The following is a 144179-nucleotide window of genomic DNA, read 5'->3' as shown; positions in this document are numbered from 1 at the left end:
GAGGCACAGCTCTGGCGAGGGACCCCAAAAAATGTCTGCAGCATTGAAGGTTCCCAAGAACATAGTGGCCTCCATCATTCATAAATGGAAGAAGTTTGGAACCACCAAGACTCTTCCTAGAGCTGGCCGCCCGGCAAAACTGAGCAGTCAGGGGAGAAGGGCCTTGGTCAGGGAGGTGACCAACAACCCGATGGTCACTCTGACAGAGCTCCAGAGTTCCTCTGTGGCGATGGGATACCCTTCCAGAAGGACAACCATCTCTGCAGCACTCCACCAATCAGGCCTTCATGGTAGAGTGACCAGGCGGAAGTCACTCCTCAGTAAAAGGCACAAGACAGCCCACTTAGAGTTTGCCAAAAGGCACCTAAAGTAGTCTCAGACCATGAGAAACAAGATTCTCTGGTCTGATGAAACCAAGATTGAACTCTGGCCTGAATGCCAAGCGTCGCGTCTGGAGGAAATCTGGCACCATTCATACGGTGAAGAATGGTGGTGGCAGCATCATGCTCTGGGGATGTTTTTCAGTGGCAGGGGCTGGGAGACCAGTCAGGATCGAGGGAAAGTTGAACGGAGCAAAGTACAGAGATCCTTGATGAAAACCTGCTCAAGACCACTCAGGACCTCAGACGGGGGTGAAGCTTCACCTTCCAGCAGGACAACGACCCTAAGCACACATCCATGACAACGCAGGAGTAGCATCAGGAAAAGTCCCTGAATGTCCTTGAGTGGCCCAGCCAGAGCCTGGACTTGAACCTGATCGAACATCTGCGGAAAGACCTGAAAATATCTGTGCAGCGACACTCCCCATCCAACCTGACTGAGCTTTAGAGGATCAGCAGAGAAGAATGGGAGAAACTCCCCAAATACAGGTGTGCCAAGCTTGTAGCGTCATACCCAAGAAGACTCAAGGCTGTAAACGCTGCCAAAGGTGCTTCAACAAAGTACTAAGTAAAGGGTCTGAATACTTATGTAAATGTGATATTTCAGTTTTTTATTTGTAATAAATGTGCCAAAAATGTTTAACCTGTTTTTGCTTTGTCATTGTGGGTATCCACTGAATCCACTGTAGGCTTAGGCGTTCACCATAATTAATTAATGTATTAATTAGAAAAGGTATGACGCCCAAAATGAAGTGCTGGCCTTCAGTTTGCAGAATAGGCTATGGTAAGACTGGGAATTAATGGAAATGTGGGTGAGGGAGAGTCCCTAATGTATTTTTGTCTTTACTACTCTTGGCTTCTCCCCCATATCTCTTGTTGTGGCCCACAGAGATGTTGTGCCTCATACCTTTTCTAATTAATACATTTTAATATATTATGGTGGACGCCTAAGCCTACACAGTGGATTCGGAAGGTATCCAGACCACACAACTTTTTCCACATTTAGTTACTCTAAAATTTATTTTATTTTTATTTTTATCGCTCATCAATCTACCCACAATGACAAAGTAAAGTGACAGGGTAAAACATTTTTGGCACATTTATTACAAATAAAAAACTGAAATATCACATATCGGTGAGACAGGTTAAATGAAATCCCAGCGTTGCATTCCATGAGAGTTATCCAGCCAATTCAGAGACTGTGTTACAAAGGAGCTGATGCCATCTACTGGTAATCATTAGTATTCCTGCTGAAGAATTGACGATCACTTCACAGTGTGAAATAGCAGCAGGTTTCTATGGCTGTCAATCAGTGGTAGCTGATCTTGTCTTATGAAATGTACAAATACTTCAATTTCTAAATCACAATGGAAAACCCATCCTTCTCCACCGGGAACTTTAACCTGTGCAGTGCTGACCATATTTCCACTGTTTCTGGATGGTTGATGGAACCAGATTTTGTTGATTGTTAGAATTATTTTTTATTCAGATATTTACAACAAAGTCCACAGAAGACATACATACATATGGACAGCCATATATATGGGTGATTTTTCTATTGAAAAAAATAAATAGAAAAACAGACCTGAACAGGGTTAGTCAAACCATTACATATTTCACTGGTAAATATGTAACATGTCATATTAATATTCTACTGCAGTGTTTTACTAACAGCGTTTTAACTTCAAAAGGGTCACCTTGACAGGAAGAATGCGGATGCACAAAAACCACACTTCATCGAGGGTGAACAATAATCACCACAAAGTTCTTGGGAGACATGACAATGAGAATCATTACATCTTATCGGCATATAAATCTGCAGACAATGAAAAGCTAGTGGTACTTCAGGAGAATGAGATTCACAAGCAAACAGAATGATCAAACCACTACACAGTGTGGCCGTAACATTTCTTTTTTTTCAAACAGTGAGAGTAACTATTTGCTCACTGTCATGTATCAGAACGTTTTCACAGTTGGACCATAAATACAAAGTAAAAATACACAGTTCCCTTACAAGACAAAGGATGATGCAAAACAAAATCAACATGGCACAGTAACCTTATCACACCAATAGAAACAAAAATAAACTACTTTTAGTGCAAGAGAGGAAAACTTTAAAACCAAATACTATTAGTATCAACCACAACAGGATGCTTTTCTTTTTGGAAATGGTGAAGATTCTCAGATTCAGTCACATACATTAAAGGGACCTCATTTCAGATCAGGAAAGGAAAGAGGGTAGACCAGCTACGACAACTTGACCGAGTAGAACATTAGGGAGTAGTGACGACATGGTACCTCTCAGAAGCCTGAGGGAGTGAGGATGTTCATGTCTCGAGGTTTGAGTTTGTGCGGCCGGGCTGACCGTCTACTGCCCTCTATGGTAGGGATCTCCATCTTGGGTGGGGCCTGTTTGTCGACAGCAGGGTCATCAGCCAACCGAGTGGCCTGGGCCTTCATCACCTCCATGGGGGTGGGCTTCTGGGCCCCGCGGTAAGACTGGAGAGCAAAACCCCCTGGAGAGAAAAACACAGGACTTATCTTAGGTAGGAGCAATAAGTGCAGGTCGCCTCCAAAAATTATTGACACCCTTGATAAAGGTAAGACTTATTAAAATAAATAATAAAATACTGAGCTGTTGTAAGCTCAGAAAATGTTGGGAAATTATATAATTTCATACTAATACAATTGCTAAGAGAAAGAGATTTTGTTTAAAAAGTAATACTTTATCTAAAAATCAACAGATCTCAAAATTATTGCCACCCCTAAAGAATCGTGTCGATTAAATCAAACAAAATGAAATCTGCATTAACGTTCAACTTTTTAAAATTATTCTCAGAGAAAATGTATTGTGACATTCTATGGCTTCCTGTTTCACTGGGGTATAAAAATAAGGTAAAACGCATGTCAAATCGATTTGTCATCCATTGCCATTGGAAAAGGCAAAGAACTCACAGACAAAAAGAGACAAATGGTTGTTGACCTTCGTAAAATCAGGCAATGGGAAAAAAAATTATAATGATAATAATGGTGATGGTGACACTGATTTATTTTGAATTCGAGGCACACTTAACCAGCATGGCTACCACAGCATTCTGCAGCAATACGCCATCCCATCTGGTTTGCACTTAGTGGGACTATCATTTGTTTTTCAACAGGACAATGACCCAAAACACCTCCAGTCTGTGTAAGGGATATTTGACCAAGAAGGAGAGTGATGGAGTGCTACATCTGATGACCTGGCCTCCACAATCACCCGACCTCAACCAAATTGAGATGGTTTGGGATGAGCTGGACCGCAGAGTGAAGGAAAAGCAGCCAACAAGTGCTCAGCATATGTGGGAACTCCTTCAAGACTGTTGGAAAAGCATTCCAGTTGAAGCTGGTTGAGAGAATGCCAAGCGTGTGCAAAGCTGTCATCAAGGCAAAGAGTGGCTACTTTGAAGAATATAAAAATATTTGTTTAACACTTTTTGGGTTACAACATGATTCCATATGTGTTATTTCATAGTTTTGATGTGTTCACTATTTATTCTACAATGTAGAAAATAGTACAAATAAAGCAAAACCCTTCAATGAGTAGCAAACTTTTGACTGGTACTGTACATATTTCCTCAATTACCTTGACTAACCTGTGCCCCCGCACATTGACTCAGTACCGGTACCGCCTGTATATAGCCTCCACATTGACTCTGTACTGGTACCCCCTGTATATAGCCTCCACATTGACTCTGTACCGGTACCCCCTGTATATAGCCTCTACATTGACTCTGTACACGGTACCCCCTGTATATAGCCTCCACATTGACTCTGTACACGGTACCCCCTGTATATAGCCTCCACATTGACTCTGTACTGGTACCCCCTGTATATAGCCTCCACATTGACTCTGTACCGGTACCGCCTGTATATAGCCTCCACATTGACTCAGTACCGGTACCCCCTGTATATAGCCTCCACATTGACTCTGTACTGGTACCCCCTGTATATAGCCTCCACATTGACTCTGTACCGGTACCCCCTGTATATAGTCTCCACATTGACTCTGTACCGGTACCCCCTGTATATAGCCTCCACATTGACTCTGTACCGGTACCCCCTGTATATAGCCTCCACATTGACTCTGTACCGGTACCGCCTGTATATAGCCTCCACATTGACTCTGTACCGGTACCCCCTGTATATAGCCTCCACATTGACTCTGTACCGGTACCCCCTGTATATAGCCTCCACATTGACTCTGTACCGGTACCCCCTGTATATAGCCTCCACATTGACTCTGTACCGGTACCCCCTGTATATAGCCTCCACATTGACTCTGTACCGGTACCCCCTGTATATAGCCTCCACATTGACTCTGTACCGGTACCCCCTGTATATAGCCTCCACATTGACTCTGTACCGGTACCCCCTGTATATAGCCTCCACATTGACTCTGTACCGGTACCCCCTGTATATAGCCTCCACATTGACTCTGTCCCGGTACCCCCTGTATATAGCCTCCACATTGACTCAGTACCGGTACCCCCTGTATATAGCCTCCACATTGACTCTGTACCGGTACCCCCTGTATATAGCCTCCACATTGACTCTGTACCGGTACCCCCTGTATATAGCCTCCACATTGACTCTGTACCGGTACCGCCTGTATATAGCCTCCACATTGACTCTGTACCGGTACCCCCTGTATATAGCCTCCACATTGACTCTGTACCGGTACCCCCTGTATATAGCCTCCACATTGACTCTGTACCGGTACCCCCTGTATATAGCCTCCACATTGACTCTGTACCGGTACCCCCTGTATATAGCCTCCACATTGACTCTGTACCGGTACCCCCTGTATATAGCCTCCACATTGACTCTGTACCGGTACCCCCTGTATATAGCCTCCACATTGACTCTGTACCGGTACCCCCTGTATATAGCCTCCACATTGACTCTGTACCGGTACCCCCTGTATATAGCCTCCACATTGACTCTGTACCGGTACACCCTGTATATAGCCTCCACATTGACTCTGTCCCGGTACCCCCTGTATATAGCCTCCACATTGACTCAGTACCGGTACCCCCTGTATATAGCCTCCACATTGACTCTGTACCGGTACCCCCTGTATATAGCCTCCACATTGACTCTGTACCGGTACCCCCTGTATATAGCCTCCACATTGACTCTGTACCGGTACCCCCTGTACATAGCCTCCACATTGACTCTGTACCGGTACCCCTGTATATAGCCTCCACATTGACTCTGTACCGGTACCCCCTGTATATAGCCTCCACATTGACTCTGTACCGGTACCCCCTGTATATAGCCTCCACATTGACTCTGTACCGGTACCCCCTGTATATAGCCTCCACATTGACTCAGTACCGCTACCCCTCCACATTGACTCTGTACCGTAATAGCCTGTATATAGCCTCCACATTGACTCTGTACCGTAACACCCTGTATATAGCCTCCACATTGACTCAGTACCGGTACCCCCTGTATATAGCCTCCACATTGACTCTGTACCGTAATACCCTGTATATAGCCTCCACATTGACTCAGTACCGTAAAACCCTGTATATAGCCTCCACATTGACTCTTTACCGTAATACCCTGTATATAGCCTCCACATTGACTCTGTACCGTAATACCCTGTATATAGCCTCCACATTGACTCAGTACCGTAATACCCTGTATATAGCCTCCACATTGACTCTTTACCGTAATACCCTGTATATAGCCTCCACATTGACTCTGTACCGGTACCCCCTGTATATAGCCTCCACATTGACTCAGTACCGCTACCCCTCCACATTGACTCTGTACCGTAATAGCCTGTATATAGCCTCCACATTGACTCTGTACCGTAACACCCTGTATATAGCCTCCACATTGACTCTTTACCGTAATACCCTGTATATAACCTCCACATTGACTCTGTACCGTAATACCCTGTATATAGCCTCCACATTGACTCTGTACCGTAATACCCTGTATATAGCCTCCACATTGACTCTGTACCGTAATACCCTGTATATAGCCTCCACATTGACTCTGTACCGTAATACCCTGTATATAGCCTCCACACTGACTCTGTACCGTAACACCCTGTATATAGCCTCCACATTGACTCTGTACCGTAATACCCTGTATATAGCCTCCACATTGACTCTGTACCGTAATACCCTGTATATAGCCTCCACATTGACTCTGTACCGTAATACCCTGTATATAGCCTCCACATTGACTCTTTACCGTAATACCCTGTATATAGCCTCCACATTGACTCTGTACCGTAATACCCTGTATATAGCCTCCACATTGACTCTGTACCGGCTCCTCCCTGTATATAGCCTCCACATTGACTCTGTACCGTAATACCCTGTATATAGCCTCCACATTGACTCTGTACTGTAACACCCTGTATATAGCCTCCACATTGACTCTGTACCGTAATACCCTGTATATAGCCTCCACATTGACTCTGTACCGTAATACCCTGTATATAGCCTCCACATTGACTCTGTACTGGTATCCCCTGTATATAGCCTCCACATTGACTCTGTACCGGTACCCCCTGTATATAGCCTCCACATTGACTCTGTACCGGTACCCCCTGTATATAGCCTCCACATTGACTCTGTACCGTAACACCCTGTATATAGCCTCCACATTGACTCTGTACCGTAACACCCTGTATATAGCCTCCACATTGACTCTGTACCGTAATACCCTGTATATAGCCTCCACATTGACTCTGTACCGGTACCCCCTGTATATAACCTCCACATTGACTCTGTACCGTAACACCCTGTATATAGCCTCCACATTGACTCTGTACCGGTACCCCCTGTATATAGCCTCCACATTGACTCTGTACCGTAATACCCTGTATATAGCCTCCACATTGACTCTGTACCGTAATACCCTGTATATAGCCTCCACATTGACTCTGTACCGTAATACCCTGTATATAGCCTCCACATTGACTCTGTACCGGTACCCCCTGTATATAACCTCCACATTGACTCTGTACCGGTACCCCCTGTATATAGCCTCCACATTGACTCTGTACCGTAATACCCTGTATATAGCCTCCACATTGACTCTGTACCGGTACCCCCTGTATATAACCTCCACATTGACTCTGTACCGGTACACCCTGTATATAGCCTCCACATTGACTCTGTACCGTAACACCCTGTATATAGCCTCCACATTGACTCTGTACCGTAATACCCTGTATATAGCCTCCACATTGACTCTGTACCGGTACCCCCTGTATATAACCTCCACATTGACTCTGTACCGGTACACCCTGTATATAGCCTCCACATTGACTCTGTACCGGTACCCCCTGTATATAGCCTCCACATTGACTCTGTACCGTAATACCCTGTATATAGCCTCCACATTGACTCTGTACCGTAACACCCTGTATATAGCCTCCACATTGACTCTGTACCGTAACACCCTGTATATAGCCTCCACATTGACTCTGTACCGTAATACCCTGTATATAGCCTCCACATTGACTCTGTACCGTAATACCCTGTATATAGCCTCCACATTGACTCTGTACCGGTACCCCCTGTATATAGCCTCCACATTGACTCTGTACCGTAATACCCTGTATATAGCCTCCACATTGACTCTGTACCGTAACACCCTGTATATAGCCTCCACATTGACTCTGTACCGTAATACCCTGTATATAGCCTCCACATTGACTCTGTACTGGTACCCCCTGTATATAGCCTCCACATTGACTCTGTACCGTAATACCCTGTATATAGCCTCCACATTGACTCTGTACCGGTACCCCCTGTATATAGCCTCCACATTGACTCTGTACCGTAACACCCTGTATATAGCCTCCACATTGACTCTGTACCGGTACCCCCTGTATATAGCCTCCACATTGACTCTGTACCGGTACCCCTGTATATAGCCTCCACATTGACTCTGTACCGGTACCCCCTGTATATAGCCTCCACATTGACTCTGTACCGTAACACCCTGTATATAGCCTCCACATTGACTCTGTACCGTAACACCCTGTATATAGCCTCCACACTGTTATTTTATTATTATTTATAAATTATAAATTTGTATTATTTATTTGTTACTTCAGTTTATTTTAGTAAATACTTTCTAAACACTTATTTTTCTTAAAATGGCATTGTTGGTTAAAATGATGGGCTTGTAAGAATTTCAATGTAAGGTATACCTGTTGTATTCAGCGCATGTAACAAATTAAATTTGATTTTATTGGAACCAGGAGCTACAGTCAGATGAGACGAAAATAGAGATCTATGGCCACACACACCAGCGGTGGTTTCGGCATTGAAAGAACAATGCATGTGCAGAAAAGGACCGCAGGTAAAATATGTAGGTGGATCATTTATGTTACAGGCCTGTTTTGCATCCACTGTTCCTGGGGCACTTGCTAAGGTCAACAGCATCACGAACCAGTAAACAGGACTAGCCAAAAACCTGGTTGCCTCTCCCAGTAGGCTGAAACTTGGCAGCAAGTATATCTTCCAGCAAGTCAATGATTCTAAGCACACATCAAAATCCACATAGAAATGGTTAATTGACCACAAAATCAACCATTTGCAATGGCCATCTTAGTTTCCGGACTTAAACCCCATTGAAAACCTGTGGTTTGAATTGAAGAGGGCAGTCCATAAGCGCAGACGAAAGTTCAAGGATGTGAGCTCTAATCTCAAAAAACATTTTAGAAAAAGGCCCAGTGTCATTGTCCTTGCCAGGGGAGGTTGCAAAACAGGGGTGCCAATAATTTTGAAACCTAGCATTTTGAGATAATATATATATTTTTGTAAACTATTTAATCAAAATCTATCTAAACAATTGCATTAGTATAAAATAATACAGTTGTCCATGTTTTTGGAGCATGCAATATAGCTCAGTATTTGTATTATTTATTTTATAGTCGTTTTTTCTCATCTTGATCAAGGATGCCAACAACTTTGGAAGTGACTGTATATGATCAAAACGTTTCGTTGACTCTATAAACACCTGATAAATTGATCATTTGATAAAAGCGTCAAGGCAACACAGATAAGGACATCTGGTAAAACAAAGAAAATAAAGTGTACTGATGTAGTACACAACCATGTAAAAACAATCGTATTCATGTGTAATTCACATCAAAGAACATTGAGCCAACCTATAAACTGAATTACAGCTAAACAGGGTTTCTAAAACTATGATTCGGGATCCAAAGTGGGCCCTGGGCATGTGAGATGGATCGCAAATTCGGAGAATACATCTATAATCACACACTATTTCTTCTTCATTTTGAGTTGTTGGAGGACGATTTGGGTCGCAGGAAAAGTTGAACACCATTACCAAACCAAAACATGTTAAGTATCACCCTCCCCAAATCCCATTTACCTGTGTTTGTGTGGTCCGCACCGGTGTCGGTATTGGATTTCTGGACCACCAGACGTGGTCCAAAAACACCCCAGCGTTCGACTGCTCCTCCCCCCTCATCAGCACCCATGTCCACACTCATATTAGAGCTGGTACTGAGGTCTGAGCTAGTGACAGTTGTGCTCTGGCTGGTGAACCAGCCCCTGCCAGGAACACAGAGAAATGCCAGACGGTCAACCACTTTACAGTGGCCACTGAACAGGCATTATACTCATGCTCATATACGTAGGTGGGCAAGGGCACGTGTATTTGGTGTTCAGGGTCAAAGTACAGCATGTTTCCATAAACAGCTGGTAATGAGGACATGGTTGCACTTACCTGCGTTTCTGTTTGGGTGAGCTCTGAGGAGTGCTATTTGGGGTGGACTGAGCAGATGATGTTTGCTTGTCCTCTTGTCCTCCCTTATGTCCTGCTCCCATGTCCATACTTTGAAAATTCATTTTCTACAGGCATTACAACAAAAGGGAAAAAAGTATATAGTATGATGAATATTATTAACAGTTAAATCTCAATAATCACTCCTCTTTGACATACTGTAGATTGCTAATTGAGATTTGGAGCATTCATTGATTACACTGTTGATGCTTTACCAAACCAATCATCAAAAAGAATACAATTTATAAAATATTATTCATAAAATATTAGTAATATTTTCCTGTTAATAATTATCGGACTCCAGATAATAAAGTAGGGCCACAGTAAGCGATAAAATAAAGACTCACATGGAATGACTCTGGCATGCGATGGTGGTGGCGGGTCTCCTCAGAAGTGAGGCCCTTGTGGGGCGTGTAGACAGTGTCTCTCAGCCCAGCCTGCTGCTCAAACCTGTACATGCTGTCCTGGGTTTGCTCTGGAAAAACACAGAGGACATAATATATATTAATAATGTAGGAAATAGTAAAAATAAAAAAAACCCTGGTACGGGTAGGTGTCTCCAAACTTTTGACTAGTACTCTATATACCACCCCCACCCCACCCTAATCAGTGTTCCATTAATGAGCAACAGGATTGGATGAGCTCACGTTGAGAATACAGTAATCCTCATTCATTATCACAGTGAAGAGTCTTACTGGTCATCAGAGAGTTCATAATGATGGAGGAGGCTTTGGCTTTCACCACTACTGGCATATGTGGCCTGAGACCAGCGTCAAACGTGGCAGCATGGGTCAGGGCATTTCCAGATTCATCCTCCTTCAAAACAAGAGATTAAAAAAACTAAACATGGATCACACAGGCAGCTAGATGAACATTTGTATGAATAGAAACACCTGGGATCATATCCATAAAGTGTGTTGGAGTATGAGGGCTGATCTAGAATCAGTTTAGTCTTTTAGATCATTATGAATAACATCACATGGACAGGGGGGGACGTGAATCTAGATCAACACTTCTACTCTGAGACGCTTTATGAATATGGACGAACACGGATCACTATCTTAACTACGTGAGGCTATAAATCAGTGGAGCATTGTGTGTGATATCTACCTCAGCCAGAAGACTGAACCTTCTGTCTGGTACCACGGGTCTCCTCCCCCATAGGTTGTTGATGTTGATGTCAGAGGGAGGGGGCGACATGGGTGCCTCCATGTTGTCATCATAGCTCATGGCACGGCGGGTCATGCCAACGGGCAGGGACATGCCTCCCAGGAGCCCCTCTGGGGTCCCAGACTCCAGGGCTGAGGAGGGAATGTTGAAGCATTAAAACACTGTCTAAAATAACTTCAAATGTGCTCAAAATACATAACATGATGATCAGTGTATCTTGCCACTCTATAGGAGTTGGAAGCATATGTTTGCATACAGTATGCCATCACCATTTTAAACAAGTACACTGCAATGCCCACTCTTACTGCCCCCCATCCTTACCTGGTATATCTCCTGACCTGGACATTGTTGCAGAAGGCTGTCTCTGTTATGGCTCACAATGGGTTATTGTTCAGATTAATCCAACCTGACAAAAGATTGGACTGGACCTTTAAGGGACAAGGAGACTATTTTGAATACCAGTACCTAATTTCACCAACACAGAACAACCTATTTTGCGATCATTTTAGGCTATTCATAATGAAATGTACAGTGTACATGCTCACCTCAGAGAAATAATGTCATAATCAAAATGATGTATGTAATATGAACATGCACTACTTAGAAGTGAGTGATCCAGATAACCATGGGGGAAAAGGACGAAACACCCAGTTGCATGCTTGAGTAGGTGGCCAAAGACGGTTAGCAACAGTAATTAAAACAAGGGCAACAGCTTGTTTATTGACAACATTGCGCTGCTCAGGTGAGTCAATGTTTCACTGCTTGGCAGCTGATATGGTGTTGTGCTCTGTTCTGGTGTTCTATTCTCCTGGGTGCTATTTGAGAAAGAAATCTGGAGTCATCTGTGTCAGGGAGGCCAAAGTCTTTACTGACAAATACAACCTGAAATGTAGGTTAGGTTAGATAACAGAGGCAAAGGCTTGCCCATGCTTACCGTGTGTGTAGTGCTGAATAGAGGTAATGACCCCTACAATAGGCTGGGTTTATTATCTGGCTCACTCTCAGACAGTAAGGCCTGCTGACAAAGCATTGTGGGAGATGCAAAGGAGCACAGCCCTGTGAAGCTGAAAAGGAACCAAAATACAGCAATCAGCAGAAGACATGACAGACAGGCGGTCTTTGGCTGGGGTACTCTCTGGCTATGCTCAGAAAAACAAGAGCTCTAGAGCAGATAATAGCTGACACTACCCATTATCATCGTCATCATCCAAAGGCATACAGCACAGTATACCGCAAACTGTGTGGGGGAACTCGTACTTAATATAATGGCTACCTATATAAACACTCATGTCCCTGCATATGGCACACGTTCATTGGGATCATCTGTAACCATTTCTAATGATCAATGCAAGTTAACAACAACTGTCATCGATTTCCGTAATTAAAATGGAACAAATAAAATGCAATGCATGTGAGTGTTGCTGCCTGGGATTATCTCACTCTATGCGCAATCCGTTATGCAATGCAATGGCTGTGAATGTTGCGCTGGATCAACCGGTGTAGACCGGTGATGATGGACACAGCGAGTAAAATAGAATAGCGCGCGGCTGTTCTTCCATCACCAAAAGCAGTTTTTTTGGACAAATAAATGATCATGCCTGACATACTATTTCAAATGCATTATGAAGCAGATTCGCAGCCATATCAAGCTACAGCGAGCGATTATGGTTCTGTAACGACAACAATGGTCATTGAATGAAAAACGCAATCTAACATGTACAATTTCGTTTCCATTTACCAGATTTAACGCCTCCCACGTCGCTTACAACAGACACGTTGACGATGAAGACGGTCGTAACCTTACAATGTCAACGGGAAAGGTTTCAGAACAACTGAGAAACATCTCGCCCATGATAATACCCAGCTCCCAATGTGATGAGGAAAGTCTGAGCGTTGTGAACCTCGGCCACGTGATCATTCTGCAAATAAAAGTCCCCCTGACAAAATGTTACATGACTGTTACTGAACGTTTTTCTGATTTAACATTGTAAAAAGTATATAGTTTAAAATAGCTTAGACATACATTTATTGAAAATACAAACAATACATTATTTAAATAATTTAACAAAGATCGATTTACTGTATATATATATATATATATATATGTATATATTGTTTTTCATTATAGTCCCCAGTAAAACAACAACAACAACAACAATAACAATACAATACCAACACTGTTGCTGGACGTATTAACGTTTTTTACTACTGTCAACTCTTAAAAGAACATGATTTAAAAATGTTTTGAGGATAACGTTTTCATATTGATTGGCCCAATCCAGGGCTACCTGTTAACTGGGACACAGTGTCGCAACCAGTGTTCGCGCGCCTCGTTCTCACTCTTTCTCTCCTAAACTTGCTGTGTCGACCTCTGAATGTCTGGCTATGATTTATTTGTATTCTTTTCAGATTTTTCAGGGCGTGCTGCAGGACCAGGGGTGTGCCTACATGGCCATAATCGTATGCGTAATCATATCCATAAATTGACTGTTGGTAGTCGGATCGAATGATAATCCTGATCAAAATGGGAAGTGTTTTAATATGCCTAAATAGATGTTGGGGAAAAAACACCTGTCTGCACATTCTCAATGCAAAAAAAACCTGCAGATTAAGAGCAGCGCGCCGAGTGGTGTGTGTGTGTGTGTGTGGCAGAGGGCAGCCACATTTCCTTTCACTCAGTCAGAATGCGCAGTCATCCAACTAGCATTTTCGAATCTGTGAGTAAATAAAGCAGAATATATTGATAAAAGTCACCTTGTCTGAGAGAGATTTACATGGTTATCCAAACGTCACGCCCGGGTAAGCCTGCACAAAACACGGCCCTTATTTGAAGTGTTTCTAAAAAATCCCCTATGGGAAAAGTGAATGGTGGACAGCTAGGCATTATGGGTATTTTGACACCTCCGCTGTGGGGTTTTATTCTGAAAATTACTCCACTTTCCGCAGCAATCCTCACTGGCTAGTGGTTTCTAAGGCAAACCATGCTAGATCAACTGAGCAAACTCGCACCTGCTAGCAGCCTAGTGTGAGCTTGTTTGAATGGCCATTACGGTAGCTAATTTGCCAGCTTGTTGATGAAGTTGTACAGCAGCACCAAAGTTATGGGACTGTTCACTGAAATCACATGTATCTGATTCTGACAGCTGGCACTGCGCCTCACTATTTTGTAACATTTGGCCAACACCATAGTGTCGCAGCTAGCGCAGGTATCTGGATAGCTGTGTGACGCAGAACTCAATCACAGCAGAAAAGAAAATAACTTTCTTATCATGAAAGCCAATTTGTTCTATTATCTACAATTTCACTACACTAGCTAGCTAGAGGGAGTATTAATCATTGAATGTGTGAACTGGCATTTTGCGTAATTCTGGATTGATGTGAAACTGGTTCAGCCAGCGATTGCAGATGTTAACCTTAGCTATGTTGTCTTGGTAAGATTTTAGAATGTTAGCCTCATTAAATGTATTTTTTTTGTCTGTGTCTGTGACTTGTTTGGTCTCCAGGAACTTACTTATTTTATATGGACAACTGGTCCCCTTAAGCTCCTGTGCTAATGCAAACCATGTATGATTTCACCCACTCTTCACAATGTAGGTCTATTGTGTTAACAATGTACTGTAGCAATGTAAGAATTTGCTCTCGACTGGAGCAGTGGTCTAAGGCACTGCATCTCAGTGCTAGAGGTGTCACTACAGACCCTGGTTCGATTTCAGGCTGTATCACAACCGGCCGTGATTGGGAGTCCCATAGGGAATGGGATCGATATGACAACAGCCAGTGAAAGTGCAGGGCGCCAAATTCAAAACAACAGAAATTCCATAATTAAAATTCCTCAAACATAGAAGTATTTCACACCATTTTAAAGATACACTTCTTGTTAATCCCACCACAGTGTCTGATTTCAAATAGGCTTTACGGCGAAAGCACCACAAACGATTATGTTAGGTCAGAGCCAAGTCACAGAAAAACAGCTATTTTTCCAGCCAAAGAGAGGAGTCACAAAAATCAGAAATAGAGAGAAAATTAATCACTAACCTTTGATGATCTTCATCAGATGACACCCATAGGACTTCATATTACACAATACATATATGTTTTGTTCAATAAAGTTCATATTTCTATCAAAAAATCTCAGTATACATTGGCACGTTATGTTCAGTAGTTCCAAAAACATCTGGTGATTTTGCAGAGAGCCACATCAATTTACAGAAATACTCATTATAAATGTTGATGAAAATACAAGTGTTATGCATGGAACTTTAGATACTCTTCTCCTTAATGCAACCGCTGTGTCAGATTTCAAAAAAGCTTTACGGAAAAAGCACACCATGCTATAATCTGAGTACGGCGCTCAGAGACCATCAAGCCAAAAAGATATCCGCCATATTTTGCAGTCAACATTAGTCAGAAATAGCATTATAAATATTCACTTACCTTTGATGATCTTCATCAGAATGCACTCCCAGGAATCCCAGTTCCACAATAAATGTTTTGTTTGATAATGTCCATCATTTATGTCCAAATAGCTACTTTTGTTAGCGTGTTTTGTAAACAAATCCAAAGTCCCGAAGCGCTTTCACTAGGAGCAGACAAAATGTCAAAAAGTTCCATTACAGTCCGTAGAAACATGTCAAACGATGTATAGAATCAATCTTTAGGATGTTTTTAACATAAATCTTCAATAATGTTCCAATCGGAGAATTCCTTTGTCGATGGAACGCAAGCTACCTCTTACATGAACGAGCGTCACGAGCTCAAAGCATTCTGCCATACCTCTGACTCATTCCCCTCTCATTCGCCCCCACTTTACAGTAGAAGCATCAAACTAGGTTCTAAAGACTGTTGACATCTAGTGGAAGCATTAGGAAGTGCAACATGACCAATATCCCACTGTATCTTCAATAGGGAATGAGTTGAAAAACTACCAACCTCAGATTTACTACTTTCTGGTGGATTTTTTTCTCAGGTTTTTGCCTGCCATATGAGTTATGTTATACTCACAGACATCATTCAAACAGTTGTAGAAACTTCAGAGTGTTTTCTATCCGAAAATACCAATAATATGCATATATTAGCAACTGCAACTGAGTAGCAGGCATTTTACTCTGGGCACCTTATTCAGCCAAGCTACTCAATACTGCCCCCAGCCATAAGAAGTTTTAACTGACTGGCTTAGTTAAATAAAGGGTCAATAAAAAAATGTAAAAGTAATACGTGTTTGGAACAGTCAATAATAGTGTAGTGACAGTCTATAGCAGTGTCATAACCGTTTAGTACAATGTACAGCACATCTACCAATACACAGATGCATTTCAAGAGCCTAAATTATTTTGTTTATTTTGTTCACCACGGACAGAGTAGTATACGTTTTTTGCACCGGTGTGGATGTGAAATCTGAAACCACTTGAAGCTGGGATGTCCCTCCTACCTTTCCAATCGCACCACAGTTTTTCAGTCCATTCTGTCTTCTACTATCTTCCAAGGGCACAGCTGTGTGGACAGAGGTGGAAGAAGTACTAAATTGTCATACTGTTACGTTCCCCAGTTTCTGTGTTGTTTTGGGTTTGTATGTGTTTGAATGTGTATTTCAGGAAATGGCTTCCTGAAGTCCGAAGCAGCTGATTGGTCAGCCCCATTGCAGATTGGAGCTCTGACCCCGCCCTCTCATCAGGGGATGCAGCTGTCTGCAATTACAAACTCCTTCTGCAGCTTGAAAAGCCAGTGTTCCTTTGAGGAAGGGAGAGCTTCTTTGATGTCCTGTGTTGGTTGTTTCTCAAAGACAGTTTTTGTAGCTGGTCCTGCTGAGGTATGTTTATGTCAAAAACGACGGTGTTTTTGATTATTGAAATGGTTCACTTTATGTTATTAATTATTCTGTTTTTGTTCCCATTGGGAAGAGGAAGGCACCTTGGGAGTGCTTAGGCAAGAGGCCTGTGGGCATACATATACCCATAGTCTATGCACACTAGGTACCCCACCCCCTGTATTGTGGTTAGCGTGCCAGGTGGTGTTCAGAGAGGGGACTCTAACTTTCTTTGCTTTGGTTCTGTCCAACCCCTTTTCCCCCAAATTACCGTGTGAAGAAAGAATAAATTCCCTGTAAACGGTAATATTCTCTGCCTCTGTCATCCTTACTCGCACCTACAATCACATACCTCATTCACTCCACGGGGAGTGGTGTGTAACATGGTGTTGTGTTCCCCCCCCCCCACCCCCAAGAGGTGTGCGTTACTCAAGTATGATGTTAAAGTAAAGATCCCTTAATGTAAAATGACTCCAGTGGAAGTCACCCTGTAAAAAGCCCCATATACAACCCACCACTGTGACATCTACGCTCTCGTTGGCTGGTACTCGCTACTCGCTCCAGGTCATATGTAAGTCTTTGCTAGGTAAAGCGCCGTCTTATCTGACCTCACTAGTCACCATAGCAAAACCCATCCTTAGCACGTGCTCCAGCAGGTATATTTCACTGGTCATCCCCAAAGCCAACACCTCGTTTGGTGTTGGCTTATCGCTGTACACAGCCAATCTGTAAATAGCCCATCCAAATACCTACCTCATCCCCATATTTGTTTTTTATCTGCTCTTTTGCACACTAGTATTTATACTTGCATATCCTCATCTGCACATCTTTCACTCCAGTGTTAATTGCTAAATTGTAATTACTTTGCCACCATGGCCTATTTATTGCCTTACCCCACTTCATTTGCACACACTGTGTACATATTTTCTATTGTTATTGACTGTACATTTGTTTAGCCCATGTGTGTAATTGTGTTTTTGGGCACAGCTTTGCTTTATCTTGGCCAGGTCGCAGTTGTAAATAAGAACTTGTTCTCAACTGACCTACCTGGTTAAATAAAGGTGAAATAAAAACTTACGTAAAAGTATCAGATTTTAAATGTACTTAAGTACAGTGGTGGAAAAAGTGCTCAATTGTCATACTTGAGTAAAAGAAAATGCTATACATCAAATTCCTTATTTAGCAAACCAGATGGCACAATGCCCTTTTTTATTCATTGTTTTTGACAACCAAGGGCACACTCCAACACTCAATTTACAAAGGAAGCATTTATGTTTAGTGAGTCCACCAGAGGCAGTAGGAATGACTTGGGACAGATAGCTAAGCATTAAAATTGTAACGAGCACTTTTGGGTGTCAGAGTAAAAAAGTATATTTTCTTTAGGAATATAGTAAAGTAAGTGAAAAATATAAATGAAGTACAGATACTACTTAAGTAGTACTTGAAAGTATTTTTACTATAGTACTGTACACCACTGTGTGTGGAGAAATGAAGAGAACAGAGGCTGGCTTGAACAGAGGAGTTATGGAACTGTTATCACTTGTTTGTACGCTATGACCTGATACACATAGCCACAAGAAGAAAACAAGGTAGCTTATGATGCCTTGGCGAGGGGTGGAACCAGCCATGACTAAGTATTCTTAGGTCTACTATATAAGACTCCAGCATTTCCTGTACTTTCGGGCTCACCTACAGGTGGTTCGTTGACCAGCTCCATTATTGTGATAATGAATTGATATTAAAGTATGATTGCTTGAAGAATTATCTAAGTCTCTCCTGATTCTTTAGCACTTCCATGTCATTCTTGGCAACAAGGATGGGATGCTGACCGTCTGCTGACTGCTCCTGACCTGGGTAAACTGTGCACAGGAGTAACCCCCATTGGGTACTCAGGGCAAACCACACTCCAAGAGTGAGCAGATGGAACCCGCCTAAGATCCAAGTAGGACGCATCAGTAGGTGTATACAGCATCCTGAACATAGACTATAGAGGTGAGAATGTTTTTTTTTCTTCTTGAAAGCAATTATTTCTGTAAAAAGCCTGTAGCAACTGGTGGGCCTTAGGCAACAAGACTAGTGTGGGAGATTCTGAGGAGCACTCTCGATTTGGGGAGCCTGTTGGTTCTAGGCAACAAGACTAGTGTGGGAGGCTGTAAGGAGCACCCTCAACTAGGTGAGCCTGTGGAACTGATCAGTAAGAAATGCATTGAAATGATATGGTATAAAATATTAAGGTGCACCTGTGATAGCTATAAACCTAACCTCATTTTAGAAATAAGAAAATACTTCTGTAGAATTTTGGTCACTGGTCACTCTATTTTGTGTGTGTGAGAGAGGAACTAGGATAGGATTGGTGTCAGAAGTTGGATGCTCTACTGCATAGTGCGTTGCGGGTGAACCGAGTTTAATGGCATCACAAAAAAGGATGTCGGATTCTGTCTGGGGGGAGCATCAGTGAAGGTCTGCGTAGGATACACCAGTGGCACTCTCCGTGGGAGAGTGAAGGAAATTCCTGTCCAGCAAAAGACAACGTGGACCCTCCCTGACCAGACTTCCACTGATGATTGCCTGGGGGAACACATCACATTCACGAATCTGAATAGGACAACCCACTGAATTTCCCTAAGTCAATTTAAAAATGAATTTGTAGTGAAAATAAAAGTGACAAGGATCCTAAATCCTTGGATAAGTGTCTATGCAGCCTGAGAGCTATGAGTAGTGAAAATAGAGAAGTGAGATTTGGATAGGTTTCCATATAGAATGTTATCTAGGGGTTCCAATATGGATTCTGTGAAGATATGAAAAAATGAATGAGAAATTGGTGTGTTTTATAATTGATTACTGAAGATTTGATGATGTAATAATGGAAATAATAATAATAATATATAAAGTTGCACACCCAAACGTAGATGTACGTAAGGGGTAAGTAAAGTATTCTGAGTTGGTCCCTTCATGGACCATTTGATAGAGATAAGGTTAATGCATTATATTACTGTCTACAGGGTCTGAGAAATGGTCTCAGAAAAAGACTGGTGTATGGTGACTTTTGGTAACAGTAGGAGGAATTGACTTACCCCTAACCAATAAAACTATAAATGCTTATGGGATTTCCTTCGTACTGGTAATACATTTTGAAACACAACCTATGCCCTGTTTAAATGGAACCATTGACATGTTGAACATGTAGAGATTTGTTTTTTAACTTAAGACTATAATTTATTGTACTCCCGATGGCGTTTTTGTTGATATTCCAAACATTGACGTTCTAAACCAATTCGTGAGTAGGCAAAATGGGAAAGTGTCTGATTTCCTGTCTTCGCCGTCTCAGGCGCCAGACTTATTATGGACAAAGTGCCATCTACAGGGGACTGATGGACAGTGCAGGTCAGTTATAGTGAAAGTTCTAAACTAAAAGAAACCTTAAAGTAAGCCTTATATAACCTTATATCTTCCCTTCTGATATAAGCTGATGTATTTAAAAAATTTGACGCATTATATGTTAATCTTAACATAATAGACATGTCATAAGTGTGAAGCAGGAAGTGAATATCCAGCAGAGGTTGGTAATACAATATAGAGTAACATTATTAGGGTAGACTACAATGAGAACATTGCCTAATAAGGGGAGAATATCATGTTTGTTTTGTTTTCTAAACAAAGAGAACCGGGGCCTGGCTTTAAAAAAAAAAAAAAAAAATGTTTAACTTTATTTTACTAGGCAAGTCAGTTAAGAACAAATTCTTATTTTCAATGACGGCCTAGGAACAGTGGGTTAACTGCCTGTTCAGGGGCAGAACGACAGATTTGTACCTTGTCAGCTCGGGGATTCGAACTTGCAACCTTTCGGTTACTAGGTAGCCGCCCCGGCTTGAACAGAGAGGAGTAACGGCACTAACGTTATCACTTGTTTATGCACTACGACCTGATACACACAGCCACAAGAAGAAAACAAGGTAGCTTATGATGCCTGAACCAGCCCGGGAAGGGGTGGAACCAGCCATGACTAAGCATTTTTAGGTCCACTATATAACACCTTAGTATTGCCGGGCTCTATTAATGCAATAAGTAATCGATATTCAAGTATGATTGCTTGAAGAATTATCCAAGTCTCTTCTGATTCTTTAGAACTTCCACAAGAACTGGCCATCAACTCCTGGCTGAACCCTACATTACAGCCACTGACAAAGCACATGCCTGATATCTTTACATCATAGCGCAGCAGGTGATAGAGATTTCATCACTATAGCACATTCCGCGATCAATTTATTGCCATTAATCTAAAATAATTAATAGATTTTAAACAAAAAATGAATTCTGTTTAATATGAAGTTTAATATGAGATGAAAGGCGAGTTCCTAACAAGTTGATAAGATAATGGAGCAATATATATTGTCACGAATCCCGCTTCCTGAGTCTGTGTTTGCCTGTGTTTCTGTCCTGGAGTGTGTTTCCGGTGTCCTGGAACACACCCTGTCTGGTTGCCGGGCGAATTAGCTTGTTGGGAGATCGATGTTCACCCGCACCTGTATACCATCAGTAATCTGCACACCTGTCCTGATCATCACCTCTCCCCTTCAAAAGCTCTGACCTGACATCCATTCCCTGCCGGATCGTTAGCCATGAACAGTATGTTGTGCCATAGTATCAGCCTCAAGTTGGATAGAATTTGTTTTGTTGTTTTTTATGTATTGCTTGCCTTAAACTTACCTCCGTTTGTTCTGTCTTCAGTTACTCACCCGGATCATTTACCCCATTCCCGCCTGGTCGTCGTCGGATTCCGCTTCCCCATTGGATCCACCTATTTACTCCCATCAACTCACCACCGCTGCCCGCTACGCCACCTGGATATATCTACCCATTCACTTGTAAATAAATACTCACCTTCTTCCTACTCTCCTTGTCCTGGTCTGCTTCTGGGTTCGATTTTGAACGAACGTGACATATATATATATATATATATTGCTCCATTATCTTATCAACATATATATATTGCTCCATTATCTTATCAACTCGTTAGGAACTCTCCTAAAAAAAATAGATACTGAATTATATATATATATATACACAAAAAAAAAAGATAATCCTTAAGAAACTAGCAATCATCCAAATACAAATGAGACAGTCAGGGAGAATCTGAAATTCCTATTGATTTTCTTGTTTGAGTCATTCAGATAGCATGAAAACAAAGCACAATACCAGCACTAGTAGGAGACATCAAAGGATACACTGAGACACTATTTAGTGTTTCAACTGTGAAATATATTTTTTGGTGGTCTAAATGGTCTAAAATCAGTTGCAGTTGTCTTATATATGGCTATACACAGACATGTATATTTACATGATATAGCATAATTAATTCATCATTACTGGTGGCTTGCACATGTGACTGACCAATACCTCACAAGGCTTTCTCTCCAAGTTGATACCTCGGTTGTTTCCATAGCAACATCCTGGGTGTACTGTCAAGTTGCTTATCAGTGAGAGTGCGGATTCCTCCATACATGATCAGTCAGTCACCTGCATGAACCCATCTAATTGGTTATTAGAAAAGTAGCATTGATTTGATACACAAACATAAAATTTCCCTCAGAGTCTCCGTGGCTAAATTGAATTTCTGTTGCACCTTATTCACCACACTGTTTGTGTGAAGGCCATTTCAGGCTGTCAATGTGCTGTCTCCTGTAGTTTGAGATCAGCTCCTTGATTTTGTTGACGTTGAGGGATAGGTTATTTTCCTCGCACCAATCTGCCAGGGCTCCTACCTCATCCCTATAGGCTGTCTTGTCATGTTGAAGACATGGATGTCTCATGGTATGGTACGTTATGCAAAATAGGTCAACCTTTTTTTTTTACCCCTTTTTGTGGTATCCAATTGTTTAGTAGCTACTATCTTGTCTCATCGCTTCAACTCCCGTACGGGCTCGGGAGAGACGAAGGTTGAAAGTCATGCGTCCTCCGATACACAACCCAACCAAGCTGCACTGCTTCTGAACACAGCACCATCCAACCCGGAAGCCAGCCGCACCAATCTGTCGGAGGAAACACCGTGCACCTGTCAACCTTGGTTAGCATGCACTTTCCCTACCGGCCAAATCCTCCCTAACCCGGACGACACTAGGCCAATTGTGCGTCGTCCCCACGGACCTCCTTGGGGCGACGCACAATAACTTTGACCACCTTAATCTTTTGAATTGTTTTGGCAAAAAAAATCAAAAGTCACTTTCTGAGCACTTCTACCATGGGCAAACATGTATGGGAAGTTTTGTTTAAATCAAAAGAGGTGCCGTCAAAAAGTGATTGAATTAAAATGGATTTACCCTACCTCAACAAAAGGCCAATTTACTCTTGTGTCCTGACTGCTATCACCGGAGGACACTGTGTTACTTGTTTGCATACATTTACCATTGGACTGACAAAAGTTATTATTCAAGTTCCCATGTCCATGACAAGGTCTTGAAACTCAGTTGTATATTCATTATTGTAATCTAATTCCTGTTAATTTTTTGTACAAATAACATCCCTGGTTAATTCTAGGAATTTAGAATCCGTCATAATGCTTCAAGATATAGGGCAGGGGGCCTCCCGAGTGGTGCAGCTGTCTTAGGCAGTGCTAGAGGGATCACTACAGATCCGGGTTTGATCCCGGGCTGTGTAGCAGCTGGGGAGACCCATGAGTTGGTTGTCGCTTGGTTTAGAGGAGTGTTAGGCTGGCTGGGATGTCCTTGTCCCATCGGGCTCTAGCGACTCCTTGTGGTGGCTGTGTGCCTGCATGCTGGCTTTGGTCGCGAGCTGTATGGCATTTCCACTGACACATTGGTGCAGCTGGCTTCCAGGTTAAGCGAGCAGTGTGTCAAGAACCTGTGCTGCTTGGCGGGGTCGTGTTTTGGAGGACGCATGCCTCTCGACCTTCACCTCTCCCGAGTCCGTACGGAAGCTGCAGCAATGGGACGAGACTGTAACTACCAATTGGGGAGAAAAAGGGGTAAAAAAAATAGATACTGAGCAGGACTTCAAATTTATTATCTCCCCATCACAGAAGGGTTTAGGATAACTTGTTTATCTTGCACTATACGGATATATTTCCTAGTGCAACAGGTCTAGGTTTTGGACACTCAGAGGCAGGGTAAAACACATCATTTTATTAGATTACGAGCCAACAATGGACAGAGGTACAAAAGCCATACCATACAAGATCAAACGATTGTATTGTCAACCTTTTACAAGTCAATTATACTCTTGTCTTCTATTTGCATATTTTGACACAGAGTTCATTGTACTGTCATGGAGGGCCATTCAACACAATCAAAAAATAATATACTACAATGTCACATGCTGTTTCACTCAGTGTGAATATGATGTACCGTTTCATCATGGCTTTACTTAGTGGAAGTTTTAAATAGACTCATCAGTTTTCCACCAATCTCCATTGTCATTGCATAACTCATACATGAGAGAGGAAATGAGAGAGGAAATCGCAAGAGACATTTTCAGAACCACTGAGAATAATCTGAGTTTGAATGCTCTCCTACAGGGAGCCTGAACTAGCTATAGGATCACTCCGTTCTGATTCTAAAGCTGGACCCTTCCCATTGTTATGACGAGTAGAATTATCAGAGTTATCATTCGTCAGTAATGGAGTGAGATATCACTCACTCCATAGTATAGATTATGATCTGTCATTTTTTCTTCGTCATATGTCTTTGTGCATAATCCTTATAGCAAATTCTGCATCTTTTCCACACATCTTTATTCACCCGAACACTTGTCTCGCGTGATCATCCTTCCAAAATCCTGTCTTGTTCAACTTTACGAGGCTACCCTAATACTGTTGTCTTCTAAGCACTGTCAACATTCCACTCACTGTGATATGTGTGAGGCATACGCTAGCCTACAATATGTCTTACACTACATACTGTACAAAAAGGTCAGGCATGAAAACGCAATTTGTACATGTTACGGTATGGACCTGCATTGTCCAAATGTACCAATTAAGCAGTACATAGTACATCAAGGATCCATAATGTACAATACTTAAGAGTGGGGATTAACAACGCTACACAAGTTTACATCTCTGCGATGGCCGGAAGCATGCATGCCCTGATTCTGGCTTCTCTCCAGGCCGAGCGACAGTCAGCGATCCAGTGTGACACCATTGTGTGATGGTCCATGTAGCGAGTGCACTTCCCCCTCTCACCTGCAGGTGCCCTGTCTGGGTTGTTCTGGAACCTCCATGAGAATGAGCTGGAGGCATCAGGTTTCTGCTGGTCTGATGAGGATGTCTCTGGTGGAGCAGGGTCAGGGTTTGGCTTCTTTTGGTCAGTGGGGTCCACCAGCCATAACTCACGGCAGCTGTTTTTGCGCTGGGTCAGGGGCGAGGAACAGAGGAAACTGTCGGCATGTACCGGGGGTTGTGGTCGACTCTGCGTCACACTCTGACTCCCTTCGCCCATGCGGCCCTGTGAGTCATGGGCGCGACAGGCGGCAGAGAGGAGTCCTTCCCTGTGACCGTAGAGGAACTCCAGGGGGTCAGAGACACTGGGGACAACCCTACTGGAGGTCTGACGTGAACTGACATCCACCACTCTCTCTGGGCCACTACACTCATTCTGACTCTCCTCCTGCTCTAACTGTGTGTGGCGGCTGACCTTAGAGATCAGAGGGAGACAGGGTGGCACAGGGTCCCTCAGTCTGTGCAGCCTCAGACAAGGCCTCAGGGAGGTCAGAGTGCCCACCGTGAGGATGTCACAGTCAGGTTCGCCCTGGGGGAAGGTTGGTCGGGCGAGCTGGCAGATGGACAGGAAGTAGTCATGGGTAGACAGTGAGTGGGCCTGACCATGGGGAGGGAGGTGGCGGCTGTTGGCCTGGTTCATGTCCTGGACCAGCTCCTCATAGCCCTCCCTGATGGTAGGCAGCCACCTCTTAGCTAGGAGTCTGGAGCGGGGTCGCATGCCTGGGAAACAGGATGGAGAGAGAGGCTGGTCAGGTCAGTCTCTGAGAATAACTTTTTGTTTTTGCAAAGCTTGGATTGTGGATAATGTAAACAATGCCATGAGAATGACATATTTTTTTATGAATTATCAATTTGCATCTAGTTAAATACAGGCAAAAGTAAAAATCAGGCAAAGTGTAATTGACCATGCTCTTTGTATGTTTTTTAAATGCATAATTGCATATGAAATGCATGTATGTATTTGATTCATATGTGCAATCATTTACAGGAAAGATGTGCTGAGCCCGTCTCCATGGTAACCTCGCTTTCCCTCATCACATCTCAGGGTGTGCTCATATTAGACACACACACTCACATACACTAGATAACCCACACATACACCGCACAATCTACCCACCTAATAACCCACACACACACTCACATAATCCACCCACCTAATGACCCACACATATACCACACATTCCACCCACCTAATAACCCACACATACACCACACAATCCACCCACCTAATGAACCACACATACACCACGCATTCCACCCACCTAATAACCCACACATACACCACACAATCCACCCACCTAATGACCCACACATACACCACACAATCCACCCACCTAATAACCCACACACACACTCACATAATCCACCCACCTAATGACCCACACATACACCACACAATCCACCCACCTAATGACCCACACATACACCACACAATCCACCCACCTAATAACCCACACACACACTCACATAATCCACCCACCTAATGACCCACACATACACCACACAATCCACCCACCTAATAACCCACACATACACCACACAATCCACCCACCTGATAACCCACACATACACCACACAATCCACCCACCTGATAACCCACACATACACCACACAATCCACCCACCTGATAACCCACACATACACCACACAATCCACCCACCTAATAACCCACACATACACCACACAATCCACCCACCTAATGACCCACACATACACCACACAATCCACCCACCTAATAACCCACACACACACTCACATAATCCACCCACCTAATGACCCACACATACACCACACAATCCACCCACCTAATGACCCACACATACACCACACAATCCACCCACCTAATAACCCACACACACACTCACATAATCCACCCACCTAATGACCCACACATACACCACACAATCCACCCACCTAATAACCCACACATACACCACACAATCCACCCACCTGATAACCCACACATACACCACACAATCCACCCACCTGATAACCCACACATACACCACACAATCCACCCACCTGATAACCCACACATACACCACACAATCCACCCACCTAATAACCCACACATACACCACACAATCCACCCACCTAATAACCCACACATACACCACACAATCCACCCACCTAATGAACCACACATACACCACGCATTCCACCCACCTAATAACCCACACATACACCACACAATCCACCCACCTAATGACCCACACATACACCACACAATCCACCCACCTAATAACCCACACACACACACTCACATAATCCACCCACCTAATGACCCACACATACACCACACAATCCACCCACCTAATGACCCACACATACACCACACAATCCACCCACCTAATAACCCACACACACACTCACATAATCCACCCACCTAATGACCCCACACATACACCACACAATCCACCCACCTAATAACCCACACATACACCACACAATCCACCCACCTGATAACCCACACATACACCACACAATCCACCCACCTGATAACCCACACATACACCACACAATCCACCCACCTGATAACCCACACATACACCACACAATCCACCCACCTAATAACCCACACATACACCACACAATCCACCCACCTGATAACCCACACATACACCACACAATCCACCCACCTGATAACCCACACATACACCACACAATCCACCCACCTGATAACCCACACATACACCACACAATCCACCCACCTGATAACCCACACATACACCACACAATCCACCCACCTGATAACCCACACATACACCACACAATCCACCCACCTAATAACCCACACATACACCACACAATCCACCCACCTGATAACCCACACATACACCACACAATCCACCCACCTGATAACCCACACATACACCACACAATCCACCCACCTAATAACCCACACATACACCACACAATCCACCCACCTAATAACCCACACATACACCACACAATCCACCCACCTGATAACCCACACATACACCACACAATCCACCCACCTGATAACCCACACATACACCACACAATCCACCCACCTGATAACCCACACATACACCACACAATCCACCCACCTGATAACCCACACATACACCACACAATCCACCCACCTAATAACCCACACATACACCACACAATCCACCCACCTGATAACCCACACATACACCACACAATCCACCCACCTGATAACCCACACATACACCACACAATCCACCCATCTGATAACCCACACATACACCACACAATCCACCCACCTAATAACCCACACATACACCACACAATCCACCCACCTAATGACCCACACATACACCACACAATCCACCCACCTAATAACCCACACACACACTCACATAATCCACCCACCTAATGACCCACACATACACCACACAATCCACCCACCTAATAACCCACACATACACCACACAATCCACCCACCTGATAACCCACACATACACCACACAATCCACCCACCTGATAACCCACACATACACCACACAATCCACCCACCTGATAACCCACACATACACCACACAATCCACCCAGCTGATAACCCACACATACACCACACAATCCACCCACCTGATAACCCACACATACACCACACAATCCACCCACCTAATAACCCACACATACACCACACAATCCACCCACCTGATAACCCACACATACACCACACAATCCACCCACCTGATAACCCACACATACACCACACAATCCACCCACCTGATAACCCACACATACACCACACAATCCACCCACCTGATAACCCACACATACACCACACAATCCACCCACCTAATAACCCACACATACACCACACAATCCACCCACCTGATAACCCACACATACACCACACAATCCACCCACCTGATAACCCACACATACACCACACAATCCACCCACCTAATAACCCACACATACACCACACAATCCACCCACCTAATAACCCACACATACACCACACAATCCACCCACCTGATAACCCACACATACACCACACAATCCACCCACCTGATAACCCACACATACACCACACAATCCACCCACCTGATAACCCACACATACACCACACAATCCACCCACCTAATAACCCACACATACACCACACAATCCACCCACCTGATAACCCACACATACACCACACAATCCACCCACCTGATAACCCACACATACACCACACAATCCACCCACCTGATAACCCACACATACACCACACAATCCACCCACCTAATAACCCACACATACACCACACAATCCACCCACCTGATAACCCACACATACACCACACAATCCACCCACCTGATAACCCACACATACACCACACAATCCACCCACCTAATAACCCACACATACACCACACAATCCACCCACCTGATAACCCACACATACACCACACAATCCACCCACCTGATAACCCACACATACACCACACAATCCACCCACCTGATAACCCACACATACACCACACAATCCACCCACCTGATAACCCACACATACACCACACAATCCACCCACCTGATAACCCACACATACACCACACAATCCACCCACCTAATAACCCACACATACACCACACAATCCACCCACCTAATGACCCACACATACACCACACAATCCACCCACCTGATAACCCACACATACACCACACAATCCACCCACCTGATAACCCACACATACACCACACAATCCACCCACCTGATAACCCACACATACACCACACAATCCACCCACCTGATAACCCACACATACACCACACAATCCACCCACCTGATAACCCACACATACACCACACAATCCACCCACCTAATAACCCACACATACACCACACAATCCACCCACCTGATAACCCACACATACACCACACAATCCACCCACCTGATAACCCACACATACACCACACAATCCACCCACCTAATAACCCACACATACACCACACAATCCACCCACCTGATAACCCACACATACACCACACAATCCACCCACCTGATAACCCACACATACACCACACAATCCACCCACCTGATAACCCACACATACACCACACAATCCACCCACCTGATAACCCACACATACACCACACAATCCACCCACCTGATAACCCACACATACACCACACAATCCACCCACCTAATAACCCACACATACACCACACAATCCACCCACCTAATGACCCACACATACACCACACAATCCACCCACCTGATAACCCACACATACACCACACAATCCACCCACCTGATAACCCACACATACACCACACAATCCACCCACCTGATAACCCACACATACACCACACAATCCACCCACCTGATAACCCACACATACACCACACAATCCACCCACCTGATAACCCACACATACACCACACAATCCACCCACCTAATAACCCACACATACACCACACAATCCACCCACCTAATAACCCACACATACACCACACAATCCACCCACCTGATAACCCACACATACACCACACAATCCACCCACCTAATGACCCACACATACACCACACAATCCACCCACCTAATGACCCACACATACACCACACAATCCACCCACCTAATAACCCACACATACACCACACAATCCACCCACCTGATAACCCACACATACACCACACAATCCACCCACCTGATAACCCACACATACACCACACAATCCACCCACCTGATAACCCACACATACACCACACAATCCACCCACCTAATAACCCACACATACACCACACAATCCACCCACCTGATAACCCACACATACACCACACAATCCACCCACCTGATAACCCACACATACACCACACAATCCACCCACCTGATAACCCACACATACACCACACAATCCACCCACCTGATAACCCACACATACACCACACAATCCACCCACCTAATAACCCACACATACACCACACAATCCACCCACCTGATAACCCACACATACACCACACAATCCACCCACCTGATAACCCACACATACACCACACAATCCACCCACACATACACCACACAATCCACCCACCTGATAACCCACACATACACCACACAATCCACCCACCTGATAACCCACACATACACCACACAATCCACCCACCTGATAACCCACACATACACCACACAATCCACCCACCTGATAACCCACACATACACCACACAATCCACCCACCTGATAACCCACACATACACCACACAATCCACCCACCTGATAACCCACACATACACCACACAATCCACCCACCTGATAACCCACACATACACCACACAATCCACCCACCTAATAACCCACACATACACCACACAATCCACCCACCTGATAACCCACACATACACCACACAATCCACCCACCTGATAACCCACACATACACCACACAATCCACCCACCTGATAACCCACACATACACCACACAATCCACCCACCTGATAACCCACACATACACCACACAATCCACCCACCTAATAACCCACACATACACCACACAATCCACCCACCTGATAACCCACACATACACCACACAATCCACCCACCTGATAACCCACACATACACCACACAATCCACCCACCTGATAACCCACACATACACCACACAATCCACCCACCTAATAACCCACACATACACCACACAATCCACCCACCTGATAACCCACACATACACCACACAATCCACCCACCTGATAACCCACACATACACCACACAATCCACCCACCTAATAACCCACACATACACCACACAATCCACCCACCTGATAACCCACACATACACCACACAATCCACCCACCTGATAACCCACACATACACCACACAATCCACCCACCTGATAACCCACACATACACCACACAATCCACCCACCTGATAACCCACACATACACCACACAATCCACCCACCTGATAACCCACACATACACCACACAATCCACCCACCTAATAACCCACACATACACCACACAATCCACCCACCTAATGACCCACACATACACCACACAATCCACCCACCTGATAACCCACACATACACCACACAATCCACCCACCTGATAACCCACACATACACCACACAATCCACCCACCTGATAACCCACACATACACCACACAATCCACCCACCTGATAACCCACACATACACCACACAATCCACCCACCTGATAACCCACACATACACCACACAATCCACCCACCTAATAACCCACACATACACCACACAATCCACCCACCTAATAACCCACACATACACCACACAATCCACCCACCTGATAACCCACACATACACCACACAATCCACCCACCTAATAACCCACACATACACCACACAATCCACCCACCTAATAACCCACACATACACCACACAATCCACCCACCTAATAACCCACACATACACCACACAATCCACCCACCTGATAACCCACACATACACCACACAATCCACCCACCTAATAACCCACACATACACCACACAATCCACCCACCTGATAACCCACACATACACCACACAATCCACCCACCTAATAACCCACACATACACCACACAATCCACCCACCTGATAACCCACACATACACCACACAATCCACCCACCTGATAACCCACACATACACCACGCAATCCACCCACCTGATAACCCACACATACACCACACAATCCACCCACCTGATAACCCACACATACACCACGCATAAATATGTTCACACACACTAATAAATATATAAAAGCACAGATTAACATTGAGTGGGCTTAAACTACTAGCTTTCCTTTTCATTGAAGGTAACACAGCACAGCTCTCCATTTTAGGACGCCATGTAAACAACTCATTATGCCCCTCCCTATTCTCATGTTGTCTCAGGAACAGTGAGCTTAGAAGACAGACCGACAGACAAACCGACAGTCAGACCAGTGTTACTAATTTACGTTAGGCATGGTGACTTCATTCACATAGCAAAACAAATCCCTATTACATAATCTCATCTAGTGTCCTAAAAATATCTTAAATATTATGCTACATCTCAAATATAGGTTATGATGTATATTTGTTCTACACATCCCATAGGGTACCACAATACTTATTAATTACATTTTAAGCATATCAACTTTTTTGCTATTGAGCATCATCATCACATACATTGTTTTTTGTGTACTTATTGCCTAGCCATGGACGCAGCTATGATATAACCATTCAATTTCCTCAGGACACCTACCATCTATTAGTATTGCTATCAGTCCAGGTGTCTTGCTTTGCCTGTTTTATGTAGAATGCAGCAGAGCTTCCTACCTGTGTCTTATTTGTGTTTCAGGTGGTGTGGTTTGCTCGTCTTCGTTGCCTCTCACCCCTCTCGCTGTCTCTAGCCAAGCTGCCACAGTGCTCTGTGTCTCCGACCGACATACAGCTACAGAACGAAAAGAACGCTTTATCCCACCCCCTTTCTCTCTCTCTCGCTCCCATGGCCTCCCTCCCCTCCCTTAGCCGGCTAAAAATAGCACCTCCATCCCATTTTGTGGCTGAGCATAATCATGTGCCAAATGGATTTTATTGATGTACAGAGTAAGAGTGTGGAAGGTACGTGGAGTGAGTGGAGAGGCAAGAAAGGGAAAGAGAGAAGAGAGTAGGAGGTTAGGCAGGGGGAGGAAAGAGGCACCATTTAGAGGAGGTTGAGGTCGTGGAGAGGAGGATGAGAGGAGAACAGGATGAGGAGGAGAGGATAATGGTCCCCATGATTCAACACAGGGTCGTGACGCAAGAACACAGGAGTGCCCCCAGGGGTGAGTCCTTTCACTGTTGTTGTTCTCTATCTATACTAACGAGATGAAGATCCGAGGAAACAATGTGAGCCTTTTTAAGTATGCAGATGACATGGCTCTGGTGGGACTCTTTATTAAAGATGCTACGTCAGATGGGGACAGCTATTTTAAACAGACAAACAACCTTCAAGAATGGCGTCGGTCAAGTGCCCTCCACATCAATGTGGAAAAGGCAAAGGAGCTGATCATCAACGGCAACAACTTACCAATGTCCCAACCACTCTCTCTGAACGACCAACCAGTGGGGGTGGTTAAGTGTTTTAAATATCTAGGGACACAAATTGGTAACAAGCTGAGTTTTACAGAGAATGCAGACTGTATGTTTTTAAAAGAAAGCCAACGCCTGTTCTTAATCAGGAAAGTAAAGGGGGTTTGGGGTCAGCCAGGATGTTCTGGAGAGGGTGTACTGCATCCTCACCTTCAATATGACAGTCTGGTATGGTCATCTGAGCGTGAGGAGCAAAAGCAAACTGACCAGAATAGGAAACACAGCCAGCAAAGTAATTAGTCGACCACATTCTGTTCCACAAAGCAACCAAAAAGAAGACACTGGCTGTCATTAGCGACCCCTCCCACCCTCTACACCCTCAGTTGGAGAGACTTCCCTCTGGCCGGCGCTTCAGACTGCCCATGGACAAGAAGAATGTGTGCAAACATGAATTAGTTCCCTGTGCTGTTGGACTACTAAATGCAAAGTAAATTGTATCGGTATATGTACTTATCTAGTGCAGCTGGGCCAGTGGTCGTTTGAGTGAATGTATTAATGTCTTAATACTTGTTTCGATATCTCACAATTGGATTTCTCAGGCGATCACAAATGCTGAAGTAACTGATCACACAATGTCTGTCGGAGACAAACAGGTGGCGAATAAGGTGAGCCCATCCCTCCTTCTGAGGCGCTACTCGCCCACCCCATGGTCATTCTCGCATCTCTTCCTTGCGGAAATGATCAGGACGGCTCCTGAAGCTTTCCTCAGCAGGACTTAAATTCCTGAATTCCTACATAACAGTTCAGAGGTGAATGTTGAGGTCTTCCCTGCCGAACGTAGGACCTCAGCTCTTATCGACAGAAAACGATGAAATAACACATTTGGAATCATGTGGTAAACAAAAAGTGTTAAACTAATAAAAATCAATTTTATATTTGAGATCTATTTGAGTAGCCACCCTTTGCCTTGACAGCTTTGCAAACTCTTGCCAAGCTGTCTAGTAAACCCATGTGCACTTGTTGGGTTAGGCAGACCAACTGGATTCAGCCCCCAGGCTTCTCGGTCAAGGGTATTTACCTGCAAGAAGGCTAACCTGCCCCCACGCACTGTGCTAGCTACAGTGCACCTTTACCACAAGGTACAGTATCTTGATTTGATTACGTAAGTATTCAACCCCCTGCTAGAATCACCTTTGGCAGTGATTACAGCTGTGAGTCTTTTTGGGTAAGTCTCCAAGAGCTTTGCTCACCCAGATTGTACAATATTTGCATATTAGTCTTTTAAAAATCCTTCAAGCTCTGTAAGGTTGTTGATCATTGGTACACAGCCATTTGGTCTTGCCATAGATTTTCAAGCCAATTTCAGTCAAAACTGTATCTAGGCCACAAACATTCAATGTCGTATTTGTAAGCAACTCCATTGTATATTGATGTGACAGAATCTCAATCACACTCCACACTGCCCTTTCACACCTGGACAAAAGGAACACCTATGTGAGAATGCTGTTCATTGACTACAGCATAGTGACCACAAAGCTCATCACTAAGCTAAGGACCTTAAACACTTCCCTCTGCAACTGGATCCTGGACTTCCTGACAGGCCGCACCCAGGTAGTAAGGGTAGGCAACAACACATCTGCCACGCTGATCCTCAACATGGGGCCCCCTCAGGGGTGCATGCTTAGTCCCCTCCTGTACTCCCTGTTCACCCACGACTGTGTGGCCATGCACGACTCCAACACCATCATTAAGTTTGCTGACGACACAACGGTGGTAGGCATGATCACCGACAACGTTGAAACAGCCTATAGGCAGGAGGTCAGAGACCTGGCAGTGTGGTGCCAGGACAACAACCTCTCCCTCAATGTGAGCAAGACAAAGGAGATGATCGTGGACTGCAGGAAAAGGATGGCCGAACACGCCCCCATTCACATCGACGGGGCTGTAGTGGAGTGGGTCGATAGTTTCAAGTTCCTTGGTGTCCACATCAACAAACACAGCTAGAAAGTTGTGAAGAGGGAACGACAACACCTATTCCCCCTCAGGAGACTGAAAATATTTGGCCTGGGTCCCCAGATCCTCAAAATGTTCTACAGCTGCACCATCGAGAGCATCCTGACAGGTTGCGTCACCGTAAGGCGCTACAGAGGATAGTGCGTACAGCCCAGTACATCACTGGGGCCAAGCTTCCTGCCATCCAGGACCTATATACTAGGCGATGTCAGAGGAAGGCCCCAAACAATGTCAAATAGACTGTTCTCTCTGCTACCACACTGCAAGTGGTACCGGAGTGCCAAATATAGGTCCAAAAGGCTCCTTAACTGCATCTACCCCAAGTCATAAGACTGCTGAACAATTAATCAAATGGCCACCCGGACTATTTTTATCGACACCCCCATAGTCACTTTAACCCAACCTACATGTACAAATTACCTCGATTAACCTGTACCCCCCCACATTGACTCGGTACCGGTACCCCCTGTATATAGCCTCCACATTGACTCGGTACCGGTACCCCCTGTATATAGCCTCCACATTGACTCTGTCCCGGTACCCCCTGTATATAGCCTCCACATTGACTCTGTACCGGTACCCCCTGTATATAGCCTCCACATTGACTCTGTACCGGTACCCCCTGTATATAGCCTCCACATTGACTCTGTACCGGTACCCCCTGTATATAGCCTCCACATTGACTCTGTACTGGTACCCCCTGTATATAGCCTCCACTTTGACTCTGTACCGGTACCCCCCTGTATATAGCCTCCACATTGACTCTGTACCGATCCACCCTGTATATAGCCTCCACATTGACTCTGTACCGGTACCCCCTGTATATAGCCTCCACATTGACTCTGTACCGTAACACCCTGTATATAGCCTCCACATTGACTCTGTACCGGTACCCCCTGTATATAGCCTCCACATTGACTCTGTACCGGTACCCCCTGTATATAGCCTCCACATTGACTCTGTACCGGTACCCCCTGTATATAGCCTCCACATTGACTCTGTACCGGTACCCCCTGTATATAGCCTCCACATTGACTCTGTACCGGTACCCCCTGTATATAGCCTCCACATTGACTCTGTACCGGTACCCCCTGTATATAGCCTCCACATTGACTCTGTACCGGTACCCCCTGTATATAGCCTCCACATTGACTCTGTACCGTAACACCCTGTATATAGCCTCCACATTGACTCTGTACCGTAACACCCTGTATATAGCCTCCACATTGACTCTGTACCGTAACACCCTGTATATAGCCTCCACATTGACTCTGTACCGTAACACCCTGTATATAGCCTCCACATTGACTCTGTACCGTAACACCCTGTATATAGCCTCCACATTGACTCTGTACCGTAACACCATGTATATAGCCTCCACATTCACTCTGTACCGGTACCCCCTGTATATAGCCTCCACATTGACTCTGTACCGGTACCCCCTGTATATAGCCTCCACATTGACTCCTGTACCGGTACCCCCTGTATATAGCCTCCACATTGACTCTGTACCGGTACCCCCTGTATATAGCCTCCACATTGACTCTGTACCGGTACCCCCTGTATATAGCCTCCACATTGACTCTGTACCGGTACCCCCTGTATATAGCCTCCACATTGACTCTGTACCGGTACCCCCTGTATATAGCCTCCACATTGACTCTGTACCGTAACACCCTGTATATAGCCTCCACATTGACTCTGTACCGTAACACCCTGTATATAGCCTCCACATTGACTCTGTACCGTAACACCCTGTATATAGCCTCCACATTGACTCTGTACCGTAACACCCTGTATATAGCCTCCACATTGACTCTGTACCGTAACACCCTGTATATAGCCTCCACATTGACTCTGTACCGTAACACCATGTATATAGCCTCCACATTCACTCTGTACCGGTACCCCCTGTATATAGCCTCCACATTGACTCTGTACCGGTACCCCCTGTATATAGTCTCCACATTGACTCTGTACCGGTACCCCCTGTATATAGCCTACACATTGACTCTGTCCCGGTACCCCCTGTATATAGCCTCCACATTGACTCTGTACCGTAACACCATGTATATAGCCTCCACATTCACTCTGTACCGGTACCCCCTGTATATAGCCTCCACATTGACTCTGTACCGGTACCCCTGTATATAGCCTCCACATTGACTCTGTCCCGTAACACCATGTATATAGTCTCCACATTGACTCTGTACCGTAACACCATGTATATAGTCTCCACATTGACTCTGTACCGGTACCCCCTGTATATAGCCTCCACATTGACTCTGTCCCGGTACCCCCTGTATATAGCCTCCACATTGACTCTGTACCGTAACACCATGTATATAGCCTCCACATTCACTCTGTACCGGTACCCCCTGTATATAGCCTCCACATTGACTCTGTACCGGTACCCCCTGTATATAGCCTCCACATTGACTCTGTACCGGTACACCCTGTATATAGCCTCCACATTGACTCTGTCCCGGTACCCCCTGTATATAGCCTCCACATTGACTCTGTACCGTAACACCATGTATATAGCCTCCACATTCACTCTGTACCGGTACCCCCTGTATATAGCCTCCACATTGACTCTGTACCGGTACCCCCTGTATATAGCCTCCACATTGACTCTGTCCCGGTACCCCCTGTATATAGCCTCCACATTGACTCTGTACCGATACCCCATGTATATAGCCTCCACATTGACTCTGTACCGGTACCCCCTGTATATAGCCTCCACATTGACTCTGTACCGGTATCCCCTGTATATAGCCTCCACATTGACTCTGTACCGGTACCCCCTGTATATAGCCTCCACATTGACTCTGTACCGGTATCCCCTGTATATAGCCTCCACATTGACTCTGTACCGGTACCCCCTGTATATAGCCTCCACACTGACTCTGTACCGGTACCCCCTGTATATAGCCTCCACATTGACTCTGTACCGGTACCCCCTGTATATAGCCTCCACATTGACTCTGTACCGGTACCCCCTGTATATAGCCTCCACATTGACTCTGTACCGTAATACCCTGTATATAGCCTCCACATTGACTCTGTACCGTAACACCCTGTATATAGCCTCCACATTGACTCTGTACCGTAACACCATGTATATAGCCTCCACATTCACTCTGTACCGGTACCCCCTGTATATAGCCTCCAAATTGACTCTGTACTAGTACCCCCTGTATATAGCCTCCACATTGACTCTGTACCGGTACCCCCTGTATATAGCCTCCACATTGACTCTGTACCGGTACCCCCTGTATATAGCCTCCACATTGACTCTGTACCGGTACCCCCTGTATATAGCCTCCACATTGACTCTGTACCGTAACACCCTGTATATAGCCTCCACATTGACTCTGTACCGTAACACCCTGTATATAGCCTCCACATTGACTCTGTACCGTAACACCATGTATATAGCCTCCACATTCACTCTGTACCGGTACCCCCTGTATATAGCCTCCACATTCACTCTGTACCGGTACCCCCTGTATATAGCCTCATTATAGTTATTTTATTGTGTTACTTTTGTATAGATTTTTTTTGTACTTCAATTTATTTAGGCAATATTTTCTTAACTCTACCAACTGCATTGTTGTTTAAGGGTTGTAGGTAAGCATTTCATGTTAAGGTCGGCGCATGTGACAAATAAAATGGCACAGATATCAAGACGAATCCTCTATCTCAATGGGGGATGATTTTTCATGAGCACAGTTCCTGCCCACATTTTAAGCCCTGCCTTCCCACACATGTGATGTGTTAGGAGGGATGTTTGTCTGAAGAGGACCCCACCCCAGCATTGTTTTTCCCCTCCGTCATTGAAACCAGACCCTAGGCACTCTCTGTTACCTAGGGTCTGGTATTCAAGACTAATACCTACCTTTACTCACCAATCAATGTGTCGCTTACCACATGGTCATATCACATAATCACTTATATCAGATGGTGTACAGTACGATGGATTGAAAATGATATTACACAGGAACGTGAGGACCCTATATTCAATCGCATCCACTGTTTGGGTTTCTGATGAAAGTTGAACATGTCCAATCCTTTTACTCTGCATGAATGTATGTAGCCTCTTCAATGTGAAATTAAATTATAATTCATATCAAATTTACTTTCTGGCTGTGTGGAATTGCTGTTTTTGACTGATCCCAGAAACCCATATAGATAAATGAGACACGAAAAAGCAATCAGGTGGAGGTTAAAGACAAAAATGTCAATGTTGAAATATCTGGCTAGAAGACAAGACAGTCATTAGTGCCACCCTGTGGACACCGCAAGGTGTTCAGCATCGTAGAGAGCTTAGTTCTCCACTGCACATTATTATTACCTCATTACTACTGGGGGAGCAAGAGATGGTTTGGCATTGCAGGCCTACATATTCCTGAAAATGTATTTTATTTGGTATGCAATCTTCATTATGTGGATATTAGCATTCTTTACCATTCATGACACAGTTCAAAAGTCAAAGGAGGACAACAGTAGTATATTTCAATTGCAGTTTTATTACATTATCAGATTATCAGGTATGAAAACATACAGTTTATATTGTTGTTTCCATTGACAAATGTGTTAGAATATTACAAGGTGATTGTGCTGCTGCTAGTTCTATGAGCACATGGCTCATGCACCTGCGTGTGAAAAGCACTAAACATTTGGCATTATATATGCTGCGTAGTAATTATGTGCCCAGTATGATACAGCTAGCAAACTTTATTAGTAGATAATGACAACATGACAATAACAGTAGCTTTAGATGATGTAATGAGATGGAGGAGGGGATGGGATTAGTGGGCGGATTGCTGAGCAATCAGACGTCACTAGATGCAGAATTTCGTCTGGAGGGAGAGGAGAGAAAGTTGTCCTCGACAGGCAGCCAGTCTCAGTCAGGGGTTCAATAACATGGGCCTGGTTTAGTTGAAAGCCCTCTCACCACGTCAAGGTACAGGTCGAGAGGAGGATTTTTTTTTAAATCAAGGCCTTTAACCCCCTACTCTATCTTTGTAGTGTTTGACCTGATGGGACTTGGATTGGTGTAGCAATATGGCAATATGACTCAACCCTGCTGTGTAATGGACTCTGGGACACTTCTGCCATATTACATACACAAATCTAGAACCTCTAGATATGCAAACACTAACTAGAAACCAATGTCTAATTCCATACCAACCCTGGCCTAAAATTTGATTTGGAATTGGACACAAAAGTTTCATGGCTACGGAGAAGGTGTTAAGGACCAGTAAGTCTAACTGGTCAACTGAACAGTCAATTGAACATTTTAACTGCAATGAACACATTTAATATGCAAATGTATAAATTTACAGCCAATTCAAGCAAGTTTCAAATATTTACCAGCAAACAAATGGAAAATATACAAATATTTACATGCTTGTAAATAGATACCTATGCTATATACTTACCAAAAAACTTACCAACTTCACAGCCAATGTCTGCAAAAAAACACATTTATACAAATTTAAAACAAGTTATTACGGTTATTTACAATAACATACAATATACAACAAGACGCAACGTAGTAAAATACCTACCGTCTTGACGTGGGAAGCTGGCCAAGCAGTGAAAACAAGGATGGGGAAAACATCAGACAAAACAGATGACGGACAGACAAATTCACGCACATTGGCAACATGAGACAAACAAGACACATGAAAATGCTTGCCGCATCTCCTGCACCAGGCCATCTCCTTACCTTTTCTCATGTATTTCCAACAGAAGCAGTGGACGATGACCTCTGTTGTGTGGAGTTTGGCAGGCCTGGACCCAGGACGGGGATTGGAATCGGGACTGGGAAATGGTGCCTGAAAACAAGAGAAATATGTTTTCTCATGGATTTCTGATGGTATCGTGCCAAGAGGGTTCCTCATCTCTGCAGACAGTAAGACAATAGCAAGAAAATCGAACATCAGTAAATAAACTTTTATATCGTGGGTGACGGAATATAACCTGTAATGTTATTACCTTGTTCCAGAGTTCACGACCTCGGTCACTCAAGATGACCTCAGGGAACAACACCGTCTTTGAAGAAGTAGGAGGTAATGATCTCCCGCAGACGGATTGCCTCTCTTGCTGCATTGTTGGACCCCATCCTTGAAACATCATGCAGAGCAGCAGACTTCTCCTCTGGCACACAGCGGCGATCTACAGATCCCCCTCCTGGTCCTCATGTCCATCCTCATGAAGTTATGCAGGACACAGATGGCCCTGGTTACCCAACCTTGCAGTGCCCTACACGGTAACTGTAGGCAGGAATCTCCAGTTACAAGGTATCTGTAGGAATATGGAAGATAATGTAATTATTGGACTTTTATATCACCAGGTCATTGTGGATTACTAAAGTATTCTATCCCTTATATCAAATAATGATAACATTGGATTGATAGATCCATAAGAAACAGACTTCCTTCCTTATACACAAATTAGACCACACTGAATATTATGTTATTATTATCTCCGTCCTCACTGCTAGGGACTGGAAGTACACAAAAGTACCTGCCCTATCCAGAATAGCCTAACGTTACTCTTGTTGGATTCTGTATTTTACATTATAGCCATTAGCATATATATGATTAAATATTATCTGATGTTGGTTGTGTGAGGTGTCTGCATTTGTGCACTGGAGCATCATTATGAAATTAAACAACTGCTTGCTACTTGCCTGTTTGTGTGTGACAAGAACTGAGTAACATGGTGTGACCTGCATGTTGCAAAACTGTAGATAACAGCCCAGCAGATGCTTTGTCCTTGTGTTTGTACGTAACAATATTGAGCACATGGTGTGACTTGCTGTATCTTACAAAGTTGTGATAGGGAGGGGTGGTCATCACGAGGTTTAACTGAGATGGAAAAATACTGAACAACACAATAGCAGGAACTGAGCAACTGTTATAACTAGGCTGCGATACCAGAACAGTAAGGATCTATACATCGACGGAGGGAGGACTCCAAGAAGCGCCAAGAGGCGGGGACCCGCCTGAGCGCCTGCGATAGGTTGGGCAAGTTTAAACCACGCCCAGCCTCTACTGTGATAGGCCAACAGAAGGGTTGGGACAATGTCTATCACAGTATAAGAACACTGTTTACATACATCTTGTCAGTTCTCTGTTCTGCCCTGCGTGGTATTACAGTGAGCCCGTATATACGAAAGTTGCATTTGCCATTTATTACTTAGCTAATTAAAAAATACATAGTATACAATCGGTGACTCATTGTTATATTTATCCTGATACCAGATTCAAATTTACGCAATTCTAACACTCTCACTTTGACAGTTGGGTCTGCTATCCTTTCACACTCCTCCATGGCTGTTAGCTAGCTACCTACAAATGCAGGTAGCTAGCGGTGATAAAAACATTGAGATAGCTAACACTAGCTAATATGAAGTTAGGTTGCTGGTGATATGTAATTCACTTAGCTAGCTATCTATCTATACTGTATGCAAAGTTGGCTAGATAGCTAACTACTGTTAGCAGCTCATTTGAGTTAGTCTGCACTGTGACGTTAGCTAATAAAACAAAGTTTATTTTTTACATTTTAGAAATGTACTTACTTAAAAAATCTCTTGTAGCTACCCACCCCGGATCCGGGAGAATTGTCATCAACTGACACTAAGTAGCATAACGCAACGGAAAAAATCTTACTAGAAAATCTTAATATTCATGAAATCACAAGTGAAATATATTCAAACACAGCTTAGCCTTTTGTTAATCACCCTGTCATCTCAAATTTTGAAAATATGCTTTACAGCCAAAGCAAGACAAGCATTTGTGTAAATGTATCGATAGCATAGCATTATGCCTTGCTAGCAGCAGGCATTCTGGTCACGAAAATCAGAAAAGCAATCCAATTAAATTGTTTACCTTTGATGAGCTTCAGATGTTTTCACTCACGAGACTCCCAGTTAGATAGCAAATGTTCCTTTTTTCCAGAAAAAAATAATTTTTTTGACAAAAATAGCTCCATTAGTTCTTCACGTTTGGCTAAGAAAACTACCGGAAATTGCGGTCACGACAACTCTGAAAAATATTCAAAATTAGCTCCATAATATCGACAGAAACATGGCAAACGTTGTTTATAATCAATCCTCAAGGTGTTTTTCAAATATCTATTCGATAATATATCAACGGGGCAGAGCTTTTTTTCAGTAAGACCGGGTTGAAAAATGGCTACCTCTGTCTTTTGCATGAGAAATACACAAAGAGCCATCAGGTGGACACTGACTCAATGTTGTCGCTCAGGCTCATTTTTCAAAATAAAAGCCTGAAACTATGTCTTGTGATACTAGACACATTAAGGAAGCCATAGAAAAGGGAATCTCGTTGATATCCCATTCACTGCTCAATAGGGAAGCATAGGAAGGGACTCTTATTTAGAAACCTCTGCGTTCCTGATTGGATTGTTCTCATTCTTTTGCCTGCAATATCAGTTCTGTTATACTCGCAGACAATATCTTTACAGTTTTGGAAACTTTAGAGTGTTTTCTATCCTAAGCTGTCAATTATATGCATATTCTATTTTCTGGTCCTGAAAATAGCCCGTTTACTTTGGGAACGTTATTTTTCCAAAAATAAAAAAAATGACCCCTAGATTCAACAGTTACTTGAATAGGTTCTCCCAGCCATGTGGACTTTTGGAAACAGGACAGCAAAAAAATGTGTTAGCCACCAGAGCGTTTTAGAGCATATTACTGTGTAACTATTTACCCATTTAATAACTAGACCTTCATACAAACTTGCTATGCTGAATTCTTGACGCACAAGGTGCTGCCATATGATGCCAGAAAGCCCAGAAGCGAGTCACTCTGTGCGGTCTAAACGGCACTCGGCTTACTTGTGAGCGAGCGCCTCTGAGGTGAAATAGAACCATGAACTGCCTGTGTCCTCCTTCCTTCCCGACCGCTTAGAGGTAACCAAGCTACCAGCATAGCAATGGACACGTTTGGTTCGTGGTCTTTAAAATCCGGTCAGAATGTTGCAAATTCGAGCAACAGCCCTAGCAACAAAAATTAGAACTCATAAAATCCCATTGTGTCTTATTTGGCACGACATCAAAGCTCCACCACCATATTTTACAGTGAGTATGGGGTTATTTTCTGTTTATGCATTTTCATTTCGAAGCCAAACCCACCACTGGTGTGCATGGCCAAAGAGCTTAATTTTCATTTTAATCCAAGAAAGCCTGGAGTTTGCTCAATGGCATTGGCACTTTGAATGGAACTGGTGCTTTGGTCAGATGACATGAAAACCAGTGGCCATGCACACCCAAATGTGTTCTCCAACTCATAAAACATCTTAGAAGGTGAGATATTGAAAGGTATTGAAAGCCCCTAACTTTTTGAGAATTTGTTTTATAACTTGTTTAACAAAAGCTATTGCTCAGAGAAAGATAAGTAGTATAAAATAATATGATTTACCAATTATGTAGCATACAATATACAGTGCATTCAGAAAGTATTCAGACCCCTTGACGTTTTCCACATTTTGTTACTTTACAGCCTTATTCTAAAATGGATTAAATACAAATTTTTCCTCATCAATCTACACACAATACCCCATAATGACTAAGCAAAAACAGGTTTTTAGAAATTTTTGAAAATGTATAAAAAATGTGCTATTAGACATGGAATTGAGCTCAGGCGCATCCTGTTTCCAATTATCATCCTTGAGATGTTTCTACAACTTGATTGGAGTCCACCTGTGGTAAATTCAATTGATTGGACATGATTTGGAAAGGCACACACCTGTCTGTATAATGTCCCACAGTTGGCAGTGCATGCCAAAGCAAAAACTAAGCCTTGAGGTCGAAGGAATTGTCCTAGAGCTCCAAGACAGGACTGTGTCGAGGCAAAAATCTGGGCAAGGGTACCAAAACAGCTTTGAAGTTCCCCAAGAACACAGTGGCCTCCATCATTCTTAAATGGAAGATGTTTGGAACCACCAAGACTCTTCCTAGAGCTGGCCGCCCGGTCAAACTGAGTAATCGGAGGAGAAGGGCCTTCATCAGGGAGGTCACTCTGACAGAGCTCCAGAGTTACTCTGTGGAGATGGGACAAACTTCCAGAAGGACAGTCATTTCTGCAGCACTCCACCAATCAGGCCTTTACGGTAGAGTGGCCAGACAGAAGCCACTCCTCAGTAAAAGGCACACGACAGCCTGCTTGGAGGTTGCCAAAAGGCACCTAAAGGACTCCTAGACCATGACAAGCAAGATTCTCTGGTCTGTACAGAGAGATCCTTGATGAAAACCTGCTCCAGAGTGCTCAGGAGGTTCACCTAAGGGTAAGTTGAGCCAATAGCCATGGGCCACCATACCCCATACAAATGATGATAAATGTTGTCCATTTTATGTATAGCATCCATAGTTTTTTTGCAGTGTGTCATCCATATGAACTCAACTGCATTTTTTATGTTACAGAGCAGACATTATCATTCCCTCTGCATACAAAAGTAAAGCAAGCAGGGGTCTAGCCCTGTGAGAAAAGGGAAGAAGTCCATTTGAGGTGCAGCAAGGAATTTAACAATAGACAAAGATAACACTGAAGAGGTGCATTGACAACAAAAAAAGAAAACTAACATGTAACTGCGAAAGAGAGACTATGATGGAGTAGCAGAGGCTCACAACCCAGCTAACCATTCTAGGGAGAGAAAACATTTTTGTAATGTTACCCGGAATGTTCCCCTAATGTTTGAGTGTCCAGTTTTCCCATAGTCAGGGGAACATTCTATCTATGTTAGTAAAAACCTTCTGAGAGCCTTTTTTTAGCATGTTTTGGTGTTGAAGTTACATTCCCTTCATGTCAAACAGAACTTATCTTGAACGTGGTTACAATGTGCAAGTTTAATGTTCTAGACACGTTTCATGGGAACGCTGCAAGAACATTCCTGTGTCCTTTTCTCGGAGGTTTAGGAGAATATTCCATCAACCATCCCAGTAAACATACACAGAACATAGTTACCATGATCTCAGAATATAAGTTATTCATGTTCCAGACAGGTTTGAAGAACATTTCTGTGTACCAGTTGTCGACTGATGGTTCCAAAGAAACGTGTTTTTATTACACCCTGTTACTGTTACTCATCAAGATCCTGATTGGCAAACTTCTAATCCATTTGCAGTGCTTTTTGTCTGTTGGCAAGGTTAGCAATACCCACACATAATGCTTTTAATATAGTGTTTCCAACATACATATTTGACATGCATGATTACATATTCATTTATACAGTAATTATTATTCAATGTCCCCACCTGGGATTTGAACTCATAACGTCTTGGTTCACAGAATTCAGAGCTTCCTGCTATGCCATTATGTCAGTATCAGTTACTTTGACTATTCTCTCATCATTGATTTACTTTACTTATTTCAATCATTTTAGGGCTTTCTGTATACGGTACTCTAATGTTGGTGGGGCATATTAACCTGTTTTACTGATACTCCTGAATCACTATCATCAACAAAATCTTTTCTTGAGTGTACTTTAAACATAGCTGAGTGCCTAGGGAGGCGGTGTTAGGGTTTCTTCTGGACAGGGCCTAACTATTCTAGCCTAATAAACACATGCTCCAGAGATATCCCTTATTGGGCCGGTGGTTAGGCTGTTTGTCATTAATGCTGGTGTCTCTGAGTTCAAGACCTTCTAGGGCAGTTAACCTACACTCACATGTTTGGTAATATATGTTCATGTATTTCTTCAGTAGAATCCTAAATAGCTGTGCATCCTTAAAGAGAACTCTATTATCTTTTTGAAGTCTGCACCACATACTGTATACCTTGTGGAACAAACATGTCTCTGATTAGGAATCACATCAGCTCTCTATCTGGAACATTCCTAATGTGTTACAAAACATGGCCAAGATGGTAGTGTTGCTTCTGCTAAAAAGATATCCAGAACATGGTTGCCATAATCTGAGAATAGCAGAAATGTGTATATTTACAGTAGCATGTCTGCACTTTCTCACATTTGCCATTTAAGCAATGATGACGCCAGTTATACCAAAACAGTACACAAAATGTAGTTCCATCTCCAAGTTTTAATGTGGAAAAACAGACAAATAGCAACAGAATCACTTGGGACAAAGCAGACATCACAATATGTTCATCTGCAGTCTGCAGCTGCTGAACGGTGTGGATTTCAAGAAAACAATTGATTTCATTGAACCTTTATTTAATCTAGGTAGCTGTATAGAATGAATAAATACTGATAACATATGAGAGGTAGTGGAAATATGGTCATCATTTAGTGCTCAAAGGTAATCCTACAGATTCCCATCTAGAACAGATAAGTGTGTTGTAACTGTCATTAACATATAGTGCTGAGAACGTGAGCGTAGGATGACTCCCTTAGCAGGTCTCAAGCCCAGGCCAGCATCATCAATGACAAACACCCTAACCACTGTCCCAATAAGGGTTATCTCTAGGGCATGTATAGTTAGTCTATAGTCTAGTACAGTTAGGTCCTGTCCAGAAGAAACCCTAACCTCTCTTCCCTACACACTTGTGTAGATCTGAAACAACTTGATAGGTGTAAGTAGTAGGGTGAATGCACTTTCAAACTAAATTCCAGCTCTGTTAAAAGTATTTTATTGATAATAGTGATTCAGGAGTATCAGTAAAACAGGTTTATATGCCCCACCAACATTAGACACCTATACACAAAGCCCTTAAATTGCTGTGAAATAAGTCAATGAAATCAATGATGACACAATCTTCAGATTAATGGATATCTGACACGGACATGGACACCATGTCCCTGCCTGATATCCATTCATCTGACTGTTGAGAGCAGGAAGATTGCAGTACCGTAGACCAAGAGGTTGTGAGTTCAAATCCCAGGTGAGGACATGTTGAATAAGAGTTAGTGCTTATAACTTACATATTTGACACACATGATTACACTTTGCAAGTTCAATTATTCACTGTGTGTGAGAGTATACCCAACTCTGCCAACAGACAAAGAGCTATCAGTGGTTCACTGATCAGGGCTTTGATTGGCTCAGCAAAAGGATATGTAATGGATATTTTTTTTTTTTGCAATGTTCCCATGAAACGTTACTAGAACATACTATCTTATGTTCTGAGAACATGGCAACCATCTTCTGTATACAGTATGTTTGGATGGGCAGAACATTCTCCTAACCCTTAGGAACCTGGACACATGAATGTTCTTGCAACATTCCCATGAAATGTGTCTAGAACATTAATGTCTTACGCTCTGAGAACATGCACCAGCCCCCACTGTCACAGGACACCATCACCCACTTACCCCAAGGTGGCTCAACTTACCCTGTCCCTATGCTCTACTTACCCTGTCCCTATGCTCTCTTTACCCTCTCCCTATGCTCAACCTACCCTGTCCCTATGCTCAACTTACCCTGTCCCTATGCTCAACCTACCCTGTCCCTATGCTCTACTTACCCTGTCCCTATGCTCTCTTTACCCTCTCCCTATGCTCAACTTACCCTGTCCCTATGCTCTACTTACCCTGTCCCTATGCTCTCTTTACCCTGTCCCTATGCTCTCTTTACCCTGTCCCTATGCTCAACTTACCCTGTCCCTATGCTCAAGCTACCCTGTCCCTATGCTCCACTTACCCTGTCCCTATGCTCAACTTACCCTGTCCCTATGCTCAACTTACCCTGTCCCTATGCTCAACCTACCCTGTCCCTATGCTCAACTTACCCTGTCCCTATGCTCAACTTACCCTGTCCCTATGCTCAACTTACCCTGTCCCTATGCTCAACTTACCCTGTCCCTATGCTCAACCTACCCTGTCCCTATGCTCTCTTTACCCTGTCCCTATGCTCAACTTACCCTGTCCCTATGCTCAACCTACCCTGTCCCTATGCTCTACTTACCCTGTCCCTATGCTCAACTTACCCTGTCCCTATGCTCAACCTACCCTGTCCCTATGCTCTACTTACCCTGTCCCTATGCTCAACTTACCCTGTCCCTATGCTCTACTTACCCTGTCCCTATGCTCTACTTACCCTGTCCCTATGCTCAACTTACCCTGTCCCTATGCTCAACTTACCCTGTCCCTATGCTCTACTTACCCTGTCTCTATGCTCTCCTTACCCTGTCCCTATGCTCTCCTTACCCTGTCCCTATGCTCTCCTTACCCTGTCCCTATGCTCTCCTTACCCTGTCCCTATGCTCTACTTATCCCATTCCTGGCGTAAGTTGTGCCAAGATACAGTACCACTAATGTTATGTTTTCAAAACTATTATGTTTACATTAATTCTGATTATGTCCAGGGATAAACAACAACAAATAAATATATGTAGATATCTTTGTGAGAAAGAATACTACAGTATATTTCTGTCACGCCTTGGTCTTAGTATTTTGTGTTTTCTTTAATTATTTGTTCAGGCCAGGGTGTGACATGGGTTTATTGTGTTGTCGTATTGGGGTTTTTGTAGGCATTGGGATTGTGGCTGATTAGGGGTGTGTCTAGCATAGGCTTGGCTGCCTGAGGCAGTTCTCAATCAGAGTCAGGTGATTCTCGTGGTCTCTGATTGGGAACCATATTTAGGTAGCCGGGGTTTCACTGTGTATTTTGTGGGTGATCGTTCCTGTCTCTGTGTAGTTTCACCAGATAGGCTGTAATTAGGTTTCACGTTCCGTTAGTTTTTTTGTATTTATAAGTTATTTCATGTGTCACTATTTTCATTAAAGTCATGAGTAACCAACACGCTGCATTTCGGTCCGACTCTCTTTCGACAAACGAAGAACGCCGTTACAGTTTCCCTTGATACTGCATGCATGTAAAAAATGCCTCAACATACTCCACTCTCCCCTATATATACTGTATATATGTATGTATATGTATGTATACATTCTTTATGTACGGGTGGTCCTGGGAATCAAACCGACTACCCTGATATTGCAAGCACCATGCTCTACTAACTGAGCTACAAAGGTCCAAATTGTAAACTGTTCACAATATTAACAAAAGTACGATATGTAATAACAGCAAAGCATAAAAGACAATTAAATCTCTTCATTGCCAAGCAGCGAGTACAAATGTGCAATTATCGCTCAAGAGAATGTATTTACAGAATAGTCATTGTAGAGTTCATTTCTCAGTATTTTGTCTGTTTTGTCCATTGCAGTTCCCTTTCCTCATCGGATACAAAAAGCAAAGCAGGCCAAATTCCAATCTTCAAGCCGCAAGTTTTAATTTCTACATGACGGACAGTCTCTGAACTGGTTTCACTCTGGTTTCAATAAAGCAAAATGGTTATGCAGGTGTTCAATAGAAATGTTTCCATACAGAGCACTAACAAAGATGTCTTGAATGACTCACTATCAAGGTCCTGGTTTTCTTTTTGCTCGTCTGAGAAGTAAGTCTTGCATCTGTTTCTCGGCTAGGAGTTCTTGTATCCTCTTGTTTCGTGTCGTTTCTCGGAATGGAGGCCGTATTCTAGGAACAAAGTGGTTTTGAAAGACCTCATTGTCTACACCAACGATCCTATACGGCACGTCCACCGAGTTGTTTTCTCGCTTGTCCTCTGTCCGGTGGGGGGCTATGGTGGAGGGCATGAGTGTCACAATGACCCTACGCTGTGTTGGAATGGTTTTCCGTCTCTTGTCTCCTTTAGGTCTGGAAGTGGATGGAGCCAGGGTTGTCCAGGACTCCCTCTCTATAACATCAACCCAAGCTGTGGTGGACTTGGGGACATTTGTAATTCTGAGAGTTGATGGGTGGTGACTGGTGGGGATTGTTGTGGGTTCAGCGGTAGTGACGGTGAGGACGGAGGTTCTGGGAACCGTAGTCTCCTCATTGGTGGTGGTTGGAGATTTAGTACTTCTGGCAGTAACCAGGGAGGTGGTTATTCTTCGGGGCTGTCTAGTGGTTAATCCAGGGGTGGTGGTAGGCCTATATGTTTTAGTTGTGCTGCGTTCGTCGGTTTTGGTTGTATACTCCCCATAATCATCATGCTCGACATAAGCAAAGTCAGTGCTATATATCCCAGCGGTGGGTTTGGGTCTGAGGGTTGTTGTCGGGGTCGTTGAATAGGTGCCATTGGTGGGGGTGGGTAGTGTGGTGTACCTCCAGGGCCCAGTGGTGAGGTTCTGGCCCATAGTGGTGAAGTTACCCTCGGTGCAGGACTTGCAGCACATCTGTCTGTACCCCGTGTTGGTGCAGTACCTGCTCAGCACCTCCATACGACAGAACGCTGACCTATCCCCCTTACACTGCCCTGAAAGACAAAGCAACACACATCTCAGAAACAAAACACAACCTCTATGGGCCCAGATGTTATGGTCAACCTAATAAACCATAAAATTCCCCAAAGAAAGGAAAAGTGAGAAAGTAACAGAAAAGGCTACTGTGATTAAGCATAAAGGAAGGGGATGCTTTGTTTGTCAGACTGAATGGATGTAAACGGTAAGATACAATTGCTCTTCATCTAATTATTCATCACACGCGGTGTATAATCTGTGAGACAAAAAGTTGAATCATTTTATGAGTTTATTTGTTGGGTTTGGGCTGTACTGCTAAAACAAACTAGAAACCGAAGTCATATAATACACTCTCCCTGTCCAATATATGAAGCTGTCTATGCAGTTCAGTATGGAGCTGTTTGTCTGGATTGAGTAGTGTACATTAAATCAGAAGGTACTGTACACAGTTAACAATTTGGTGAACACGGGTTAAGAACTGCATAACACCAGCCAAAACAGATGAACAATAACTGATATAAACACTGGTCGTCAAGGGAAACAATAAATGTGTCCTCCTTTGTGTAAAGGGAACCCATTTAATGTCTCGTGATAAGCATAAAAACTCTTAATCCAGTATATCTGATAAAAATCATTTTGGACCAATATATAGTAGGGAACACATGCGTTCAGGCCTTACAAGTTGGCTGGTGAAAGCACACAATTCATTGTTGTCACCAAGTTCAGAAACGTGGTCCTTAATACAGGCAACACAATTTGATATACTGTAGATACTCCCAAGTCACAGTTCAAGTCTTGTTGACACAGGGTTTTCACCATGGCGGCCAGAATATAGCTTTCCACAATAATGATACAATGATAATAAATGACAATATCTGTGTTGTCCATGACGGTGCTGTGAATAGAATCCATTTGGTTGTAAACATCAAGTTCAAGTCATTTTTTCACCCTCAGGAAGCTTCTGCTGTGTCACACAAGAAAAAGCCATGTTTTCATTTCTCTCAACAGCCTAATAAGGCAAAGGTATTCTCGGAGATGTTTATGTCAAAATCATTGCACGAGGTCTCTGAGTATCTTTTTTGTGTTGACTAATTCCTTACAATTATACACTAACAAACAAGCATTTAGTGATATAAGGACACATTTTTAGTGTCCTTGGTCTGAGGCACAAAATGTGTTTTGAGTCAAATTCACAGTACTTTCTGAAAGTGAGAATGAAACTCTCACCTCCCCATAAACATTCTGGCCTCCTTACTAAATTCCCATACTCTTTAATGCTCATTAAATGTTTCACTTAAATATTTAGGTAGAATTGATACAAAAATACATATACGGTATGGTAACAGTCAGTGATGGAGAGGCAAAGTAATCCACACCTTATTTCTGTGGTACTATTTCTGTTGATAATTGTGTATGCATACTGTATAACTATAATGAGCATGAGTCTGCTGCACCTTTTGTGTTGAATAAAATGTCTCTTCTTGTTATCAAATCAAATCCACTGCAAAACTCCATATTCACTTCCATGGAGTGTCCCAGGTTGAAACCCATCGACACGCAACCAGTGAGCGACTCCATATACAGAGGCCACGACCATAGTCCTGCATCCAGGCGTTGATAGAGCCTTATCAGGATGGGATGGGAACTTCCATTTCTCTCGTCAGTGAGTGTTCCAAGGCCAGCTCTGCAGCCTACAGTACAGTAAGACCCCTGAAGGATAGAGTGTGTGAGAGAAAGAGCCAAAGAGAGTAAGTATACAGTACAGGAAGCCTCCACCCCCCTCAGCCAGACAGAAAAGCCAAAGTCGGGCAGGAGCTTTTTGGAGCCAACCTCCAGTGTAGAGGAGAACAGGAGAAGAGGAGAAGAACAGAGAACCACTATCAATGCAGTCTGCCTTGCAGAGAGAGGCAGAGAGAGAAGGGTAGAGCCCAGGTGAGCAGAGGCATGCAGCGGACCCCACACTCCGCGCTATAGAGGGGACGTTTACTTGAGGAGATCTTGGGTACAGGAAATTCTGGGTTGGACCGTGACAGCCACTGGATCAAAATGTTTTTTCCATCACCTGAGAACAAAACAAACAGAAAAGGATTGTGCACGGTGTGAAAATCAAACAATATTGTATCAGTAATACATTTCTATGTACTTTTTATGCATGGACAGTCACCTGTGCAGGGGACTAGCTGGCAGGTCCTGAGTGTAATGGGTTTGGTCTCCATGCAGAGTCCAACTGAGTTATCAGGAGTGCTACACAGAACCTGGCGCTCCTGGCTCCCGTTGCCACACGTCACCGAACACTAAAACACATACTCCTCTGAGTTAAAGATTTCATGGAAACAAGTGTTTTCCTGTCTATCTTATATTTCCTGTCGGTAATGGTGGAGAATTATTCACATTTGCCTTTCAATGCCTACGTACCTGGGACCAGGGTCCTACTCTCCACTGGGCAGGGCAGAGCTGGCGGTTGCAGGGTCGTCGTCCCTCTGGCCTGTCATCATTACAGTACTTGCTGTGGATGGAACGTTGGCCACCTCCAGAGAGGGGCTGCTGACAGCGTACAGAGCGGCTCTGGTAGCCAGTCTTCCCACAGGATGAACTGCACTCCTCCCAGTCCCCAGTGATCCAACTGGAGAATAGAGTACACACACACACACACACACACACACACACACACACACACACACACACACACACACACACACACACACACACACACACACACACACACACACACACACACACACACACACACACACACACACACACACACACACACACACACACACACACACACACACACACACACACACACACACACACACACATCACCATACAGGTAGAGTGAGAACAGAAATGACTTACTGAGACAACAGGAATACACTTATGTACAGACATAGTAATACAATTGTTGCATAGAACGTTCACAGCACATGTATCAAACACATACATAAATGCATTCACATACACTGGCTGGGAGCACTCTTTCTGGTTACAATCCCTGCTGATAGCTCTGAGATTGTCGATGTTCACACAGTAGGTGCGGTGGACCATCTTCCCATCGGACTTTCTCCTGCAGCCAAACCGTGTGTACTGCTTACCTATCGAGGGTACAGTGTACACAATACTACTCACATCAACAATGTGGGTCAACATCCAAGGTTATCTGACAGATAAGCCCTTTCCTGCAGTCAATGACCAAAAGCACCCTCTTTGGTTTCATGGGTATGTCATTAATATTTTTTATAATTTATTTTTTAACAATGATTAGAAATACAAAAATACGGTGTTTCTATGTCCGTTTTTTCGGGGTATTTTTCAGTCTTCTGTGATGTACAGTATATAAAGTGTAATATTGGGATGCAAACTCAAAATGTACATGGTGCAGGTGTCTTCTTTTCTTAAGCCCATAACCATGTGTGTGAGGTCTACACTTTTGTTTCAAAGTAGATTTGTTTTAAGACTACCCAGAATGTGTGACCCTGATTCAGCCCACCGCAGTAAACGGTTTGAATAGCATATTTATTGACCCTCCTAAAGACACACAAGTTTACCTACCTCCTCCACAGGGTTTAGAGCACTGAGACCACTTTTTCAGAGCCCATTCAAAGTAGGCGGTGTCCTCCTGCACCAGGTTGCTCTCTATGGATGACTGCAGCTTCTCATGCAGAATGTATTTGTAGGAGAGGGTCACTTTGGAGTCACCGTGGGAACGGATCTGTGGGAGGAAAAGATACAGTACATGCCATAAATGACAAATAGTAAGTTATGGAGCAGCTTGAGACGTGGCAAACACGACAGCGACAATGATATGGTACATTTTCTTGAACTACTGTGCATTTCTTTTAAAGGCCGACACTGTTAGGTTGGAACAATATTGTGAAAATGATCCATTTCAGACTGTTTTTGGTGGGGTGTAGTTTTGGCCTTCCAGAGACATCACCGTGCAGTAAATGAGTTAACCAGTAAGAAACATCTTTACCAAAACCAGAATGTTTTTCGTTTTCCCCTCCCAACTCAGACCACTCCCAGACAGTCCTAGCAAAATGATTGCCTGAGAAATTGCCCTTTACTAAGAAGCTGCTTCCATTTATTTTTGACACTTTTAATTGAAAACAATCACAGTATATAATTGTTACCCAAAAATGATTTGATATTGAGATAAAAACAGCTGTATTGGACCTTTAACTAACTCCACATGAGGCAAACAGATGCAGAGGCTTTTGCCAATGATATGGCTGGATAGTGGATAGTCACTGCACAGAGAACAGTTCAATTTCAGGTTAAATTATTTCCTGAAGCTACTGCTACTATATCCGTTGGTGAGGTGGTTTTAACTAAAAGTGGGTATGGACTAAACAATGATATTAAAAACATTGCTCTGTGGCATGTAGGCTACACATTAACACAGGTCATCACAGTAATTTAGATTTTGTCAGGGACCTGAGTATATGGACTCACCATGACCAGAACAGCATATCCCAGAGGTCCTGTGGTCTGGACGGTCTCCGTGTCGTCATCGTTGTGGTACTCCCACTCCACCCCCTTCTCTATCACCATACGGGACTCTGGGAACTCATCCTCGTTATTCAGAAACAGATGACCTGTGGCCTGGTTCTTCACCGCTGACACGGGAGAACAATGAGAAAAGGAAATCCTAATGGTTGGTTTCTTTTCCGTCTCAGAATGACACTTTTGGTTAAACTTGAATTTTCCTAAACTTGGTTATTCATATGAGGAACAATCCAGAGACATTTGGCAGGATTGTGATGATGAGCATTAGAGCAGTATAAATCAGTATCCTCAGGTGATCTCTTCCCAGTAGTCCAGATCCATTATTGGCAGCCGACTAGAGTTGTCTGTACTCTCAAACCCAACGCAGCCAAGACCTGACTGAAGCAGCAATTAATAACAACCTTCCTTACCCAAGCTAGTCACAGATGACTGATTTATTGAGGCCAATGTCCAGGGATATTAACGACCCACTCTGTTATTCACAGAACCGTCCATAAATAAACCTACCTAGGATGTGAGGGGTCCCCTTGAACTCCTGGATCAACAGATGCCTGGCCCCTCGGGGGATTTCAAGTATCTTGAGGAAACCTGAAACAAATCGCAAACAAAATAGATGTGTGATGACGAAGAGTCTCGTCTTGGTATAAAATCAGCTTACGATACCGAGAAGAGCATCCCTAGACTCCCATTAAAAAATAACAAATTGTGAAGTGAGGGTAGAGGAAGTTGAGGAGGGGCTCACCTTGTTTTTTAACACTTCTAGTGAAGTTTCCCTTGATGATCTTACAGCTGGAGTTGTCTCCACCGCATATCCCACATTTGTCCTCCTGTGTGTCGGAGGCTATCTGGTTATCACAGCCAACGTGCTGTAGAGAGATTAGCTGAGTCAGTGTTTGGGAGTATGGGTCAATCAGGACAAAGACATTCTTTCTGACAAAATTCTTTCTGACAAACCTCCTCCCTCCTCCCATTGCACAGTCAACATTTGAGAGTTGTACAGTTCCGTCCACCTCATGACTCATACTACTGTAATAAGGTGGACAGACAGAATAATACATTATATACGGAAAGGGAAAATAAGGGGTAAAGGATTCCATACACATGAGAAGATGTATGAGAGAGAGAGAGACAGAGAGAGAGCGAGAGAGAGAGAGAGAGAGAGAGAGAGAGAGAGACAGAGACAGAGACAGAGACAGAGACAGAGACAGAGACAGAGACAGAGACAGAGACAGAGACAGAGAGAGAGAGAGAGAGAGAGAGACAGAGACAGAGAGAGAGAGAGAGAGAGACAGAGAGAGAGAGACAGAGAGAGAGAGAGAGGAGAGAGAGGGGGGGGACTGTTTATATCAGTATGGATAAAGTGTTTATATCAGTCTGGAAAACCCATATGGAAAACGGTCATGACTTCAGTTGCACCAGACCAGCGAAAAATACCCAGTAGCAGGAGGAGATTTATGGGATTGTATAAGGCGTCGTAATGTTTATGGCCATATTTACTAATGTCCCTTCATGCATGACTTCTGTAGGCCAGAAGACCTGGGCGATGCCTACCTCACAGTCCCCCCGCACACATATACTGTAAGGGTCTTTGTAGGAGCAGCGTGTGCCATCGTGCACCATCCTGTTCATGACCACCACGTCTCCTGTCTCCTTAGACTTGCAGTAGAGTTGGCATCTCTCATCAGCTACAGTACAGATGAGAGGGGGGGGGGGGAGAACATGATATAGGGTTTAATACAGTCTTCAGCTTTCTTTGACTGTGCCCATATTCCTGTCCATATTCCACTGGCACAAATGAAACAATCTGAACAAACAATATTTGGAATTCTATATCATACTATGTCTGCAATTATTCTGTTTTAGTCATGAGGATACACATGTATGGCAATAACAACAGGATAATGCAAAAGGACACTGTAAGGGTGTGTAATGAGACCCTTCATTTATAAAGCGAATCAAATAACACAATAACAATCTTTCCACCCCGGTGGAAAGCAGGAGGGAGATTCCTGAGTAATGACATTTCCATGTGTCCTTATTTAAACACTGGCCTGACCGACATTCCCCTGACATGTGGAGAGGCATGGCCTGTCTGTCTGAGGGCTTCTCAGATTCCCCGGGTAAACCAATCATTCCCCATTGACCCCACTCAGAACAATCATTATAGTCGCCAAGAGACTTGAGCTGCTGGGTCATTAACTGAGCTGATACAGCCTCTGGAAGTAGTGTGAATATCAGTGCAGCCAGATGCTTCTTCTCCTCCTCCTACTTCTCCTGCTCTTCCTCCTCCCTTTCCTCCTCCCCCTGCTCTGCACCTAGAGCTCAGCTGTCTGTTTTAGCTATGGGCCACCTTATGTAACTTCAGATTTGTATGATGGTTTGCCATGGAAATTGTCCCTGGCCTCACAACGGAAGAATGAGAGCAGTGGTGTAGACATGGTTCCTTTCTGTGTCTCAACAAAGCCTCCAGGTCAACTTCTGAAAGCCATCTGGCCTCTGGACAGTCCATGGTTGGAGAAGGCATGCACAACACAGGAGGTTGGTGGCACCTTAATTGGGGAGGACAGGCTTGTGGTAATGGCTGGAGCGGAATAAGTGGTATGGCATCAAACACACGGCTCCGTTCCAGCCATTATTATGAGCCATCCTCCCTTCAGCAGCCTCCACTGATGCACAAGATGGAGAAAGTCCAACTCTTATTATACTCTGCTTCTATTCTAGGTGTAACAATATGGCAAATAGTTGCGTCTTATTTTTAGTGTCCAAAAAGTGGTAGTTATGCTATAACACAGTCCACCTGTTTAAGAATATTGCTAAAGCATATTAACATCAGCCCTTCTCTGGTCCCTCTGTCTTTTTCAAAGCCAGGACTTTTGACTCCCAGGCAGCACTATGGACTTACGGTCAGGATGCTCATAGGGCAGCCAGTGGTGCTTGGTGTTGTCATACTCAAAGTAGGGGTCCCACATCTTGCACTGCTCCTCCCTGAAGTCAGCGAAAGGCTCGGAGCACTCCTCTAGGTTGCACAGCTGGAATTCATAGCTGTTGCCATAGCAGGTGCGTCCTCCATTGGCAGGGCTGAGTTATGGCAAGGGAGAAAGGCAGGGCTGAGTTATGGCAAGGGAGGAAGGCAGGGCTGAGTTATGGCAAGGGAGGAAGGCAGGGCTGAGTTATGGCAAGGGAGAAAGGCAGGGCTGAGTTATGGCAAGGGAGGAAGGCAGGGCTGAGTTATGGCAAGGGAGGAAGGCAGGGCTGAGTTATGGCAAGGGAGGAAGGCAGGGCTGAGTTATGGCAAGGGAGGAAGGCAGGGCTGAGTTATGGCAAGGGAGGAAGGCAGGGCTGAGTTATGGCAAGGGAGGAAGGCAGGGCTGAGTTATGGCAAGGGAGGAAGGCAGGGCTGAGTTATGGCAAGGGAGGAAGGCAGGGCTGAGTTATGGCAAGGGAGAAAGGCAGGGCTGAGTTATGGCAAGGGAGGAAGGCAGGGCTGAGTTATGGCAAGGGAGGAAGGCAGGGCTGAGTTATGGCAAGGGAGGAAGGCAGGGCTGAGTTATGGCAAGGGAGGAAGGCAGGGCTGAGTTATGGCAAGGGAGGAAGGCAGGGCTGAGTTATGGCAAGGGAGAAAGGCAGGGCTGAGTTATGGCAAGGGAGGAAGGCAGGGCTGAGTTATGGCAAGGGAGGAAGGCAGGGCTGAGTTATGGCAAGGGAGGAAGGCAGGGCTGAGTTATGGCAAGGGAGGAAGGCAGGGCTGAGTTATGGCAAGGGAGGAAGGCAGGGCTGAGTTATGGCAAGGGAGGAAGGCAGGGCTGAGTTATGGCAAGGGAGGAAGGCAGCGGGAGTCCCTCTTCCTATTATGAAGAGAGAGTAAATGCACATCTATCTGCGTGTCGTCTTGTGTTGTACTCACGTTGGGTTGTCGCACTGACGGGTCCGGAAGCGCACACCACCCCCACAGGTGCGAGAGCAGGAGCCAAAGTTACTCCACGTGCCCCAACCACCGTCCTGCCTTAGAATGTCCGGAGTCAACTTGACGCAGTAACCTTTGAAGCAGTGCTGAAAGAGAGGGAGACGGATGGGACGAGAGAGTGATAGAGAGGAAGAGAGTTGCCACTGCTTTTGTTTACACAAACATTGTAGCAAAGTGTTCACGTGTAAAGAGCAATCGTTCTCACCATCCCCGGTGAACACTTAGTGCCGTCGATGGGCGGACCCTTCTTGGTTTTGCAGAAGAATGGGTTGTCTGGGTGACTGCACCAGAGCTGCTTGCAGGGGTCATAGGTGCTGTACTAAAAGAAACAGATTCATGCTCTCTCTCACACATGCAGCTGAAGAAAGCTTCCCACAGCCTAACACTGTCATTAAGGACGTCTATGTTAATACATACATTTTGTGAAGTACATATATTACCAAGGCCCTTAAACAAGACATTGAACTTGGTCAAATCTGATTCACCAAGACAAAAACATTGCTTGAATTACATACAGTACATATAACCACACATACTATGAATCTATTGCGGTCCCTCACAGCACAGCACCCTCAGATACATTTGCAGGAGGATGTTTCACGCATAACGCCTTAACTCAAGTAGTTTAGACTGTAGGTTAAAAATCACCCCATCTTTGCTTACTCCATCACCATCAAACAAACGAACAGGCTGCATGCGAACGTACAGTACATGTAACCTGGTCTGAAGGACATGGAACAAATCATGGAGTCAGGTGTGTGTGTGTGTTTGTGTACACACGAGGTCTGTAAAACCACAGTCCACCAAGCTCATAAAATACCAACCCCGATCGACACAAATGTACATGAATGTCACAAAGGGTAGACAGTGACATGGTTGACCACCCTAACAGGCACCGTAACAGCTACACGGTTTGTGGACAACATTAAACAAAGAAGTTATGGACACCCTACTTCTCGGGACCTAGGCTTATCTCTTACCTGCTTTGCTGAACGGGCCACCCTTCGCAGCTAAGGAAATAGTTTGACAAGAAAGCGAAGCAAAGTGTCCAATTGGCACTCCCCCCAATTTACTCCAGAATGTGATCCAAAAACCTGCTGTCCCAGCTGTCTTTATTCTCTCCTTTCCACATCAAACAAAAACCATCTCTCCAAATAGTTCAGCCTTCTTGAAACAAAACAATGAAAAACATTTCAATATAACTGACTCTGAAGTGTCGACTTCCTCTTTAGAGGGGCAATTATTGTTTTGTTTTGTAGTTCTTTTCATCCAAAGACTAATGAGGTCATACTGCAGCGACAGATCAAGTCGGCCTGCTTTGAACTCATGAGTTCGTAAAAATCTGATTTGTTCCCCTGGATGCTTTAAAAGCTAAGATGGGTCCTGTTTTATGGTCACACCCTGACCTAGACCCAGACAAGGAGGTCAAGGAGGAAGTCAAGGACGATGGTCATTAGAGAGACCCTGGAGTGAAGCTCAAGCTCTATTGGATTTTACCAGCCCCAGATGGCATTCTTTCTAAGGGATGGATATTCAATTCAATTGGTAACGCCACTAGATGCTGCTGGTGTGGCGACTAGTCAGCTTGTTGGGCATACGGGTGCGTACGGGTGAGGAGTTGATGAAGGACTCACCGCCGTGCACATGATGTAGCCGGCGCCAAAGTCAAATCGACACTGCTCGTCCATGGAGTAGTGGATCCCTGGTAACTGTGGCAACGCCGGCCAGTCATGGTCAAAGGGGTCGTCACGGAGACAGTCATAGGAGCTGTGGGAGAAAAGCGTTCATTGGAATTGAAGACTTTGGTCTCGATCTAACAGTTGAATAAATATTTCAAAATCTCCCCCTAGCCCTTCACTGTAATCACATAAGGAATGAGCCACATGACTGCAAGACAGAGAAACCTCCATAACTGACCTGATCTAATGTGTATAAGACCATTAGACAACATACAGTGCATTCGGAAAGTATTCAGACCCTTTGACTTTTTCCACATTTTGTTACGATACAGCATTATTCTAAAATGGATTAAATCTGCACACAATACCCCATAATGACAAAGCAAAAACAGGTTTTTAGAAATTTTAACAAATGTATAAAAAAAGAATAATAATTAAATATCACATTTACATAAGTATTCAGACCCTTTACTCAGTACTTTGTTGAAGCTCCTTTGGCAGAGATTACAGCCTCGAGTCTTCCTGGGTATTACGCTACAAGCTTGGCACACCTGTATTTGGGGAGTTTCTCCCATTCTTCTCTACAGATCCTCTCAAGCTCTGTCAGGGTGGATGGGGAGCGTCGCTGCACAGCTATTTTCAGGTTTCTCCAGAGATGTTCGACCGGATTCAAGTCCGGGCTCTGGCTGGACCACTCAAGGACATTCAGAGACTTGTTCCGAAGTCACTCCTGCATTGTCTTGGCTGTTGGCTTAGGGTTGTTATCCTGTTAGAAGGTGAACCTTCGCCCCAGTCTGAGGTCCTGAGCGCACTGGAGCAGGTTTTCATCAAAGATCTCTCTGTACTTTGCTCTGTTTATCTTTCCCTCGATCCTGACGAGTCTCCCAGTCCCCGCCGTTCAAAAACATCTCTACAGCATGATGCTGCCACCACCATGCTTCAACGTAGGGATGGTGCCAGGTTTCCTCCAGACGTGATGCTTGGCATTCAGGCCAGAGAGTTCAATCTTGGTTTTATCAGACCAGAACAAGACCAAGAGTCTTTAGGTGCCTTCTGGCAAACTCCAAGCGGGCTGTCATGTGCCTTTTACTGAGTAGTGGCTTCCGTCTGGCCACTCTACCATAAAGTCCTGATTGGTGGAGTGCTGCAGAGATGGATGTCCTTCTGGAAGGTTCTCCCATCTCCACAGAGGAACACAAGCTAGTGACCATCGGGTTCTTGGTTACCTCCCTGACCAAGGCCCTTCTCCCCCGATTGTTCAGTTTGGCTGGGTGGCCAGCTCTATTTAAGAATGATGGAGGCCACTGTGTTCTTGGGAACCTTCAGCGCTGCAGACATTTTTTGGTACCCTTCCCAAGATATGTGCCTTGACACAATCTTGTCTCTGAGCTCTCCTGACAATTCCTTCAACCTCATGGCTTGGTTTTTGCTCTGACATGCACTGTCAACTGTGGGACCTTATAGACAGGTGTATGCCTTTCCAAATCATGTCCAATCAAATTAATTTACCACAGGTAGACGCCAATGAATTTGTAGAAACATCTCAAGGATGATCAGAAAGTCATGCTGTCTGAATGCACTGAAAGCCATGTTCTATGGGGGATTGAGATGTGTCGGTCCTGACTGTGGGAACAGAGAGAGGTCAGAGGTCAGTGTTGACCTGGACTCACTTCAGGTACTTGCTGAGCTCCGCCTGGCTGCATCGGGACCAGTGGAAGCGATGGAAGGCAGCCTGCACCAGAGGGGCCATGATGCTGCCCATGGGCACCTCGTCGCCGCATTCATTACCAGGGGGGCCATCATGCTCCATACCCAGCCTGCCAGGGGAAGACAGGATGGCGTCAAATATACAGCAGGCACTAATACATCTGTGAGTATGCATGCATGTGTCCTGTGTATTCATTATTTTTATAGAGTTTCTTGTTATCCTACGAAATGTAAATGCATAGTAGTAACTGTTGTCATGCATACAATATTACTGTTGTAATACATACAATAGTACAATATTTGTGCATACTGTGTGTTGAACGGTGTGTATAAGTGTGTCTCACACATGTCCAGTCTCATGTGCCACGACGAAGGCAGAGGAGAAGCCATCCTCGTGGTTGAGAGTGCAGCTCCGCACTGGGTGGCACATACCCGTTACAGGAGCGTAACCTAAGCAACGAGAAAGAGAACAAAAGAGAGAGAAAAGAAGGAATATGTATACTGTGTGAACACACATTATGTGTATATTGTATGAGAGCACATTAAGTATCTCCAGTACCTTGCATGCCGGAGGGACCAAACTCCTGTCGGGTGAGGAAGATGGCATGGTCATGGTACTCTGGATCACTCCTGTCTTCCTTCTGCTGCAGGAAGGCCCAGCGACATATGTTCTCTAGACTCTGAGACGGGTTGCCCAGCTCTATCAGACTCATAGACTGGAGACAATACAGGAAAGGACAAACTGTGACCACATTACCTCAGTCCATTCTTACAACATAGTTATGCTAAAAAACTTGATTGGTTATTGATGAGGGTGACTCATCAAGAGGATGTCGACAACTTATTTTTGTATATTTCCCTGTTTGTCTGCAATGCATTGAAAATACTTTTTACCAAAGTATTTCTGGCATATCCTTCTAGCCAGTAGGTGGTACTATTGAAGTGACAAATGCATACCGGTGCCATGACAGCAAATGAGGAATTCTCTCATACAAACTGACAGTCACATCCAATCCATAATAAAATTGATGTAACTCCACACACAACAAAATGCTTTTGCAGACTAGAGATAATAGGGTTTTACTATTCCATTTACTTAACCTAAGTAAATGCAGTAAAGGACTATTCTTTTTTGATCAAGGTTTTTTTATTTGGCATTTTAAAGATTATACAGACTAACGGGTAGAGGGCAAAACAAACCGTACCCGCATCAAGCCCGCATGCTCCAACAGAGCCCCACCGCAGTACCAGAGTACAGGAGTATTCTGACATGGGGATCAGTCTATCTCCTACAGGTTACATCTGCTGACCATGTGGGTGAATGACTGAGGGCTATTGTGTCTTACCTTGGCAGGACACAGCATGATGATACGGACCAGAACCACGTTGATGTGAGCACCCAGGGTACGATCCTGGTAAATCTCATTCACCTGCAGAGACAGACAGACAGACAAACTGACAGAAGCACGTGGCCTTCGACTACAGTACAGGATCATAATGCATATCACTTGGCTGAAGTATCTGAGAGAGGTTGGATATTGTGCAGGAGGGAGAGAGCAGTTAACAGGACCTGGTGTGTTTCCATCTGACATTGATATATTGGAATTTTATTAATGCATCATGTGCACCTCTTCCCCAGAAATGCACCTCTTGCTAGGAACGCTCTTCTCTCTCTAAGGGGAGCTCTAATTAAAAAAGTATCCACACGTATTTTATGTCCTCTGTCACTATTCCAGTCCCAACTGTCAAAGATTAGTAGGAGAGGCAGGGGTGTCCTCAGCCTGAGTGTGCATCTCCCAGAGAGGGATGGTCTCCTCTGGCCTCGTCTGTCTGTCACACCTTACTCATTTACACACCTCGCCTTTCCTGGCATAGGGGAGGAGGCCCACGACAGTGCTGTGAGTGAGAGTGTGATCTCTCACTTTGTCCCTGTGTCTGTGTGCGTGTGTGTGTGTGTGTGTGTGTGTGTGTGTGTGTGTGTGTGTGTGTGTGTGTGTGTGTGTGTGTGTGTGTGTGTGTGTGTGTGTGTGTGTGTGTGTGTGTGTGTGTGTGTGTGTGTGTGTGTGTGTGTGTGTGTGTGTGTGTGCGTGCGAGTGTGCGAGTGTGCGAGTGTGCGAGCGAACGTAGAGGAATAGAAGAAGGACAGTCCCCTGTAAGATAAACTGAGCTAATGATGCCAGGGGAGGAGAATAGAGACCTGACAAGAGAGCAGAACAGACACTGACAGACTGACTGACATGGGATAATGTAAAAGGTAACTCTGATTGAAAATCTTTAGCTGTATTATCATATCAGATTTCATCTAATACACATGGTAGCCATTTCACTACAATGGACCATTACAGGGTTTCTTGAAAAAGGCTAAAAGTAAAAAAATTATTGAATGTGCGTTGGAGTCTAGATACCTGATACACAGAATCCTTGATGTATTATGCAATTGAATGCAGTTTAATTGGCACCAATGCACAAGAATCCAAATGAGCCTATTAGAGCTAAACAGGCCCTTTAAGGACAAGTCCCCAGTACCTAGTCCCCAGTCAGGAGAACACTGCCTGTCTCCCTCATGCTCTCTCTCTCTCTCTCTCTCTCTCTCTCTCTCTCTGTCTCTCTCTCTCTCTCTCTCGCTCTCTCTCTCTCTCTCTCGCTCTCTCTCTCCTCTTCTTCTGCATAAGAGTTGCTAAGCAACCTTCAGAAGATGTCCTTGGTAGAAACCCCCTGGGGCCTGTGTCTGTCTGGGCCCCTCCCTCTTGATAGGCTGGGCCAGCTGCACCTGAGCCCTGAGAACGCCTGGCCATGTCTGTCTGTCTGTCTTCCTTCCTTCCTTCCTTCCTGCTTGTCTGACTTTCTGCCCGCCTGTCTCATCATCTTTCTGTAGACCTGTCTGTCTGTCCGCTTGGCCTATGTTTGTCTAGATGTCTGTCTTTCTGCCTGTCTGCCTGTCTGGCCACATGTCTCATCTTTCTGTTAATCTGTCTGTCTTTCTGTCTACCCACCTGGCCTCTGTCTGTCTGGTGTTCGGCCGGTCTGTCTGCCCGCCTGGCCTCTGTCTATCTGGTTGCCTGCCTGACTACCTGCCAGTCTCATCTTTCTGTTGACCTGTCTTTCTGTCTCTCTGCCTGTGAGAATTGATTTACTTGGATTCATCCTCTTGCTCTGCTTCAGTGGATCAAATGTAAAATGGCTAAATTACTCCCCTTACTGAGGAATAACAGGACTGTGCCACAGTGTGTTTCTGGGTAGTGCATTTGATCTTGTTTTTCTTATATTTCTAGAAAATGAGCCGTCATGAAGCTTTCAGATTCATGCAAAGTGAACAGTACTCTACTGGATCATTCTAACAAATGAAATAGTGAAGGAAGGCCCGCTGGTACAGTGAACAGTACCCTACTGGATCATTCTAACAAATGAAATAGTGAAGGAAGGCCCGCTGGCACAGTGAACAGTACCCTACTGGATCATTCTAACAAATGAAATAGTGAAGGAAGGCCCGCTGGCACAGTGAACAGTACCCTACTGGATCATTCTAACAAATGAAATAGTGAAGGAAGGCCCGCTGGTACAGTGAACAGTACCCTACTGGATCATTCTAACAAATGAAATAGTGAAGGAAGGCCCGCTGGTACAGTGAACAGTACTCTACTGGATCATTCTAACAAATGAAATAGTGAAGGAAGGCCCGCTGGTACAGTGAACAGTACTCTACTGGATCATTCTAACAAATGAAATAGTGAAGGAAGGCCCGCTGGTACAGTGAACAGTACCCTACTGGATCATTCTAACAAATGAAATAGTGAAGGAAGGCCTGCTGGTACAGTGAACAGTACCCTACTGGATCATTCTAACAAATGAAATAGTGAAGGAAGGCCCGCTGGTACAGTGAACAGTACTCTACTGGATCATTCTAACAAATGAAATAGTGAAGGAAGGCCCGCTGGTACAGTGAACAGTACCCTACTGGATCATTCTAACAAATGAAATAGTGAAGGAAGGCCCGCTGGTACAGTGAACAGTACTCTACTGGATCATTCTAACAAATGAAATAGTGAAGGAAGGCCCGCTGGTACAGTGAACAGTACTCTACTGGATCATTCTAACAAATGAAATAGTGAAGGAAGGCCCGCTGGTACAGTGAACAGTACTCTACTGGATCATTCTAACAAATGAAATAGTGAAGGAAGGCCCGCTGGTACAGTGAACAGTACCCTACTGGATCATTCTAACAAATGAAATAGCGACTCCCAACGCAACTCACCCTTCTCTCGCCATTCCTCACACACACACTCTTTTGCCCTCATCCTTATACGTATCTACCGTTCCCTGTTTAATTCCTCCCCTCTCTCTCTCTCTCTCTATATATATATATATATATATATATATATCTTCCTGGTCCTACCCCATGCCCCTGCCCCCCCCCCACCCCATCCCTAACCCTGTGTTAATAACCCTGGCAGCAGGACCCTCATTAGCACTGGCCCCTGTCCTGACCCACCGGAGGGCACGAGCTGGATTCTATTTCACTTGCCAGGTAGCTGACTAATTGTAGCCAGAATGCCAGAAAATCATTAGAATCAAATGAATAATTCTGCAAGGTCTCAAACAGGGGAGATGGGTGTGCGGAAGAGGCAGAAATGAAAAAGGGGAAAACACATTGAAAGCACATAGAACACATAGAACAGGTTACAGAGTTTTGTGGTAGAAAATCACCTCAGAGGTGGAAATGGTTGCATATGTGAAAAAGGTTTAGTCTAGTGTCGTGTAGCGCTGCGTAAAAAATATATATATATCTAAAAAGAAGAAAAAAAGAGTGTAGCGTAGCGTAGCGTAGTATATGGCACTAACTATGTTCATGAGGGTGAGGAGGTACTTCTGGATGTGCTCTCTGCCATGGAAGTGGACCACAGAGGAGTCCACCCCGAGTAGGACCTCGATGTTGAACAGCTCATGTTCCTCGTTGGCCTGGCGACGGGCTCGAGCCTGCCTGGTCCTTTTCCAGATCCGGTTGTGATGCTGCTGCTGCACTCCTCTGGACAGGGCCTGCAGGTTCATCAGATCGCCTATAACTGACCCTGAACAACACAGACAGACGGACACAGTATGTGTGGAAGAAGGCCTTAGAGAGGAGTCACAGTAGCTAACGGCATTGTACATAAATATTATTTAAGCTGGATGATATTAGCCAACAACAACAAAAAAATTAAACAAAGTGTTGACTCAAATAGTATTCTTCTCCAAAAATGTTTTTGTGTGTCACGTATACTCCCTCTCTGGCATCTAGGTCATCAGGCTGCTGATTATCCCGCACACCTGCCACCATCGTCTTGCGCACCAGCGCCTCATGACCCTCGCCTGGACTCCATCACCTCCTTCATTATCTTCCCTATATCTGTCACTCCCCTTGGTTCTCACCGTTGTTTGTGTTTCGTGGTCATGGTATTTATTAAAACACTCCCTGAACTTGCTTCCTGACTCTCAGTGCACTCGTTACATGGTGCTGTATCCTTGGAAGTACAGTGCCTTGCGAAAGTATTCGGCCCCCTTGAACTTTGCGACCTTTTGCCACATTTCAGGCTTCAAACATAAAGATATAAAACTGTATTTTTTTGTGAAGAATCAACAACAAGTGGGACACAATCATGAAGTGGAATGACATTTATTGGGTATTTCAAACTTTTTTAACAAATAAAAAACTGAAAAATTGGGCGTGCAAAATTATTCAGCCCCCTTAAGTTAATACTTTGTAGCGCCACCTTTTGCTGCGATTACAGCTGTAAGTCGCTTGGGGTATGTCTCTATCAGTTTTGCACATCGAGAGACTGACATTTTTTCCCCATTCCTCCTTGCAAAACAGCTCGAGCTCAGTGAGGTTGGATGGAGAGCATTTGTGAACAGCAGTTTTCAGTTCTTTCCACAGATTCTCGATTGGATTCAGGTCTGGACTTTGACTTGGCCATTCTAACACCTGGATATGTTTATTTTTGAACCATTCCATTGTAGATTTTGCTTTATGTTTTGGATCATTGTCTTGTTGTCCCAGTCTCAGGTCTTTTGCAGACTCCATCAGGTTTTCTTCCAGAATGGTCCTGTATTTGGTTCCATCCATCTTCCCATCAATTTTAACCATCTTCCCTGTCCCTGCTGAAGAAAAGCAGGCCCAAACCATGATGCTGCCACCACCATGTTTGACAGTGGGGATGGTGTGTTCAGGGTGATAGGCTGTGTTGCTTTTACGCCAAACATAACGTTTTGCATTGTTGCCAAAAAGTTCAATTTTGGTTTCATCTGACCAGAGCAGATTCTTCCACATGTTTGGTGTGTCTCCCAGGTGTCTTGTGGCAAACTTTAAACAACACTTTTTATGGATATCTTTAAGAAATGGCTTTCTTCTTGCCACTCTTCCATAAAGGCCAGATTTGTGCAATATACGACTGATTGTTGTCCTATGGACAGAGTCTCCCACCTCAGCTGTAGATCTCTGCAGTTCATCCAGAGTGATCATGGGCCTCTTGGCTGCATCTCTGATCAGTCTTCTCCTTGTATGAGGTGAAAGGTTAGAGGGACGGCCAGGTCTTGGTAGATTTGCAGTGGTCTGATACTCTTTCCATTTCAATATTATTGCTTGCACAGTGCTCCTTGGGATGTTTAAAGCTTGGGAAATCTTTTTGTATCCAAATCCGGCTTTAAACTTCTTCACAACAGTATCTCGGACCTGCCCGGTGTGTTCCTTGTTCTTCATGATGCTCTCTGCGCTTTTAACGGACCTCTGAGACTATCACAGTGCAGGTGCATTTATACAGAGACTTGATTACACACAGGTGGATTGTATTTATCATCATTAGTCCTTTAGGTCAACATTGGATCATTCAGAGATCCTCACTGAACTTCTGGAGAGAGTTTGCTGCACTGAAAGTAAAGGGGCTGAATAATTTTGCACGCCCAATTTTTCAGTTTTTGATTTGTTAAAAAAGTTTGAAATATCCAATAAGTGTCGTTCCACTTCATGATTGTGTCCCACTTGTTGTTGATTCTTCACAAAAAAAATACAGTTTTATATCATTATGTTTGAGCGCCTGAAATGTGGCAAAAGGTCGCAAAGTTCAAGGGGGCCGAATACTTTCGCAAGGCACTGTAATCCAGCATGGTCATGGTGGTAAAAATGTGTTTTTCACCATTTAATTCAATAGCCATTTTAGGAACATACAGACAAATCAAATGTGTCTAGTTCACAGCAGGGTTGGACTAAATTCAGAATTGAATTGAGAATTCAATGAAATTGAAATGCCTCTTCTATATTACATGAAGGTGTGTTTTATACAAATATACATGTTGTACGTAAAACATCAAACATGTCGTTGTATAAACTCAGCAACAACGACAAAAAACGTCCCATTTTCCAGGACCCTGCCTTTCAAAGATAATTCCTAAAAATCCAAATAACTTCACAGAGCTTCATTGTAAAGGGTGTAAACACGGTTTCCCATGCTTGTTCACTGAACCATAAACAATTCATGAACATGCACCTGTGGAACGGTCGTTAAGACACTAACAGCTTACAGATCGTAGTCAATTAGGGTCACAGTTATGAAAATTCAGGACACTACAGAGGCTTTTCTACTGACTCTGAAAAACACCAAAAGAAAGATGCCCAGGGTCCCTGCTCATCTGCGTGAACGTGCCTTAGGCATGCTGCAAGGAGGCATGAAGACTGCAGATATGGCCAGGGCAATAAATTGCAATGTCCGTACTGTGAGACGCCTAAGACAGGGCTACAGGGAGACAGGATGGACAGCTGATCATCCTCGCAGTGGCAGACCACGTGTAACAGCACCTGCACAGGATTGGTACATACAAACATCACACCTGCGGGACAGGTACAGGATGGGAACAACAACTGCCCGAGTTACACCAGGAAAGCACAATCCCTCCATCAGTGCTCAGACTGTCCGCAATAGGCTGAGAGAGGCTGGACTGAGGGCTTGTAGGCCTGTTGTAAGGCAGGTCCCCACCAGACATCATCGGCAACATCCTATGTTCACAAACCCACCGTCGCTGGACCAGACAGGACTGGCAAAAAGTGCTCTTCACTGACGAGTCGCGTTTTTGTCTCACCAGGGGTGATGGTTGGATTTGTGTTTATCGTCGAAGGAATGAGCATTATACCGAGGCCTGTACTCAGGAGCGGGATTGATTTGGAGGTGTAGGGTCCGTCATGGTCTGGGTCAGTGTGTCACAGCATCAACGGACTGAGCTTGTTGTCATTGTAGGAAATCTCAACACTGTGCGTTACAGGGAAGACATCCTCCTCCCTCATGTGGTACCCTTGCTGCAGGCTCATCCTGACATGACCCTCCAGCATGACAATGCCACCAGCCATACTGCTCGTTCTGTGCGTGATTTCCTGCAATACAGGAATGTCAGTGTTCTTCCATGGCCAGCGAAGAGCCCGGATCTCAATCCCATTGAGCACGTCTGGGACCTGTTGGATTGGAGGGTTAGTGCTAGGGCCATTCCCCCCAGAAATGTTTGGGATCTTGCAGGTGCCTTGGTGGAAGAGTGGGGTAACATCTCACAGCAAGAACTGGCAAATCTGGTCTGCAGTACTTAATGCAGCTGGTGACCACACCAGATACTGACTGTTACTTTGATTTGGACCCCCTTTTTGTTCAGGAACACATTATTCAATTTCTAGTAGTCACATGTCTGTGAAACTTGTTCAGTTTATGTCTCAGTTGTTGAATCTTGTTATGTTCATACAAATATTCACACATTAAGTTTGCTGAAAATAAGCGCAGTCGATAGTTTCTTTTTTTTACTGAGTTTACATATACCTGTATAGGAAATATTGTTGAAACAATTGATTTGAAAATGAATGATCATGGAAAACAAAACCTATATGCAAAAATGCTAAGTTATTATATTTCATTAATCACAAAAATGTTCTTCAGTGTTGGAAAATGCTAAATTTCCCAGAATGCATTAGTTTAACCCTCACTTTGACCCTGTGGCCTTCAAAAAGAAGCCAAACAAATTCAACGGTTGGTGGAAATATAATAGGCTATTCTAAGCACAATGGTTAAAAGAGTACAGTATATGAACATTGTTTCCTGAGAAAAGTGATGTATTCTTTCATATCTGAAAGTGTGACCTGTCAGATTCAATGAAACTCTCATGTTCTATTGCTGGCTTCATATGCTCTTGGGAAATGGAAAACTGGAAAGTGGGAAGTCATAAATCCAACATGATTGTGTGCTTTTGAAGTCAGAAACTAATTTTTCATCCAAAAAGATTTTAGCTAGCTTAATAAAGTTAGCTAATTTGCCGATATGGTCAAACTAGCTACATTCTCCATATTGATAAGGTTGTAGTTGTCCAAAACGGATTTGTTATCATCTTTTGTTTGAAAAGGTACAAGGTCAAGGGTGAAATGTCACAACTTTGCAACTCGTTCAAGTGAAACATCCCAGTCGTAACTAGGAATGTCAGATAATTACAATAGCATGTGAATGCATGCAGCATATGACTGAGTGGAATTTCTTTGAATTGTACTGAATAGAATTCTACTTCCTGTCAGTCAAACTCAAATTCTACATCCTGTGGGGTGTGGCCAATTCAATTAGAATTTAAACTCATGAGCTGATTCACAGTGCATAACCTTTTCTATGCCATTTCAAAGTCTTGTGGTAAGATAGGTTGATCTGACAGCTTGTTAAAAAGTATAATCCTCTCGACTGTTTACACACACATCTCCATCCTGCCAGAGAACAGGTTTGAAAGAGAGAGATTCCTTTAAAAAATTGCAAAATCTTGGATTTGCTCCTGAGAATAACTTCTCTCTATCCATTGGTGAAATTAAAAGCAAAGGTTCACCTTCCAACAGGACAAAGACCCTAAGCACACAGACAAGACAACACAGGAGTGGCTTCGGAACAAGTCTCTGAATGTCCTTGAGTGGCCAAGCCAGAGCCCGGACTTGAACCCGATACAACATCTCTCTAGAGACTTGAAAATAGCTGTGCAGCATCCAACCATCCAAGAGCTTGAGAGGATCTGCAGAGAGGAATTCAATCTTGGTTAAATCAGACCAGAGACTTTTGTTTCTCATGGTCTGAGAGCCTTTAGATGCCTTTTGGCAAACTCCAAGAGGGCTGTCGTGTGCCTTTCACTTAGGAGTTTTCACTTTGTCATTATGGGCTATTGTGTATAGAATGATGAGGAAACATTTTTATTTAATCCATTTTATAATAAGGCTGTAACGTAACAAAATGTGGAAAAGGTAAAAGAGTCTGAATACTTTCCGAATGCACTGTATATCTTCATAATAGTGTTAGTACAATGACATGCTAGCTGTTCTCATAGACTTTCAGTCATTGCATCAACTGCTATCCATTTAAAAGCACATCCCATCTTCAGTTTCTTGGCAATTGCTAGCATGGAATAGCCTTCATTTCTCAGAACAAGAATAGACTGACGAGTTTAATTGCTGGCCATTTGGAGACTGTATTCGAACCCACAAATGCTGATGCTCCAGATACTCAACTAGTCTAAAGAAGGCCAGTTGTATTGCTTATTTAATCACCACAACAGTTTTCAGCTGTGCTAACATAATTGCAAAATGGTTTTCCAATGATCAATTAGCCTTTTAAATGATAAACTTGGATTAGCTAACACAACGTGTCAATTGGAACACAGGAGGTGATGGTTGCTGATAACGGGCCTCTGTACGCCTATAAAAAATCTGCTATTTCCAGCTACAATAGTCATTTACAACATTAACAATGTCTACACTGTATTTCTTATCAATTGCATGTTATTTTTATGGACAAAAAAGGTGATTTTCTTTCAAAACAAGGACATTTCTAAGTGACCCCAAACCTTTGAACAGTAGTGCATAGGAAACTAGTCATATGTCATGTGTCACTACCTCACATGAGAGGCATTTGAACGTAAACATTCTGGAACATATGAATTTTCATGTGCCTTAATAACAAACTTGTATGCCATCTGTAAAAATTAATACAGTTGTTAAATTATGAACCTAGTTGGTTTAGCCACAGAAAAAGCCAGGAACCTTCCCGCTACCGCTAGCCAAGATTGGCTGAGATAATGGATGGGACATGCCGATAATGGACATGCCGAGAGATGAGTTTGGATTGGTCTGTCATGTATTACGCTTCTGTCTATAACATAAAGTATGTTTCGGTAATTCTTTGTATCGCATTTTTTTTTTTTAAGTTATCACGAAGAGGACCGAGTTTTGAAATCAGTGGAATGTCCGGTGGAAGCAGAGAATGATAGCTAAGCAGATGGAGAAAATTGAGGCGTTTGATTGCAAATGTGGAGGGAGTCGAAAAGAGAACACAGAAGGCTGTTGTATAAAACACCCGTCTTCAGAATACGTCTTCAAACTAAGGGCAACCATGGCATCCATGGCAGAGAGGGAGAAGCGTTCATCCATGTATACGAGAAAGAGAGTCTAGCTAGCTAAATTTTCACTTATTATACGTTTCTAATTCTGTCAGAAAGTTGTTTTCATTGAAAGTTAAAGGCTGGTCCGCTAGCTAATGTTACGAATATGATCTTTGTATTTATACTATTGTTTTCATTGATAGTTATAGCCTAATGTTAGCTAGTTAGCTAACATTACACCTAGTTGGTGGTTAGCTTTAGCTACCTGTAGATTTATGCAGGGTAGTACCGTTAGCAGTTGGATTTATAGTTCATTGTGTAGCTAGCTAGCTTCATGTCTAAACAAAAGACTACACTATGCTAGTAACCATTTCACTGTACTGTTTACACCTTCTGTATCCTGTTCATTTGACAAACTTAGATTTGATTTGATATAGCTTTTGTTTACTAGAGACGGTAATGTGAAGAACAACATGACCTGCACCAAAGTCAAATTAGGATGTAACATTAGGCCAACAAGACAGTTTCCCCTGTTCTAAAATTATCTGGTAGAATGCTTTTATTTTGTCTCACTCACATCCGTAAGCTATTTTCTGTAATTAGCTCGCCATTAACTTGAAAATAACGATCTTGTTGTGAGTTTATTTTCCTGTAATAATGAATACAAATTAGCTTAAGTTAAAACATTGCCAGCTATATGATTTGGTCATTATCTGAACTGGCTAGCCAGCTAACTTAACTTTAACTAGTTAGCTAACAAGCTAGAAACGAACCAAAACATTATTTCGAAAGTTGCTTTTAGTTGCCTGGTTCGCTAGATTGACATATACTAAATATATTTTTTAACAGATTAGTTTATTCTTTTTTTAAATACACCAGTTATGCTATTGTGGACCACCAGGCTGCTGATGTCATGGAGTTTTTGTGTTAATAGCTACTTTTTCGTTATGATAAGTTTGATGGTGAACGACTATAGAATGTTCATGATGTCACTGCGACAGCTGTATAGACGTAGTATAAACCAGCCTTTAGTCTTGAAATCTTTTGGTTGTTTAGTACAACATTTGTTCTTCTCAATAAACAATCTCCTCAGGTTCATTACAGGAGCAGATTCATGGCTGATTCATAGAAAGACAGGGTGGTTAGAGGACAGAGAGCTGGAACAGCCATACTGCTGCCTGGCCACCAACAGGACCTCTTATGCTATAGGCAGTGAATCTCATGAATACATGGGAGAACTTCTAATAGGGAAACTGGAGGAGACACATTAGATCACTGTAATCATTTTTAAATCATTTTTAAATCTCTGGCCAAACATATGTAGAAAATGTATCTAGATTTATAAAATATGAAAGATAATATTAAGGGTGAAGAAAAAGGTAATACATTCCACGCTAAAAATTAATTTCATATTTCTCTTTAAAATGATATCATTGCTCCTCAATATTACAATACTGCATCTTAAAGCATTGTGTCTTTGTGTACGCACTTCCTGGCTTTCCTACCGTAAAACAATGGCATGAGTGCTGTCTTCATGGACTCTTTTGCAGGTGAACTCTTGATCGAAGCATTGGAATAGATGGAGCTGGCAATCCAAACAGCTGGGAACAGGGGACGAAACCACCCGTTGCTCAGGTTACCTTCAGCTCACACCCGAGCCCCGTTTCCATTCCAGCCCATCAAAACAGAACTCAGCACGTTCCAACACAGGCACCCTGAGCTAAAAAACTAAGTCATCATATTTCAAGGGTAAAGCCTTCGAAGAACAACAATGTTCTCTGCCAATGACTATAAATAGATTGATACAGGGGCGGGTGGGTCACGTGCTTTGGGTTTCTATACTGACTGTGGACATTGATTCCTCATTAGTGTTGATAGATACTGTGTGTCGATGCTGGTGAGCTTTAATACTGGGCTTCCCAGTAGCAATCCTCAAGGACCCCTCATATTACACACTGATGAGAAAGTGTGAATTGAGACATGATAGCGCTTTCAAATGATAAAATGGTTGAATAGAAAGGAATCAACCACAGGTGTTTTTTATTGGAGTGTCTAGGCTACTTCATTTAAGTCATTTAGCAGACGCTCTTATCCCTCGCGATTAGTAAGTGCAGTGCATATATTTGTAGATTTGTTCATACTGGTCCCTTGTGGGAATTGTACCCACAACCCTAGCATTGCAAGTGCCATGCTCTACCAACTGAGTCATACGGGACAAGAGTCTATACTTCAAGTATAAATAGCATGGTGGCTGGTGTAGTTCTGATGCTGTTAGCTGTAACCCCAGGTGGGACTGTGAGGTTGTGCACTTGAGGCAGGTACTTAGCCTTAGGGGCCTCGGAACATTTCAGTGACAATGCAAAATCTAAATAGTACACCCACCACAAAAGTCACCCTGGATGAGGGTGGTCTCATGAGGTATACTGGCTCAGCTGCTTTCAATCTGAATGTGAAGAGGATTCGGGTGCAAGGCAAAAGCGTATCAAGATCACATGTCTTCGCAAGATGAAGTGATTCTTGATGTTGTTCTACCTGAGCGGATCTTAAAACACAGCATCCGTCTGAGGTCACACTTTCCTTCCCCTTTCCATTGCTGCCTGCAGCCAAATCCCATCCAGATGTGTGTAGAATCCTAAACCTTCCCTGGGTTACCCAAGGTCCCCCCTCTGTTACTCAACTGATCCGCCGCATCACACCCAGCCTAGCTCCACATTCAGGGGATAACGCCTCCACTCAGATGAGATTGGAACACTGACATCACAGCCAAATAAAAAGATGTATGCTGCAGTGAAATAAAGGAAATCTGTTGTGTGACACAGTATACAAAACCCAAACGAATAAACAAGATGTAGTCAGAACATTTAAGACAGCACAGCACTTTGTACAGACAGAGAGAACCAGGGACGTCTGTAGCATCTACGAAATCGCCTGTAAAAAAAAACATGTCACAGACACACACAGTCACACAGACACACACAGACACACAGACACACAGACACACACAGACACACACAGACACACAGACACACACAGACACACAGACACACAGACACACACAGACACACAGACACACACAGACACACACAGACACACAGACACACACAGACACACAGACACACACAGACACACACAGACACACAGACACACACAGACACACAGACACACACAGACACACACAGACACACAGACACACAGACACACACAGACACACAGACACACACAGACACACACAGACACACAGACACACACAGACACACAGACACACACAGACACACACAGACACACAGACACACAGACACACACAGACACACAGACACACAGACACACACAGACACACACAGACACACAGACACACACAGACACACAGACACACACAGACACACAGAAACACAGACACACAGACACACAGACACACACATGCAGGCCAAACCAGGCAAGCATGCACATACACATTGGCACACGTACAAACACAAGTACACATGTGCACTCTTAGCTACACACACAGTACGTAGAAGTAATGCAAGGTTTCAGCCACCTCTAGTATTAGGCATGACTATGTGTTTATAGGGTAACAGGGTATTAAGGGTGACCAGGATATACAGCAGCACTTCTTTGACCCATTCAAAATCACTCACTGCTGCATGGCTATTACAGGATAACATGACCAAATCCTCAGAAATAGTTCACCTACTCTTGCTATGAATGAGCTAACTCAAGTCATTGTCTTGTATCAGATACAGTTGAAGTCGGAAGTTTACATGTACCTTAGCCAAATACGTTCAAACTCAGTTTTTCACAATTCTTGACATTTAATCCGAGTAAAAATTCCCTGTTTTAGGTCAGTTAGGATCATCACATTATTTTAAAGAATGTGAAATGTCAGAATAATAGTAGAGAGAATTATTTATTTACTTTATTTACTTTCATCACATTCCCAGTGGGTCAGAAGTTTACATACACTCAATTAGTATTCGGTAGACCCATTTGCGACCAAGCTTTAACTTCCTGACGGATGTCTTGAGATGTTGCTTCAATATATCCACATAATTTTCCCTCCTCATGAAGCCATCTAATTTGTGAAGTGCACCAGTCCCTCTTGCAGCAAAGCACCCCCACAACATGATGCTGCCACCCCCGTGCTTCACAGTTGGGATGGTGTTCTTTGGCTTGCAAGCCTCCCCTTTCTCCTCCAAACATAACATTATGTCTGGCTTTTTTATGGCGGGTGTGGAGCAGTGGCTTCTTCCTTGCTGAGCGGCCTTTCAGGCCATGTTACTCTGGCTATAGATACTTTTGTACTTGTTTCCTCCAGCATTTTCACAAGGTCCTTTGCTGTTGTTCTGGGATTGATTTGCACTTTTCGCACCAAAGTACGTTCATCTCTAGGAAACAGAACTCGTCTCCTTCCTGAGCGGTATGACGGCTGTGTGGTACCATGGTGTTTTTTATTTATTAATTCATTTTTTATTTTATTTTCTTTACCCCTTTTTCTCCCCAATTTCATGGTATCCAATTGTTTAGTAGCTAGTATCTTGTCTCATCGCTACAACTCCCATACGGGCTCGGGAGAGACTAAGGTTGAAAGTCATGCGTCCTCCGATACACAACCCAACCAAGCCGCACTGCTTCTTAAACACAGCGCATATCCAACCCGGAAGCCAGCCGCACCAATGTGTCGGAGGAAACACCGTGCACCTGTACAGATAAATGTGGTACCTTCAGGCATTTGGAAATTGCCCGCAAGGATGAAGCAGACTTGTGGAGGTCTTGGCTGATTTCTTTAGAATTTCCCATGATGTCAAGCAAAGAGGCACTGAGTTTGAAGGTAGGCCTTGAAATGCAGCCACAGGTACACCTCCAATTGACTCAAACGATGTCAATTAGCCTATCAGAAGCTTCTAAAAACATGGAATTTTCCAAGCTGTTTAAAGGCACAGTCAACTTACTGTATGTAAACTTCTGACCCACTGGAATTGTGATACAGTGAATTATTAGTGAAATTATCTGTCTGTAAACAATTGTTAAAAATTACTTGTGTCATGCGCAAAGTAGATGTCCTAACCAACTTGCCAAAACTATAGTTTGTTAACAAGAAATTTGTGGAGTGGTTGAAAAATGAGTTTTAATGACTCCAACCTAAGTGTATGTAAACTTCCGACTTCAACTGTAGGAGTGACGCCACCTGATGTCAGACAATGCACTCAAGTTAGACGGCTTGGATCACCTCAGCAGTCTACAGAGTAATGGTATGCAGAGATACGCAATGATAACCAATTCAGAGATAGTCTATGGAAGGACCACTGCTATATGGAAAGTCAAAGGTGAATCCCTCTGCCTTAAACAGGACCTCTTCCTCAGATCTGATTGAATACTGAGAAATGTTGTCATTGTTTTTGTGAGTGATTATGAAATGATGTTTACAAATGTTTCAGTCTGCCTGAAAATAGATTACATTCATTTGAGGTGATGGAAAATAATAATTGATTAGTTAGTGAAATCCATGCGCATGATGTAAAAAGGAAGGCTTCCCACAAAATTAGAAACACAATCTAATTGTAAAAATCCTTGGACAACGGCTCCTCAAGATAGTTATGTCGCAAAATGTAACACTTCAAATAAAATTTGCCTGTTTCCTTTCATTTATTTTTTATTAGGAACAAACTTTTAGGCCTAAATTCAATAAGCATTAACCTGCGATAGCAGACACCCTTATAGCGGATGCTTGGTGGTGTCGGAGGTGGAACTGCTTTGAAGCTGTCAAATTGGTGAGCATCTGTTCTTGCGATCATTGTCACGAATCCCGCCCCTCTTGTGTTGGAAGTTCTGAATGAGGAAGTGCAGGCTATATGGAAATAATTATGCTCAAATTGAAAAATCATTCAACTAAATAATGAGGGTTTCTATCATCCTAATGGAGGTGTAGATTCAATCTCATATTCCACTGTTCCAACTTGTAAACAAGGCTGCATGGGATTTCTGTTAATGTGACCCCGTGCAGCCAATGGCGATGTCCGCTTTAGGTATAATCATTTGACAGTTCAAACGCAGTTCCACTTCTGCCAAAATAACCGATATGCAGATGTCGGCTAACGCTGATCTGATTGAATAGTGCCCTTAATGTTTATTTTTACTCAATGTCCTTATCTTGATCTTCTCTTGAGCTACAAGGTCCATCTAGAGTCTGCTCTAGGTCAACCATGCTCTCCTCCACTGGAGGACTTAAGTTTACTGTAGGCTAATATCCCATCAGCACTCAGCCCTGCCACATAGGAGTTGGCTGCGACCGAAACGCCTCTGATGGATTTGTGAGACTACATCTGAGCTTTAAATCCGATCCACACATTCCAGCTGACGTCACCAAAGTCCATCGTGAGGGTGTTCTCCTGTATCTCCACCAGTTCCCCCTTTAGAAATTCATACAATTTTGTTTGTACTGTACGTGTGTGTATTGGTGTTCTTTACGTGTCTATACATTGTGAGAGGATGTGTGCATTTGTGTTATGAGAATTTGTGTATAACAATTCAACCGGAATACATCTGCCTTTTGTATCGTCTTATAGAGTAGACAGTAGAACTACTCAGACAAAGAAACTACACATTTGAAGTGACTGAGAAGCAAGTCTAGCCTCCCAATATCTCCAGGCTGAGCTCCATGGTTGGAACTGAAGTGCCATGTGAATCCCTTTTTAGAACGTTATTACTGTACATTTCCCATCCAGTGAGAATGCTTTGTCACAATTTTGGTAAGTCGAATGGCTGTACACGATAGGGAGAAAATAAAAAAAGTTGCACATTTGGTTCAATCGGGTTTAGTCGCCTTTGCTTTGACAAACAAGGGCGTGCACGCATTCGCATATTTGTATTCGCATATCCGCATACATGTGGAGTCATGACAGGTTATGTACACAGTGAACTAAATATTAGATTTATAGAAATCAGGAAACACCAACAAAAAATCGGAATAAACAAATGTGGAATAAGATACTTTCTCTGGATAGCATCCATAATGTTCATCAGGCTGGACCAGGAGAACTTGGAGGACATGGACAGGGATACATTTGTTTTGTCTCTGCACAATAAAAGCAAAGTTTACTGCCATTTCAACATCTCCTAAAAGGGATACAAATGGAATGTCTAGGAGACAAGTCTTTCATAACTGTTTCACATTTCAAAATGAAGGACAATAGTCTGAAAGAGTAGCTTATCTGCATTCAGCACTCTAAAGTCACAAATGATGATGACCTCATGAAGGAATTTTATCATGTCTCCTGACAGTCAGGAAAATCATATGGAGTCTGTAAAGGTGTATCTGAAGTTCCTTTTACCTCGGGGGTGAGAGTCTGCTGTTTGATTGACAGGGGGCCTCTTAATGGCAGAGGAGCGATAAACAATGTGATGTCGTCCGTCTCCTCTCTCCTCCTCCTCTACCATCAGGCCCCCTCCATGCACCAGGGGCTCGATGAAGAACTCCTCCTTCCCCGTACGGATCATTCCTGCCTGAGGGAGAGAGAGATGAGAAGGGGGGGTTTGAATTCTACAATCACAATCTTCCAACATGAAAAACTAACTTTTAAAGGTGACCTATGGAGAAAAATCACAATTTCCTGGTTGCAAAAATTCTAATAGTTCGCTTAATTTCAGTTGATGTGATAAAACAAGCAAACATAGTGTAGATCTAAACATTGTACCATCTAAACCGCTGTGAAATATATTTTCCATAATCTAAAATATTGTATTATCAGCTGTTTGAAGACCAATCCAAAAGTAAAAGAAACTAAGCTTAAGAATGGGGGGCATAGAAATAGAACACATAGAACATATCTACCACTTTATAGACTTTCTTTCAATGAGAATGACAGATCTATAACTCACATTTCTATGTGCATTTGGTTGGGTTGCCCAAAAAGTTACCTATTGCAGCTTTAAATAACACTTTGAGAATAACTTTGAGAATGGGAAATACACAATAATCAATATCTCAACCACTTTGAAGATCAGCCAGAAGAGAGGACAGCATTGACAAGTAGAACTGACATGAGACTGAAAGGGAAATTAGTTGATCAATATGGGGCCATAAACAGCAAGCAAAAAAACCACAAAAAAAGTACTAATGTTTCCATAAATGCAGACAGCCTAAATGTGGCGTGACAACCCAAGCCAAGTGCCCCCCCCAAGCCAAGTCTTCGTGAATGTGAAGACAAGGGGTGTGAACGTGAACTGCTCCTCTCTCTCCCACCTGACCGCAGAGTTAGAGCGTGGCCGCTGATGCGGCCGTTTAGCCACAGCCTCCTGGGAAATTTTACATAAGGAGCTGTCACATCGTCCCGAGGTTTAATTACCAAAGAAAGGTCTGGACGCAGCATAAATCGACACCAGCGGATACACCTCGATTGCCAATTCTCTGAGCCACTGTGAAGTCAAACGTAATCTGCCTTAGGATGCTGCAGGGCTAAACACACAACATCCTCACCTCAGAAAGGCAGTTGCTCACCTCATCTCAGGAAATCTAGAACTCTAACAGCTAATTAAAGTCATGCTAGGGATTAAAGGAGCTAACAGCAAAGATTCTTCCCTGGGTCAGAGGAAAAAAGCACACACCTCAATGTTCAGAAGACAGAAGTCTTAAAAGCAATAATTCCGATTCTTCCACGTATCTCAGGGATGGCTATCTGTTATTGCAGCCACTTGTAAAACGAATAAACTAAGTCTAGTTATTTTTTATTAAACAATGATGCAAGACTGGGGTTTGTGAAAGACATCCAAACTCCCAAATCTGAAATCAAACTCTGTCTTCAACAACAAAGCACATGGCCATTTGGGCTAGAAAATCTCAAACTAACATTTGAAGGATCAACTTCACCTAACAATCACAATGATATCACTCTGTCACCAGCTTTACAGTCTGAAAAAAAGTATACAGTGTCAAGACATTTGGATCAGTGGTCCACAACTCTGGTATTTTCACCACCTGTATATGTAGCTGTAAATTGGCATACAAATAGTGAACCTCGACAGGAGCAATGATTGATAAGTCAGCATAAACTATGCTGAAGTGCAGCAGCTTATTGAAGATGTGATGGGATCCAGCTCCAATGTAATTGTGAGACTCTGGCTTTTCTGAGCCTGAGAGACTCCAGAGCATGCCTGGCCTGCCAAGACTGAAATGGGAGAGCAGAGCCTGAGAGAGCCTGAGAAGCCCTGTCACGTCTGGGTTTCCTGCTCAGAGTCAGGCCTGCTGCCTCGTTAAAGTAAAAACCCACCCAAAACCACTAATTCCTATAATTTACCGTGTTATAGCTGCAATATACATTATAACTTTTTGGGCGACCTGATAAAATTCACGAAGAAATATGAGTTATAAATCTGTCATTCTCATTGAAATCAAGTCTAAGAAGTGGTAGATTTGTTCTGTGTGCACTATTTCAATGCTCCCATTTTAAAGTTTAGTTTTTGCATCTTTTACTTTTGGATTGGTACACCAGCTTCAAACACAACTGACAATACAATATTTTTGGTTATGGAAAATATATTTCACAGAGGTTTAGATGGTACAATGATTCTCTACACTATACTTGCTTGTTTTGTCACATAAACTGAAATTAGACGACCTATCAGAATTTTTGCAATCTGGAAATATTAATACCAAAGTCAATATCAGCATGTGAAGTAGCTAGTTAGCTGTAAAATCGACTAAACAAACTACACTATCAATTTAAGAAGTCTACAATCTCACCATGTTGAACCTGTAGATCGATGTGCCTCGCAGAGTGGAGTCTGACATTCGCAACGGCCATGCAACAGCACCATACAATGCACTCTGGACTGAAGACGCAGACAAATCTGAGAAATTTGGTGGACCCTTTGCTAAATTACACATTTCAAGATGAAACAGTCAGAGGTCACCAAGAGCAACATAGCTTCAGTGTGTAAATCAGCTAGAAAGATGTGTCAGCATCGAGTAATTGTCTCTGGCCCCCTCCTAGTTAGGGGGAGGGATGAGCTCTACAGCAGTCTCACAACTCAATCGCTGGTTGAAAACTGTTTTCTGCCCCTCCCAAAAGATAGAATTTGTCGATAATTGGCCCTCTTTCTGGGACTCACCCACAAACAGGACCAAGCCTGGCCTGCTGTGGAGTGACGGACTCCATCCTAGCTGGAGGGTTGCTTTCATCTTATCTACAAACATAGACAGGGCTCTAACTCCCCTAGCTCCACAATGAGATAGGGTGCAGGTCAGGCAGCATGCTGTTAGCCAACCAGCTTAGTGGTCTGCCACTAGCGCAGTCAGTGTAGTCAGCTCAGCTCTCCCCATTGAGACCATGTCTGTGCATCGATCTAGGTTGGGCAAAACTAAACATGGCGATGTTCATTTTAGCAATCTCACTGGAATAAAGACCTCCTCCATTCCTGTCATTATTGAAAGAGATTGTGATATCTCACATCTCAAAATAGGGCTATTTAATGTTAGATCCCTCACTTCCAAGGCAGTTACAGTCAATTAACTAATCACTGATCATAATCTTGATGTGATTGGCCTGACTGAAAAATGGCTTAAGCCTAATGAATTTACTGTGTTAAATGAGGCCTCTCCTCCTGGTTACACTAGTGACCATATCCCCCACGCATCCTGTGGAAGTGTGGCAAACATTTACGTTAGCAAATTTCAACTTCCCCCCAAAAGATGACTGCGTTTTCATCTTTTGAGCTTCGATAGTAATGACATTTCTGCAGCCTACTCAATCACTTTTTATAGCTACTGTTTACAGGCCTCCTGGGCCATATACAGTGTTCCTCACTGAGTTCCCTGAATTCCTATCGGACCTTGTAGTCGTGGCAGATAATATTCAAATTTTTGGTGACTTTAATATTCACATGGAAGGGTCCACAGACCCACTCCAAAAGGCTTTCAGAGCCATCATCGACTCAGTGGGATTTGTCCAACATGTCTCCGGACCTACTGACTGCCACAGTCATACTCTGGACCTAGTTTTGTCCTGTGGAATAAATATTATGGATCTTAATGTTTTTTCACATAATCCTGGACTATCGGACCACCAATTTATTACGTTTGCAATCACAACAAATAATCTGCTTAGACCCCAACCAAGGATCATAAAAATCCGTGCTATAAATTCCCGGACAACCCAAAGATTCCTAGATGCCCTTCCAGACTCCCTCCACCTACCCAAGGACGTTGGAGTACAAAAATTGGTTCACCACCTAACTGAGGAACTAGATTTAACCTTGCGTAATACCCTAGATGCAGTCTGACCCCTAAAAACAAAAAAACATTTGTCATAAGAAATTAGCTTCCTGGTATACAGAAAATACCTGAGCCCTGAAGCAAGCTTCCAGAAAATACCTGAGCCCTGAAGCAAGCTTCCAGAAAATACCTGAGCCCTGAAGCAAGCTTACAGAAAATACCTGAGCCCTGAAGCAAGCTTACAGAAAATACCTGAGCCCTGAAGCAAGCTTACAGAAAATACCTGAGCCCTGAAGCAAGCTTACAGAAAATTGGAACGGAAATGGCGCTCCACCAAACTGTAGGTCTTCCAACTAGCTTGCAAAGACAGTACCGTACAACATCGATGAGCCCTCACTGCTGCTCAATCATCCTATTTTTCCAGAACAATCCAAAATGTATTTTTGATACTGTCGCAAAGCTAAATAAAAAGCATTCCCCAAGAGAGGATGGCTTTCACTTCAGCAGTGATAAATTCATGAACTTATTTGACGAAAAGATCATGATCATTAGAAAGCAAATTACAGACTCCTCTTTTAAATCTGCATATTTTTACCAAAGCTCAGCTGTCCTGAGTCTGCACAACACTGCCAGGACCTAGTATCAAGGGAGACATTCAAGTTTTTTAATCCTATATCTCTTGAAACATTCATGAAAAGAGTAATGGCCTCTAAACCTTCAAGCTGCATACTGGACCCTATTCCAACTAAACTACTGAAAGAGCTGCTTCCTGTGCTTGGCCCTCCTATGTTGAACATAATAAATGGCTCTCTATCCACCGGATGTGTACCAAACTCACTAAAAGTGGCAGTAATAAAGCCTCTCTTGAGAAAGCCAAACCTTGACCCAGAAAATATAAAAACAATCGGCCTATATCGAATCGAGATTGGTCGCCCGGGAGACCCGTTGTTCAAAAGGCTCTAATAAGGAACCCACGGCAACAGCAGCAGTCAGAGGTTAACTCCTGTCTCTGAGGCAGTCCCTCTGCGCATACCATAACTGCAGTGTTAACGGATCACTGTTCAGTGTGTATGTGTGTGTGTTTGACTCTGAGTACCTGCATATGCGTATTTTCAGGGACGGCAATATACCAGGCCATAAAACAGGCCTAAAACAACAAAACATTTCCAATAAGACAACAAACTTATCTTGGGTACAGGGGACTTCGCTTTTTGATTCAGTCAAAAATAAATAAATCATTCCAAGTGAAGATGAGAGCTAATTCCATTTAACTGAGAAGGGCAGGTTTGAACTATTTTCAAACCAGAGACAAAAGCTGAGAAGTCAGGTTAGAAGAGGTAGGGAGAGAGGGGGCAGGAAAATGAATTAATACCGAGGTAGTCATGTCTGTAGGGAGAAGGGAGAGGAGAACATAGCCTGCCTGACATGTTCCAAATAAGAGGCAGGCAGAGCAGAGCTCTCACTCAGGCTGACTTTGCCTGCTGCCTTGCCATTAAGAACCAGACAGCTGTCTGTCTGTCTGTCTGTCTGTCTGTCTGTCTGTCTGTCTGTCTGTCTGTCTGTCTGTCTGTCTGTCTGTCTGTCTGTCTGTCTGTCTGTCTGTCTGTCTGTCTGTCTGTCTGTCTGTCTGTCTGTCTGTCTGTCTGTCTGTCTGTCTGTCTGTCTGTCTGTCTGTCTGTCTGTCTGTCTGTCTGTCTGTCTGTCTGTCTGTCTGTCTGTCTGTCTGTCTGTCTGTCTGTCTGTCTGTCTGTCTGTCGTCTGTCTGTCTGTCTGTCTGTCTGTCTGTCTGTCTGTCTGTCTGTCTGTCTGTCTGTCTGTCTGTCTGTCTGTCTGTCTGTCTGTCTGTCTGTCTGTCTGTCTGTCTGTCTGTCTGTCTGTCTGTCTGTCTGTCTGTCTGTCGTCTGTCTGTCTGTCTGTCTGTCTGTCTGTCTGTCTGTCTGTCTGTCTGTCTGTCTGTCTGTCTGTCTGTCTGTCTGTCTGTCTGTCTGTCTGTCTGTCTGTCTGTCTGTCTGTCTGTCTGTCTGTCTGTCTGTCTGTCTGTCTGTCTGTCTGTCTGTCTGTCTGTCTGTCTGTCTGTCTGTCTGTCTGTCTGTCTGTCTGTCTGTCTGTCTGTCTGTCTGTCTGTCTGTCTGTCTGTCTGTCTGTCTGTCTGTCTGTCTGTCTGTCTGTCTGTCTGTCTGTCTGTCTGTCTGTCTGTCTGTCTGTCTGTCTGTCTGTCTGTCTGTCTGTCTGTCTGTCTGTCTGTCTGTCTGTCTGTCTGTCTGTCTGTCTGTCTGTCTGTCTGTCTGTCTGTCTGTCTGTCTGTCTGTCAGTCTGAACAGGGGTGGAAGCACCTGAGCACTACCTTAGCTCTCAAAATGGACAGCTTTGTGTGCAATTACAGATACTGTATACTGCAGCTAAGCACATCTCTAAGAGGTAATGGAAGGTTTTATAGGGTTGCCAATAGTACTATTATCCAGTTGATATAAATGGACGAGCCCTTGTAATAACTACAGCCCTGTAGCCCTTTGCACTCACATCCCTGTCATCCCGTATATGTCTTGAAAATGGCAGATTGGTCACTGATAAGTGCCTCAAATGGAATGCAGTGGCTGTATAGTAACATACTGTATATGACTCCAGAGGTCATATAAAGTGCATTCGTAAAGTATTCAAACCCCTTGACTTTTCCCACATTTTGTTACGTTACAGCCTTATTCTAAAATGGATTAAATTGTTATTTTTTTCCTCATCAATCTACATACAATACCCTATAATGACAAACCAAAAACAGTTTAGAAATGTTTGCAAATTTATAAAACAAATTAAAAACTGAAATATTACATTTAAAAAAGTATTCAGTAGTTTTACTCAGTACTTTGTTGAAGCACCGTTGGCAGCGATTACAGCCTCAAGTCTTCTTAGGTATGATGCTATAAGCTTGGCACACCTATATTCGGGGAGTTTCTCCCATTCTTTTCTGCAGATCCATTCAAGCTCTGTCGGGTTAAAGGGGAGAGTCGGAGCACAGCTATTTTCAGGTCTCTCCAGAAATGTTTGATCGGGTTCAAGTCTGGGCTCTGGCTGGGCCACTCAAGGACATTGAGAGAATGTGTTGGCTGAGTGCTTATGGTCGTTGTCCTGTTGGAAGGCAAACCTTCACCACAGTCTGAGGTCCTGAGCGCTCCGGAGCAGGTTTTCATTAAGGATCTCTCTGTACTTTGCTCCGTTCATATTTCCCTTGAACCTGACTAGTCTCCCAGTCTCTGCCACTGAAAAACAGCCCCACAGCATTCTGCCACCACCACTCTTCACCGTTGGAATGGTGCCTGGTTTCCTCAAGACGTGACGCTTGGCATTCAGGCTAAAGAGTTAAATCTCGGTTTCATCGGACCAAATAATCTTGTTTCTCATTGTCTGAGAGTCCTTTAGGTGGCTTTAGGCAAACTCCAAGCGGGCTGTCATGTGCCTTTTACTGAGGAGTGGCTTTCATCAGCCTGATTGGTGGAATGCTGCAGAGATGGTTGTCCTTCTGGAAGGTTCTGCCATCTTCACAGAGGAATTCTGGAGCTCTGTCAGAGTGACCATTAGGTTTTGGTCACCTCCCTGACCAAGGCCCCTCTCCCCCACAATTGCTCAGTTTGGCCGGGCGGCCAGCTCTAGGAAAAGTCTTGGTGGTTCAAAACATCTGCCATTTAAAAATGGTGGACGCCTCTGCGTTCTTGGGGACCTTAAATGCTGCAGTAATGTTTTGGTACACGTCCCCAGATCTGTGCCTCGACACAATCCTGTGTCAGAGCTCAGCGGTCAATTCCTTCAACCTCATGGCTTGGTTTTTGCTCTGACATGCACTGTCAACTGTGGGATCTTATATAGACAGGTGTGTGCCTTTCCAAATCATGTCCAATCAATTGAATTTACCACAGCTGGACTCCAATCAAGTTGTAGAAACATTTCAATGATGACCAATGGAAACAGGATGCACCTGAGCTCAATTTTGAGTCTCATAGCAAAGGGTCTGAATACGTATGTAAATAAGGTATTTCTGTTTTAATTTTGAATACATTTGCAACAATAATAAAACACCTGTTTTCACTCTGTCATTATGGGGTATTGTGTGAAGATTGATAGGGGGGATTTTATTTTATTTTATACATTTTAGAATAAGGCTGTAACGTAACAAAATATGGAAAAAGTACACTGTTTTTGAACGACTGCCTCATCTCTGTACCCCACACATACAATTTTCTGTAAGGTCCCTCAGTCGAGAAGTGAATTTCAAACACAGATTCAACCACAAAGACCTGGGAGGTTTTCCATTGCCTTGCAAAGAAGGGCAGCTATTGGAAGATGGGTAAATAAAGAAGCTAACACTGAATATCCCTTAGAGCATGGTAAAGTTATTAATTACACTTTGGATGATGTATCAGAGACTGAAAAACAGCTTCATTCTCAAGGCCATCAGACTGTTAAATAGTCATCACTAGCTGGCCTCCGCCAAGTACCCTGCCCTGAACTGTCACTAGCCGGCTACCACCTGGTTACTAAACCCTGCACCTTAGATGCTGCTGCCTATGTACATAGACATGGAACACTGGTCACTTGGACACTGGTCATTTTAATAACGTTTACATACTGTTTTACCCACTTCATATTCATATACTGTATTCTAGTCAAGTCATAGCCCATTTAACTACTGCTATACATGTACTATTATATCCTATGTATTCTTCAGATATACTACATATTCTATCCATATACTGTCCATAATGTCTATACATCCCATCATATATATATATAACAGTGGAGAACAGCGTCAAACACATGGACACCATGTCTGTGGTGTATTTGATATCATTCCACTTATTACGCTCCAGCCATTACCACAAACCTGTCCTCCGTATTTAAGGTGCCACCAACCTCCTATGATATACAGTTGAAGTAGGAAGTTTACATACACTTAGGTTGGAGTCATTAAAACTCGTTTTTCAACCACTCCACAAATTTCTTGTTAACAAGCTATAGTTTTGGCAAGTCGGTTAGAACATCTACTTTGTGCATGACACGAGTCATTTTTCCAACAATTGTTTACCGACAGATTATTTCATTTAGAATTCACTGTATCACAATTCCAGTGGGTCAGAGGTTTACATACATTTAGGTGACTGTGCCTTTAAACAGCTTGGAAAACTCCAGAAAATGATGTCATGGCTTTAGAAATTTCTGATAATTTCTGATAATTGACATAATTTGAGTCAATTGGAGGTGTACCTGTGGATGTATTTCAAGGCCTACCTTCAAACTCAGTGCCTCTTTGCTTGACATCATGGGTAATTCAGAAGAAATCAGGCAAGACCTCAAAAAACTAATTGTAGACCTCCACAAGTCTGGTTCATCCTTGGGAGCAATTTCCAAATGCCTTAAGGTACCACGTTCATCTGCACAAACAATAGTATGCAAGAATAAACACTATGGGACCACGCAGCCGTTATACCGCTCAGGAAGGAGATGCGTTCTGTCTCCTAGAGATGAATATACTTTGGTGTGAAAAGTGTAAATCAATCCCAGAACAACAGCAAAGGACCTTGTGAAGATGCTGGACGAAACAGGTACAAAAGTATCTATATCCACAGTAAAACGAGTCCTGCATCAACATAACCTGAAAGGCCACTCAGCAAGGAAGAAGTCACTGCTCCAAAACAGCCATTAAAAAAGGCAGACTACGGTTTGCAACTGCACATGGGGACAAAGGTCGTACTTTTTGGAGAAATGTACTCTGGTCTGATGAAACAAAAATAGAACTGTTTGGCCATAATGACCATCGTTATGTTTGGAGGAAAAAGGAGGAGGCTTGCAAGCCGAAGAACACCATCTCAACCGTGACACACGGAGGTGGCAGCATCATGTTGTGGGGGTTCTTTGCTGCAGGAGGGACTGGTGCACTTCACAAAATAGATGGCTTCATGAGGAGTGAAAATTATGTGGATATATTGAAGCAACTTCTCAAGACATCAGTCAGGAAGTTAACGCTTGATTGCAAATGGGTCCTCCAAATGGAGAATGACCCCAAGCATACCTTTGAAGTTGTGGCAAAATGGTATTGGTATTGGAGTGGCCATCACAACGCCCTGACCTCAATCCTATAGAAAATTTGTTGGCAGAACTGAAAAAGTGTGCTCGAGCAAGGAGGCCTACAAACCTGACTCAGTTACACCAGCTCTGTAAGGAGGAATGGGCCAAAATTCACCCAACTTATTGTGGGAAGCTTGTGGGAGACTACCAGAAACGTTTGAGCCAAAGTAAACATTTTAAAGGCAATGCTATCAAATACAAATTGAGTGTTTGTAAACTTCTGACCCACTGGGAATGTGATGAAAGAAATAAATGCTGAAATATGTTATTCTCTCTACTATTATTCTGACATTTCACATTCTTAAAATAAATTGGTGATCTTAACTGACCTAAGACAGGGACTTCTGGGGGCCCCAGAAGCTTCTGGCGTCTGGGGGCCCCAAACAGGGCTAAGTTATCTCTGCGTCATTGCAAAACATGTAGAATAGTATGTGTTGAATTGCAGGAAATTAACTTTAAAAAAAATTCTCTTTGCCCCATGGAAAAATGTGTTGAATAATAAGAAAAGCTCAGATGCTGGGGGAACCGCAAAAGTGCTGTACGCCACTGACATATGCACACACATTAAACTGTCCTGAATCATCGGGTCAAATCTCACATGTATTGCCTCCACTCTGAACTCTCTTGACTAACATCCACTCCACACTGCGGTTTTCCATTTGGAGACCGCAACTCCTGCAGGGACTGGCCAAGCCAGGTGGCTGAGATCACAACGCATACTGTAACTACAGACAGGACCGGAGGGAACTATCAAGACCCAACTCCTCTTTTTCATTCCCGCCCGTCACTTTAACATTGCATTTGGATAGAGTCACACTCAACACTTTATCTGTGTGTGCCCTGACACGCTTTCCCTTTGAAATGTTTTCCCTCAGAAACATCTACTGTACGTATCCAGGCCATGCTCCTTTACACCATGACATACATAGACAACTCTAAATGCTAAGGTGTCAGTCATGGATTTCTTCAAGACGTTCCATGTTTTTCATCTGCATAATTGGACCAAGTATCATGGCCCTGAAAGAAAGCTAACACAGAATCATACAAAAACAAAACATGGCAAGACATCTCTACGGAGGTCAGCTGTATTCACGTGTATAGACATGTTCTCCACAGCAGAGGCATTGTGTCTTCCGGTTCAAAGATCCTCTTTACACTCAAGCTGGGCTTGTTATCTCAACTGTAAATCCTGACAAGAGCGCCAATATGTCACTTTGAAACGGTAATGTAGCACACAGCCTGCTGGACTGGGCACTCAGCCAGGCGGATGAGAGATGGAGAGAGGGAAGGCGGACACTAGACAGACAGACAGACAGTGCGAGACAACGTGCTAGACAGACAGTGTGGTAGACAGACAGGCAGGCCAGCGCTTAGTGGTGGAGGAAGAAGAATGCTTTCTTTCATCCTACAATTAAGACTGAGGTTTTCATCCACACTTATATAGAACGAGATCTAAACTCTGGTGAGAGGAAAGGAAATGTGCCTGTGCAGTGGGCTCCTCACTTCTATCATTCAATGCTGCTTCCTCCAGCTTGTAGCAATGGTAAGTGTGGCTTGTGGAATGTTAATGGAATCAACAAAGGCCACAGATACTCCATAGAGACCAGATCCAGGGGATTCTGGAATGGCCCTAGCTGACAAGTGTGTTCCTCCTTAACCCCTCTCCACTGCCCACTCAGCTCCACAAAAGAGTGTCTCCTATTGGCCCAACCCAGAGAGGGGGGCAACAGATGGCTGCATCCTCTGCCAAGTCCCCAACAACTGTTGGAGGTTATACACAACTGGCATATGCTGAGTATACCAAACATTATGAACACCCTGAGTTGCACCCCTACTTTTGTCCTCAGAACAGCCTCAATTTGAAAGTGTTCCACATGGTTGCTGGTCCATGTTGACTCCAATGCTTCCCACAGTTGTGTCAAGTTGGCTGGATGTCCTTTGGGTGGTGGACCATTCTTGATACACCCATGAAAAACCCAGCAGCGTTGCAGTTCTTGACACAAACCGGTGCATCTGGCACCTACTACTATACCCCGTTCAAAGGCACTTAAATGCCTTTGGGTAAGGATGATAAGGATGATTCCTTACCCATTCACCATTTGAATGGCACACATACACAATCCATGTCTCACTTGTCTCAAGTATTAAAAATGATTCTTTAACCGGTCTCCTCCCCTTTATCTACACAGATTGAAGTGGATTTAACAAGTGACATCATTAAGAGATCACAGTTTCACATGTATTTATCTGGTCAGTCTATGTAATGGAGCAGGTGTTCTAAATGTTTTGTATACTCAGTTTATATAATGCAAATGATGGAAGATTTTCAACCAAAAAACCATCAACATGCAAAATTGCAAAACAGATAGATATCACGTACGCACGCACACACGCACGCGCTCACACACACACACACACTACATTGACCCCTTGGGACAAATTGCATAAGAGGACGGTTTCCATGACAACTGTCTGTAGCATAGGCCACAACAGATTTTCTCAGGCCCCCCCCTCCCAAAAATAATTTGGTGGATGTCACTTTCTCCAATTTCAGTTTCCTATAGATACTGCGGCAATGGCAACAGCTTGTGCCTCTGCTGGTTGTCTGAAGCGGACACTTGTAGTGCACCTCCTACTCAGTTCTCACTTAGCAGGGGTAGCGGCCTGCTCTGCTCTGGCATGGTGCAGTCTGCTAATGATGATACTCATGCCTGGCCTGCAATACCATGCCATGCAGAGTGATGTGTGGAGACCATAGAGCTGATGATGAGAAGACCTGGGGCCTTAAAACCCGACTCAGTAAGTCCCAAATTAAATGTCACTTTTTTTCTGGTTTATTATATCTTGAAGTGTATAGACGAAAGATGAATTTGCCATTTGGATCACTTCAAAGGGATAGACATGAAGGTTTTATGAATTATTGTTTACAAGCTGCAGGTAAGATTTCTCCAGGAAAATATGACGCATAGGCCTATTGATCATTTCTCTTATGTACCTTCTATCTGTCCCTCTGATCCATCCAGGACTACTGATCCATCCAGGATTGCCCCCCATCCAGGATTGCCCCCCATCCGTGATTGCCCCCCATCTATCATCAGAGTTCGTATTGTTAGGTAACCTAAACTGGGACATGCTTAACACCCCGGACGTCCTACAATCTAAGCTAGATGCCCTCAATCTCACACAAATTATCAAGGAACCTACCAGGTACAACCCCAAATCCGTAACCATGGCGACCCTCTTAGATATCATCCTGACCATCTTGCCCTCTAAATACACCTCTGCTGTCTTCAACCAGGATCTCAGCGATCACTGCCTCATTGGCTGCGTGCATAATGGGTCCACGGTCAAACGACCACCTCTCATCACTGTCAAACGCTCCCTAAAACACTTCAGCGAGCAGGCCTTTCTAATCGACCTGGCCCGGGTATCCTGGAAGGATACTGGCCTCATTCCGTCAATAGAGGATGCCTGGTTGCTCTTTAAAAGTGCTTTCCTCACCATCTTAAATAAGCATGCTCCATTCAAAAAAATGTAGAACTAAGAACAGATATAGCCCTTGGTTAACCCCATACTCGCCTGCCCTTGACCAGCACAAAAACATCCTGTGGCGTTCTGCAATAGCATCGAATAGTCCCCGCGATATGCAACTTTTCAGGGAAGTCAGGAACCAATATACTCAGTCAGTCAGGAAAGCTAAGGCTAGCTTTCTCAAACATAAATTTGCATCCTGTAGCACTAATTCCAAAATGTTTTGGGACACTGTAAAGTCCATGGAAAATAAGAGCACATCCTCCCAGCTTCCCACTGCACTGAGGCTAGGAAACACTGTCACCACCGATAAATCTACGATAATCAATCATTTCAATAAGTATTTTTCTACGGCTGGCCATGCTTTCCACCTGGCTACCCCTACCCCGGCCAACAGCTCAGCACCCCTCACAGCAACATGCCCAAGCCTCCCCATTTCTCCTTCACCTAAATCCAGATAGCCGATGTTCTGAAAGAGCTGGAAAATCTGGATCCCTGCAAATCAGCTGAGCTAGACAATCTGGACCCTTTCTTTCTAAAATTATCTGCAAAAATGGTTGCAACCTCTATTACTAGCCTGTTAAACCTCTCTTTTGTATCATCTGAGATCCCCACATTTTGGAAATCTGCCGCGGTCATCCCCTCTTCAATGGGGGAGACACTCTTGACCCAAACTGTTATAGACCTATATCCATCCTGCCCCGCCTTTCTAAAATCTTCGAAAGCCAAATTAACAAACAGATCACCAACCATTTTGAATCCTACTGTACCTTCTCCACTATGCAATCTGGCTTCCGAGCTGGTCATGGGTTCACCTCAACCACACTCAAGGTCCTAAACGATATCATAACCGCTATCGTTAAAAGACAGTATTGTGCGGCCGTCTTCATTGACCTGGCCAAGGCTATCGACTCTGTCAATCACCGCATTCTTATCGGCAGACTCAACAGCCTTGGTTTCTCAAATGACTGCCTCGCCTGGTTCACCAACTTCTTCTTAGACAGAGTTCAGTGTGTCAAATCGGACGGCCTGTTGTCCAGACCTCTGGCAGTCTCTATGGGGGTGCCACAGGGTTCAATTCTCGGGCCTACTCTTTTCTCTGTATATTTCAATGATGTCGCTCTTGCTGCTGGTGATTCTCTGATCCACCTCTATGCAGATGACACCATTCTGTATACATCTGGCCCTTCTTTGGACACTGTGTTAACAAACCTCCAGATGAGCTTCAATGCCATACAACACTTCTTCCTTGGCCTCCAACTGCTTTTAAATGCTAGTAAAACCAAATGCATGCTCTTCTATCGATTGCTGCCTGCAATCGCCCGCCTGACTAGCATCACTACTCTGGACGGTTCTGACTTAGAATATGTGGACAACTACAAATACCTAGGTGTCTGGTCAGACTGTAAACTCTCCTTCCAGACTCACATTAAGCATCTCCAATCCAAAGTTAAATCTAGAATTGGCTTCCTATTTCGCAACAAAGCATCTTTCAGTCATACTGCCAAACATACCCTTGTAAAACTGACTATCCTACCAATCCTTGACTTTGGCAATGTCATTTACAAAATAGCCTCCAACACTCTACTCAGCAAATTGGATGCAGTCTATCACAGTGCCATGTCTTTTGTCACCAAAGCCCCATATACTACCCACCACTGCGACCTGTATACTCTCGTTGACTGGGCCTCACTACATATTTGTCGCCAAACCCACCGGCTCCAGGTCATCTATAAGTCTAGGCTAGGTAAAGCCCCGCCTTATCTCAGCTCACTGGTCACCACAGCAACTCCCACCCATAGCACGCGCTTCAGCAGGTATATTTCACTGGTCATTCCCAAAGCCAAACACTTCCTTTGGCCGCCTTCCCTTCAAGTTACCTGCTGCCAATGACTGGAACGAATTGCAAAAATCACTGAAGTTGGAGTCCTTTATCTCCCTCTCTAACTTCAGCTGTGAGAGCAGCTGTACACAGCCAATCTGTAAATAGCACACCCAACTACCTCATTCCCATATTATGATTTATCCTCTTGCTCTTTTGCACCCCAGTATCTCTACTTGTACATCATCATCTGCACATCTGTCACTCCAGTGTTAATGCAAAAGTGTAATTATTTAGCCTCTATGGCCTATTTATTGCCTTACCTCCCTACTCTTCTACATTTGCACACACTGTACATAGATTGTTCTATTGTGTTGTTGACTGTACGTTTGTTTATGTGTAACTCTGTGTTGTTGTTTTTGTCGCACTGCTTTGCTTTATCTTGGCCAGGTCGCAGTTGTAAATGAGAACTTGTTCTCAACTGGCCTACCTGGTTAAATAAAGGTGTTCTCAACTAGCCTACCTGGTTAAATAAAGGTGTTCTCAACTAGCCTACCTGGTTAAATAAAGGTGTTCTCAACTAGCCTACCTGGTTAAATAAAGGTGTTCTCAACTAGCCCACCTGGTTAAATAAAGGTGTTCTCAACTAGCCTACCTGGTTAAATAAAGGTGTTCTCAACTAGCCTACCTGGTTAAATAAAGGTGTTCTCAACTGGCCTACCTGGTTAAATAAAGGTGTTCTCAACTGGCCCACCTGGTTAAATAAAGGTGTTCTCAACTGGCCCACCTGGTTAAATAAAGGTGTTCTCAACTAGCCTACCTGGTTAAATAAAGGTGTTCTCAACTAGCCTACCTGGTTAAATAAAGGTGTTCTCAACTGGCCTACCTGGTTAAATAAAGGTGTTCTCAACTGGCCCACCTGGTTAAATAAAGGTGTTCTCAACTAGCCTACCTGGTTAAATAAAGGTGTTCTCAACTAGCCCACCTGGTTAAATAAAGGTGTTCTCAACTAGCCTACCTGGTTAAATAAAGGTGTTCTCAACTGGCCTACCTGGTTAAATAAAGGTGTTCTCAACTGGCCCACCTGGTTAAATAAAGGTGTTCTCAACTAGCCTACCTGGTTAAATAAAGGTGTTCTCAACTAGCCTACCTGGTTAAATAAAGGTGTTCTCAACTGGCCCACCTGGTTAAATAAAGGTGTTCTCAACTGGCCCACCTGGTTAAATAAAGGTGTTCTCAACTGGCCTACCTGGTTAAATAAAGGTGTTCTCAACTAGCCCACCTGGTTAAATAAAGGTGTTCTCAACTGGCCCACCTGGTTAAATAAAGGTGTTCTCAACTGGCCTACCTGGTTAAATAAAGGTGTTCTCAACTAGCCTACCTGGTTAAATAAAGGTGTTCTCAACTAGCCTACCTGGTTAAATAAAGGTGTTCTCAACTAGCCTACCTGGTTAAATAAAGGTGTTCTCAACTAGCCTACCTGGTTAAATAAAGGTGTTCTCAACTGGCCCACCTGGTTAAATAAAGGTGTTCTCAACTAGCCTACCTGGTTAAATAAAGGTGTTCTCAACTAGCCTACCTGGTTAAATAAAGGTGTTCTCAACTAGCCTACCTGGTTAAATAAAGGTGTTCTCAACTAGCCTACCTGGTTAAATAAAGGTGTTCTCAACTAGCCTACCTGGTTAAATAAAGGTGTTCTCAACTGGCCCACCTGGTTAAATAAAGGTGTTCTCAACTAGCCCACCTGGTTAAATAAAGGTGTTCTCAACTAGCCTACCTGGTTAAATAAAGGTGTTCTCAACTAGCCTACCTGGTTAAATAAAGGTGTTCTCAACTAGCCCACCTGGTTAAATAAAGGTGTTCTCAACTAGCCTACCTGGTTAAATAAAGGTGTTCTCAACTAGCCTACCTGGTTAAATAAAGGTGTTCTCAACTGGCCCACCTGGTTAAATAAAGGTGTTCTCAACTGGCCCACCTGGTTAAATAAAGGTGTTCTCAACTAGCCTACCTGGTTAAATAAAGGTGTTCTCAACCGGCCCACCTGGTTAAATAAAGGTGTTCTCAACCGGCCCACCTGGTTAAATAAAGGTGTTCTCAACTAGCCTACCTGGTTAAATAAAGGTGTTCTCAACTAGCCCACCTGGTTAAATAAAGGTGTTCTCAACTAGCCTACCTGGTTAAATAAAGGTGTTCTCAACTAGCCTACCTGGTTAAATAAAGGTGTTCTCAACTAGCCTACCTGGTTAAATAAAGGTGTTCTCAACTAGCCTACCTGGTTAAATAAAGGTGTTCTCAACTGGCCTACCTGGTTAAATAAAGGTGTTCTCAACTGGCCCACCTGGTTAAATAAAGGTGTTCTCAACTAGCCTACCTGGTTAAATAAAGGTGTTCTCAACTAGCCCACCTGGTTAAATAAAGGTGTTCTCAACTAGCCTACCTGGTTAAATAAAGGTGTTCTCAACTAGCCTACCTGGTTAAATAAAGGTGTTCTCAACTGGCCCACCTGGTTAAATAAAGGTGTTCTCAACTAGCCCACCTGGTTAAATAAAGGTGTTCTCAACTGGCCTACCTGGTTAAATAAAGGTGTTCTCAACTGGCCCACCTGGTTAAATAAAGGTGTTCTCAACTAGCCTACCTGGTTAAATAAAGGTGTTCTCAACTAGCCTACCTGGTTAAATAAAGGTGTTCTCAACTAGCCTACCTGGTTAAATAAAGGTGTTCTCAACTAGCCTACCTGGTTAAATAAAGGTGTTCTCAACTAGCCTACCTGGTTAAATAAAGGTGTTCTCAACTGGCCCACCTGGTTAAATAAAGGTGTTCTCAACTAGCCTACCTGGTTAAATAAAGGTGTTCTCAACTAGCCTACCTGGTTAAATAAAGGTGTTCTCAACTAGCCTACCTGGTTAAATAAAGGTGTTCTCAACTAGCCTACCTGGTTAAATAAAGGTGTTCTCAACTAGCCTACCTGGTTAAATAAAGGTGTTCTCAACTAGCCTACCTGGTTAAATAAAGGTGTTCTCAACTAGCCTACCTGGTTAAATAAAGGTGTTCTCAACTGGCCCACCTGGTTAAATAAAGGTGTTCTCAACTAGCCTACCTGGTTAAATAAAGGTGTTCTCAACTAGCCTACCTGGTTAAATAAAGGTGTTCTCAACTAGCCTACCTGGTTAAATAAAGGTGTTCTCAACTAGCCTACCTGGTTAAATAAAGGTGTTCTCAACTAGCCTACCTGGTTAAATAAAGGTGTTCTCAACTAGCCTACCTGGTTAAATAAAGGTGTTCTCAACTAGCCCACCTGGTTAAATAAAGGTGTTCTCTACTAGCCTACCTGGTTAAATAAAGGTGTTCTCAACTAGCCTACCTGGTTAAATAAAGGTGTTCTCAACTAGCCTACCTGGTTAAATAAAGGTGTTCTCAACTAGCCTACCTGGTTAAATAAAGGTGTTCTCAACTGGCCTACCTGGTTAAATAAAGGTGTTCTCAACTAGCCTACCTGGTTAAATAAAGGTGTTCTCAACTAGCCTACCTGGTTAAATAAAGGTGAAATAAAAAATATAAAAACATAAATAAAACAGCAACACATCAACAATATATACCTAGCTATATCCTCTCAATACAAACGCTATTTAAAGTGGGGATGAGAGACATCAGTCTCTCGATGTGCAAAACTGATAGAGACATACCCCCAAGCGACTTACAGCTGTAATCGCAGCAAAAGGTGGCGCTACAAAGTATTAACTTAAGGGGGCTGAATAATTTTGCACGCCCAATTTTTCTGTTTTTGATTTGTTAAAAAAGTTTGAAATATCCAATAAATGTTGTTCCACTTCATGATTGTGTCCCACTTGTTGTTGATTCTTCACAAAAAAAATACAGTTTTATATCTTTATGTTTGAAGCCTGAAATGTGGCAAAAGGTCGCAAAGTTCAAGGGGGCCGAATACTTTCGCAAGGCACTGTAAATGAGAGTTGAGTGATACAGAAATAAACATGTCATTTAGCTGACAAATAAATGTGGTAACAGTTAATAATATTGGCTCCTGGCTGTCAGTCCGTCTGTACGTCTGCCTGACTGTGCGAAAGCTGGCGATAGGCCGGGGCACAGATTTGAAAACACTGGTGGGTTTGTCGTTACAAAATTGCTTTGATGTTGCTAGCTTGAGCTTCTGAATGAAAACTGGAATTGTGGGCGATTTTCATTCAGCAAGGGATTGAGAATATTTTCCTAGTGCCACACTTGCTAGTTGGACCATATTTCAGACTTCTCAGCATGACCAGTGCCAGCTGCATGCTGGGCACTATGGATAATAATCATGAAAGCCCGCTCGGTCTACTGGTAAGCTAATTTAGCTGGCTTACAAACAGATAGATCCACACACGCATTGCTTGCAAATCTGCATAGCCTACCAGTGGGTGATTAACCTATAGCCAAACAAACCTTCATGCACTTGCAAACTTTGCTGGAGTTGCTAGCTGGCTGAGTGTTTTCATTTAGGACGTGGAGTTTACTATTCCAACTTTTTGATGGCAAATTTATTCAACCTTATAGTTGCTGAGGATCAACTTTTCCAGGCAAGTGTTTGCACTGCAAGAGATCAAGCAGATAACGAAAAAACGCAGATAACGTAAAACTCAAGGGGTCTGAATACTTTTCGAGAGACTGTATGTGGACCGAGGGATTAAATAGAGAACCTACACTAGTCTGTCACAACACAGACAGTACTCTGAATGGACATGCTCTGGTGCTATGTGCTCCAAGCAGAGAAATGTAACACTCCTCACAGTGAGGAAAGAGTAATACTAGTCACTCACATTCACAGACAGAAACTCACCAATGAGACTGTCCATGTTTGAATACTGGTCTTTCTCTTGACAGTTGTTTTCTGACACTATAACCTGGACTTGTTTATTGGACAGTTCTGATCATAACACTGCAAGTGTGATTTGTCCAGATGACATGGGGGATAAAAGAGAGAAAAACACAGTGGTGTGTTTTTAACAAATGGTTTACTTCATTGCTAATTCTAAATTCAGACTTGTCTGAAACCCACCTTGAGAGAGCAATATTCTGCAATGAGTGCTCTGTGTATCTTTAAGATGGGGTGGGGGAATTGGCTAAGCTATTTCATGTCATCATTAAGAGATGTGGTTTTATTCCAGCTGGGTGACAGGGAAATAGGAGCGGATAAAGTAGCTGTCTGGGATATGAAGCGTAAGCCTCCAGGGACTTACAGCTCCACCGGGCCTCGCTCCCTCCCTCAGCACAGAGACCTGCATACTTTATACTGCCACCCTGCCTGCTGGAGGCCAACCAGCAATGCCAAGCAGGGAAAGAGAAGTTTAAAATGAGATTACGTGTGCTGCTTTTGTTTTTTCCAGTCCTATATTTCATGCAGACAATTATGAATAACATCTGCCTACATAAAAAAAACTTCAGTCCTTCTGTGCAGAGATACACAACCACAACAATGTGCCAGAGGTTCAACTCTCCAACCTCTCCTGTCTTTTTGGATGACATAACTCTAGCCACCTTTAATACTATGGGATTGCCCCTTTGTCTATCACCTGTACCTAATAAAGTTCTACAGGTGCAATATCAGTGTAACAAATATACATGAGGGATACATTTATCAACAGTGCAGCACTTACCAGGCCATCACAGTTGCTGATAGCGACGGATGTGTCCCTGACGTTGGTGACCTCTCCTACATAAAAGCAGTCGCTGTCCCGTAGAGGCTCATAGGTGGGCTCGCTGCCCTCCTCGTGCCACTCCACCTTAGCTCCGGGGACCACCAGCCTGGAGTTGAGGTGCAGGCGCAGGTGGAGCTCCTGGCCGAACACAGTGACATTGTAGAAGAGTGTCTCCCTGTGACTGGCTGTACCCTCTCCCTCCTCCAGGTCTCCATGGCTGGGGTCTGAGGCGGCTACAGCCTCTCTTTTCCAGCGTCTGTGGGCCTGCTGGTGCTGGCTGTCCAGTTGAGGTGCAGAGACAGCACCTGAGAGGAACCGGCCCACTGAATCAGTGTTCACAGGCTTAACAACGCCATACTCCCTCAGGACATGCTGCAGAGACTCTGTATACACAGGGAGAGACAGAATCACATATTGATCAATACACACATAATCATGCACAGGAGCACAGATGCACACAAACAGAGTCCCATCCCCCCCATACACACACATGCACAGGCACATGCATGTGTGTGTGTGTGTGTGTCTATAGTATCAACAGTGGAGGCTGGTGAGAGAAGCTATAGGAGGACAGGCTTGTTGTAATGGCTGAAGTGGAATAGTGTCAAACATGTGGTTTCAATATGTTTGATGTGTTTGATACTGTTCCATAAGTTCCATTCCAGCCATTACAATGAGCCTATCCTCCTATAGCTCCTCCCACCAGCATCCACTGCTATAGCATAGGTCAAAACTTATGCTGGGTCTAACTTTATAAACACATTATATCATAAAATGTGAATCTATCGCTGACACATTTTACAACCACAACTGACTTTGGTATATTTCCTACCTTATCAATAAACCACAGGCAATAATTAGCATTGACTAATAGGCCTATCAACAACAACAAAAACGTCGGTGTGCCCCTGTGATCACGCCCGTTCGCGCGCAGATGAGCACGCTCGACTCGTCCAAGTTCAGAGCAAACACATCAATTTATATGCATGACTGCATCTATTGTCTACTTGCGAGTTGCGACAGTTTTGGTTGGAAGCTGTGACCCAGCACGCATACAAGCACATGTCAAGACCGGGTGATGATTAAAAGCTGTCAATTAGGAAGAATAACTGAGGTCGATATTCATGAAATCAGGTAATTACAAATATCAAATCAAATTGAAGCGTAAAGTTGAATTTCATTCCAACCATTTATTTTACTAGTCAAATGCAATGGCTTATTTGTAGACGGTCGTTGTTAGGTTAACTAAAGCTATAACTGCTATAAACAATACATTTGCTAATTCATACGACTATATATATAACGAATTTGAATCAATAGTGCATGATCTATGTACCATTGGAATGTTCTTCAGGTGCTGAAATTGAGCGCACGTAAACTGTGTTTGAATGAAAAAGAAATGTGGAAAAAGTTGGTCTTATGCAAAAGAATGGGAAACGTACTGAGACACTGCAAAAAAAAACTACCATAGGTACTCAACGATATTTCTGTTTATGTAAAAGGTTATTGAACTTGTATAGGCTACGACATAACCTGTGTGAATTTGACATGCTCCAATATCGAATCGTGATCAGATAATTTTCGCAAGGGTGGTAGCCTACCTAGGTTATAGCCTAAGCTTTACACAATTGTATAAAACGTATAAAACAATCAGTCACACATACCTATGCCATTGGAGATATAAAGTCCATTCGCGTGAATTAAATGCAGTAAAATAATAAAGAATGCAAATCCAGGCGTAACATCCATTGCAGGTATGAAGAAAAAGACCGCACATCAGAGAGGCGGACTTTGAGATTCTAGATAATGCGATCTACCAGTCCCTCTCCCCCTCTCTCTCTCTCTCTCTCTCGCTCTCCCTCTCTCTCTCTCTCTCTCTCTCTCCCTCTCTCTCTCTCTCCCTCTCTCCCTCTCTCTCACACACACGTAATAAAGTAATGTTTGGAAATTAAGCCAACTTGGTCTTTGACAGTGTTCACACAGTGACAGCTGAATATCATCTACTCTCTCAATTGCTATTATATCATGTAACATTATCACTTACAGGGAACAGTGACAACGACATAGAGTACATATTTGGCCAGTTTAAATCGATACCGAACTTTACAAGTGGTTATAAGACATATCGGTGTGGGAATCAAGACAGTCCATCACCCTCTGACCTTGAATTTCCCATGGTCTATGGAGCCTTACATAATAATAATAATAATAATAATAATGAATGGCATTTAGCAGACACTTTTTTTCTAAAGCTACTTAGTAATGCTGTGCCTACATGACCACCAATCAAAACAAGATCTTGGTTTTGCAAGTGCCATGCTCTACCCCCCCCCCCCCCCCCCGCCCCCCATATACAGTGGGGCAAAAAAGTATTTAGTCAGCCACCAATTGTGCAAGTTCTCCCACTTAAAAAGATGAGAGAGGCCTGTAATTTTCATCATAGGTACACTTCAACTATGACAGACAGAATGATATTTTTTTTCTCCAGAAAATCACATTGTAGGAGTTTTTATGAATTTATTTGCAAATTATGGTGGAAAATAAGTATTTGGTCACCTACAAACAAGCAAGATTTCTGGCTCTCACAGACCTGTAACTTCTTCTTTAAGAGGCTCCTCTGTCCTCCACTCGTTACCTGTATTATACACAGTGACAGCAAACAACATACTGTAGAATTGCTAAAATCCCACAAAAATATTTGCCATCCTATAGTAGAAAAAAAGCTACTATAATCTTGTGCCTCTTCTGCTGCCCTCACCTCCTGCAGGTATTTTAGCTATGGCTTCTATAATTTACTGAGCATTTGAGTCCGGCAGCTGTCGAAACATGTATTCAAGACATTACCCAGATCCCTCAACCACTCTTCAAATATGCGACGTCTCACCAAAGCACATAACCCATCTCTTTTTATTACATGCCAGGTCTGCATGTGAAGATGTGGCCACTTCAGCCTTCAAAATATGTATTACATGCCTTTACAATCTCCATCGTGTTATGTGCATGGTAAAATAGGACTGTGTGGTTCGTTCACCCCTGTTAATAAGCAAATGATTTAATTGCATATTACGCAGTGTATTACACAGACAAGTTGATTGATGGTATTTGTAGCCATATTAGCAGGGACATACAGGAACTGCCAAAATAAAGGAACTGCTTTAGGAAATGAGGGATACAAAGTATATTGAAAGCAGGTGCTTGAGTTAATAGGGTTTTGAGCCACCAGAACAGCTTAAATGGCCTTGGATACTACTTAGTGTTGTGTTTTGGGGTTGTGACTAATTGTAGACCTCGGCTGCAGCGCGTGCTCATCCTAGTCTGGTATGTTAATTCTTAACTCAAATGATTTATACCTTCGGGTAGAAAGGGGCGTTTCCGTCTTGCTGGCGTAGCTAGTTACGAGGCAAGGTATCACAATTTTCTATGATCTCGTTAGACATCGTCACAAAAACATTCTCTTTAATCTGGATGTTTTCGAAACAACGTAAAGTATTTAACATCATATACACATTATGAGAACTCTTCAAGTTACAATGTTTTCATCATAACGTCTTCATTTAACTTTTCATGACATCACAAAATAGACATTCATCTTCCACATTCCATCTCTAGTCATTACCAGCATTCGGAGGATGAAATATAGTGTCCCCGTGTCCATAGTTTTTTTTAAATATTTTTTTTTAACCTTTATTTAACTAGGCAAGTCAGTTAAGAACAAATTCTTATTTTCAATGATGGCCTAGGAACAGTGGGTTAATTAACTGCCTGTTCAGGGGCAGTTTGATGTTCTAGTTTTGGGCTGTTAGCTTTTCATAGAGCACAAAGACATTCCAGTCACCCATGCTAGAGCAGAAATCGTCTGCTGCCTTACACGATGGGCGTAAGGTGTCATAAAACCGCCACTGGACAAGCAAGAAGCTTCAAAGATTTTAAGGCAGTGTGACAAACCTCTAAAGTTGATTTCCAAACTGTATCAAGGGATGTAGTGGCTTTTCCCGATGACACAAAACATGTAAAACAAAAATGTGAGGAAGACCTGGGCGAAGCTATTGATGCTGATGAATTAATACACATACAGTTGAAGTCGGAAGTTTACATATACCTTAGCCAAATACATGTAAACTCAGTTTTTCACAATTCCTGACATTTAATCCTAGTAAAAATTCCCTGTCTTTGGTCAGTTGGGTCACCACTTTATTTTAAGAATGTGAAATGTCAGAATAATAGTAGAGAGAATGATTTATTTAAGCTTTTATTTCTTTCATCACATTCCCAGTGGGTCAGGTACATACACTCAATTAGTATTTGGTAGCATTGCCTTTAAATTGTTTAACTTGGGTCAAACGTTTCGGGTAGCCTTCCACAAGCTTCCCACAATAAGTTGGGTGAATGTTGGCCCATTCCTCCTGACAGAGCTGTTGTAACTGAATCAAGTTTGTAGGCCTCCTTGCTCGCACATGCTTTTTCAGTTCTGCCCACAAATGTTCTATAGTATTGAGGTCAGGCCTTTGTGATTCCTTTGAACAAATTGCAATTGATAATGTACAAGTGTCAGCTTTTTTCCACATTATCAATTGCTCATGTCATGTTGATCAAAATATAGTAGATGGTTCTCTGTTGAATAGTCTTACCCCTCAACACATCTAGGCATTAGTTCCTTGCATAAGACATTACATACTAAATTGTTGAACTATTTGTCATAAACTGACAAGCATAGTTTAACACATTTCTATTAGACATTTTGTACAAAAACGTGAATTGATGAATCGTGAAATTGACCCTCACTCATGGAGGATAGTAAAATGTTAGTTCAACCAACAATCAATCAGTTGTCTAAATTGCTCAAAGGTGCATCTCATGAAGAATCAATTGGCAAGCATATACTGTATAGACAGACCACAACACAGAGTTGCAATTTTCCAATAATGGATGGACCAGGAAACGAACAGGGTCAACAGCCAAGAGGAGGAAGAAGAGGAGCAAGGATGCGTGGTGGAAGGCAAAACAGAAGAAGAGGCAGAAGAGGACATAGGCGCATATCTGATGACATAAGGGCCACTATTGTAGACCATGTTGTCAATCACGGCCTTACAATGGCTGAGGCGGGTCGAAGGGTGCAGCCGAATATTGGGAGATCAACCATGTCCTCAATAGTTCAAACGTTTCGAAGAGAAACATACCTGTGTATGTGTAAGGCTGAGTAAGGGTTATTTGACCAAGAAGGAGAGTGATGGGGTGCTGCATCAGATGACCTGGCCTCCACAATCACCGACCTCAGTCCAATTGAGATGGTTTGGGATGAGCATTCCTCACAAAGCTGGTTGAGAGAATGCCAAGAGTGTGCAAAGCTGTCCTCAAGGGAAAGGGTGGCTACTTTGAAGAATCTAAAATATAAATATATTTTGATTTGTTTAACACTTCTCACTGCAACCAGTGCTTGTAATCTGGTTCAGGTTATTATTCAACCTACCAGGGTGTTTACAAACACTGCATGAATAAGATCATCCATTTGTATTGATCACATTTTTACTAATACTGTAGAACTTTGTTCTAAAGCTATATCCGTACCCATTAGATGCAGTGATCACAATATAGTGGCTATATCCAGGAAAACCACATTTCCAACAGCTGGACCTAAAATAGTGTATAAGAGATCATACAAAAGATTTTGCTGTGACTCTTATGTGGATGATGTTAAAAATATTTGTTGGTCTGATGTGATTAATAAGGAGCATCCAGATGCTGCACTTGATGGATTTATAAAATTGCTTCTTCTAATTATTGATAAAAAATGTACCTAAGAAACGGACTGTTAGAACTGTTAAGGAATTGAAAAACTGTATTGCTGAAAGAGATAAGCAAAAGGAGTGGCTAATAAGTCTGGCTGCAGATCTGACAGAGAAATTACGTGACTTAACTCAACAAAAAGAAGAAGAAACCGCATTATGAAGCCAAGATCAATGACATAAAGAATGATGGAAAAAACAACAACTTTGGAGTACTTTAAATGAAATTATGGACAGAAAGACAAATTCAACTCAATTTTTCATCGAATCAGGTGGCTTATTCATCACAAAACTATTTGATGTTGCCAATTCTTTTCATGATTACTTCATTGGCAAAGTGGGCAAACTTAGGCAGGAAATGCCAACAACGACTAGTGAGCCATCGCACTCATGCATAAAAAAACTAATAATGAAATAATAGCATTGCCAGTTTGAATTTTGTAAAGTTAGTGTGGGAGAGGTGGGAAAATTATTGCTATCGATCAATAATGACAAACGTCCTGGTATTGGCAACTTAGATGGAAAGCTACCGAGGATGGTCGCTGACTCTATAGCCACTCCTATCTGTCATATCTTTCATCTGAGCCTAGAGTAAGGTGTTTGTCCTCAGGTCAAATCAAATCAAGTTGTATTGGTCACATACACGTGTTTAGCAGATGTTATTTGGGGGATAGCGAAATGCTTGTTTTTCTAGTTCTGACAGTGCAGCAATATCTAACAAGTAATATCTAACAATTTCACAACAAATACCTAATTCACACAAATCTAAGTAAAGGAATGGAATTAAGAATATATAAATATATATCTGAGCAATGTCAAAGTGGCATAGACTAAGATACAGTAGATAGTATAGAATACAGTATATGCATATGAGATGAGTAATGCAAGATATGTAAACATTATAGTGACATTATTAAAGTGACTAGTGTCCATTTATTAAAGTGGCCAGTGATTTCAAGTCTGTGTATGTAGGCAGTAGCCTCTGTGCTAGTGAAGGCTATTTAACAGTCTGATGGCCTTGAGATAAAATATGTTTTTCAGTCTCTCGGTTCCAGCTTTGATGCACCTGTACTGACCCCGCCTTCTGATTGAAAGCGTGGTAAACAAGTAGTGGCTCGGGTGGTTATAGCCCTTGATTATCTTTTTGGCCTTCCTTTGACATTGGGTGCTGTAGGTCCTGGAGGGCAGGGAGTTTCCCCCTGCTGATGTGTTGGGCAGATCCCACCACCCTCCGGAGAGCCCTGCGGTTGTGGGCGGTGCAGTTGCCATACCAGGTGGGGATATAGCCCGACAGGATGCTCTATATTGTAAGCATCCTGTAAAGGTTTGTGAGGGCTTTAGGTGACAAGCTACATTTCTTCCGCTTCCTGAGTTTGTCTGTGTGTGTGGACCATTTCAGTTTGTCAGTGATATAACTTTCCACCTTCTCCACTGCTGTCCCGTCGATGTGGGTAGGGGGGCCCCTCTGCTCTTTCCTGAAGTCCATGATAATCTCCTTTGATTTTTGTTGTTGTTTTTTTACAAATTTTTAATGTCATGGTATCCAATTGGTAGTTAGTCTTGTCTCATCGCTGCAACTCCCGTACGGACTCGGGAGAGGCAAAGGTTGAGAGCCATGCATCCTCCGAAACATGACCCATCCAAGCTGCACTGCTACTTGACACAATGCCTGCTTAACCCGGAAGCCAGTCACACCAATGTGTCGGAGGAAGCACCATACACCTGGGAACCGTGTCAGAGTGCCTGCATCCTCCCACCACAGGAGTCGCTACAGCTCCAAACCCTCACTAACTCGGACGATGCTGGGCAAATTGTGCGCCGCCCCATGGGTCTCCCGATCTCGGCCAGCTGCGACAGAGCCTGGACTTGAATCAAGATCTCTAGTGGCACCTTTGTTTTGTTGACGTTGAGCGAAAGGTTATTCTCCTGACACCACACTCCCAGAGCCCTCACTTTCTCCCTATAGGCTGTCTCATCGTTGTTGGTAATCAAGCCTACTACTGTTGTGTCATCTGCAAACTTGGTGATTGAGTTGGAGGTGTGCATGGCCACGCAGTCATGGGTGAACAAGGAGTACAGGAGGGGGCTGAGCACGCACCCTTGTGGGGCCCCAGTGTTGAGGATCAGTGAAGTGGAGATGTTGTTTCCTACCTTCACCACCTAGGAGCGGCCCGTCAGGAAGACCAGGACCCCAATTACAAAGGGTGGGGTTCAGACCCAGGGCCTCAAGCTTAATGATGAGCTTGAGCTTTGGTGTTGAATGGCAAACAATATTTCTTAGGAACTTGTTTTCAGTTCCTCCTGCTTCCACTGCATGTCACCAGTCTTTGGAATTTGGTTGAGGTTATTCATTTGTGCAATGAAGAAGTAGGCCATCTAGGAACTGCGTAACACTGTTGAGAGTTGCGCAAGACGTGAAAAGTAGCTTGGTTTGTTGTGTTCCTGTATTGAACACAGATAGACCCGTCTTCAATTTGATCGATTATTAACGTTTAAAAATACCTAAAGTTGTATTACAAAAGTAGTTAGAAATATTTTGGCAAAGTTTATAGGCAACTTTTGAAATATTTTGTAGTGACATTGCGCGTTTTGGAAGCTGTTTTTTTTCTGGATCAAACGCGCCAAATAAATTGACATTTTGGATATACAGAGGGAGAACAAGTATTTGATACACTGCCGATTTTGAGGGTTTTCCTACTTACAAAGCATGTAGAGGTCTGTAATTTTTATCATAGGTACACTTCAACTGTGAGAGACGGAATCCAAAAATCCAGAAAATCACATTGTATGATTTTTAAGTAATTAATTTGCATTTTATTGCATGACATAAGTATTTGATCACCTACCAACCAGTAAGAATTCCGGCTCTCACAGACCTGTTAGTTTTTATTTAAGAAGCCCTCCTGTTCTCCACTCATTGCCTGTATTAACTGCACCTGTTTGAACTCGTTACCTGTATAAAAGACCTGTCCACACACTCAATCAAACAGACTCCAACCTCTCCACAATGGCCAAGACCAGAGAGCTGTGTAAGGACATCAGGGATCAAATTGTAGACCTGCACAAGGCTGGGATGGGCTACAGGACAATAGGCAAGCAGCTTGGTGAGAAGGCAACAACTTTTGGTGCAATTATTAGAAAATTGTAGAAGTTCAAGATGACGTTCAATCACCCTCGGTCTGGGGCTCCATGCAAGATCTCACCTCGTGGGGCATCAATGATCATGAGGAAGGTGAGGGATCAGCCCAGAACTACATGGCAGGACCTGGTCAATGACCTGAAGAGAGCTGGGACCACAGTCTCAAAGAAAACTATTAGTAACACACTACGCCGTCATGGATTAAAATCCTGCAGCGCACGCAAGTTCCCCTTGCTCAAGCCAGCGCATGTCCAGGCCCGTCTGAAGTTTGCCAATGACCATCTGGATGACCCAGAGGAGGAATGGGAGAAGGTCATGTGGTCTGATGAGACAAAAATATAGCTTTTTGGTCTAAACTCCACTCGCCGTATTTGGAGGAAGAAGAAGGATGAGTACTACCCCAAGAACACCATCCCAACCGTGGAGCATGGAGGTGGAAACATCATTCTTTGGGGATGCTTTTCTGCAAAGGGGACTGGCCTACCCAGTCTCCAGACCTGAACCCAATAGAAAATCTTTGGAGGGAGCTGAAAATCCATATTGCCCAGCGACAGCCCCGAAACCTGAAGGATCTGGAGAAGGTCTGTATGGAGGAGGGGGACAAAATCCCTGCTGCAGTGAGAGCAAACCTGGTCAAGAACTACAGGAAACGTATGATCTCTGTAATTGCAAACAAAGGTTTCTGTACTAAATAGTAAGTTCTGCTTTTCTGATGTATCAAATACTTATGTCATGCAATAAAATGCAAATTAATTACTTAAAAATCATACAATGTGATTTTCTGGATTTTTGTTTTAGATTCCGTCTCTCACAGTTGAAGTGTACCTATGATAGAAATTACAGACCTCTACATGCTTTGTAAGTAGGAAAACCTGCAAAATCGGCAGTGTATCAAATACTTGTTCTCCCCACTGTGTATGGACGGAATTAAACGAACAAAAGGACCAATTGTGATGTTTATGGGACATATTGAAGTGCCAACAAAAGAAGCTCGTCAAAGGTAAGGCATGTTTTATATTTTATTTCTGCATTTTGTGAGGCGCCTGCAGGGTTGAAATATGCTACCTTCTATGTTTACTGTTGTGCTATCATTAGATAATAGCTTCTTATGCTTTCGCCGAAAAGCCTTTTAAAAATCTGACATGTTGGCTGGATTCACAACGAGTGTAGCTTTAATTGAGTATCTTACATGTGTGATTTAATGAAAGCTAGATTTTTATATCATTATTTAAAATTTGCCGCGCTGCATTTTCCCTGGCTTTTGCCCAAGTGGGACGCAACCGTACCCTATATCATAAGAAGTTAATGTCCAACATGTAAAGTGTGGTGTACAGCAGGGCAGCTCTCTAGGGACTCTACTATTTTCTATTTTTACCAATGTCCTGCCACTGGCATTAAACAAAGCATGAATGTCTATGTATGCTGATGATTCAATCATATACGCATCAGCAACCACAGCTAATAAAGTCACTGCAACCCTTGAGAGTTGGTCTGTTTTGGCATGGGTGGCCAGTAATAAACTGGTCCTGAACATTTCTAAAACTGAGAGCGTTGTATTTGGTACAAAATCATTCCTTAAGTTCTTGACCTCAGCTGAATCTGGTAATGCATGATGTGGCTGTTGAACAAGTTGAAGAAACTAAATTACTCGGTGTTACCTTAGATTGTAAACTGTCATGGTCAAACTACATAGTTTGAATTGTTGTAAAGATGGGGAGAGGCCTTTCCGTGATAAAGAGATGCTCTGCTTTTCTTGACACCACACTCAAAAAAGCAAGTCCAGCAGGTTCTAGTTTTGTCTTATCTCAATTATTGTCCAGTTGTGTGGTCGGGTGCTGTAAGGAAATACCTAATTAAGCTGAAGCTGGCCTAGAGCAGAGTGGCATGTCTTGCTCTTCATTGTAATCAGACGGCTGATATATATACAATGCATGCCAGTCTACCTTGGGTAAGAATTGAGGAGAGACTGACTGCATCACTTCTTATTTTTTAAAGAAACATTCATGCGTTGAATATCCCAAATCGTTTGCATAGTCAACTTACACACAGCTCTTACACACACACACTTACCCCACCAGACAATCCACTAGGGGTCTATATAACAGTCCCCAAATACAGAACCAATTCAAGAAAGCATACAGTATTATATAGAGTCATTATTGCACGGAACTCCCTTCCATCTCATATAGCACAAGTGAACATCAAACCTGGTTTCAAAAAACAGATAAAGCAACACCTCAAGGCACAACGCCTCTCCCCTATTTCACCTAGATAGTTTGTGTGTATATACACTAATATGTAGGCTACTTGTGCCTTTTTTTAAATTGATGTAGTTCTGTCCTTGACTATTAATGTTCTGTATTATGTCATGTTTTGTGTGGTCCCAGGAAGAGTAGCTGCTGCTTTTGCAACAGCTAATGGGGATCCTAATAAAATACCAAAATAGAACTGAGCATTGCATTCTCTCGAGATGCAGAAATACATTTCTCCACTCCTGTTCCCAAGACCAAATTTTGCCTACATTTGGTGTATAATTTTACTGCAAAAAATGCTTAATTCTGTAGGAGTTATTATTAAGGCTATGAGAGAGGTTATAGACCTACAGTCAGTGTCCACATTTCAGTTTCCAGTTAACTCATCTAAACATCCCTTGACATGCCATATGCCTATTCAAAGTCCCATCTTGTGACTCAAATTTCTATAGCACCTCACAATCACCACAAATAATTATCATTCTCCTTTACAACTTCACCAAATATTTTCCAAACATTACTTTTCTGTCCCTCCCTTCTCTTTATTTTCAACTCTCCTTATGCAGCTTTTGTCTTATTGAATTTATAAGGGCACAGGGCGAGACCAAGATGCAGATATGGGAGGCAGATGGTTCGAGTGTCTGATATTTATTAGTATCCAAGGGGCAGGCAAGAGAATGATCGTGGACAGGCAAAAGATCATAACAAGGCCAGCACATCTCCTCAGGGCCATAACCCTCCCAGTCAACCAGGTACTGGAAACCACTGCCTCGTGGTCGAACAATCAGGAGGCGTCGCACTGTTTATGACGGATGGACATCGATGACACGGTGTGAAGGGGTGGGCCTGGAAACAGAAGACAAAGGGCTGTGAGACACGGGCTTAATCCTAGACACATGGAACGTAGGGTTATTATGGATGGTACGGGGTAACAAAAGACAGACAGCAGTGGAACTAAGGACTCTAGAGATGGGGAAAAGGCTAATGAAATGGGGGGGAAGGTTTGCGGGACTCCACCCGAAGGGGCAGGTCCCGTGTGGATAGCCATACCCTCTGTGCAATGCGATAGCAAGGAGCTGAAGTCCGGCGGCGATCTGCTTGTTGACAATACTTGTAGTTCGTTTTGAGAAGTGCCGCCCGGGCTCTTCTCCAGGTACGCCGACATCAGCGGACAAACATCTGGGCCGAGGGTATGTTGACTTTCTGCTCTTGTTCTGGGAAGAGCGGAGGCTGATTCCCCTTTCGAGTGCTCAATGGGGTGAGTCCCATGGCCGAACAGGATAGAGTGTTCCGGGAAAACTCCACCCAGACCAGTTGTCGGCTCCAGGTAGTGGGGTTGCTCGAGATGAGGCATCTTAAGGTTGTTTCCAGGTCTTGGTTTGCTGGTCAGGCTGGCCGACGACCCAATAAGGGTGCAGAACGCCTTCTAGAACTGAGGACCCCGGTCGGAGACCATGTCCACTGGGAGTCCGTGGAACCTGAAGACGTGCTGCACTATGAGCTGGGCCGTCTCTTTGGCAGAGAGATGAAATGGGCGGCCTTGGAAAACCGATCCACTACTGTCAGAATGATGGTGTTGCAATCAGATGGAGGGAGTCCAGTGACAAAATCCAGGGACATATGGGACCAGGGATGATGAGGGACAGGTAGTGGCTGAAGGAGGCTGGAAGGGGCTTGCCGCTGAGTATTATTCTGAGCACAAACGGTGCATGCGGCGATGACGGCAGAGGCGTCAGGAACCATTGTGGGCCACCAGAAACGTTGTCGGAAGGCCAGGGTTTGACGGGAACCCGGATGACAGGTAAGCCTGGAGGAATGAGCCCATTCCAGGACCGGTGTGAATTAGGGATGAACAACTGGTTAGCCGGGCCCCCTCCAGGGGAAGGCTGGGAACGTTGTGACTTGCAGACCAGGGTCTCAATACCCCAGCCGACAGCAGCCGCACGGTATGAGGTAGGGAGGATGGTCTCGGAGTCAGAGGATATGGCAGCGGGACTGTACAGGTGAAAGGGGACGTCAGGTTTAACAGTCTTCGACCCTGGATGATAGAAAATAGTGAAGTTGAACCTGGTGAATAACAGAGCCCACCGGGCTTTCCTGGAGTTAAGGAGTCTTGGCTGTGCGGAGATATTCCAAATATCTGTTCTGCTCCCTCCAGCCAGTGTTTCCACTCCTCCAGTGCCATCTTGACCGACAGGAGGTCTCGGTTACCCACGCTGTATTTTCTTTCTGCAGAGTTGAGATGATGGGAACGAAAGGCACAGGGAAGGAGCTTTTGGTCCTGGGCGGATTGCAGGGACAGGATATCCCCCACTCTAACGCCAGAAGCGTCGACTTCAACCACCAACTGACAGGATGGGACTGTAGTGAACCGATGCTTCAGGTCCACAAATGCTCTGTCAACCACTGGGGACCATGTGAACGGTACCTTGGGAGAGGTGAGTGCCGAGAGGGGGGCCGCCAGGGTGCTTTATCCACAAATGAAACACCGGTAGAAATGGGCAAACCCCAGGAAACATTGTAGCTGCACCCTGGACGTAGGTTGGGGCCAATCCACTACTGCTTTCATCTTTTCCGGGTCCATCTAGACATTTCCTTTAGCGATGACATATCCCTGAAAGGAGAGGGTAGAACAGTGGAACTCGCATTTCTCCGCTTTCACAAATAACTGGTTCTCCAGGAGGCGTTGAAGGACTTGTCAAACATGGAGGACATGTTCTTGGGCAGAACGGGAAAAAAACAGGATGTCTTCGAGGTAGACAAACATGAAATTATTTAACATGTCCCGGAGCACATCGTTTACCAGGGCCTAGAAGACTGCGGAGGTGTTGGTGATTCCAAAATGGCATGACCAGATACTCATAATGTCCACTGGCAGTGTTGAAGGCTGTCTTCCACTCATCCCCTTCGTGTGTCCGAACCAGGTGGTAGGCATTCCGAAGATCCAGCTTGGAGAAGATGGTAGCCCCCTGAAGAGGTTTGAAATCCGAGGAGAGGAGTGGTAGAGGGTAACGATTCTTGATCGTTATGTCATTAAGGCCCCTGGTAGTCGATGCACGGATGCAGGGTCCCTGCAGACAGAGAGTCCTCAGTATATTCCTCCATGGTCTTGGTCTCCGGGCCGGATAGGGAATACGGTTGATGTTGGAAGTTTACATATACTTAGGTTGGAGTCATTAAAACTAGTTTTCAACCACTCCACAAATTTCATGTTAACAAACTACAGTTTTGTCAAGTTGGTTAGGACATCTACTTTGTGTAAGACACAAGTAATTTTTCCAATAATTGTTTACAGACAGATTATTTCACAAGGATCTTGTGAAGATGCTGGAGGAAACAGGTACAAAAGTATCTATATCCACAGTAAAACGAGTCCTATATCGACATAGACCTCAGAAAAAGCCAAGACCTTGTCACACTCTGACCATAGTTTGCGTTGTTTGTTTCTATGTTTTGGTTGGTCAGGGTGTGATATGAGTGGGCATTCTATGTTGTATGTCTAGGTTGTCTGTTTCGATGTGTTTGGCCTGATATGGTTCTCAATCAGAGGCAGGTGTTAGTCGTTGTCTCTGATTGGGAACCATATTTAGGTAGCCTGTTTTGTATTGTGGGGTGTGGGTGATTGTTCCTGTTTCCAGTGTTCCTGTGTTTGTGTTCACGTTACGGGACTGTTTTGTCTTCGTTCATTTAGTCAGTTTATTGTTTTTTGTTCGTTGTTCAAGTATTCTATTAAAATGGATAATCATCATGCTGCATTTTGGTCCTCCTCTCTTTCGCCAGACGAAGAATGTTCCAGAATCACCCACCACCAAAGGACCAAGCAGCGTGGTAACGGAAAGCAGCAGCGATCGCAGGACTCCTGGACTTGGGAGGAGATTCTGGACGGCAAGGGACCATGGGCACAGGCTGGAGAATATCGCCGCCCCAAGGCTGAGCTGGAGGCAGCGAAAGCGGAGAGGCGGCGGTATGAGGAGGCAGCACGGCAGCGGGGCTGGAAGCCCGAGAGGCAGACCCAAAAATGTATTGGAGGGGGGCACACGGGGAGTGTGGCGAAGGCAGGTAGGAGACCTGCGCCAACTTCCCGTGCTTACCGGAGAGAGAGACGGCCCGGGCAGGTACCGTGTTATGCTGTGAGGCGTGGTGTGTGTGCATAGCCCGGTGCGGTACATTGCAGCGCCTCGTATAGGCCGGGCTAGAGTGGGCATCGAGCCAGGTGCCATGAAGCCGGCTCAGCGCATCTGGTCTCCAGTGCGTCTCCTCGGGCCGGTGTACATGGCACCAGCCTTACGCATGGTGTCCCCAGTTCGCCAGCATAGCCCATTGCGGGCTATGCCACCTCGCCGCATTGGTCTGGCTACGGGGAGCATTCAACCAGGTAAGGTTGGGCAGGCTCTGTGCTCGAGACCTCCTGTGCGCTTTCACGGTCCAGACTATCCGGTGCCACCTCCATGTACCAGCCCTCCGGTGGCAGCCCCCGCACAGGCTGTCTCTCCGTCTTCTGCCTACAAGTGCTCCCACGTGTCCAGTGCTGTTAGAGCCTTCCTCCTCTCCAGCGCTGCCAGAGTCTCTCATCTGTCCTGAGCTGCCAGAGTCTCCCGTCTGTCCTGTGCTGCCAGAGCCGCCAGTCTGTCCTGAGCCGTCAGTCAGCCAGGAGCTGCCAGAGCCGTCAGTCAGCCGAGCTTCCAGGGCCGTCAGTCAGCCGGGAGCTGCCAGAGCCGTCAGTCAGCCGGGAGCTGCCAGAGCCGTCAGTCAGCTGGGAGCTGCCAGAGCCGTCAGTCAGCCGGGAGCTGCCAGAGCCGTCAGTCAGCCGGGAGCTGCCAGAGCCATCAGTCAGCCGAGAGCTTCCAGGGCCGTCAGTCAGCCGGGAGTTGCCAGAGCCGTCAGTCAGCCGGGAGCTGCCAGAGCCGTCAGTCAGCCGGGAGCTGACAGAGCCGTCAGTCAGCCGGGAGCTGCCAGAGCCATCAGTCACCCGAGAGCTTCCAGGGCCGTCAGTCAGCCGGGAGCTGCCAGAGCCGTCAGTCAGCCGGGAGCTGCCAGAGCCGTCAGTCAGCCGGGAGCTGCCAGAGCCGTCAGTCAGCCGGGAGCTGCCAGAGCCATCAGTCAGCCGAAAGCTTCCAGGGCCGTCAGCCAGCCAGGAGCTGCCAGAGCCGTCCGTCACGTCGGCGCTGCCAGAATCGCCCTTCAGCCGGGAGCTGCCAGAGCCGTCAGTCAGCTGGGAGTTGCCAGAGCCGTCAGTCAGCCGGGAGCTGCCAGAGCCGTCAGTCAGCCGGGAGCTGACAGAGCCGTCAGTCAGCCGGGAGCTGCCAGAGCCGTCAGTCAACCGAGAGCTGCCAGAGCCGTCCGTCAAGTCGGCGCTGCCAGAATCGCCCTTCAGCCGGGAGCTGCCAGAGCCGTCAGTCAGCTGGGAGTTGCCAGAGCTGTCAGTCAGCCGGGAGCTGCCAGAGCCGTCAGTCAGCCGGGAGCTGACAGAGCCGTCAGTCAGCCGGGAGCTGCCAGAGCCGTCAGTCAACCGAGAGCTTCCAGTTCCGTCAGTCAGCCGGGAGCTGCCAGAGCAGTCAGTCAGCCGGGAGCTGACAGAGCCGTCAGTCACCCGGGAGCTGACAGAGCCGTCAGTCAGCCGGGAGCTGCCAGATCCGTCAGTCAGCCGGGAGCTTCCAGGGCCGTCAGTCAGCCAGGAGCTGCCAGAGCCGTCAGTCAGCCGGGAGCAGCCAGAGCCGTCAGTCAGCCGGGATCTGACAGAGCCGTCAGTCAGCCGGGAGCTGACAGAGCCGTCAGTCAGCCGGGAGCTGTCAGAGCCGTCAGTCAGCCGGGAGCTGCCAGAGCCGTCAGTCAGCCGGGAGCTGCCAGAGCCGTCAGTCAGCCGGGAGCTGCCAGAGACGTCAGTCAGCCGGGAGCTGCCAGAGCCGTCAGTCAGCCGGGAGCTGCCAGAGCCGTCAGTCAACCGGGAGCTGCCAGAGCCGTCAGTCAGCCGGGAGCTGACATAGCCGTCAGTCAGCCGGGAGCTGACAGAGCCGTCAGTCAGCCGGGAGCTGCCAGAGCCATCAGTCAGCCCTTCCAGGGCCGTCAGCCAGCCAGGAGCTGCCAGAGCCGTCCGTCACGTCGGCGCTGCCAGATTCGCCCTTCAGCCGGGAGCTGCCAGAGCCATCAGTCAGCCGGGAGCTGCCAGAGCCGTCAGTCAGCCGGGAACTGCCAGAGCCGTCAGTCAGCCTGCCCTTCCTTCCGGAGCTGCCCTTCAGTCCGGAGCTGCCCCTCAGTCCGGAGCTGCCCCTCGGTCCTGAGCTGCCCCTCCGTCCTGAGCTGCCCCTCGGTCCTGAGCTGCCCCTCGGTCCGAGCTGCCCCTCAGTCCGGAGCTGCCCCTCAGTCCGGAGCTGCCTCAGTCTGGAGCTGCCTCTCAGTCCGGTGCTGCCCCTCCTTCCAGAGCTGCCCCTCCGTCCGGAGCTTTCCCTCAGTCCGGAGCTGCCCCTCAGTCCAGAGGCGTCCCTCAGTCCAGAGGCGCTCCTCAGTCCAGTGGGGCCTTTCTTTAGGGTCCTCTGTCCAAGATCGGAGGCGAGGGTCGCCGCTCTAAAGAGGCCAAAGAAGAGGGTAATGACTATGGCGGAGTGGGGTCCACGTCCCGCGCCAGAGCCGCCACCGCGGACAGATGCCCACCCAGACCCTCCCCTACAGGTTTAGGTTTAGCAGCCGGAGTCCGCACCTTGGGGGGGGGGGGGGTGTTTGTTTGCGCTGTTTGTTTCTATGTTTTGGTTGGTCAGGGTGTGATATGAGTGGGCATTCTATGTTGTATGTCTAGTTTGTCTGTTTCGATGTGTTTGGCCTGATATGGTTCTCAATCAAAGGCAGGTGTTAGTTGTTGTCTCTGATTGGGAACCATATTTAGGTAGCCTGTTTTGTATTGTGGGGTGTGGGTGATTGTTCCTGTTTCCAGTGTTCCTGTGTTTGTGTTCACGTTACGGGGTTGTTTCGTCTTCGTTAATTTTGTCGGTTTAAGTATTCTATTAAAATGGATAATCATCACGCTGCATTTTGGTCCTCCTCTCTTTCGCCCGAGGAAGAACGTTACAGACCTCAGACAAACTCCAGACCTCAGACAAACTCCACAAATCTTGTTCATCCTTGGGAGCAATTTCCAAATATCTATATCCACAGTAAAACGAGTCCTATATCGACATCATCTGAAAGGCTGCTCAGCAAGGAAGAAACCACTGCTCCAAAACCGCCATCAAAAAACCAGACTATGGTTTGCAACTGCACATGGGGACAAAGCTCGTCCTTTTTGGAGAAATGTTCTCTGGTCTGATGAAACACAAATAGAATTGTTAGGCCATAATGACCATCGTTATGTTTGGAGGAAAAAGGGGGAGGCTTGCAAGCCGAAGAACACCATCCCAACCGTGAAGCACAGGGGTGGCAGCATCATGTTGTGGAGGTGCTTTGCTGGAGGAGGGACTGGTGCACTTATCAAAATAGATGGCATCACGAGGAGTGAAAATTAAGTGGATATATTGAAGCAACATCTCAAGACATCAGTCAGGAAGTTAAAGCTTACTCGCAAATGGGTCTTCCAAATGGACAAGCATACTTCCAAATTTGTTTCAAAATGGCTTAAGGACAGCAAATTCAAGGTATTGGAGTGACCATCACAAAGCCCTGACCTCAATCCAATAGAAAATCTGTGGGCAGAACTGAAAAAGCGTGTGTGAGCAAGGAGGCCTACAAACCTGACTCAGTTACAATAGCTCTGTCAGGAGGAATGGGCCAAAATTCACCCAACTTATTGCTTGTGGAAGGCTACCCGAAACATTTGACCCAAGTTAAACAATTTAAAGGCAATACTACTAAATACTAATTGAGTGTATGTAAACTTCTGGCCCACTAGGAATGTGATGAAAGAACTAAGAGCTGCAATACATAATACTCCACTATTATTCTGACATTTCACATTCTTAAAATAAAGTGGTATGAATACCCAGGGAATAATGGGGAAGATGGGTGACACCTGGAGGGGGTGGAGACAAGCACAAGGACAGGTGAAACAGATCAGGGTGTGACAGAAATAAACTTCAACAATGTAATTTTTGCCTCCATGGAATGATGTTAACTTTTTCTGCCCGTTCCCAAAAGCATAATTTGGCGATTGGCTGTGTAGGCTATTTGGCGTGCGTACAGTTAAGCCCTAAAGCTTAGGCTTATGCACTAAACCTCAATGTAGCCTATAAATTGCACAATAATGATTTTTTTAGGTGTTTCTCTTTATTCAAAAATTGCAGGCTTTCCAGCCTTACAAAATTCTAAGAACCCCAGGTTGTCTCAGTGCCACAGCTATGTTAGCCTGCTAAGCTAAAGCCGTTGTCACGGGATTCTTCTGTTGAAGGAGAGGCGGACCAAAATGCAGCGCGGTAGTTGTCCATGGATTTTTAATTAGAAAACATAACCAAAACAACAAAGTGAAAACCCGAAACCAGTCCCATGTGGCACAAGCACAAACACAGGAACAATCCCCCACAAACCCCAACACCAAACAGGCTACCTAAATATGGTTCCCAATCAGAGACAATGACTAACACCTGCCTCTGATTGAGAACCATATCAGGCCAAACACAGAAACAGACAAACTAGACACACAACATAGAATGCCCACTCAGATCACACCCTGTCCAAACAAAACATAGAAACATACAAAGCAAACTATGGTCAGGGTGTGACAGCCGTGGCATTTGCTCATGGAGTTAACTTAAGTCTACAGGTCTCAGGAACGGTTAGTCATTATACCAGCGTGGTTCATCAAACCACCTTATTACACAATGAAGAGCTACAACCAATGAGAACACCATGCCATAAGCCACCATATGATTTGCAGGACCTCATGTGTCTCATCCTGCCACAAGAGGGGCTGGTGTCTGTCTAGTCTAGTGTACAGTATATCCCAGATCTCTGTGTGCGGTATCATATACCAAAGCCAAAAAACACACATTACCACACAACGTCATCTAAATGTACAGCTAAGCACCTTGCCAGCTTAACAACATGAGGGAATACAATTCTTAGCATTTCTTATGAAGAATATTTTACACCTTGGCCAATTGTCTGACTGCCTCTAACAGTATGTTAGTAGAACTGTTGCAAAGTGAGTTTGGAAAAAGAGATGGTCATTATTTTCATGATATTGAACCCCAATGGCATATGTAGGAATATTTTGCTGTTGCCATTCTACTCACAGCCCCTGTCATCCCATATACAGGTTGAAAATGGACGCAGTGGCTGTACAGTAACATGCTGTTCATGATGTTAGAGCTCCAGTTCTCCGCTTCACAGCACAGTATTGGTTTTGCCTGACAGCAGTTATAAACTTGAACACTGCAAGCGACAAGAATATGCCCCCATCAATCCTGGTAACTGGGCTATTTTGCACATTTGTTGTTGTCTGAGTGAGGTAAATGCTGTACATCAAGAGGAGTTGAAGTGTTCTGAAAGATAGATGAGACATTGAGGATTATAATAAATGCCACTTGGATGTCGTACAAGCAAACCACACACCCATGTGTCCAAGTGTGCACTTCACGTTCCCATATTTGAAAACTCATGTCATTCACAGGATCAATATTTACAATCACTATGTTTGATCCACAGTTACAAGGATGACATGTGTTATACCCTGGGTTGTCCTGTACAGAATGAGCCTGTTTGTCATATTGTGACGAAAATCTGTCATGGAACATGCACTTGAATGCACTCATGATGCTGTTCTATGCGCACCAAAATTACAATCTGATTGTCTGAAGTGCCTTTTGAAAGGAAAACACTGTAAGATCGTATTTTATAACTTGGCTAACCATGTTGGCAATATAATACGCTTTTAAATGATGCCCACCTGCCCCAATTGTACAGCTTGTACAGAATACCATCCTAGTAGCAGTCAGATATATACAATGTGTCATGAACAATAGGCTAGTGTTTTTGAAAATCAGCTAGCTTGATGATTATTAGCAACATACCCTTATTTTAGATGGTCCGTGTTCCTGCTGTCAATTGTGAGCTGCACATTTAGCACTGCATTCAGTTTGAAGCCTAGAATAAGCAGGAAGACAGCATTACACAGGTGACAAAACGTAGCATAAATAGTATAGCATAAAAGCAACATAGGGAAAATGGGTGAAGGTAGGGTGGGTTTATAGAGATAAGATGGAGAGTTCCAAAGTGTCTGAAGTTGAGGGACCATGAGGTATAAAAGGCATAGTGTGGAATAAGCAGTGGTGGAAAAAGTACTAAATTGTCATACTTGAGTCAAAGATACCTTAATAGAAAATGACTCAAGTAAAAGTGAAAGTCACCCAGTAAAATACTACTTGAGTAAAATTCTAAAAGTATTTGGTTATAAATATTCTTAAGTATCAAAAGTATTAAACAAACCAGATGGCACTATTTTATTTTTATTTATGGATAGCCAGGGGCACTCTCCAACACTCAGACATAATTTACAAATTACATTTTATGTTTAATGGGTCTGCCAGATCAGAGGCAATAGGGATGACCAGGGATGTTCTGTTGGTAAGTGTGTGAATTGGACCATTTTCCTGTCAAAATGTAACGAGTACTTTTGGGTGTCAGGGAGAATGTATGGAGTAAAAATGGCGTTATTTTCTTTAGGAATGTAGTGAGATAAAAGTAAAAGTTGGCAAAAATGTAAATAGTAGAGTAGAGATACCCCAAAAAACTACTTAAGCAGAACTTTAAAGTAGTTTTACTTTACACCACTGGGAATATGGGGTAGCTAGAGGGATGGTTGGCCATGGAATAAACACACAATGGGGGTGCTGGTGTGCTTCTTCACCCCTTTTAGGTCATTGTCACAAATATCCAAATGTCCAGTCATACTCGATTTCTGTTGAGAACACGCTGGTGTGCCCTTCGACGTCATTCCGTCCTAGTTGCCGCATTCAAATCGTGGTCATCGTGTGTCTGTGAATCACAACATTAAAGACGATAAGTGATTACAGTGTTTCCACAAATTGAGCCATACACAGTACAACTTAAGCATTGAGGACAGCATTTTGTTGACAACATGGTGGTTCATACTATGTATACTGTATGATAAATAATGGATCTTACCCCAGTTGTAGGCCCATTTGAGTGTGTGTGGTCACTTAGGCCTGCACATCAACCAGTACTGTAACCATTGGAGACTTGGGATGCTTTCTCTTAAAGTTCAGAAAGTGTAGGAGCTTAGATTGAATTCAAAGCTGACACAAATGATAATCTAAGCAATATGATGCAACAAACTACTACACATATGAAAGACTGTCCCACACAGGCCAGTACAATAGCCTACACATGGAGAGGAACCTAAAGCACATACAGTATCAACCAATATTAGTCACCTGACAGACAGGACAGGTGAGGACCAGTGCTGCCTTGGCTGCAGTTTTCTGGTCCGCAGGTGCTCCCTTTCATGTTAACATCCGCCGCCTTGGCATCAGTCAACAAGTTCAACTTGAGAGTTGAGCATGCGTTATATATCAATACTGTAGATTGGTGAAAATCCACTTAGGCTGAGGATGATAGAGAATTAGTGTAAGAGGAATTTGACCATAATATAATCTTCAATTGGACCCTATTATCATGTGAACGCTATGGGCCCATAAGCATATCCGATGGGTCTAGCCAAGGTAGTGAGCCTTGCATCACCACAAGGAATACTATAAGTTGCATGTGTCCAAGGTAACTGTTGTGCAATTATTTTTAAGAGGCTGAGGGACAAGAAGCTAATATCTTGCAATCAAATTCCTAGCATTAAATGATTGATTTCACCGTAGCTCAGAGCTGCACAGTTAGAGGCCAAACATACACTGTATGCTATGTGTAGTGTGAATAACATTTACCATTAGATCATTCACCAAATAATAATACAAGTAATATTACGTAGAAATATGAGGACTATGGTTCATCCCTTTTCAAAGTAATCCGATTTATTACCGTTATGCAATACGAATACTGTCACACCCTGATCTGTTTCACCTGTCTTTGTGCTTGTCTCCACCCCCCTCCAGGTGTCGCTCAGTTACCTGGCTGTTAGCAGCGCGGCCTCCCCGGTCACCCCGGTTTCCTGAGAACCTCCCCCGGAATGCTTCGCTGGAGAGTCGGGAACCTATCGGGCGTTTCTTGCTCAGTGTTATCTCATCATCGAGCTGCAGCCCTCCTCCTTCCCCTCGGACTGCTCAAAGATAACGTACCTCATCACGCTGATGTCCGGGAAGGCTCTCGCCTGGGCTACGTCAGTGTGGGAACAACAGTCAGCCGTGTGCTTCAGTCTGGGGGAGTTTTTGGCAGAGATTTTCAATGAAGAAGGTTTTCAATGATCCATTGTAAGGGAGAGAGGCTGCCCTGAAGTTACACCAGCTTCGGCCAGACTACCACAGTGTGGCAGATTATGCGGTGGATTTCCACACTTTGGCAGCTGAGAGTGCCTGGAACCCGGAATCGCTGTTCGACATGTTCCTGCACGGAGTATCGGAGGAAGTTAAGGATAAGCAAGCAGCAAGCAGGATCTCGACTTGCTCATCACCTTGACCATCCGGATCGATGGGCGGCTACGGGAAGGTAAGAAGGAGAGGAGGCCCGATTCCACTTGCCCGCCCAAGGATTCCACCACGTCTCCATTGCCGAAATAACCTGAGGCTACGATTCACCTCTTCCCAAGCCAATGCAACTAGGCAGAGCTAGGCTGTCTCCAGCTGAATGTCTACACAGGCTTCACACGAAAAGTTGCCTGTATTGTGGGACTACTGGTCATTTACTGTCCTCCTGTCCACTAAAAGACCAGGCTCACCGGTTGCGGTGAGTATTCTGGTAGACAATACGGATAACTTTTCCTCTACCCTTACTCACACCCCTTTCCATCCTATCCTGCTGTGGGGGAACCAGTCGAAATCTTTCTGGGTACTCATCAATTCTGGGGCCGATGAAAGTTTTATGGACGCTACCCTGGCGTCCGAGCTGGGCATCCCCACTCAACCCCTCTCCATTTCCATGGATGTTAGAGCACTGGGCGTGCGCACCATAGGTCGGGTCACTCCTAATACCACCCCCATCAAATTTATGCTAATAAAGTCTCCTCAGGTTCCTGTGGTTTCGGGATTCTCTTGGCTCCAGCGACACATTCCCCTCATTTACTGGACTGCTGGTGCCATCATGGGCTGGAGCCCGTTCTTCCATGCCAATTGCCTAAAGTCAGCACAGCCTGCCCCAGGGCGTCTCCTGGGGGCTCGGAAGTTGCCCCGGACCTCTCCTACATTCCCGCAGAGTACCAGGACCTCCAAGAGGATTTCAGTAAGGCCCGGACCACTTCGCTTCCTCTGCACCGACCCTATAATTTCGGAATCAACCTTCTCTCAGGCACCACACCGCCCCGGGGATGATTGTATTCTCTGTCCGGTCTAGATACCTACAACGAGGACTCCCTAGCTGCAGGGTTTATCCGTCCTTCTGCCTCCCCCGCCGGTGCTGGGTTCTTCTTTGTGGAGAAGAGGGACAAAACCCTGTGCCCGTGCATCGACTACCGGGGCCTCAATGATCACGGTGAAGATCCGCTACCTGTCACCACTCATCGCCTTGGCCTTCGAAGCCGCTCCAGGGGGCCACTGTTTTCTCCAAGCTGGACCTGTGGAACGAAGACTCCCTTCAACATGGCCAGCGGTCATTACAAATATGCTGAACTGTTTTAATTATATATATATATATTTCAATTTATGCAGATTTGTACATATTCATTAATCATTTACAGTCAATCATTTGGATTATTCTAATCATGCCATTTGTCCAACGCTTCAGCTGTGTTCTAGGCCCTGGTTAATGATGTTCTCCATGACATGTTGAACCGGTTCATCTTCGTCTACCTCAATGACATCCTCGTTTTCTCCCGCTCAGCCCAAGAACACATGCTCCACGTCCTACAGGTCCTCCAGTGCCTCCTGGAGCACAAGCTTTTTGTGAAAGCAGTGAAGCACGAATTCCATCGCTCCACCATCCCCTTCCTTGGTTACATCATTGCTGCAGGGAGTGTACAGATGGATGCCGGGAAGGTGAGAGTGGTGGTGGATAGGCCCAAGCATACGTCCAGAGTGCAACTGCAATGTTTTCTGGGATTTGCCAAATTTTATTGCCGCTTTATCCGTGGGTTACAGCCCCCTGGCATTCCCCCTGTCTGCACTCACCTTTGCCAAGGTTCAGTTCACGTGGTCCCCAGCTGCTGACCGGGCGTTCTGGGACCTCAAGCACTGCTTCACCATAGCTCCCATATTGGTTCATCCTGACCCGTCAGATTGTGGTGGAGGCCGGTGCTTCAGATGTCAGAGTGGGGGCTGTCCTGTCCCAGCCTTCTGCCCTGGACCTCAAGTTACATACCTGCGCCTTCTTCTCCTATCGCCTCAATGCCACAAAAAGGAATTAAGATGTGGGGAATCATGAGCTTCTCGCGGTGAAGATGGCGATGGAGGAGTGGAGGCACTGGTTGGAGGGGGCGGAACATTCATTCATTGTGTGGGCGGACCACAAGAACCTGGAATATCTCTGCACCACCAATCACCTCAAAGCTAGGCGGGCCCTGCTTTTCACCTGGTTTAACTTTTCCCTCTCCTACCAACCGGAATCCAAGAACATTAAGCCGGATATGCTGTCACACCCTTATAGCCCCACGACTACACCCTCGGACCCCGAGACCATCCTTCCCACCTCGTCCCTGGTGACAGCACACAGCTGGAGAATAGAGAAACATGTCCGTGAGACGCAGCGTTCCCAGCTGAACCCCGGCAGGGGCACAGATAACCGGATGTTTGTGCCTGACGCTGTCCGCCTCTCAGCCCTGAAGTGGGCCCACTCCTCCAGGCTTGCCTGCCAATTGAGGTCCCGTTGGACCCTGGCCTTTGTGCGACATCACTTTTGGTGACCTACCATGGTCCCTGACGTCTCTGTGTCCGTTGCCGCCTTCACGATCTGTGATCTGAACAAGACTCTTATGCAAGCTCCGGCTGGTCTCCTTCAACCACTGCCGGTCCCTCACCGTTCCTCGTCTCACATATCCCTGGACTTCGTCACGGGCCTCTTCCCGTCTGGCAACACTGTAATCCTGACAGTAGTGTACCTGTTTTCCAAAGCCGCCCATTTCATTCCTCTTCCCAACCTACCCTGTGCCAAAGAGACGGCCCAGCACATGGTGCAGCACATTTTCTGGATCCATGGACTCTCGGTGGACATGGACTCTGACCGGGGTCCTCAGTTCTCGTCCCGGTTCTGGAAGGTGTTCTGCTCACTCATTGGGTCGTTGGCCAGCCTGTCCTCCTGTTTCTACCCTCAGTCCAACTGCCAGTCGGAGCGAGCCAATCAAGACCTGGAGACGACTCATCGCTGTCTTGTCTCTGTCAACCCCACCACCACACTCACAACACCCTCCCCTGCTCTGCCACTGGTCTCTCGCCCTTTGAGTGTTCCCTGGGTTATCATGAGCTAGCTAGCTAGATAACAGGTATTATGTAAATGTTTTACTTGCACAAGACACTTCACAAAATTATCCATTTTATTTTGCCAATTTATTCATTACTACATTTAGCTAACATTAGATAGTTAATCCAGAGATTCTTCCATTTGCCTCGATTCTTCAGTCTCGTCCGAATCATCATGGCCCTGGTGAGTGACGTGAACCTTGAGACAGGCAATTGTTGTTATGAATGATAGCCACATTAGTAGCTAATTTGCGTTTTTTTTGGGGGGGGGGTGGGTAAATACAGGTGAATATATTGATAAAAGTCACCATGTCAGAGAGAGATTTACACAGTTATCAAGACGTCAAGCCAGTGTAAGCCTAGACGAAACACAGCCCTTATTTGAAGTGTTTCTAAAATCACCTACGAGAAAAAAGAATGGTGGAAAATCGAATCATTTCCATGTTTGATCGATCGCTAGGATTTATGGGTATTATGACTTAAACTGTGTAATAGTTCTAGCTAATCTTAAATGAGAGTGCACCAGAAAAATGTTTTGTTACGTAATAATATTCAAATGGTGGCAATTATGTCCTGGAATTATGACGTTTGAAATACAATGATGTCACTAAACGAGATCCAAATAGTTGTATTTTTGATGCAGGTCTAATTAAGCCCCAAACAAATTGTTTCAGCAAATGTTTGTGTTTTTCATTGAAGTCAGAAGTTTACATACACCTTAGCCAAATACATTTAAACTCAGTTTTTCACAATTCCTGACCTTTAATCATAGTAAAAATTCCCTGTCTTCGGTCAGTTAGGATCACCACTTTATTTTAAGAATGTGAAATGTCAGAATAATAGTAGAGAGAATTATTTATTTAAGCTTTTATTTATTTTATCACATTCCCAGTGGGTCAGAAGATTACATACACTCAATTAGTAGTTGGTAGCATTGCCTTTAAATTGTTTAACTTGGGTCAAATGTTTAAGGCAGCCTTCCACAAGCTTCCCACAATAAGTTGGGTGAATTTTTGCTCATTCCTCCTGACAGAGCTGGTGTAACTGAGTCAGGTTTGTAGGCCTCCTTGCTCGCACACGGTTTTTCAGTTCTGCCCACACATTTTCTATGAGTTTGAGGTCAGGGCTTTCTAATGGCCACTCCTATACCTTGACCTTGTTGTCCTTAAGCCAATTTGTTCAACTTTGTAAGCATGCTTGGGGTCATTGTCCATTTGGAAGACCCATTTGTGAGTAAGTTTTAACTTCCTGACAGATGTCTTGAGATGTTGCTTCAATATATCCACGTAATTTTCACTCCTCATGAGGCCATGTAGTTTGTGAAATGCACCAGTCCCTCCTGCAGCAAAGCACACCCACAACATGATGCTGCCACCCCCATGCTTCACGGTTGGGATGGTGTTCTTCGGCTTGCAACCCTCCCCCTTTTTCCTCCAAACATATCGATGGTCATTATGGCCAAACAACAGTTCTATTTGTGTTTAATCAGACCAGAGGACATTTCTTCAAAAAGTATGATCTTTGTCCCCATGTGCAGTTGCAAACCGTAGCCTGGCATTTTTATGGCGGTTTTGGAGCAGTGGCTTCTTCCTTGCTGAGCAGCCTTTCAGATTATGTCGATGCAGGACTAGTTTTACTGTGGATATAGATATAGTACCTTCAGGTATTTAGAAATTGCTCCCAAGGATGAACCAGATTTGTGGAGTTTTTCTGAGGTCTTGGCTGATTTCTTTTGATTTTCCCAAGATGTCAAGCAAAGAGGCACTGAGTTTGAAGGAATGCCTTGAAATACATCCACAGGTAGACCTCCAATTGACTCAAATTATGTAAATTAGCCTATCAGAAGCTTCTAAAGCCATGACATAATTTTCTGGAATTTTCCTAGCTGTTTAAAGGCATTCAACTTAGCGTATGTTAACTTCTGACCCACTTTAATTGTGATACAGTTAAATAATCTGTCTGTAAATTAAATAATCTGTCTGTAAACAATTGTTGGAAAAATTACTTGTGTCATGCACAAAGTAGATGTCCTAACCGACTTGCCAAAACTATAGTTTGTTAACCAGAAAGTTGTGGAGTGGTTGAAAAACAAGTTTTAATGACTCCAACCTAAGTGTATGTAAACTTCCGAGTTGAACTGTATGTGTTTCCCAGTAGTGTATTTTGAGTAGCCTACACTCTGTACTTGAATAGCAAACATCACAAAACAAATTACTGTCCTCAGAATGGATTGATTTAAAAATCAGGAGCATCCATCCCATCAATGTTCTGCCTTGATTGACCACCTTGCACTGTACTTGGTCCCAGCTGGGGGATGGATGCCTTAGTTTGGGACTTGCAGTGTGCTCTTTTACTAAGGAGAGGGGCTGCAGTGGCGTCACTCCTGGCCAACAACTGGAGCGTGGCCTAGTCTGATTGCCCTGCCAGGCTGTTTCCCATTTACTCCCCTCTATCACTCCATCCCTGTTTCATCAGAGGAGCTCAGCACTAGGCTGTCACGGCCCTACATATCACATCCCTGCAGCAGCTGTGGCTGGTTCACATGCGTGGGCGGGCAGGCGGACTAACTGACAGACACAGACACGTGCACAAACACTGGAGAGCACACGCCCACAGATACATACATATGCGTGCAAATGGACACACGTGCACTTACTATGGGGTGTTATTCTGTTGGAATCACGAGGCAACATTTCTTCATACATTGTCAAAATAAAATGAACAGAAAAGGCAACGTCAACATTTGATAGGTTTCAGTAAGCATTTATTTAAACACAAGGCTGTTTTCAGTGGCACGTCTTGCTCTCCAATTTTGTGTGTGAGATTAGCCCTTTTAAAGTTAATCGAATTGTACAGCTCACTAGGAACTGACATTTGAAGACTTGTGTGGAGCTCTGCCGAGAGGTGGGAGATGATGGGTCCTTTAGTGACATTTATAGGGCCAGAGGGAAGCCAGGGGCCAGCAAAGAGATCACACTGCTATCCTTATGAGATGTGTGGCTCAGCCTTCTTCCTGTCTGATTTATAAAGCCCCTCACTCACAAATAATATCTACATCATAGAGCACAGAATCATGTTGAAAGGCACATCTGATTCCCAATGTAAAGGAAATTAACCTGTCCAAGATGCAACATGTTTGTGGTGTCTAGATTGTTGATGACAGTGCTATATTCTTTATCTTCTCCCTGAATTGAATTCAGAAGCCAATACAGAATCAGAGTAAACGAGGCACTGTATGTTGACATAGAGAAAAGCTCTTCAAGTGAAGGCAGACTACTGCAGGTCTGAGCAGAATTTACGGGGCATGCATACCACAGTAAAGCATGGCACAAGCCGCGTTGCCATTACCTCATCGTAACACCTTGATAATGTAATCAAGACCAAGTTCAGACAGAGGTTATCTTCTATTCTTCTGTCAGCTCACTAGGCTGTCTGCTGCAGTATGTGATTGGTTCTCACTGTAGGTCCAGAAGGCCCACAGGGCTCCCCTGGTATATGTTGTGCCTCCATGCTTGGCTAATTAGTATTTGTGCAAATATACAGTAAAGGTAGAAAATAACATTGCAGAACGTAACAACTGCCCAAGTAGTGGAGGACATGACATCCGATGAAGTGGGGGACAAGTGGTGTTGTCAAAAGTTGTCCTCCCTGATCAAGGACCAGGAAGTGGAGCTGCAGATAGAGTCAAAGAGATGTCGGTGACCTCAAAACTCAACTGCAGGATGGATGAACTCAGTAATACTATGAGTCTATAACTGTTGAGGCAAAGCCCTCAGATAATGGATTGGATTTATATACCACCTTTCTACCAACTGAGGTACTCAAAGCACACCAATTTCTGCCAGAACATTCACCACACATCAGCTAGCATGGTAGAGAGGTGAGGAGTGATATATGCCAATTGGGCATTTAGCCAGGACACCAGGGTCAACATCCCTGCTCTGTGCCATGGGATTTTTTTTTTATGACCACAGATTCAGTACGCCTGTTTAACGTCCCATCCGAAGAATGGCACCCTACGCAGGGCAAATTCCCCTTTACTGCCCCTGGAGCATTGGGTTTTGATCTTAAGACCAGAGAGAAGATTGCCCCCTACTGGCCCTCCAATACCACTTACAGCAGAATCTGGTCTCCTATCCAGGGACCGAGCCTGCTTAGCTTCAGAGGCAAGCCAGCAGTGGAATGCAGGGTGGTATGCTACAGATGTCACACACATCCCACAACAGCCATATGAAGAGAAGAAAACAAGACTTACTCTAGTTTTCAAGTTCAGGGTTTCCCAAACTCGGTCCAGGGCCCACCCAGGACCGAGTGTGGGGAACCCTGGTCTAGTTAAACAAGCTGTGACAACAGAGTTGATAGACCACAGAGTGATTTATTCTGGTTCCATCCTGGCACACTCATGTAATGATAATTTCTTTCTGATCAGAGAATTTAAGTACTTTAATCTGTGAAACACAAGGCTTTTCCAGCATGCTGCAGTCTACTCTCCCCCTCTCTTTTCTCCTTATGGTATGTGAAGATGTAATGAATTGGAGTAAGAGAGATTGGTCTTGTGATAGACTGAGAGCTAAGCAGAAGCAGCCTATGATCCTTGCTGAAAAAGTGTGCCACGTATGCTGTCTCCAATTACATGATCAAAGGCAGTTGAAATGTTGGACAGAAATGAAGTGGAATGGAAATAAAGTTCCAATAAAGAGTTGAACAACCACCAGGATATACCAAAGCAGTCTGTTCTCAAAGCTAGTTTTAACACAAGAGCAGATCTGTGAGGCCAAATTGAAGAAAAAACACCGAATAACTTCTTATCACTTCTAACATAACGATAAACACCTTCTCTGATCTACAATCCCCCACCCTCAATAGTTTTGGCCACTGAAAGACAAGACCTGCAGCTAGAGATGATATACAGTGCATTCGGAAAGTATTCAGACGCTTGACTTTTTCCACATTTTGTAATGTTACAGCCTTATTCTAAAATGTATTAAATCTACACACAATACCCCATAATTACAAAGCAAAAACAGGCTTTTTGAATTGTTTTGCTATTTTATAGAGTAAAACTAAATATTACATTTACATAAGTATTCAGACCCGTTACTCAGTACTTTTTTGAAGCACCTTTGGCAGCGATTACAGCCGCTACAAGCTTGGCACACCTGTATTTGGGGAGTTTCTCCCATTCTTCTCTGCAGATCCTCTCAAGCTCTGTCAGGTTGGATGGGAAGCGTCAATGCAGCTATATTCAGGTCTCTACAGAGATGTTTGATCAGGTTCAAGTCCGGGCTCTGGCTGGGCCACAAGGACATTCAGAGACTTGTCCCGAAGCCACTCATGCGTTGTCTTGGCTGTGTGCTTAGGGTTGTTGTCCTGTTGGAAGGTGAACCTTCTGCCCAGTCTGTGGTCCTCAGTGCCCAAGAGCAGGTTTTCATCAAGGATCTCTCTGTACTTTGTCCATCTTTCCCTCGATCCTGACTAGTCTCCCAATCCTTGCCGCTAAAAAACGTCCCCAGAGCATGATGCTGCCACCACCATGCTTCAGGAAAAGTTCCAAACTTCTTTCATTTAAGAATGATGGAGGCCAATGTGTTCTTGGGGACCTTCAACGATGCAGAAATGTTTTAGTACCCTTCCCCAGGTCTGTGCCTCGACACAATCTTGTCTCGGAGCTCTATGGGCAATTAGTTTGACCTCATGGCTTGGTTTTTGCTCTGACATTAACTGTCAACTGTGGGACCTTATATAGATAGGTGAGTGCCTTTCCAAATCATGTCCAATCAATTTAATTTACCACAGGTGGACTCCAATCAAGTTGTAGAAACATCTCAAGGATGACCAATGGAAACGATGCACCTGAGCTCATTTTTGAGTCTCATAGCAAAGTGCCTGAATACTTATGTAAATGAGGTATCTCTTTTTTTATTTTGAATACATTTGGAGAAAAAAAATCTACAAACCTGTGTTTGCTTCGTCATTTTGGGGTTTTGTGTGTAGATTCATGAGAATAAGGCTGTAATGTAACAAAATGTGGAAGAAGTCAAGTGGTCTGAATCCTTTCCAGATGCACTGTAGTTCACCATACTGCTATCATTATTGTTATCCATAAGCAACACATAGCAGCCTATCTAGATGCAAACCACTTCCCCTGGTAAATAACCATGTCACTGTGAAAATTCATGAAAAATCTTTTCTCATTCAGTTGGAAGTTAGTTTACCGGTGAATCCTTACTTTCACTGAAATTGACATCAATATATGACAAGGTGAACATTTGTATCGCAAAATGTAAGGGGTGAATCCTTCCACTGAAATTGACATCACTGCACAACTAAGTGAACATTTTATTCAAGTGGAAGTTAGATTTTGCGATAGTTGCTGTGTTTTTGCTCCACGTTCTCTGCGGTCTGTGTTGAAGTTGTTATTTACTGTCTGCAGGTACATGGGCCCACTGTCACACTGCATTCTACACTACAGCCTCTCCCTCCAGGTGTCCCTGCCTGGCTTGACGTAGCCTGCCATCTCCACTGACACCAATGTGCTGGAGGGTTCTACGATGACCGATACCTTCTCTCTGGCTCTGTTTTGATAAGCCTGTTTAAATGGAAGAATTTAACTGAAGTGACACAAACAGAAACTTCAGTAACTCAAACTGGCGAACACAAATTGTATAGCTTCTCTGCAGTGGTGGAGATTAATGTAGAAGCAAATCAGTGGTGACAAAAACATGAGCAATATAGAGGCGGGCATAACCTAATCAATGTGCTACCTATAAGGGAGCTTTCTAAAATGAGTTTTGGGTGACATTGAGAGAGGCGTAAGACTGATTATAGTATAGTGGAGGCAAGGAAAAGCAGGTGGAGCTGTCCATGGTCATTTACATCAAAACGTATCTGCGGCGACCCTCGCCAGGATCCATCTGTGACTCTGTGTGTGTGTGTGAGAGTGAGTGAGTGAGTAGAGAGCGAGAGCGACAGAGACACTGTTGCCTCCAATTTAGGCTGTCCTCGGTTAAACATGTTAAACATGAAAAGGCACAGGGATCCAAGATCTGGACAAACACATACAGTGGGGTTCTGAAATTATTGACACTCTTGACAAAGATGAGCAAAAATGACTGTATAAAATTATCAGGCATGAAGGTAAGACAAAGATGCAGACAACGTCGAATTAACAATGGTTTAATAATCCAACAGGGGCAGGCAATGGACAGGTCAAGGCAGGCAGGGGTCAGTAAACCAGAGGTGGGGCAACGGTACCGGAAGGCAGGCAGCCTCAGGGTCAGCAGAGGTCAACAATCCAGAGGTGGGGCAAAGGTACAGGTCGGGCAGGCAGGCAGGCTTAGGGTCAGGCAGGAAGGCACAGAGACAGGACAGTCTAGGGTCAAAACCAGGAGGGCCTACACTCAGGAGGCGTCTCACCGAGTACGCTGGATGGTCATCGATGACACGGGGAGGAGGGGTGGGCCTGGAAACAGAAGACAAAGCAGGCTTAATCCTAGACACATAGAAAGAAGGGTGAATATGGAGGGTACAGGGTAACAAAAGACAAACAGCAGTGGGGCTAATGACTCTAGAGATGGGGAACGGAATGATGAATCGGGGGGGAAGTTTACGGGACTCCACTCAGAGGGGCAGGTCCCGGGTGGAGAGCCTTACCCTCTGCCTGAGCCGATAGCTTGGGGCAGGGATCCAGTGGCGATCCGCTTGTCGCCTATTCCTGGAAGTGATCTTCAACAAAGCGGCTCAGGCTCTCTTCCGGGTAGGGCGACAGTGACGGATGAACATCTGGGCAGAGGGATTGCTGACTTCCTCCTCTTGTTCATGGAAGAGCGGAGGTTGATATCCCAAGGAACACTAGAAAGGCAAGAGATCCGTGGCAGAGCAAGGAAGGGTGTTGTGGGCGTACTCAACCCATACCAGTTGCTGACTCCAGGTAGGGTTGGTGGAGACATGCAGCGAAGAGTCGTCTCTAAGTCCTGGTTGGCTCACTCCGACTGGACGTTTGACTGGGGGTGTAATCCAGAGGACAGGCTGGCCGACAACCCAATGAGCGTGCAGAACGCCTTCCTGGCTTTGGAAAACCGGTCGACCATAGTCACGATGACAGTGTTGCCCGTGCCAATATCCAGGGATACATGGGACCAGGGACAGTGAGGGACAGGCAGTGGTTGGAGCCAGAGCTTGCCGAGGAGTCTTGTTCTGTGCACAGACCGTGCAGGTGGCGACAAACGTGGCAACATAGTAGGCCACAAAAAGCATTGTTGCACGAAGGCCAGGGTCCGAAGGGAGCCCGGGTGACAGGCAAGTCTGGAGGAATGGGACCGCAGAGCGGACAGCGTCAGGCACAAACATCTGGTTATCTGGATCCCCCCCAGGATTCGGCTGGGACCACTGCGCCATTCTGCCGTCGCCAGGGACGAGGTGGGAACGATGGTCTCGGGCTCCGGGGTGGTAACCGTGGGGTTATAGCGGCGAGACAGGGCATACAGCTTGACATTCTTGGGACCCTGGCCAGTAGGAGAGGGAAAAGTTGAACTGGGTAAACAGCAGGGCCCATCTTGCTTGCCTGGAGTTGGGGCGCTTGGCGGTGCGGAGATACTCCAGATTTTTGTGGTCGGTCCACACAATGAACGGATGTTCGGCCCCTTCTAGGCAGTGCCTCCATTCCTCCAATGCCATCTTCACCGCGAGAAGCTCCATTCCCCACATTGTAGTTCCTCTCCGTGGTGTTGAGGCGGTGGGAGAAGAAGGTGCAGGGATGCAGCTTAAGGTCCAGAGCAGAACATTGGGTCAGGACAGCCCCCACTCCGACATCCAAAGCGGCAGCCTCCACCATGAACTGATGGGAAGGGTCATGATGAACCAGGATAGGAGCAGCAGTGAAGCAGTGTCTAAGGTCCCGGAATGCTCGGTCAGTGGCAGAGGACCACGTGAACAGAACCTTGGTAGAGGTGAGTGCAGACAGGGGGAGGCCAGGGTGCTGTAACCCCGGATAAATCTGCGATAAAAGTTGGCGAACCCGAGGAAGTGTTGCAGCTGCACCCTGGACGTAGGCTGAGGCCAATCCACCACTGCTCTCACCTTCTTGGGATCCATCTGGACACTCCCAGAAAAGGTGATGTAGCCCAGAAAGGGAATGGTGGAGCGATGGAACTCGCACTTTTCCGCCTTAACAAACAACTGGCTCTCCAGAAGGCGCTGAAAAACCTGTCGGATGTGGAGAACTTGTTCTTGGGTGGAGCGGGAGAAGACGAGGATGTCATCAAAGTAGACGAAGACGAACTGGTTCAACATGTCGCGGAGAACATCATTCACCAGAGCCTGGAACACGGCAGGGGTGAGACCAAAAGTCATGACCACAAAATGTCTACCTGTCTATTGCCTGCCCCTGTACAAGACGTGTAATGGGCATCATCTTACCCCTACCTCTGTTACCAGATTGTCAACCATTTGACCCATGCATCTGAATAATTTGAGATGTATAGACAATCTAACAATTTAAGACCGTTTTATTAAAGCATTAGAGTTTAGACTTTTTTCATCCATATTGCTGCAGCTCCACATGCTTCCCATTAAGGTCAACTTGCATGGTGAGGAGCTTGCAGCTTTTAGCTAACTGATGTTTGGTTCTTGCGCACAAAAGACAGACCAGATGGTCCAATTTCCAGTCCAGTGGTTAGTTCTCTGCAAGCGCTCTCCTTGGCTAATCTAGTGCAGGGCAACAGAGATGAGGCTGTATTGATCACAGATGATATCCCATCAAATTCCCCTGGCTACTCCATGAAATGGATCTAGCAATCCTATAGCTATTCCCAGGTTTTCCAGAAATCCAGGTTGGAAGATTCCCGGAATCAGGAGGGAATAAATAGAAAATCCGGAATCCTCCAACCAGGATTTCTGGAAAACCTGGGCATTTTGAGAGTTACCAGAATTCAGCAACTCCAGTTGTAATGAAGATGGTGAATTCTTGTTATTGGCTCTTGTTTTCAGCTGGAGGCAGGATAGAGGAGGGACAGAGAGAGATGGGTTGAGGTTTTCCATACAGTTCACTAATTTCAAAGAACACATCTGCTACTGCTGGTGGGTTTGATTCGTCAGGGGTTTACTTTAAATAAGTCAGATGCCCCCGTTTTCCCTACTTTTAGAGACAACAACAACAACAGACAACCATGAGACATAAGACTAGACGACAGAGTCAAGTGTGGTCAAACAAACATCCTTTAGTGGGGTGCAGGGGTGAAGAAAGTAAATATAAAGAAATAGAGCCCACTCACTCACAAGCTCCACCACGTACCTTTATTCACAAACATACAACATTTCGATCCTGTATGATCTTCAACAGGTTATTCAAATCGGAAGTGTACTACACACCCATATTTATAGACATAGGACAAGCGCAAATTAGAGCGCTCTATTCATCTTTAAGTAGAAAAGGTCAACACACAATATATACAGTACCAGTCAAAAGTTTGGACACATCTACTCATTCAAGGGTTTTTCCTTATTTTTCCTATTTCCTACATTGTAGAATAATAGTGAAGACATCACAACTATGAAATAACACATGGAATCATGTAGTAACGAAAAGTGTTAAACAAACCAAAATATATTTGAGATTCTTCAAAGTAGCCACCCTTTGCCTTGATGACAGCTTTGTACACTCTTGACATTCTCTCAACCAGCTTCACCTGGAATGCTTATCCAACAGTCTTGAAGGAGTTCCCACATATGCTGAGCATTTGTTGGCTGATTTTTCTTCACCCTGCGGTCCAACTCATCCCAAACCATCTCAATTGGGTTGATTGTGGAGGCCAAGTCTTCGGATGCAGCACTCCATAACTCTCCTTCATGGTCACAGTCTGGAGGTGTGTTGGGTCATAGTCCTGTTGAAAAACAAATGATAGTCCCACTAAGTGCAAACCAGATGGGATGGTGCATCGCTGCAGAATATTGTGGTAGCCATGCTGGTTAGGTGTGCTTTGAATCCTAAATAAATCACCAAGAGCGTCACCGGCAAAGCACCCCCACACCATCACACCTCTTCCTCCATGCTTCATGGTAGGAACCACACATGCTGAGATCATCCGTTCACCCACTCTGCGTCTCACAAAGACACGGTGGTTGGAACTAAAAATCTCAAATTTGGACTCATCAGACCAAAGGACACATTTCCACTGGTCTAATATCCATTGGTTGTGTTTCTTGGCCCAATTAAGTCTCATCTTGTTGGTATCCTTTAGTAGTGGTTTCTTTGCAACAATTTGACCATTAAGGTCTGATCCACACAGTCTCCTCTGAACAGTTTATGTGGAGATGTGTCTGTTACTTGAACTTTGTGAAGCTATTCTAATGAACTTATCCTATGCAGCAGAGGGAACTCTTCTTTTCCTGTGGCGGTCCTCATGAGAGCCAGTTTCATCATAGCGCTTGATGGTTTTGTGACTGCACTTGAAGAAACTTTCAACGTTCTTGAAATTTTACTCTTTGACTGACCTTCATGTCTTAAAGTAGTGATGGACTGTAATTTCTCTTTACTTATTTGCGCTGTTCTTGCCATAAAATGGACTTGGTCTTTTACCAAATAGGGCTATCTTATGTATACCACCCCTACCCTGTCACAACACAATTGGCTCAAATGCATTAAGAAGGAAAGGAATTCCACAAATGAACTTTTAAGAAGGCACACCTGTTAATTGAAATTCATTCCAGGTGACTACCTCATGAAGCTGGTTGAGTGAATGCCAAGAGTGTGCAAGCTGTCATCAACCAAAAGGTGGCTACTTTGAAGAATCTCAAATATAAAATATATTTTGATTTGTTTAACGCTTTTTGGTTACAACATGATTCCATATGTATTATTTCATAGTTTTGATGTCTTAACTATTATTCAATAATGTAGAAAATAGTAAAAAAAATAGAAAAACCCTGGAATGAGTGGGTGTGTCCTAACTTGACTGGTACTGTATATATACACTACCGTTCAAATGTTTGGGGTCACTTAGAAATGTCCTTAGATAAAAACAAAAAAACATTTTTTTTTCTCCATTTAAATAACATAAAATTGATCAGAAGCACAGTGTAGACATTGTTAATGTTGTAAATGACTATTGTAGCTGGAAACGGCTGATGTTTTGTGGAATATCTACATAGGCGTACAGAGGCCCATTATCAGCAACCATGTGTTCGAATGGCACGTTGTATTAGCTAATCCAAGATTATACTTTTTAAAAGGCTAATTGATCATTAGAAAACCTTTTTGCAATTATGTTAGCACAGCTGAGAATTGTTGTGCTGTTTAAAGAAGCAATAAAACTGTCCTTCTTTAGACTAGTTGAGTATCTGGAGCATCAGCATTTGTGGGTTTGATTAGGCACAAAATGGCCAGAAACAAAGAACTTTCTTCTGAAACTCAGTCTATTCTTGTTCTGAGAAATGAAGGCTATTCCATGCGAGAATTTGCTAAGAAACTGAAGATCAAATTATATTTTGAAAGAGGAAGTACTTTAAGCATATGTTTTCATTTCAGTTTCCTCCATCTCCACTAACCGAAGTTAATTAAAACACATTTTTATAGTAATGTAAAATTAACAGCCATACAGAAAGACTCATGTGAGGGCCATGTTACAGAGGAGGAACTTATTGATTCAATTAAAGCCTTTAAGTCTGGGAAAACTCCAGGGCTGGATGGCATAACAGTTGAGGTATATCAAATGTTTTTTGATGTACTCGTTGTACCTTTATTAGCATGTTTTAACCACTCCTATAAAAAAAGTATATTATCAGATACTCAACAGGGTCTTATATCACTATAATTGAAACAGGACCCAGGTGGTAAATATAAAGATCCAGTCCATTTAAAAAATTGGAGGCCCCTTACACTTCAGTGTTGTGATGCAAGAATTCAAGCAAAATACATTGCGCATAGAATTAAAACGGTATTGTCAGATATTATTCATCATAATCAGACAGGTTTTTTACATGGACGATGCATTGGAGATAATATAAGACAAGTACTGGAAACAATAGAACACTGAAAAATTTGGGAAACCAGGCCAGCTGACTTTGAAAAGGTTTTTGATAAAGCACGACTGGAATTATATATGCCTGGATTATTTCAATGTTGGAGAATCTCTTGGGTTAAAGTTATGTATAGTAACCCTAGGTGTAAAATAGAAAATAATGTCAACTTATCAGAAAGTATTAAACTATCAAGAGGAGTAAAACAAGGTTGTCCACTATCGGCATATCTATTTCTT

The 144179-nt window shown here is 44.1% G+C and overlaps 3 protein-coding genes and 2 long non-coding RNA genes across 8 annotated transcripts; 1 reads left to right on the top strand and 4 right to left on the bottom strand.

Annotated features, from left to right (window-relative positions):
- Nucleotides 1–1464: 1464 nt before the first annotated feature.
- On the bottom strand, nt 1465–16933 carry LOC109873395 (putative monooxygenase p33MONOX). 4 transcript variants are annotated; one of them, XM_020465052.2, is made up of 9 exons: nt 13117–13277; nt 12313–12442; nt 11700–11806; nt 11319–11509; nt 10904–11024; nt 10556–10683; nt 10152–10276; nt 9795–9976; nt 1465–2896 (listed from the first exon to the last, which is right to left on the bottom strand). In XM_020465052.2, the coding sequence occupies exons 3-9, from the start codon at nt 11722–11724 to the stop codon at nt 2682–2684; spliced, it is 987 nt and encodes a 328-aa protein (XP_020320641.1). In that variant the 5' UTR covers nt 11725–11806; nt 12313–12442; nt 13117–13277; the 3' UTR covers nt 1465–2681. The 4 variants fall into 4 exon arrangements, with proteins under 4 accessions (XP_020320641.1, XP_031664020.1, XP_031664021.1 ...); XM_031808160.1 differs by lacking the exon at nt 13117–13277 and adding an exon at nt 16807–16933 and having other exon boundaries at nt 1842–2896; XM_031808161.1 differs by lacking the exon at nt 13117–13277 and adding an exon at nt 14133–14243 and having other exon boundaries at nt 1842–2896.
- A 7365-nt stretch (nt 16934–24298) lies between these two features.
- LOC109873229 (uncharacterized) lies at nt 24299–33922 on the bottom strand. The gene is made up of 2 exons (XM_020464844.2): nt 33663–33922; nt 24299–26131 (listed from the first exon to the last, which is right to left on the bottom strand). The coding sequence occupies exon 2, from the start codon at nt 26127–26129 to the stop codon at nt 25245–25247; it is 885 nt and encodes a 294-aa protein (XP_020320433.1). The 5' UTR covers nt 26130–26131; nt 33663–33922; the 3' UTR covers nt 24299–25244.
- Nucleotides 33916–42986, top strand: LOC109872587 (uncharacterized). The gene is made up of 3 exons (XR_002252491.2): nt 33916–34150; nt 42171–42333; nt 42427–42986. It is a non-coding gene; the product is annotated as an uncharacterized LOC109872587 (long non-coding RNA).
- Nucleotides 42974–43283, bottom strand: LOC116358131 (uncharacterized). The gene is made up of 2 exons (XR_004206005.1): nt 43239–43283; nt 42974–43152 (listed from the first exon to the last, which is right to left on the bottom strand). It is a non-coding gene; the product is annotated as an uncharacterized LOC116358131 (long non-coding RNA).
- A 7837-nt stretch (nt 43284–51120) lies between these two features.
- On the bottom strand, nt 51121–128329 carry LOC109872731 (A disintegrin and metalloproteinase with thrombospondin motifs 2-like). Its single transcript, XM_031808543.1, has 29 exons — nt 128259–128329; nt 127663–127740; nt 120875–121113; nt 117524–117664; nt 117063–117473; nt 104220–104644; nt 83258–83398; nt 80716–80766; nt 75957–75972; nt 71121–71127; nt 69338–69521; nt 65845–65928; nt 65058–65214; nt 64843–64948; nt 64462–64608; nt 62747–62879; nt 61318–61431; nt 61053–61198; nt 60051–60226; nt 58700–58833; nt 57891–58014; nt 57656–57736; nt 57095–57258; nt 56192–56351; nt 55602–55734; nt 55055–55262; nt 54804–54933; nt 54627–54701; nt 51121–52656 (listed from the first exon to the last, which is right to left on the bottom strand). Exons 1-29 carry the CDS (start codon nt 128327–128329, stop codon nt 51761–51763), a joined length of 4932 nt encoding a protein of 1643 aa, XP_031664403.1. The 3' UTR covers nt 51121–51760.
- Nucleotides 128330–144179: the final 15850 nt, after the last annotated feature.

This window comes from Oncorhynchus kisutch, linkage group LG28 (genome assembly GCF_002021735.2).
Source record: "Oncorhynchus kisutch isolate 150728-3 linkage group LG28, Okis_V2, whole genome shotgun sequence".
NCBI lineage: Eukaryota > Metazoa > Chordata > Actinopteri > Salmoniformes > Salmonidae > Oncorhynchus > Oncorhynchus kisutch.
This window is presented reverse-complemented; position numbering and strand designations above follow the sequence as displayed.

What these genes read in the sequence shown, in the direction of transcription:
- LOC109873395 (XM_031808160.1), bottom strand. Translation starts at nt 11,724, where the DNA reads ATGTCCAGGTCAGGAGATATACCAG. An exon ending in TATGAACTCTCTGATGACCA is followed by an intron (nt 10,684 to 10,903) that starts GTAAGACTCTTC and finishes GTGTTTTTCCAG; the next exon opens with AGCAAACCCAGGACAGCATG. An exon ending in GCATGCCAGAGTCATTCCAT is followed by an intron (nt 10,277 to 10,555) that starts GTGAGTCTTTAT and finishes TAATGCCTGTAG; the next exon opens with AAAATGAATTTTCAAAGTAT.
- LOC109873229 (XM_020464844.2), bottom strand. Translation starts at nt 26,129, where the DNA reads ATGCGACCCCGCTCCAGACTCCTAGCTAAGAGGTGGCTGCCTACCATC.
- LOC109872731 (XM_031808543.1), bottom strand. Translation starts at nt 128,329, where the DNA reads ATGGAAAGGGGTGTGAGTAAGGGTAGAGGAAAAGTTATCCGTATTGTC. An exon ending in GCACATGAGACTGGACATGT is followed by an intron (nt 64,609 to 64,842) that starts GTGAGACACACT and finishes TTCCCCTGGCAG; the next exon opens with GCTGGGTATGGAGCATGATG. An exon ending in TAGAAGTGTTAAAAAACAAG is followed by an intron (nt 57,737 to 57,890) that starts GTGAGCCCCTCC and finishes GATTTGTTTCAG; the next exon opens with GTTTCCTCAAGATACTTGAA.